The sequence below is a fragment of the Lontra canadensis genome, unplaced genomic scaffold (assembly GCF_010015895.1).
Source record: "Lontra canadensis isolate GAN:19392208 unplaced genomic scaffold, GSC_riverotter_1.0 scaffold64, whole genome shotgun sequence".
Lineage (NCBI taxonomy): Eukaryota > Metazoa > Chordata > Mammalia > Carnivora > Mustelidae > Lontra > Lontra canadensis.
The window spans coordinates 11,954,122-12,087,179 of record NW_022631058.1 but is presented as its reverse complement, the minus strand read 5'-3'; the positions used below and the strand labels follow the sequence as shown (position 1 = coordinate 12,087,179).

Sequence of the window (133,058 nt, the reverse complement as noted above, 5' to 3'; positions counted from 1 at the left end):
TCTGGGAAACAAATCCACATTTTTGACAAGAGGCCAGATGATCGAACACTAGCAGCTCATCAGATCTGAGTTGGCTCATCTACCAGAAGGCAAGCCAGGAGGCCGAGGCTGTTCTTTGGGAAACGGAGTATGCCCTGTAGTGTGACCCTGTATGTCAAGGTGGGGAGAGAGCTCCAGGGGCGAGGACCCCTACAGCATGATTTCTGCCCCCTCCCCTGGGAACTCGTCATGTTCTGGTTGGCCATCCTTGACCATGTCTGATTCATCCATGTGTGACCAGGTTAAGTGTTCAGGACAGTTGAATAAATGAGATAAAACCTGTGTGCAGAGTATATTACCCACCTATCCATTGATGTATAAAAAATTACCCCAAATTTAACAACCTTAAACACAATAAGCACTTTTGTTTGTTTGTTTGTTTTTAATAATCTTACAGTTTCCATAACTCAGGAACCCTGGGGCAGCTTAACTGGTTGGGTCTGACTTGGGATCTCTCATGAGGCTGCAGTTGAGATGAAGGTAGGCAGCCATTTTGTACTCTGAGGCCATATGCTGAGGAAGACAGGGCAAAAATAGAGGAGGCTGGGTTTACCCCGACCGTGGAGTGCTACACCAGTCTGGACTGAGCACCTCTGTCTTCTCATGAGAGAGAATAAAATCCTACCCTGTGCAAGCCACGGGATTCTTCTGGAGTAGGATCTCAACAGGTAGAAATAAAGGAAGGGCATCTCTTCCTCTGTGAATAAAGGCCTGGATGGAGGACCCTATTTACCGCTCAAGACAGTGATGAGGGAAAAATGAGTTACTGCCTCAGCAAGTTTACGTGCCCATCTTTGAGAGGTGCTGTAATTGTGGGTAATTACTAATCCTCCTTGTTTATCTCTGGCCTTGCAGACCAGGACTGTATCTTACACCTCTTTGTATGGTGCGTTTGGCAGAAAAAGATGTTCCTTAACTACTTGGTGGTAAGGCCGTGATTAATTTCTATCTCACTTCTCCCTTTAGGGGATACTCACTTCCTCTGAAACTCAAGTGTGGTGTCCTCAAGCCTTCTTCCTTGTGAGTAAAACCAGGGTGGTTCATTTAAACTCATGGGTGGCTGGTCCATCTGAAAGGAAACCTGACCCAAAACTGGTCTTCCAGTCTCAGCCTGGGCCTCCGCTGCCATCCCAGGTGAGAGTCCATGACCTGTGGGCGCCTAACAGGAGTCTCTTGGGACTTCAAGTAAGAATATTCCCAAACATGGACTCACTTCCTTGAAGAGTTGCTGTGAAGGTGCCTGGAGGTGGGGGTGGGACCTGGGACCTGCTGGCTGCTTCAAACCAAACAGCCTGATTTCTGGGTTGTCAGCTCCACGCTTGCCTGCTGTGTGATCCTGGACAAGTTTCTTAGCCTCTCTGGGCCAAACGTCCCTCTTCTGAAAGATGGGTGGAGGCACACTTATCTCACCTCTGCTTTCGGAGATGAAGGAAGTTGGCTAACAGTGTCTGTTTAGTAGGCTTGTGACAAATGTCAGTTTCCCTCCACTGGTGTATTTTCTTTTTAATTTTTTCCTTTATTGGCTTTATATAAAAGCAGAAAAGATGCCCAACTCCATGGGCTCTGCAGAACCTTCCACCTTGGGCCCTGCCCCTGCCAGGGGTGCCAAGAGGTGTGTTTGGGGAACTTCGAGTTCAATTTTGCTGCCAGTAATTCTTGCTGCCTTAGCCAAGGTGATCTTGGGACTGGAAAGGATGGAGTAGCACCCGTGCTCCCCAGGGGTCTCTTCACGGAAGCCCCAGAGGCTGACCCTGCTGGCTGTGGTCCTCACAGGGACCTTGGCCCAGGGCATGGCAGGCTACGTGATTTCTGCAAAATGAAAACGTGAGATCCCTTGCTCAAAAAGTATTGCTGATTTGAAGGCAACAAGAGCAGGACATGAAAGCAAGCATGAGACCCTTCTATGTGTGGGACCCTCTTAGCATGGGCTCTGTGACTGCACAGGTGACGGAGGGTGACCAGCATCCTAGTTTGCCACAGCCTGATGGGTTTCCTGGGACTTGGGGCTTTTGGTGCTGCTCTGGATGGTCCCAACTTGGTCCCAGCACTCTGGCTGGCTCAGCCCCTCAAGGAGCCTCCATGGCTCTCGGACGCCTCAGCCTCTGCTGTGTCCAACTTCCTGGCTTCGATGTCCGGGTCAGCTCCACGTGCAGGGCTCCTATGGGTCAGGAGCCCCTTGAAAGGCACTCTGGGTCCCCTGCGTGGGGAGCAGCCTCCCTGTGTGCCTGGCCGTGCTGCCTGCCCTTGACCCTGTGGGCTGGACCCTCAGACAACAGTGCACAGGGCCTCCTCCTCCCAGGGGCCCCAAGGGTGGAGGGTGTGGCAAGTATTTTTTTTGGCATGCTTTAAAGAAAAAATCATTCATGACACTTACTAAAGAACAAGGAAGACTTTATTCAGGGAGGGTCATTGCCATGGGTGCAGGGATCACTGCAGTGGGAGAGAGCGATTGGGCTTGAATCCGAAAACAGCAAGGAAACGTGGGGATTTATATCCAAGGAGCAGGGTGGGGTCAGGGGTGGAAAATTACTGAAAGGACGCATTAGGGGGATAGGGGTTCTGGCTAGACTTACCTAACAGGGCTCTTGCTAAAGGCGGGCCAGGGTAGTCAACATCACCTGGGCTTGGTGGGGGACAAGGAGCCTGCTCACAGGTGGAGGGTGACCAGTGTGGAGGATCTGGGGTTCTGGCTAGACTGACTTGTCAGGATTCCTCCTGAAGCTGGACAAGGTGGAGAGAAACATGGAACCCCAAAGTTCAGGGCCTGGCGGAGAAGACAGTTCAGAGGAGCCTGACCAAAGCTTGGCCAGGAAGAGGCTGTCACAAAAGCCTTTGGCCATCTTGGTTCCCCATAGCTTTTATCTCAGGTGCTCTCCCTCCCGGGACAGAGGTCCCCAAGGAAGCAGCTTGATGCCCTCCTGCCCCACCTCCCTCTCCCTGTCCTTCTCTTCCTGCCTTTCCCTGGTCCCAGGACTGAGCCTCAAAACAACAGGCCATCTCCCCACTATGGGAGAAACCATCATTCCTGACCTGTAGGCTTGGTTCTTAATGTCCTAACTGAAGTCCCCCAAATCCTCAGCAGTCCCAAGCCCGTGTTCCACCTTCAGAAGGTCAAGGGTGCGGCCTCCTGGAGAGAGAGCCATGGCGGCGGGGGCAGCCAGTCTGGATGGTGGGTTCCCCAAGCGGAGCAAGTTGCCTATTCCTCCCGCACTCCCAGCTGCCTTTCCTGGGTGGGGGCTAGATTGGAGGCGCTGGGTGTGGGCTGGGACCCACCATCTCTCAGTGGGCTCAGTAGCCTTGTGTGATAGGCTTCACTGTCCCAGTGTGGCCGAAGAAGGGGCCATCTTCGGAGAGGCTAAGTCACTAAGCCAAAGTCCCGGATTCCCACCTGCTCCTGCTCCCGGGGCTTCCTGCCTTCCTCTCTTGACTTTCTCCTTTCTCTTGACAATCGGTTCCCAGGGCCTGCAAGTGACGTGAGCCGACAGATCACTCAGTGAGCATCGAGCACGTGCGCTTAGCCACCCCCACCCCTGTCCCCCCGTGCCCGGGACCTTCACTTCTTCTCTGGGTTCCAGACTCCTGGCGAATGGCTCCTGCTCTAGCCTCACCACCCCGCCCCAGGCCAGCACTTCTCCATCTGCAGAGAGAGGGTTCCAAGATTGGAAAGCAAGGCAGCCTCTGTCCTGTCAGGCAGGCTCCTCCGGTGGTGCACCAGTGCCTGACCCCCAGCCGCCCTGGCAGACTTGGCCTCCCTCAGCCTCCCCCTCCTTGTTACTCAGGCTTGGCACGGGTTTCCTATGGCTGCTGGAATGAGTGACCACACAGCTAGTGGCTTTGAACACCTCAGGTGCATTAGCCTGCAGTCCTGGAGGTGAGAAATCCAAAATGGGTCTCGATGGGCTAAAACCAAGCTTAATTTTCCTTCTGGAGGCTCGAGGGGGAAAATATGTCCTGTCTTTTTCAGCTTCTGGAGGCTGCTGGAATTCCCTGGCTCATGGCCCCACACCCCTCTGACCTCTGCTTCTATCATCACATCCCTGCTTCCCTCTGACCCTCCTGCTTCCCTCTGATGAGGACCCTGGTGAATATATTGGGGTCACATGGACAGTCCAGGAGAGTCTCCCGTCTCAGGACCCCCTAACTTCATCACTCTGCAAAGTCCCCTGTGCCATGTAAGGGGCCAGAGGCATGGGTTCCCGGCACTGGGACGTGGACTTCTTTGGGGGTTTTTGCTCTGCCTCCCACAGGCTCCATGCTTTTTCCAGCTTGAGTTACTTGAGCATATCTGAATTATCTCCAAGTCATATTTTTTCTTTCTTCATCGCCTCTTTTCAAATCAGAACTATCTGGTGTGATTTAAATGTGTTTCCTTATGCATGCCTCATGCCTTGTGCATCTACTATCTCCCGTTGTCACTCCTGACTCCCTCCGTCCACTGAGCTGCACTGTGAGTTCTATCTTCCCTGCCTGCCAGTATGATGGGGTGCCCTCCTCTGGCCTCCCATCTCCTGAGATTTCTCCCTCCCAGAACTTGGGGGCTCCTTGCACTGGTTGGGGGTAAGCCTTCCATCTCTGCCACCTGCAGTTGGCTTGATGCTTGGCACAGAGCAGGCCTTCAACATGTGTCTGTTGAATAAATCTGTGAATGACAAAATGTGCTCTTTTTCACTTCCAGGGCCCATCTGAGACATAGAGTTTAGAAAGCCCCAACTTGGTGCACTTCTATGGTTGGCCGGGGCCGTGGGTGAGTATATCTCAACTTGAGACTACTCTAGAAAACCCCAAATGCGTAATTGTCTAGGGATGCCTTGAAGGCAGAAGTGAAGCTTCTTCCGCTCTAGGACAAGGGCTGCGAGAACTCTTAGAGGCAGAGGAAACAGCAGGAAGACAGGCAGAAAAAGGGGGAGATAACGATGGTCGTGGAGGGTCTGAAGTGGCCCACTGAGGCAACTGGGAGTCACTGAATGTTTCCAAGCAGGAGAGGGACAAATCTTATTCTCACTTTAGAAGATCCCTCTGGCTGCTGCATGGAGGCTGGGTCGGGAAGAGAGGGAGAGCAGAGGCTCCAGAACCAACTGGAAGGTGTGGCTAGGGGCCCACGATGGCTAGAACCCGGGAGTGAGAGGTTCCAAAGAAGACTGATTACAAGGGAGGCAAGGAGATGACCGTGTCCAGCCCTGGGGGTGTTGGGAGGAGATGACCTTTGGCAGCCAATGACCTGTGAGATAGTACTCTGAGATGGGGTGGGAGGAGGAACTTGGCTTTTTTCTCCTAACATTTTATTACCAAAAAATTCCAAATTTACCGAAAAGACCAAAAACATGTTCGGTGAACACGCACATATCGACCCATTTACCCCCTACCATTAGTCCTTGACCAAATGTGCTTTAACACACATCAGCCACGCGTGCATCCATCTCGTGTTTTCAGTGTGTTTCAAAGTAAGGTCCAGTCATCGGGCCCCTTCATCCCCAAACTCTTTAGCCTGCTGTGTATAATTTGCTGGAGTTCAATGTTTGCTTAAGGTTCTTTTTTCCCTGCTATTAATAATCTCTTCCTTTCTTCCTTTATTGGTTATTCTCCTCTATCCCATCCACATGTTGATGGACATTTGAGCTGTTTTAAGCTCTTGGCTATTTTGAATAAAGCTGCTGTGAACACTTGCCCACTTTATAAATACTGGATTATTTTTGATCACGCTGACTTTGTGGTCCTGGGGAGGCTGAAGAGTCCAACAGGAGGTTAGATGTGCAGGTGAGGGGCTCTGGAGGGACTGAGCATCTTGGGGCTGGTGCTTTGGGGGACAGTTGTGAGGGCGCTTATCCTCGGTGCGTCTGGGAAGGCTGAGCTGGATCAGTGGTGCCTGACCTAGGTTGTCCGTTAGAATCACCTGCGGGTTTTAAAACCCTGCCAGCTTGATCATTCTGAGGAGGGGCCCTGGGCAGCTGTGTGTTTTAAAGTTCTAAAGATGGCTCCAATGGGCAGCCAGGATTGAGAACCACCAGACAGAAGAAAGAGAGACTCCAGAATGGAATGCAGACAAACACCTTCATTTAAGGAACAGGTAGAGGAGAATCCAGGAGACAAGATGCAGAAATAAAGACGTGGGGACAAAATCCACAGTATTCAAACCTGCAGAAAGATTGAGGACAATGACAACCCAGGGGTATCGTGGTCTGATGACACATCCAGGGCAGAGGGTGGGATGTGAGACCTCAGAAGTAGTGAGGGGAAGCACAGTCTCGGAAGAGAGTGTTTTGTGGGGGATGGAGAGAGATCAGAATCTACTCCTTCCCTCTGCACTGGCTGGTGGACCCCATCTAGCAAAGGCCATATCAGTGGACCACCAGGCCACCTGCATCATGCCCACAGTGAACTTGGAACTGCCTGGGGCAACTTCTAAAAACATCAAAAGCAAGTTGATAGAGCCTGAGTTGTGAAATCAACTAGGAGGTGGGCCCCCAGGAGGGGACAGACTCAGCCAAACACCTGCTACCTGGTCTGGTGCGGGTAGCCACGGGCAGTGGAAGGAGACTTGGCTTCTAAGCCAGCTCTCCCAGTGAGTAACTGAGTCCTCGTGCACAGCCAACATGCTCTCTGTACCTCGTTTCCCCACCTGTGGCATGGAGGCAACACCTGCCCGTGTTTCACTGGCTTTCTAAGTCATGAAGCACCAGATGGGCTAAGGGATGCTGAGATGCTCAAAACCGAGGGCACAGGCCTGCTGGACCCACAGAGACTATTGGACTGGAATTACTAAGACACTCATGGATCGACTTTCAACAGGAAGGAGTCCAAACAAAAGGGGTTTCTGTCTCTCTTTTATAAGTAGAATTTCTACCGGTGGGAAAGATTTTTAAAACATATTTTAAAATTGCAATTCGTTGTGGGTGCACACTTTATAAAGTGCAGTGAATAGAAAAATGCAATGAGAAAGCAGATTGCAGCGTAACATTATCCATCGTATTGCCATAAATATGTGTATTCTGCTCCTGTTCTCGTCTTGTAGGTCAGTACCAGTTGGTAAGCCGGCACAGGTGCCCTGGTCACACTCTGAGTAGGACTGATCTCTCTCCTCACTTCTCAAAGTAGACCAGTAGCCTTGGCATCATCTGGGAACTTTCTAGAAACGTAGCATCTTTGGCTCCATCCCCTGTCCCCGAACCAGAATCTGCCTTTTAACAAGACTCCCAGTTGGTTCATGTGCGTGTTCAAGTTTGTGGCAGCCCCCGAGGCAGCTGGGTCTCGGGAAACTTACAGAATGAAAGAATTAACCAGGACATCCCCTCCTAATCTCAATTTCTCGTAACACAGGAGCCGCTGGCCTAACCTAGTTCAGATGAACAGGACCGGCTACACAATAAATTATTGAACACTACATTGGAAACTAATGATATACTATATCTTGGCTAATTGATTTTAAATAAAAAATTAAAAAAAAATTTCAGGGCTCAGCGCAAAAATGAGAATGTGGGGCCCCCTTTTCAAAAAATCATTAAGTAATCTGAAATGGTGACAACCAAGCGTGGCGCCCTTCTGAGTGTGAGGCCCTTTGTGACTGCGTGGGTCCCCTGCCCATCAAGCTGGCCTTGCTGATGAGGTAGGGAATGGTTGAGGTCATTCTGGACTCACACATGCTAGCCAAGATAAGTCACAACATTTCTGTCTTGTTTGTATTCATGCCCAAACGTTGTAATTAAAAAGCTCCAACCCTCATCCTTTTTGAAGTTTATTTTTTTCTCGATATGCCAATAGAAATGGTTTTAAGTGGCTGGTATTCCAATGGAAGGAATCCTTCCAAAAAATGCAATTATCTATGTGTCTATTAAAACATGAATGGAAGCTCTATATAGGGAAAGACAACTTGTGCTCGTTTATTTTATTGACGGCGTACAGATTTGGATAATATTGCATTACAATACTGACTGCTAGATTTCTTATAAAGATTTAGTTCATATTTACTCTAGATTTTTTTCTTCACAATAAAAATAAACTCATGCCAGTGTTTAGTAACCAATAATATCAATTCATTCAAATTTAATGACAGTTTTATTAAACTAAGAATCTCATATCACAGAGCATTCACAGTGAGGGAGGTCACAGTTATTGAAAAAATAAATAGTGAGATAAATATATTTAGTATTTACAACTTTTCAACTCATTGCTCCTGCTTTGCCTGTTAGAATGAACAAGGATGGTGGTGTTCAGCCCAGCATGCCAGAAATGTCTGGTGGGGGGGGCTCAAGTGACATATGAGAGCCCCAGAAGTTCTCGGTTTAGGTCATTTTTAAGGAGGTTCTTTCTGGACACGAGAGCCCCCTGATTCTATCTACCTGCTGTTTGGTAGGTCACAGCCAGACCCCAGGAAAGTCCCATGGTCCTGCAGAAACTGCCCAGCTTGCCTCTTGGGCATCTGGGATGTGCCCAGCCTCTCTCCTCGCTTATCCCTTTTCTTAGCAGCTCCTGCCTCTGCCCACAGGCCCCCCGCCATCTGGCAGCCTTCTCTCCGCTCCAGGTCATCAAGGCTCTCTTTGTGTTCCCCAGCAACCACTCCTGGCTAGCAGCTGCTGGCCAGGAGGCACAGGCAGAAGGTCCCTTGCTCTGAACTGGACATCCAGCTTGCTGGACTAGCAGCCCCCTGAGGAAGTCCCCAAGAGCTGGCCCCCAGAGGCTCAGCCACAGCTCCGTCTGCTGAGTCTCCAGAAATCCATGGTCTAGGCCATGTGCGGGAAGGGCCCAGAAACATTCTACAGCTCTCAGAAGGGTACTTCTGTAGGCGAGGACAGGGATGACCCAGCGGCCAGAAAAAACAATAACCACCACTAGAACATTTGATTTGGAAAAATGGGAGCTGCTTGGCTCACAACACAGTCATTTTCAGTGTGAGGAAAGAAAGCCCTTGCTCCTTCTGTCAAAGGAGACTGTCCATCTGGATAATTGGGAATTCTTATCTTGGGAATTCTGGAGGTGGGAGCAGGGAGAGTGCTGTTGTCTGGGACCCTCCTTTTCTGATCACACCAGACCATGCAACCAGAAACCCCAAACTGCCCATAATTTCTCTTGATAGCTTAAAAAAATTGTTTTCCAGCGGTGGGATAGGGAGGGTACATACCTTCTCCAGAATTAAGTTTTTTTTTTTTTAATTGGCCTTGACCATGGAAAAGTCCCAACCAACATGTTGCATAAAAAGCAACTGTTTAAATTCTGGCAATGGTAGAAATATGTGTGGATTATGCCCAAATTTGTCATCAGACTTTTAACCAAGGAGCAACCAATCCCAGACCCACAAATCTAACGGTGGTTTGACCTTCACAGGGTGGTGGGGGCAGTGGGCATTTTCCGCTCTCAGAGCTGCCCTCCATCACCCCCAGTCTGTCTCAGGGTACTCAGGCCACAGACATTTCCTCAGACTGGAAGGGGGCATGTTCTCTGCCCCTGCTGTGCAGGGCATGGAGGACACAGGCCCTTGAGCCCTGGATACGCACACACCTGTAAGAAGCGAGGGACAACCCTGGAAACATGAAGATAAAAGATGAAACAAAGCAGGGCCACCAACCCCTGGCGCGTGGGTGAGGGTTTAGCAGAGAAAACGGGACCAGGGTGCCATCTGTCATTGAAAAATTAGAATTAAGAAAAAATCTCCATTCAATATCAAAGCTCTAATACCTGCAAGCTGGCTTCCTTGTATGATGGGAAAAGCCGCTCCACCCAGGTGGCCCAATGGGAGAAAAGCCCCAGCCCTTCTTCTCCTGATTTTATGCCGACACCTGCTTCTGGATGTTCTCCTGCCAGCTCCCAGGCTTGAGGGATGGCCTGACACAAAGCTAGTCTCCCAGCCTGGAAGTTTCTATGAGCACAATGTGGCAACAAAGCTGCCAAGACGTGATCCCTCTCAGGTGCCCTGGACACATCTGCTAACTGCCCCAAGGGGAGAAAGACACCCAGAGATGATGCCCTGAGGGCATTAGACCTGGGAATATTTAAGTCACCGCACGTGGGAACAATCTCCTAACGATTTTCACCGGAACCGGCAAGTTCCTGGTTTATTCCAGCAACAAGCGCTTACTGAAAGCCCGTCACATACGCAGCCCAGCCATCTCTTCCAGTCAAGGAGGAACATGGCCTGTGAGGGAAGGAAAGGGTGGGGTGGGGAAGAGAAGGGGCCACCCCCACCCTCAATGTCCATTCAGGGTCAGGGCCATGGCCCCATCAGAACGCCACACCCACTGAGGAGCACCAGCCCCAGCTGCGGGGTCTCCGCTTCCGTCCTGCTGACCCACAGGAGAAAGTCCCCACGCATGGCAGGCAGCACCTGCATCGTTCCTGTGCCTGAACCCCACTGGCCCCCATCTCATGCCGGGGAAGGAGGGCAAGGCATGGAAGCAGCTTCAGCCGCTGGGGCTGGGGCTCTCCTCCACTCCCCACCTCTGTGGGGGGTGGTGTACAGAACTGACCCTCCCCCAGGCCATCTCACCCATCTCACCTCTGTCCACCCCCATCTTAAGGAGAGGGTGGGGCCCTAGGACTCCGGCAGGAGAAATGCTAGGAGGACGGAAAGGCAGCCAGCAAGCAGCCACCCTCACTCTGCCCAGATTCCCAGCCCGTGTATGGAGTCCGGCATTCCCTGAGGGCTGGGCTCCAGCTGATGTGGTCAGGCTTGCGATCCTCATCAAAAGGGAAGAGGAGGGTCAGTTTCTTTCTTGGGGACCTAGACTGCTGGACAGCCCAGGAGGGGGTCTTTGGTTGGGGTCCGCAGGACTGCCCTAGAGTGACGTGCATGCCGGCCACCCGTTTAACCTGGCTCTAGGGGGGTGCTTCCTTCTCAACTGCTTGGGTCTATAAAAGCAGGGGATTGACAGGAAGAAGAAAGACGTAGCCCTAACAGGTGTGTGTGGGGCGTGGGGCAATGAGCAGCGAGGTCTATGCACATGGGTGAGATTCAGAGACTAGCAGACTGCAGGTTCTGGGAAGGATAATAACTCTGCTCTGCCCTGCTCGCCGTGCCCTTCACCATGAGTCTTCCCACCAGCTGACCCAGAACCTTCCTCCAGGGCCAGGCTTTTAGACACTGTACACCTAACAACCCTGTCCCTGCTCGAGCTGGTAAGGGCAAATTCCAGACTAGAAAAGGGCAGGAACCGCCTGCTACTGATTCTACACGCATTTTCCATCTCAGTACCATGGTTCATTTTTTCTTTTCTGCTCCCAAGGAGAAGAGCTAAATTTATTTTTTTTTTAATTGCCTTTTTTTTTTTTTTAAGTAGAGTCATTACCTCATGCTAATTAGCTTTGGGAATAAAATAAAGGATGTAATCCTGCGTAGTGATAAAAGTATTATTTGAAAATGAAGGCCTAATTAATTAAGCAATTCTTTAAACTTGTGATGGAAAAATATTTAGTTAAAAAAGAGAATTATTCACCTACAGTGTATATATAGTTTCCTAGATACAATAAATACATAGATCCTTTAAGGAAGTTACATTGGCACATTAGAGTCAAAAGAGAATTTCACCAGCAGGAGTGCTCTAGGTCCCAGAAACACTATTTTTTTTTTTTTTTTAAACTCTCAAACTGCAACTGTAGGCTACTGTGTCATCTCAAAGGGACCCTACTGAAGGAAGAGGCAGGTAATTAGGATGCTTTTCTGAAAGCCACACAAGGATTCAGAGACGTGAACACCAGCACGGACATCATCAGGGTCCATGTTGCCTGTGCCTTGTAGTTAAAAATATCTTTTCGTCTTTACCAGGAAAAAAACACGGGCACTGGAGAAGGACAGCTATTAGGATCTATGCTGGGCCACCAGGAGTCTATTAAATATTTGCTGAAGTTTTAACTTAAACAATGAGAACTGAGCACAAGGGCAAGGCTATGTCTCTACCTGCCCCCCACCAAGGATGGCCAACCCACTGGCTGCTCAGGGAGGGGTGATACCCGGGAGCTTGGCTCCTGGTCTGCTACTTACTGAGAATTGACCTAGAGTCATGTGACCTCTCCCAAGTCTACATTCTCTGTGAAGCGGGGAGAATCATCCCTCCTTACATCAAAGGGCAGTCCTGGCCATGTCAAGTTTATACCAATGATCCCACTGATTCCCTGGCCTCCCACTGAGCTAATTTCTTAGGAAAATCACCTTCAGCCTCAACTTGAAGACTACTGAGCCCGATCTAGGTAGAGAAACAATAGAGAAGCTCTAGTATGGTGTAGCTACTAACACTGATAAGATCCAGAACAGAAGCCTGGTGACCGAGTTCCCTCCCGTCTTAGGCTCATGCTCACTGAAAGGACACAGACGTGAGCACTTCCTCCTTCTGAAATTCAGGAGGCCTGAGCAGGCACAGCAACAAATTCCACCTCAGGTCACAACCTTTGGGTTTCAGGAAGGAATTAGCTATTGCATTTTCAGCTCCTCACCTACGACTGATCCTTGGTGAATCGCTAAAAACCTTTCCTCACCCTGTCCGGGGCAGTTCCCAAACATTCTTCTGTGCAAAATACCCCAGTTATTAAAAGTGCATCAACTCCGGTAGACTTTTGCAATAGAAATATTTAAAAAATAAGGAAAAAAACCCCTCTATATAAAATGAATTGTGCTTTCTTTTCAGAAACCACAAATGGTTTATGTTCATAAATCTTTTTAATATATATCTGAGAGCTACGAAGCAGGTGAAAACTGTTTAATATATTTTCTATCTCTTCATGACTCCGCCTCCCATCCTTGGCCCTTCACAGGCAGCCAACTCTAAGGCTCAAGAAACCCAGCCCTAAAAAAATGCCAAGTTATGTTTTTCATACTTGCCTCTGGGAACTGAGAGCGATTCTTTGTTTTTTAGGCAATCTCTCTTCTTGCTCTTACCTATTACGTGTGGCACGCTCGTTCCAGTTCAGCAGGCTATGAAATTTGCTGGGCACAGAGACAATCGAGTCTTGCAACAGGGTAGCTTATGAGAGGAGAGCATTTAACAAAGGAACGACAACCCCACACGGACGTCGCGCCGCATCACACGGAAGGTCTGGAATGTACGGGTCCAGGCAGGCATCTCTGCTGTGTCTCTGAATTAGCACCCAGATCGATGTTAATCTTTCATGCTTTTCTATATTCCAAACCAAACGTCTCAGTGTCTGTGCAACACGATACACATAGGGCTCGTTTTCCATGAACGGTTACCTTTTTGGTCCCCAGCATGACCTTTTTGTATGGAATGCGATTTTTTTTCAAGTAGGATGATCTATAGGAAATTTTATTTTTAATATTTCGTTGCTCATTCTCTGAACCCCTCAGTGCAAGTGATAAGAAAAATTCACGCCTGTTTCCTCCTTCTGGCTGCGAGATGCTCTTTCCATGCTTCCGATTTTTCCAGAGAAAGGGGCAGAATGTTTGCCCTTGGGGGTCCCCCAAAACCCTCAGCAGGGTAAGGCCCTGCCCCCTCCAAACTGTGAGTGTTTCCAGCCGAGGTCAGAGGGCCTGAGGAGCGTATGAGGCCGGAGGGACTCAATCCCTCGGGCCCAGAGGTGACACTGGAGAGTGACATTCCTGTTTTGCACTGGCCCCCAGGGAGCTCATGTTCTCCCAGCCGCCTCACTTCCAAGGCCACCTGGCGACAGGAAGACACATTGCACACAGAAGTCCTCACTGAAGTGTCTGAGAGAGGCGGGGCACACGCCACATCCCTGTGGCTGTCTGCTCGGGGTCTGCCAGGTGACCCGGACGGTGGCCCGTGGATCTTACCTCGTGTGTGGAGGGCAGAACTCCGAGGAGGAGGAGAAGGACACCCAGTGGCCTTGCTCGCGCCCGGACAAAGACCACGACAGCTCTTCCTTCCAGCATGTGGCAGAACAGACAGCGACCACCGAGGCAGGAGAGGCTCGTGGTGGGGGACAGGGAGAGAGCAAGGGACACCGGTGCCAGAGTCCAGAACAGCTCCCGGGGCAGGGGATGGGGGGGGGCAGTGCCTTTAATCGTCTTCTCGGCACATGGGCAAGTTGACGAAGATGAAGACGTTGAACTCTATCATTATGGAGAAGCACAAGAAGACGGCATAGAGGGCCAGCACGCAGACGCCCAGCTTCCGGTCCAGTCTCCACTTGTTGAGGTGGATGCCGAGGACCTGGAGGGACAGAGGATAGAATGCAGTTTCTCAGGCATTTCCCCTGGAAAACTAGACACACACTACAGACCCCAGAACTGTCTCCAAAATGTGCATAAGGGCAGAGCGGTGCTGCAAGGCACACCCGTGGTCTGGTCAGATGGAGCCCCATGGGCTTGAAGACCTGTCTGATGGAAGGGCCAGCCCGTGACCCAGGCCCGCGGGCTCTGAGCAGGCACACTGCTTCCTTGGGACCCAAGTGTCCTCAAGGCCCCTTCTGCCAGTTAGAGCCTCCCTGCCCAGACCTTCTCTTGGGACAACTAGGGACATTCTCGGAGTCCTCCCTCTGCTGCAGAACTTGCCTCCTCTTAGGCAAAAGTTCCAGTGCATCTGTTGGCTCACAGCCTGGCTAACTTGAGTTTGGGCCACCTGTGTGTGTGTGTGTGCGTGTGCGTGTGTGTGTGTGTGTGTGTGTAGATGGGCTTGGAGCACATCCTCATTCTACATTCCTTCTAGACTTTCCCGCACTTCATGCCTTTCTTTCCTGTCTCTGAATCCAGATTCCTAAGGGCTGGGTCACATTTACCCCATCAGAGCACAGCCATGGGCTCTGTGGAGACAGACCAATCTGGGTTCAAATCCCAGCTTCGCCGTTTCCTACCCCCATGACCTTGGGCGAGGTACTTAACCTCTCGGCTTCGATTTCTTCTGCAAAACAGGGATGGTCTCATCAGGTGGCCATAAGGACTGAATAAAATAAGCAGAGGCAGGGGCGTCTGGGTGGCTCAGTGGGTTAAAGCCTCTGCCTTCAGCTCCGGTCATGATCCCAGGGTCCTGGGATCGAGCCCCACATCGGGCTCTCTGCTCAGTGGGGAGCCTGCTTCCCATTCTCTCTCTGCCTGCCTCTCTGCCTACTTGTGATCTCTGTCTGTCAAATAAATAAATAAAATCTTTAAAAAAAAAATAAGCAGAGGCAGAGTTGCAGAATGTATAACTCAGGCCCAGGCGTGTGGGAGATGGTGGCCTCAGTAGTATTCCTGTGCCAGTCCTGAGGCCCAAGAGTCATGCCCCCTCCCCACCGCCTTCTGTCAGCTCAGCTAGGCAGGGGGAACTTTCTCTCCTCCTGGCATGAGTGAGGAGAGACGGAAGGGGCAGTGGGGACCCAGCGATGTAGTTTACTTGCTCTGGGGATTTCTTAGTCACTGAGGGAAAAACGTAGTGGCGGATGCCAACATTCTTGGCACAAATCGTGTCCGGAGAGATCTGTGAATTTGTGTTTTCTCATTGTCAGCCCTCGCGGCCCCAGGGAAGTGAGGGGGGTTTCAGAGACTTGGCAAGTGACGAGGCAGGATCAGATGGAACAAAGGGCAATTCCAGAACCAGAAAGACTCACTGTGAGAGCGACGGAGCCCAGCAACAGCACCACGGAATAGACCAGACCCCGGCTGTTGATCTTCACCTGGAAAAACAAACACATGTGCCCTGAATATCGGGGCTGCTCAGGGCCCTGTCCTGAGAGCCTAGGGCACCCCAGTGTATTCCTTCTGGAAAGCATAGGTGGGTGTTCAACGGGGGGCACGTGGTGGGGGTCGGTTGGCTAACCATGGATTTAAGTCTCCACTCCGTGTGAGGGAACAGATGAGGAGTGGACGCGCATGCCCGTGAGCACAGGCGTGGGGAGGCTGCACGTGGGGCTTCCCCGAACAGGTGCCCCTCAGGCTGTTCCAGAGGCCCTCATGGAAAATGGGTGCCAGGGTGCCAAGGAGAGGGGGGCAGTGTGTTCCATGGGGGCTCTCTGCTGGGACAGGGCCAATGCCACTGTCCATTCCCATCAAGGGCTTGTGTCTGGTGTCCCTGTGGCTTATAAGGCGGGGGAAGGAGCTTACCGTGGACCCATAGTTAATGACCATGGTCTGCAGGCCCCACGGTATGCCAAGTCCCACTAGGATGTCAAACACGTTGCTTCCTATGGTGTTTGAGACTGCCATGTCACCAAGGCCTAGAGTAGACAATTGACACATGTCATTCATGGAGATTAGGTGGCCGGAAACCCCTATTCGGGTCCTAGTAGTGCTATTCTTCAGAAAGGAGTTCCTTCTTCATGGACCCCACATTTCAGAAGCTTCCTATGAGGTCTAAGTCCACTCCATGAAGTCTAAGGGGGGCCTCCTAGGCTGTGAATGATGACCCTTAAGATTCATATGTTAGAGTCCTAACCTCCAATAGCTCAGAACGTGGCATCATTTGGAGATAGGGTCTTTGCAGGGATCATCAGCTTAAAAGGAGCCATTGGGGGCAGACCCTAGTCCAATATGACTGCTGTTCTCAGAAGGGGACACCTGGACACAGCACAGAGGGAACATGAAGATGACCATTTTTAAGCCAAGGAGAGAGGCCTGGAACAGACTCTCCCTCACGGTGTTCAGGAAGAACCAGCTCTGCCAACACCTTGACCTTGGGCTTCTAGCCTCCAGAACCGTGAGCCCACACATCTCTGTTGTTTGTGCTACTTTGTTATGGCAGCCCTGGGAAAGGAACACAGGACCCTTCATCATTTCTCCTGCCCGGCCAGTCCGCTGATCTTCTCCGAGGACCCACTATGTGCTTCACCACATTGATTCTCCCAGGTACCCTGGGAGGGAGGAGGTGTTGTCCTCATGCCAGATGATGGAACCAAGGCTTGGGGCGTGCCCAAGGTCACACAGTTTGGGAGGGGCCCAGCATCCTTCAAACCGAGCCAGGATGTGTCCTTGGGGCTCAGGTGATGGCCTCACCACCCGGGCTCAGAGGATGAGGCATCAGGTCTCATGCCCTGGAGCCTTCTGCAGGGTAAATAAACTCTTTTCTCCCAACTAGACTAGAAGCATCTTAGAGGCTAGGGGCCTCACCATCCTCCTTTGCGTTCCGCCCAGTTGGCCGGGATCATGCTAGCCACACAGTCAAGGGGCTTAACAGCTCAAGGAGTATTACAAGTTAGAAAACAAACTTGCAAAGATAAAACTCCTGCTGGGTGCCATCTGCTTGAACCTGGCCACCCAGCTTTACGCTGACATGACCATCAGAACCCGGCACAAATACAAGTGCGTGTGCAATGAATGAGCTGGGAACAGCTTGCAGCCCTAAGACTGCTGGGTCCCTGGGAAGCTTGCAGCCGCTCAGCCTGGCACCTGGACAGCTGGTTTGCAAGCTGCCTGAGCACCGGTCCAGCGGGGGTGGGGGTGGGGAGCTGGACCACCCTCTCCTCCTGTCCTGTTGCTGTCACCTGCAGTCCTCCAGGACACAGTGCCTCCCTCAAGGACCTCACGTTCTTCCCCTCTCTGTCTCGGCGCCATGCTGAGTGCCTTTAACATCTCGGCATTGACCCTGGGGCATCACCCTTCCAGGGTCTCAGTCTCTGGAACAACATAGGGACACGCAACAGCTATTTTGGGGCAGTCACTCGCCTCTGGGGAGGATGCAGCCCTGGCTCAGCGGGTCAGGAGGGATGCAGGTGACCCATGCTTGAGAGGAGACGCGGAGGCCTCCTCAGATTCCCCAGGCTTCCCGCCCTGCACAGGTGCACAGGTGCTGCGTATGGAGGAACCTCAGGGTAACCTTTCTCAAGAGCGTGAGACTCACCTGGGGGCCTGGCTGAAATGCAGGTTCCAACTGAGTGGGTCTGGGGCAGGCCTGAGATGCTGCGTTTCCTTTTTCAAATTAATTCATCGGTCAATTAATTAATTAATTTTAGCGGGAGAGAGAGCAAGAGTGGGGGGTGGGGCAGGGCGGAGGAATAGAGAGAGAGAGAGAGAGAGAGACTCCTAAGCAGGTTCCATGCTCAGCTCACTGCGGAACCCAACTCGGGACTCATCTCACAACCCTGTGATCATGACCTGCGCTGAAACCGAGTCGGATGCTTAACCGACTGAGCCATGCAGGTGGCCTGAGATTCTGCATTTCTTACAAGCTCCCTGGTCGAGCTGCTGTGGCCACCACCCCGGACCACACTTGGAGCTGGGAGGCGTCGGGGAGCCTAGGATGCGGGATCTCCGCGTTAGAGCACATGGTGTGGTCTGCTAGGGCAGCGGATTCTGTGCAGAGGTTTCTGGGCCCTTTGCCAGGAAGACACTGTCCATGCTTTAACCCTGTCTGCTGGGTCCTCGGCCAGGGACCCCAGTGTCACCTTCATGAAGAGGCACTCCACCTGCGTCTTGCCCTCGCTTACTTTCTGTGCCTCCACGTTCCACAGGAGTCACTCTGATAGGATGTCCTCCCTCAGAACCCCACTTAGCCTAGGTTCCCTTTCTTGACCTCACCCCCCACCCCTACCCCCAGCCCTTCACCTTCTAGCATCATGACCCCAGCCCGCCAGGACTCCAGGGCTGGTTGTTTCAACAGCCCATTCTCTTGCCCCCTCTTGACCTTCCCAGCATCCACCCAGCAACCCCAGCTCTGGGAGAACATGTCATCCCTCATGCATGTGTCCCTGGAGCTGGTGGGACAGAGTCCTGCCTAGCCAAGCTGATGTCACTGAACAACAGCCAGGCCCTTGGTGCCCGGCAGTGTTCCCATTCCTCACTGCACAGAGACGAAATTTCGGATACAGACACATGCCGAGGGATGAACACCACGTGCTGACGGAGGCAGAGACGATGGTGACGCAGCTCTAAGCTGTCCGGCCACCCCTGGAAGCTGGGGGACAGGCCTGGAACAGACCCTTCCCTACAGCCTTTGGAGGGAGTGTGGCCTGGCTACCACCTCGATTTTGGACTTTCAGCATCCAGAACTGTGCAACAGTCTCTTGTTTTAAGGCACCCCATTGTGGTGTGGTTATGACAGCCCTAGGAAGTGAATACACTCACCTCAGAGGTCACTCCACTAAATCCCATTCCCCTCAGCTGCTGTCCCCACCGTCCCCACTCTCTGCCAGCCTCCGACCTATGACAACCACATTCCCACACTTCTCTCCCCGCATCGCAGGTCTTCTCAGGACTGACAGACATCTGCCCGCAGCCCGGTCAACACTTTCTCCTAACCTGGGAGGAATAAAATGTCACATTCCACGTTCCAGAGCCCACTTTCTCCTTGGGCACTTCTTTCCTCTCCCGTCTCCTTTGAGGTGTCACTATTATTGGCCCCCACTGACCGCCCCCCCCCATACTTTCACACTCACATCTGTGGAGGAAGATGTGTGGAGGTCCATGCTGGGTTGCGACCTCATCAGTAGAAACACCACAATCAACAAAGGTCAGCCCTTTACGGGGCTTTTGTTCTGCATTAAAGAGCACACAGGAACTCCTTCCCTTGCTTATTAACCCATGTCAGGTGGTGAGCCCCAAAGAAAAACCATTAACCAGCCAACCAACCAGGAAACCAAACCCGTATCCATGTTCTAGAACCTTAAGAATAGCAAAACAGTTGGAGGTACAAGATGCTCCTCCCCCATTGCCTTCCTGGGACCAGAAGACTTCCCATTACTATTGTATTTGTTGGAAGAAGTTGGGGTCTCAGTTTAATGTCACACTAGTGATTCCAGAACAAGTTCCTTTGATCCTAGTCTGCACAAGCAAATGCTTCTAGAGATCTGGAGGTGTTCATCTTGGTCGTGTTCTCTCCGTGGATGGGCTCTGATGCATGATGCTTTCCCCTCATCCGCTGACTCCATAGCATGACGTAAGAGCACCAGTCTGAAGGGCCATGAACTCTAACCCCAGTAGGGGCGGGGGGCCTGCCTGGTGGTGCTCGCAGCTAGGGGGGCCAGCTCATGGCCCTTACCTTGTCTTGCCACAATTAAGCTGGCCATGCAGTCTGGAACACTCGTGCCCGCTGCCAGGAAAGTAATGCCCATGATGACATCCGGGATCCCAAGCGTGTACCCAATAATAGTCACCTGCAGAAGAGCGGGGGAGGGGCCGTGAACTCCGGGAAGAATACCCAGGACCTTCGCTGACTCTGAGGGCTTTCAACTGGAACGTAGGACCGCTGTTCCAGTTGCTGTTTTAAAACATTTAGAAACTGAAGGGAAATGAAACAAGACCCACAGATGACCACCATTACCACTGTCAGCCCATGGTTCTCAAACTCTAAGCCCGTGGAACAGCCCCTGGGAGGCTGTTCCCCTACCCCCTGCCCCCCATGCCGCTGAGTTTGTGATTCCGGAGGCCTGGGGTAAAGCCTGGGAGTTTACGTTCCTACCCAGTTCCCAGGTGGCTGGGACCCTCTGGCTACTGGTCTGGTAACCACACTTGAAAACTGTTGCTTTAGAATATATCCTTGACCTTCCTTTTGGTGCGTTTGTTGGAAAAAAAACAATCAGATTATGCTATCAGTATATGGTTTGCAAGTTCCCGTTTCCTGTACTAAGACGCTGTGGATACCTTTCCATCTCCCATTGTCATTTCCGACACGATTTTAAACCGATGCATGGGTTTCATGGGCATGGCTGTACGGCCAATCCCTCACGTTCCCACAACCGGACGGTCTCTTTCTTTGCTCTCACGACCTCAGTGCATGTAAGTAACATGTACTGAGCACTTACTGTATACAGGCACTCTACCAGGTATGTTGTGTACACAATCCCAGGTGCTCCTTTATCACCACCTCCTGGTGAGGGGGCATTGCAGTTACACTCATTTTACACCCAGGGAAACTGAGGCCCAGAGAGGTGATGTGGCATGGCCCGTGGGCCAGAAGGTGGTGAGCGGTGGAGCAGGGATTCTGGACCAGGTCTTGCTGACTCGAAAGGCCATGTTCCTACCTCAGTGTCATGAACCTTGTGTGTAGGACTTGGGGTCCTTATCTTACTGACTTCTTAGCATAAGCTCCAAGAAATAGAATGGTCGGGTAGAAGGATCTTGATCCGCAGTCATACGCTCTACTGAGAAATGCCTGATGCTCCAGAGATGGCTGGAGCCCTGAGCAGCACCCAGATGGAAAGCCCTAGAAGCATTTGGATAACCCCATTAGCTCTGGCTTGCCTCCCCACCTCTAAAATGGGAACCGTGGCACCTCTTGGGGTCATTCACATCTCGATGGGTGGCTCCAGTCCCAGTGAATGGTTGTGTGATTTAGGACAAGCTGGTGTCCTTTTCTGAGCCTCAGTTTCCTCACCTGTAAAATGGGTCTGCTAATAAAGATTAATTGAGAAAATGTGAGGGGACCGTGCCTGGCCTGAGCAAGATGGTTACAGATGTTTCTTTTCTCTTTCAGACACCAAGGAGGGCAAAAATGAGCCACTTATCCATAGTGTTCAGTCTACCTTGGCCACGAACAGGATCTTCACAAGTCCAACCAGGCCGTGGCTGACATGCTTTCCACGGGGGATGCCAGACTTTGTAAATACAGGAGCCTGGGTTGTTTTGGTATTGTGGGGGATGCCTCCATTTCCCCCCCTTAAATCACTGAACTACATGGCTAAGAAGCTGAAAGATGGAAGAACGAAGGAAGGTCTATGGGTGTGTGTGCGTGCATGTGTGTGTGCAAACACACGCACTATCCAGGGTGCTTCAGACTAGAGATGCTGCCTGGGTGCTGCGTTGCCCTGGACTCCTGTCCTGGGCCCTCTGAGCCCAGCTGATACTTAGGCACCAAATAGGGGAGCAGACCTGAATCCCAGCTCTGGGGCTGACTATCTGTGCGACCTTGTGGAAGCCGTGGCCCTCTTCTTGGTCCTCAATCTCCCCACCTGTGCAAAGGTGCCGGACAGGACCATCCCTTTCAAAGGTCCCTCCCTTTTCACAAGGACATTCAAGAAGTAGTTTCTCTGAAGCCTTAGGGGTGAGAGATCCGAAAGGTGACAGGAGTAAGGGGTGGGCAGGTGAGACATCACTGGTGCCTGGTGGCCTCCGCTGGGGCACAAGGAAAGCAAGCTCATGCCCAAAATGAGGACTAACACGGGGTGCTACTGTCTTGATCAATTTCTACTATCAGGGCCATCCCATTTCCCCCAAACTGAGGCGGGCTAAAGTTCAAAGCCACAGGTAAGGATGCCCTGGCCAAGCAGTTCCTGTGACCCTCACCAAGCTGCTCCCATGAATCTCTCTGCTTTAAGCAGCACAAGAGGGCTGAGTCAAGGTGGGGGCGGGGGATGCAAGTGCTGCTAAACGTCCTCACAGCAAATGAGCAGAGCTGGTTTCCTAATACTGCTGTTTCCAGTAACTGAAGGAAACGTTTCACCCGTTCATTAATTTGATCTTTCCTAACTCCCATACCTACTCCTTTGATGTCATGCAAATACTTTTTTTTCCTCCTTGCAGTGTTGTTTTGGGCATGCACTTCAGTAAGAGAATTCCCTGGATCCTTTTATCACATATAAAGATGGGTTGGTGTTAACCTTACTCAGAAAGATGTCAATTTACAAGTGCGATTCATGTAAGGCATCGTTTTTGTGATCCTTTATTGTCCTTCACGTGGGGGGCTGGAGTAGCTATTTTCAACTCTTCCCGCACCCCAGTATGCACACACACGTGCACACGCTCCCCCCCCCACATATACACACATACACACATACCGGCATGTGTAAGGATTTTAACCTTGATCTGAACAAAGCATGGACATAGAACTGGCTGCATCTCACGGTGAAAACAGTTGCTATTGACAGTTATTATCCATCTGTCATCCTGCCAGCTAGGGCCACAAGGTCTGAGCAGAGACTTCTCTCCTCCCAGTGACCTTGTAAGACAGGGATGGCCATCCTCCTTCTGCAGAAGGGGTGACCGTGGCTCATGAAGGCTGAGCCAGTTGCCGGCACTTCATGGCTGGCACATGGGAGGTCTAGGATTCAAATGCATTTCCATGTGACCCCATGACCCTTCCCTCCCCACAGGGTTGTACATGGAGCAAGGGGAAAGGGCCTCCTGCTTACTGCCGCCCCACCCCCGCCCCCAGCCAATGAAAGGTTTGTATAGGAAGCTGTCACATGTGGCCAGTGGAGCTTACAAGGAGCTATGCCAAAGCCTCTTTGCCTGCAAAACTTGGGTGCAAATGGCCTCTGAAAACTCCAGTAAGAAACTGAGGGATGGCTGAGGATAGTCATTGAGATCATGAACTCAGGAGCCCAACTCTAGAACTCACTGATTGTGGAACTAATCCCATAATAGTTGATAATTGTGCAGCTGGGCTAAATACCGAAGCTGGATGCCTCAGTTGCCTCACCTGTGAAATGGACAAAATAAAAACACCTATCCCACTGTTGTTGTTATGAAGGCTAAAAGTTTACTGGCAGGGGTTACAATGAAGGCTGCCTTGTCTTCATCTCCCACTGACTCCAGTCTCCCTCACATTCCCCCAGGGGTCCCAGAAAGGAAGGGGGACTAGTGCCTAGCCCTCCAGAGATCTTCCCAGAGCATCCCCACTACCCTGCCATATTCCTCTTCCCATTGCAGAAGCAGCGGGTCTCAGAATCTCATCTCCCGCCCCCACTCTTGCCTTGAAGGCTGGCGCCATGCTGTATCCATCCAGGAATCTGCAGTGCCCAGCATAGTCCCAGGCGCCTGTGATGAAACCCCTTCTACGGAGAAATAAGCCAACGTCTGCAATGGGAGGTGGCTTGCTGAAGGTGGCACCACCGTGTCTGAGGTCGCTGAACCCAGCTCTCCCATCTCCGGCAGGGGCTGGGCAGGGGCTGTCTGTGGCCCACCCCTACTTCCATAACCACTCACCAGCCACACCATCAGGTAGGAGAAGACCGCGATCCACAACGTGGCGGTGATGAAGGTGACCATGAAGTACTTCTCCCAGCGGGGCTTGCTGCAATTGGGGATGGTGACGCACAGGAGGAAGATGAGTGGCCAGGTAAATACCCACTTGGCCTTGTCCCCTCTTGCCTCTGCAGTGGGAGGGGGTGGAGCCCGAAGGGGGAGGAGAGAAACACATACCGGTTACACATCTGCCAATCTACCTATCACCGCGTTTTAGAAGTTTCTTCATCCGTTAAATGGGAACATTTCCTCTTTCTTGGTTGGTGCAAGAATGACAAGATATAATATACATAAAACATGCAGCACACACTGCAGCACATAGTTGGTACTCTGGAATTCTCAGCTCCTCTATTCCAAGGTCATATACTCAGCTTGTTGTAGATACAAGACTAAAATGTAGGAGGGCTGGCCCGGCAGGCGCGATCTCACTGGCTCCTAGCAGCAGAATCCACAAACAATTCAACCAAGGAAAAGTGGCCTCACTATGTAAGGGCCTATTTAGCTAGAGCGATTCCATCTGGTTAAACAGTGATTTTGTTGTTTATGCAGTAAAACTTAAACTGACTCTGCCCCCCGCCCGCCAGGGGAACTTACTTAAAAGCAAGTCTGGGAAACCAGTAAAATATGGTTGACCAGTCCCTGATAACAGAGCCCAAATACAAGGGCAGGTCAGGTCAGGTGGAGATAACAGAACCTGAATGCAGGAATGAGTCGGGTCAGGTGGAGACATCTAATCAGTGGGGCGTGCATACTGTCTCCCTAGCTACCAAGGAGTGTGGGCCCCGCCTTTTGGGCGCCAATTCTGACCAAGGTGATAGGCTAGTTCCAATAGCTACTGTGGGGTGAACTGTAATTCAACTGGCCACTCGTGTGTGACCTAGCATGACTGTGAAGCTTTCTCTGTGTGTTACAATCTCATTGGCCACCCGTGTGTGGCGGGCTCAACCACATGGCCTTTGCTCTATAAAAGCCTGTGGGGCACCTGGGTGGCTCAGTGGGTTAAGCCTCTGCCCTCGGCTCAGGTCATGATCCCAGGGTCCCGGGATCAAGCCCCGAATCGGGCTCTCTGCTCAGCAGGGAACCTGCGTCCCTCTCTCTCTGCCTACCTCTCTTCCTGCTGGTGATCTCTCTGTCAAATAAACAAATGAAAAAAAAAAAAAAGTTAGTCTGTGAGGGGTCGCCCTCTCTGTAAGAGGTGGCCCCGAAGGTCGGTTTGATCCTCGATGCTTGCAGTGAAATAAAGCTCTGCTTGTCCTTCGCTTTGTATCAGTCTTGCTCCTTTGATCATGAACCTATCATTGGGGGACCTATCAACTAAGCCACTGAGTGCAAGCATAGTGTCCTTAATTAGCCACTAAATATGGTATACACATGCAGGCTCAAAATTAGCTTGTTGGCCACACCAATAAAATAGTGGCAGACAGACTTCTGAGGATTCTCTTCTCCACAAAAGCAATGAGAACATTGGCAAGAATGGTCAGAAGCAGCCTTTTTCAGAACTCTGGAAATTAACCAAAGGCGTACAGTAATTCCAGCAGAGTTTACTTAAGAAAACTGGCTGGATCTCAGTGAGAACAGTAAGCTTTGTGGAGTTTTAACTTGCTCTATTTTCCAGGTCCTTCCACCAGCTCTGGAGTCACCTTGAGAACCAGCATCCTGACATCCACCACAGTGGGGGAGGGCTGGAGCTCCTTCAAAGTCCATTTTGGAGAATTGGCATTATTTGGCCTGTCTGGTGGAATTCCTGGAAGATCCCATTGTCAAGGCTATCTATTTTTCCTGAATCAGAGCTCAGCCAGTGTGAAAAGCCTTTTCCTTGGGGGCATTTGTTGAAAACAATCAGAAGCAACTGCTGAACATCCCACTGTCCAAGGTGTCCAAGCCTGCTTCCCCCTGTCTCTCTGCCACTGAAACAAACAATGCACTGGCCAAACAGCTTAAAAGGAAAAACTGGAGAAAGGGCTATCCACAGAGGGCTTTGCAAAGCTCCCACATATTTGGGAATCTAAGAGACCATGAGTATGCATAAGACTGTGCCCACAGATATTTGCATACTCAGTACTAAGATTTGAGGATGTCCTAAGCTTCCACCTCTGCCTAATGTTGAGGCTCTGAACAAGCAAGAAAATAAAAACTAAGGTAGATTTGTTAACTGTCTGCCTCAGTGTTGAAGGTGTGCCCCCAAACACATACAGAACTTATTGCAAAGACTGAAATACTTATTTGGTCCTGGCATCAAAGGAAATCTCTGTGCAATCATTAGATGACCTTAAGAGAATCTAGCAGATATTTCAGGGGCCACACACAATGAAGACAGATTTTACAGAATTAGCTAAGAAAATTGACTAAACAAACAATAACAATAAATAGCAATAACAAGAAGCCCAGGAAAGGGAGAAGAATCTGATTTGCAGCATTGTCAAATCTTATTATTTTAAATGCCCAGTTTCCAACAACAAAAAATTATGAGACATGCAAAGAAATAAGAAAGTATGTTCCATACACAGGAAAAAAAAATCAGTATAAACTACCACTGAGGAATTCCAAACATTGGATTAACTAGACAAAGACTTTAGTTTTTATTATTAAAGTTTATTTACTTATTTACTCATTTATTCATTCATTTTAGTAATCTCTACACCCAACGTGGGGCTCAAACTCATGACCCTGAGATAAAGAGTAGCATGTTCTTTTGACCAAGCCAGCCAGGTGTCCCTAGACAAAGACTTTATATCAGCTGTTTTAAACATATTCACAAAAGAGTTGTCAAATGTCTAAAAAAACTAAAAAGAAGTAGGAGAATGAGTTCTCACCAGAGACTACCAATAAAGAAGTAAAAACCATAAAAAAGAACCAAGAGAGGTGGGAGGAGTCAAGATGGCGGAGAAGTAGCAGCTGAGACTACTTCAGGTAGCGGGAGATCAGCTAGATAGCTTATCTAAAGATTGAAAACACCTACAAATCCAATGGGAGATCGAAGAGAAGAAGAACAGCAATTCTAGAAATAGAAAATCAACCACTTTCTGAAAGGTAGGACTGGCGGAGAAGTGAATCCAAAGCGACGGGAAGATAGACCTCGGGGGGAGGGGCCGGCTCCCGGCAAGCGGCGGAGCAACGGAGCACAAAATCAGGACTTTTAAAAGTCTGTTCCGCTGAGGGACATCGCTCCAGAGGCTTAACCGGAGTGAAGCCCACGCAGGGTCAGCGTGGCCTCAGGTCCCGCAGGGTCACAGAAGGATCGGGGGTGTCTGAGTGTCGCAGAGCTTACAGGTATTAGAACAGGGAAGCCGGCTACAGAGACAGAGCTGAGGAGTGAGCTCTAAGCTCGGGGTTGCCTTGAACCGGTCGCAGGCTCGGTCAGCTCGGAGCGCGGCCGGAGGCCAGGGTGACGGGAGCAATTGGGCGCTGTTCTCTGAGGGCGCACTGAGGAGTGGGGCCCCGGGCTCTCGGCTCCTCCGGGCCGGAGACTGGGAGACCACCATCTTCATTCCCGTCCTCCGGAACTCTACGGAAAGCACTCAGGGAACAAAAGCTCCCGAAAGCAAACCCGAGCGGATTACTCAGCCCGGCCCCTGGTAAGGGCGGTGCAACTCCGCCTGGGGCAAAGACACTTGAGAATCACTACAACAGGCCCCTCCCCCAGAAGATCAACAAGAAACCCAGCCAGGACCAAGTTCACTTACGAGGAGTGCAGTTTCAATACCAAGGAGAGCAGCGGAATTCCAGAGGAGGAGAAAGCAAAGCACGGAACTCATGGCTTTCTCCCCATGATTCTTTAGCCATGCAGTTAATTTTTTTTTCTTTTTCAATTTTTTTTCTCTTCTTCTGCTAAATTTTTTAACTTTTACCCTTTTCTTTTTTAACGTTTTTTAACTAGTTTATCTAATATATATATATTTTTTTCCTTTTCATATTTTTTCATTATTGGTTTTCTTCTTTTATTTGTTTCTTTTTTCTTTTTTCTTTCTGAACCTCTTTTTATCCCCTTACCCCCCCTCACGATTTGGGATCTCTTCTGATTTGGCTAAAGCATATTTTCCTGGGGTTGTTGCCACCCTTTTAGTATTTTACTTGTTCCTCCATATACTCTTATCTGGACAAAATGACAAGGCGGAAAAATTCACCACAAAAAAAAGAACAAGAGGCAGTACCGAAGGCTAGGGACCTAATCAATACAGACATTGGTAATATGTCAGATCTAGAATTCAGAATGACGATTCTCAAGGTTCTAGCTGGGCTCGAAAAAGGCATGGAAGATATTAGAGAAACCCTCTCGGGAGATATAAAAGCCCTTTCTGGAGAAATAAAAGAACTAAAATCTAATCAAGTTGAAATTAAAAAAAGCTATTAATGAGATGCAATAAAAAATGGAGGCTCTCACTGCTAGGATAAATGAGGCAGAAGAAAGAATTAGCAATATAGAAGACCAAATGACAGAGAATAAAGAAGCTGAGCAAAAGAGGGACAAACAGCTACTGGACCACGAGGGGAGAATTCGAGAGATAAGTGACACCATAAGACGAAACAACATTAGAATAATTGGGATTCCAGAAGAAGAAGAAAGAGAGAGGGGAGCAGAAGGTATATTGGAGAGAATTATTGGAGAGAATTTCCCCAATATGGCAAAGGGAACAAGCATCAAAATCCAGGAGGCTCAGAGAACCCCCCTCAAAATCAATAAGAATAGGTCCACACCCCGTCACCTAATAGTCAAATTTACAAGTCTTAGTGACAAAGAGAAAATCCTGAAAGCAGCCCGGGAAAAGAAGACTGTAACATACAATGGTAAAAATATTAGATTGGCAGCAGACTTATCCACAGAGACCTGGCAGGCCAGAAAGAGCTGGCATGATATATTCAGAGTACTAAACGAGAAAAACATGCAGCCAAGAATACTATATCCAGCTAGGCTATCATTGAAAATAGAAGGAGAGATTAAAAGCTTCCAGGACAAACAAAAACTGAAAGAATTTGCAAACACCAAACCAGCTCTACAGGAAATATTGAAAGGGGTCCTCTAAGCAAAGAGAGAGCCTAAAAGTAGTAGATCAGAAAGGAACAGAAACAAAATACAATAACAGTCACCTTACAGGCAATACAATGGCACTAAATTCATATCTCTCAATAGTTACCCTGAATGTTAATGGGCTAAATGCCCCAATCAAAAGACACAGGGTATCAGAATGGATAAAAAAACAAAACCCATCTATATGTTGCCTACAAGAAACTCATTTTAAACCCGAAGACACCTTCAGATTTAAAGTGAGGGGGTGGAAAAGAATTTACCATGCTAATGGACATCAGAAGAAAGCAGGAGTGGCAATCCTTATATCAGATCAATTAGATTTTAAGCCAAAGACTATAATAAGAGATGAAGAAGGACACTATATCATACTCAAAGGATCTGTCCAACAAGAAGATCTAACAATTGTAAATATCTATGCCCCTAACGTGGGAGCAGCCAACTATATAAACCAATTAATAACAAAATCAAAGAAACACATCAACAATAATACAATAATAGTAGGGGACTTTAACACTCCCCTCACTGCAATGGACAGATCATCCAAGCAAAAGATCAACAAGGAAATAAAGGCCTTAAATGACACACTGGACCAGATGGATATCACAGATATATTCAGAACATTTCATCCCAAAGCAACAGAATACACATTCTTCTCTAGTGCACATGGAACATTCTCCAGAATAGATCACATCCTTGGTCCTAAATCAGGTCTCAACCGGTATCAAAAGATTGGGATCATTCCCTGCATATTTTCAGACCACAATGCTCTGAAGCTAGAACTCAATCACAAGAGGAAATTTGGAAAGAACCCAAATACATGGCGACTAAACAGCATCCTTCTAAAGAATGAATGGGTCAACCAGGAAATTAAAGAAGAATTGAAAAAATTCATGGAAACAAATGATAATGAAAATACAATGGTTCAAAGTCTGTGGGACACAACAAAGGCAGTCCTGAGAGGAAAATATATAGCAGTACAAGCCTTTCTCAAGAAACAAGAAAGGTCTCAAGTACACAACCTAACCCTACACCTAAAGGAGCTGGAGAAAGAACAAGAAAGAAACCTTAAACCCAGCAGGAGAAGAGAAATCATAAAGATCAGAGCAGAAATCAATGAAATAGAAACCAAAAAAACAACAGAACAAATCAATGAAACTAGGAGCTGGTTCTTTGAAAGAATTAATAAGATTGATAAACCCCTGGCCAGACTTATCAAAAAGAAAAGAGAAAGGACCCAAATAAATCAAATCATGAATGAAAGAGGAGAGATCACAACTAACACCAAAGAAATACAGACAATTATAAGAACATATTATGAGCAACTCTATGCCAACAAATTTGACAATCTGGAAGAAATGGATGCATTCCTAGAGACATATAAACTACCTCAACTGAACCAGGAAGAAATAGAAAGCCTGAACAAACCCATAACCAGTAAAGAGATTGAAACAGTCATCAAAAATCTCCAAACAAACAAAAGCCCAGGGCCAGACGGCTTCCCGGGGGAATTCTACCAAACATTTAAAGAAGAATTAATTCCTATTCTCCTGAGACTGTTCCAAAAAATAGAAATGGAAGGAAAACTTCCAAACTCATTTTATGAGGCCAGCATCACCTTGATCCCAAAACCAGACAAGGATCTCATCAAAAAAGAGAACTACAGACCAATATCCTTGATGAACACAGATGCAAAAATTCTCACCAAAATACTAGCCAATAGGATTCAACAGTACATTAAAAGGATTATTCACCACGACCAAGTGGGATTTATTCCAGGGCTGCAAGGTTGGTTCAACATCCGCAAATCAATCAATGTGATACAACACATTAATAAAAGAAAGAACAGGAACCATATGATACTCTCCATAGATGCTGAAAAAGCATTTGACAAAGTACAGCATCCCTTCCTGATCAAAACTCTTCAAAGTGTAGGGATAGAGGGCACATACCTCAATATTATCAAAGCCATCTATGAAAAACCCATCGCAAATATCATTCTCAATGGAGAAAAACTGAAAGCTTTTCTGCTAAGGTCAGGAACACAGCAAGGATGTCCATTATCACCACTGCTATTCAACATAGTACTAGAAGTCCTAGCCTCAGCAATCAGACAACAAAAAGAAATTAAAGGCATCCAAATCGGCAAAGAAGAAGTCAAACTATCACTCTTCGCAGATGATATGATACTATATGTGGAAAACCCAAAAGACTCCACTCCAAAACTGCTAGAACTTGTACAGGAATTCAGTAAAGTGTCAGGATATAAAATCAATGCACAGAAATCAGTCGCATTTCTCTACACCAACAAGACAGAAGAAAGAGAAATTAAGGAGTCAATCCCATTTACAATTGCACCCAAAACTATAAGATACCTAGGAATAAACCTAACCAAAGAGACTAAGAATCTATACACAGAAAACTATAAAGTACTCATGAAAGAAATTGAGGAAGACACAAAGAAATGGAAAAATGTTCCATGCTCCTGGATTGGAAGAATAAATATTGTGAAAATGTCTATGCTACCTAAAGCAATCTACACATTTAATGCAATTCCTATCAAAGTACCATCCATTTTTTTTCAAAGAAATGGAACAAATAATCCTAAAATTTATATGGAACCAGAAAAGACCGCGAATAGCCAAAGGAATATTGAAAAAGAAAGCCAAAGTTGGTGGCATCACAATTCCAGACTTCAAGCTCTATTACAAAGCTGTCATCATCAAGACAGCATGGTACTGGCACAAAAACAGACACATAGATCAATGGAACAGAATAGAGAGCCCAGAAATAGACCCTCAACTCTATGGTCAACTAATCTTCGACAAAGCAGGAAAGAATGTCCAATGGAAAAAAGACAGCCTCTTCAATAAATGGTGTTGGGAAAATTGGATAGCCACATGCAGAAAAATGAAATTGGATCATTTCCTTACACCACACATGAAAATAGACTCAAAATGGATGAAGGACCTCAATGTGAGAAAGGAATCCATCAACATCCTTGAGGAGAACACAGGCAGCAACCTCTTTGACCTCAGCCGCAGCAACATCTTCCTAGGAACATCGCCAAAGGCAAGGGAAGCAAGGGCAAAAATGAACTATTGGGATTTTATCAAGATCAAAAGCTTTTGCACAGCAAAGGAAACAGTTCACAAAACCAAAAGACAACTGACAGAATGGGAGAAGATATTTGCAAACGACATATCAGATAAAGGGCTAGTGTCCAGAATCTATAAAGAACTTAGCAAACTCAACACCCAAAGAACAAATAATCCAATCAAGAAATGGGCAGAAGACATGAACAGACATTTCTGCAAAGAAGACATCCAGATGGCCAACAGACACATGAAAAAGTGCTCCACATCACTCGGCATCAGGGAAATACAAATCAAAACCACAATGAGATACCACCTCACACCAGTCAGAATGGCTAAAATTAACAAGTCCGGAAATGACAGATGCTGGCGAGGATGCGGAGAAAGGGGAACCCTCCTACACTGTTGGTGGGAATGCAAGCTGGTGCAACCACTCTGGAAAACAGCATGGAGGTTCCTCAAAATGTTGAAAATAGAACTACCCTATGACCCAGCAATTGCACTGCTGTGTATTTACCCTAAAGATACAAACGTAGTGATCCGAAGGGGCACGTGCACCCGAATGTTTATAGCAGCAATGTCTACAATAGCCAAACTATGGAAAGAACCTAGATGTCCATCAACAGACGAATGGATAAAGAAGATGTGGTATATATACACAATGGAATACTATGCAGCCATCAAAAGAAATGAAATCTTGCCATTTGCGACAACGTGGATGGAACAAGAGGGTATCATGCTTAGCGAAATAAGTCAATCAGAGAAAGACAACTATCATATGATCTCCCTGATATGAGGGAGAGGAGATGCAATATGGGGGGTTAAGGGGGTAGGAGAAGAGTAAATGAAGCAAGATGGGATTGGGAGGGAGATAAACCATAAGTGACTCTTAATCTCACAAAACAAACTGAGGGTTGCTGGGGTGAGGGGGGTTGGGAGAGGGGGGGTGGGTTTATGGACATTGGGGAGGGTATGTGCTATGGTGAGTGCTGTGAAGTGTGTAAACCTGGCGATTCACAGACCTGTACCCCTGGGGAAAAAATATATGTTTATAAAAAATAAAATAAAAAAAATAAAAATTAAATTAAAAAAAACAAAAAAGAACCAAGAGAAATTCTGGAGTTGTAAAGTAAAATAACTGAGAAATTCACTTTGGGGCTCAACAGCAGATTTGAGTAGGAAGAAGAAATCAACCAATGACCTTGAAGATAGGCCAGCTGAGATGATCTAGTCTCAGAAACAGAAAAAAAAGGAAAAAAGGCAGGAAGAGTACTTAAAGAACTCACATTCAAAAAGTTCCCAAATCTGATGAAAAACATTAACATGTACATTCAAGAAGGATACACATTCTTCTCAAGCTCACATAAAACGTTCTCCAGGATCAACAACATGGTAGATCATAAAACAAGCATCAGTACATTTGGAAGGATTTACATCATGTGAAGGATGTCTTATAACCACTCTGTAATGGAAATAACTTAAAAAGCAGTAACAGGGGGCATCTGGGTGGCTCAGTGGGTTAAGCCTCTGCCTTCGGCTCAGGTCATGATCTCAGGGTACTGGGATGGAGTTCCACATCAGGCTCTCTGCTCAGGGGGGAGCCTGCTTCCCCCTGTCTCTCTGCCTGCCTCTCTGCCTACTTGTGATCTCTGTCTGTCAAATAAATAAATAAATAAAATATTTTAAAAAAAAATCAGTAACAAAAGAAAAACTGGAAGTTCAAAAATATGTGGAAATTATGGAACACGCCACTAATAACCAGTAGGTCAAAAGAGAAATCACAAGGGAAATTAGAAAATAATTCAAAATGAATGAAAATGAAAACACAACATACAAGAACTTATGGGATGTAGGAAAAACAGTGCTTAGACATTTATAGCTATAAATGACCATATTAAAGAAGAGGAAAGGTCTTAAATCAATGACCTAATATTCCTCCTTAAGAAACAAAAAAAAGAGCAAATTAAGCCCAAAGAAAGCAGAGGAAAAGAAATAACCAAGATTAAAGTGGAATAAAATGGAAAATTTCTAAAAAAGAGAATCAATGAAACTAAAAGTTGGCTCTTTAAAAAGATCAATGAGGGACACCTGGGTGGCTCAGTTCATTAAGTGTCTGCCTTTGGCTCAGGTCATGATCTCCAGCTCCTGAAATCAAGCCCCTGGATGGGCTCCCTGTTCCTTGGGGAGTCTGTTTCACCCTCTCTCTCCATCCCTCCCTCCCTCATTCTCTCTCAATAAATAAAATCTTTAAAAAGATAAAAAAGTTCAATGAAATTGACAAACTCTTAGCTAGACTACGACAAAAAAGAGAGCAGACTCAAATTATTAAAATCAGGAATGAAAGAGGTGATGGTTATATGCCTCATAGAAATTAAAAGAATTATTAAAGAAATACTACGAACAACAGTATGCCAACAAATTACATAACCTAGGTGAAACAGACAAAAATCCTACAAAGACAGAAACACCAAACCTGGCTAAGAAAGAAAAAAAAAATCCAATAAGACTTATAATAAGAGATTGACATAGTAGACAGAAAGCCAACCAAAATAAACAAACAAAAAACAATTTCCCTTAAAGTAAGGCCAGGATCATATTTCTACCAAATGTTTATAAAAGAATTAGCATGAATCTGTCACAACTCTTCCAAAAAGTATTAGAGAACGGAACATCTTCTCATTCACTCCATGAAGCCAGTATTATCCTGATAGCAAAGCCAGACCTCAAGAGAATGGAAACACAGAACAATATCCCTTATGAATATAGATACAGAACTCTTCAACAAAATTCTGGCAAACTGAATCAAGCAAACATGTAAAAAGGATTATGTACCATGACCAAGTGGGATTTATCCCAGGAATGCAGGTTTGGTTTGAATATGAAATTTAATCAATCCAGTATACCATGTCAATAGAATAAAGGAAAAAAAAAACCCCAAAAAACCAACCCTGCACAATCACGTCCACTCAGGCAAAAAGAAAAGGCAGACATTTAACAAACTCCAACACCTTTTCAAAACACTCAACAAACTAGGAAGAGAAGAGAATTTATCTCGGTAAAGGGCATCTCTAAAAGCCTCAGCTAACGTCATAGTTAATGGTTGAAGACTGAAAGCTTTCAACACAATGAAGATGTCTGCTCTGATCATTTCCATTCAACATTGTACTGCAGGTGTTAGCCAGGAGCTCTAGTCAAGAAAAAGAAGTCATTAGGCTTGGAAAGAGAAAGTGAAACTATTCCTATTTGTACATGGCATGATCTCATAGAGAAAATATTCTAAAAATCCACACACACCAAAAAAACCATTATAGTAAATGAATTTAGCAAAGTTGCAAGATATAAGATCAATATACAAAAAACGTTGTATTTCTATATGCTAACAATGAATGATCCATTATGAAATTAGATTTCTTAATTTCAAACGAAATTAAGAAAACCAGTTCCATTTATGACAGCAGCAAACAAAACAAAAACTTAGGAATAAAGTAACAAAAGTATAAGATTTATATGCTGAAAACTACCAAACAATATTGAAGGAAATTTAAAAAGCCTAAATAAATGGGAAGATCTCTATTAAATCCTGCTGGCCTTTTTTTTTTTTAATAGAAATTGACCAGCTATTTCTAATACTTACATGGAAATGCAAGAGACCTAGAATAGCCAAACTAATCTTGGAAGAAGAACAAAGTTGGAGAGCTTACATGCCCTGATTTTAAAATTTACTACAGAGCTACAAGCCATCAAGAGAGTACGCTACTGGCATAAGGATTTATAAATCAATGGAAGAGAATTTTGAGTCCAGAAATAAACTCATCCATTTAAAATGAATTGATATTTAAAAAGGGTGTCCGGGGCGCTTGGGTGGCTCAATGGGTTAAGCCTCTGCCTTCGACTCAGGTCATGATCTCAGGCTCCTGGGATTGAGCCCTGCATTGGGCTCTCTGCTGGGTGGGGAGCCTGCTTCCCCCTCTCTTTCTGCCTGCCTCTTTGCCTACTTGTGATCTGTCAAATAAATAAGATCTTTAAAAGTAAATAAAAGAATTAAAAGGGTGTCAAGACTATTTATAGGAAAAGGACAGTCTTTTTTAACAAATGGTGCTGGGACAACCTATCCACAATGCAGAAGAATGAAATTAGACCCCTCCCTCACACCACATACAAAAATTAACTCAAAACGGATTGAAGATCTAAATATGAGGTGAGACCATAAAGTTTAGATGAAAACGAGGGCATAACTCTTCCCGATACTGGATCAGGCGATGGTTTCTTAACAGACACCAAAAAACACAAACAGAAGAAAAAAATAGGTACACTGGATTTTACCAAAATTTAAAAGTTTTGAGCATCAAAGGACACTATCAAGGAAGTGAAAGACAATCTACCTGATAGGAAAACACATTCAGAAATCATATAAAGGTCTAGTTTACAGAATATATAAGGGACTCATCACTTGACAATAAAAAATCCCAAGTTGAAAAATAGACATAGGATTTGAATAGCCAGCTCTCCAAAGAAAATATAAAAATAGCCAATAAGAAAAAAATAGCCAATAAATATATGAAAAGTTGCTCAACATCTTTAATCATTAGGAAATGGCAAATAAAACTACTCTGTACCCACCAGTATGACTGTACCAAAAAAGACAGATGATAATATGGGCAAAGATGTGGGGACAATGCGGACCTTCATACACTCCTGGTGGGAATGCAAAGATGCACAAACAGCCTCTTGGAAAAGAGTTTGGCAGTTCCTCGATATGCCCACACAAAAATCTGTACTCAAATGCTCCCAACAGTGTTACTTCTAATAGCCAAAAAGTAGAAACCGCCAAAATACACATCAAGTAGTGAATGAACAAAATGCAGCATATAAATACAATGTAATGTTATCCGTCCATAAAAAGGAATGAAGTACTAACCCATGTTATAGCACAGATGAACCTAGAAAACCTGAAAAATGCATGAGGCCAGACACTAAAGGCCACATGTTATGTGATTTCATTTATATGAAATGTCTAGAATAAGCAAATCCAACAGAGACAGAAAGACCAATGGTTGTGGAGGGGGATGGCAGGGATTGTTCATGGGTGTGGGGTTTCTGGAGTGTAGAAATGAAAATTTTCTGGAACCGGAAGCCTGGGTGGTGAAGTCGGTTAAGAGTCTGACTCTGGGTCTCAGCTCAGGTCGTGATCTCGGGGTCGTGAGATTGAACCGGGAGTCGGGCTCTGAGTTCAGCACAGAGTCCATTTGGAATTGTCTCTCCCTCTCCCTCTGCCCCTCCCACTCGCACGTGCATGCATGCTCTCTGTCTAAAAAATAAATCTTAAAAAAAACCCAAACAAACAACTTTCTGGAAGTACATAGTGGTGATGGTTGAACAACTTTGTAAATATGCTAAAAACCACTGAACTAGACACTTCATAAGGGTGAATTTCATGATCTATGAATTATATCTCAAAAAAACCCTGCAAAGTAGGCTGGCAGGAGCTGTTTTAGCTCTGTACATCTGGGCTTGAATCTTCCTAAATCATTAAAAGTGTATTTACTAAGGAAAAAAAAAAAAAACAAAACAACAAACCCAGCCTGCTTCTAATAATGAACCAACAAATTATGGTTAGCTCAAAAATCAGCAAATCCATTCATGTATTCATCCTAGAAACTTCATCAGAAAGACATCTGTCTTCCCAGATCTTTCTCTACGTACCTTTCTGTGCCTTGTAATCCTTGCATAGAGAGCAGAAGGGTTTCCTGCTTGATTGTCCAAAATTCCTGGCTCTTCCCTTGTCAGCGCAGACCCTACCCCATCTAGGCTGTGAGGGCTCTCCACAATTGACCTAAAATTCCATATATGTGGGAAGAATCCACTTCGGGGAATTGCAACCCTGAACACTTAAATTCTCGGGAGCATCTTTGGAGATATCTACAAACGCCACAGTGGGAAGATTGTTTTCTCATTTTCAGACACAAACTTGTGTTGTTTTTGTCTGGTACGGGTTTCACACCTGGTTTGGACATCTCCCCGGGATCTGGCCCCACCCAGCTGGCAAGCCTCAGGGCCCCACCGTTGTTCTCCATGAAACAGTGCTCTCTCAGACCTGTGTTGCCGCTGTGTTGTTCAACCACTGGATGCCACCATTAATGGACTGTGAGAGCAATTAAGCGGATGGCAACCAACATTTCTTTAAAAGAAGCAAATGGCAGAGTTATGGTATACAGTAAGAATGAAATATCATCTTATGAGACTCCTGTTATATTTGACAGATATCTGTGTGTAAATTAGCTATTGCCACAGATCATGGTCAAAATAGGGCTCATGCTATGCCCCGCCCCACCCCCGTATCTGCAGCTTCCCCATTTTTCTGACTCTTCTAGAAAGGTTTTCCTCATTAATTCAGTCCATGGTGATCTCTTTCTTCTGTAACTGCTTTGACTTGTAAGAGTATTTATGAACTATTGAAACCAGCGAAGCTGACCTATGGCTTCACTGCCCAAGTCCTCCACCTACACTTTCTGGGACAGGGGTGCCAACGCAGCTGGTGACAGCTTCGGGTGCCTTCTGCACTTGTCTGGAGCATATGATTAGCGGGAGGTGACACGCTGTCCTATTTGCTAACGGCCTGCACTGAGTAATTCAGCACTTTATTTACTGTTTTGTTCCCTGACAGCTGGGTAGGCTGAAATGAAGATTAAAATGAAGATTAAAGGCCAGAGACCAGACAGGCATCGGGCAAAGCTCTGGCATCTGACATGAGGGTCTGATCCTGCTGGGTAACTCATCAGCTACGGGTCACAGGGCAAGCAGTCCCCCAAACCTCTTTTTCTTACCTTAGAATGGGGGTGATGATAGCAAATTGGGGGCTTGGGGACCAGACGCTCTCAGTGCACACCTCACCATTCCTATTTGGGCAACTAATATGGAGCCAGTTCCGGATACTTTAGGGAGCTATCGAACCATGGCTTTTGATGTTGGCTTGGGTGGTACAGTCCTGTGAGGTGTTGAAGCCAGAATTTGAGATGCTCATAGGCAGGGACCTGCTAGATCCTTACATGCTTATGCCCTCAGCAGAGCCCCAGTACATGTGAAATGAATGGGAGGCCAAGGACCAGGACAAGAATAGGAAAAGGCCATCAGAAATAAAAACGAATTTAAAAACACCTCACATAGCAGGAGTGAGAATTCCCATTTGAAAGCCTATTCCCAGGAGAGGATTTCTCTAGATCATGCTCATGAAATGTGAAATTTCCTGAACTTCTCTAAGAGAATAGAACACATCATGAGGACGTGTTACTGGAGTAGAAACAGAGAACCCAGTCGCACCTGCCTGGGAAAAGGAGGTGCCAATGTCCTGGAACCACCTCCCTAGGTCTTGCTGGGTGGCTAGGCATGAAAGTTCGGATTCAGTGAGATTCCCGAGACAACTGTGGCAGTGATCCCAATCACGCGGCTATTTTCTGCCAGCCATGTTTGTGCCCTGCCTATTACTGACCCAGGGGTGGTTCCAATCACACTGAATTATCACAGTCTGTTTCTCAAGACACTGAACTTGGGACTGACGGCAATGTACATGGTGGAATTGTGAAGTGAGGATAGGACAGGCAGAGGAAGCAGGTCTGAAGGGCAAAGGTTTACATAGGGACGAGGAAGAGGACAGGGAGAGAGGGGGTCAGGCTGACCCTGTGTTTCCTGGCTCTGCTTTGTCCTGAGACCCACCTGCACCAAGTCTAGGAAACACCTGTGTACCTTTCTCATAAAATCTTTCCTGCTCAACTGAGCCCTAGCTCACTTGTTACTTGCAACCGAAGTGTCCTAAGCAATAGAGTTTCGAAGAGAGGAACCACCCCGCCATGGGAGGGGCTTTTCTTCAGGCCGGAAGCATCTCGCTCCCTGTTTCAATTCTGTGCTCACCACACAACCTCCTGCCCCAGGATGTGGTCTCCGGACATGTCCACCAGGCTGGGCCCCAGCCTTCTCATCTGCCAAGTGAGAGGATGAGACTAGATCGTTGGTTCTGGGTTCTTCCTGACTATCCACATCACCTGGGGTGCGGGCAGGGGTGGGTGGAGTTGCTAACGGATCCCTGAGTCCTACCAAGATTCTTTAATGTCCCCAAGTTCTAATATATATTATCTTACCAAACCCACACCTAGTGTGTTGTAAAAAGCATCTAGTGTTGATTTTAATTAGGTATAGTAAGATACACAAAAGCAATCATCATGAAAAGAAGTTTCGTAGTCACAGATCCCTAGAAACAAGGCGCAAGGTATGTCATGCTGAGTCACAGGGAGAAGCAAGAGGGTTGGTCAGGAAGCAGGAGGAGCAGGAGGAGAGCATGGGCAGGAACATTTATTGTGATTTCCATGAGAAAAGACAAGGCACAGCAGGAAGGCTTCAGATTGGCTAGTGTGAATCATTTCAGCAGGCTCTGGGGTGTAGAGGCCATCTCTAGTTATCTGGTACTTGACCTTGGGGTGATGGGGGGGGCAGAGGAAAACTGCCTCCTGCAGTGGGAGAGGCAGACAGAGGAGGTGGCTCAAAGTACTGGCATCTGGACTGGTTAGTCTGCTTTGGTTGGGTTTTGCTCCTGGATGAGTAGTAGGTGATCTCTAAAAATTGGCAAGTCTGAGCACTTCTGGGTTGTACTGGGCATGCGCTGCTCATTCTGGCCAGCATTCACTCCTCTACCTGTAACAGCAAGCGAATGTTCCTTTAGGGAGCCAACCCTCCATCCCGCATCAGTCTACATGGTTTGGAGGGCTGACTCCACCCCCTAGCTCTTTGGGTGTGGGTCAAGTGCGACTAATCATGTATCCCGTAAATACTTGGTGTGTGCCTACTCTGGGCTAGGCACTATTCTAGGTACTGGGACTCCAACAGTGAACAATGCTTGCCACTAGGAGGTTTACATAGGTTTGGGGCTGGGTGCATGACTAGAGTGTCAACCCTTGGGATTTTGCTGGTAATATCTTCCTCTAATATCCATTGTCCCTTTCTTACTAGAGGAACCTTATTTTGCTTGCAATAGTCCTTTTTCCAGCTAAAAATCTTAATTTCCTAGGCTTCCTTGCAGGTAGGAGTGGTTGCAGCTCTAACAAAGAGATGTAATTGGAAGTCTATATGGTGGAACTTCCAGGAAGGTGAATATTTTTGTGATAAGAGACAAGCTTTAGGAGACACTGGGTAGCTCAGATCATGACCCTTGGGTTCTGGAATTGAGCCCTGTGTTGGGCTCCCTGCTCATCGGGGAGCCTGTTCTCCCTCTCCCTCCCTGCTGCCCCTTCACTCCCTACTCAGGCTCCTTCTCTTGCTCTCTCAAATAAATGAAATCTTTAAAAAGAGGCAAGCTTTTGTGACATGTGTCTCTCTCACCCTTTGTCCTTTGTCTCTGTTCCTGGCTGGAACACAGGCACACCAGAGGGGCAGGACCAACTGGCAACCTTGAAGACAAAAGCCACCCACTAAGGATGGAGGAACAGAAATGGATACTGGGTGAAGGATAGAGCTGCAAGACTCTCTAATTTCAGGACTTTCTTATGAGGTAACAAAAAATTCCTCGCAGCAAATGTCCTGTCACTTGAATTTTCTGTCCCATGCAGCTTAATTCAATCCTTAACTCAGAGGTACCACCTGTGCTTTGAATTAACCCAATGGGATGGAAGTCTGGATGGCTGGTGTCCATCTTTGCAAGCCGTGCAAGGATAAAGCCAGCCCAGGGAAAGCATAGCTGAGAGACGGACAGTATCTTGTAACCACTGGAGCCCCAGGTTCAACTCTGCATGAAGGTAGATTCTCCTAGGGAACTTGCCACAGTGGGCTTTTTTTTTTTTTTTTTTTTTTTTGTGGCTTAAGCCAGCCTGAATTGGGTTTCTCTAACTTTAAAAGAGTGTGGACTGGGCCATCTGGGTGGCTCAGTCAGTTGAGCGTCCGACTCCTGATTTTGGCTCAGGTCACAATCTCAGGGTCATGGGATTGAGCCCCGCAACAGGCTCCACGCTGGGTGTGAAGCCTGATTAAGATTCTCTCTTCCTCTCTCTCTGCTGCCCCCCCACCCCCACAGCATGCATGTGCCCTCTTAAAAAAAAGTCTGGACTAACTCATGGGTGAAAGGAGTCTGGGGGTGGGTGGGTAGCAACAGGGGTCATGGGACAGTGTCTACACCCAAGGACATGCCCCCCACCACCAGGAGTCCCTGCTGACCCCCACTGCCTTTCCTTCAAGTGTAATGTCAGGGACATCTGAGAGATGCTCCCCATGGACTCCAACTGATTTACAAACACAAGCAAGAGAAGGGCTGTGTCTTTTGTGTCACTCAGCTTTCAGGTTTTCCTTTTGAATTTGGTAGAAAATTACAGCATAATGATGTGAAAAAAAACCTTTAAAACCAATGGTAACAAAACAGATGGTTAATCATACTGGAGGCAAAAATTAAGAATGGATGCAGTTGTTGATGGAAAACTACAAACAAATGAATTGGGACAGTGTACTAGGCACTCCACCTAAGGGAGTGGTTAATTCATGGGATGTGGGGCTGTGTCACTGTGTGATCAAGATATATACATGAATCCTGGAACGAGGAGTGTCTTCAAGATCTAGGGACTATAGCTCTAGACCAATGGTCCTCAAATGTGAGTTTAAATCTGAATTCCCTGAGGAGCTCATTAGGTGCCACCCTCCCCCACCTCCAGAGCTAATGGCTTGGCTGGTCTGGAATGGGAGCCCAAGAATTTCCATTTCTAACAAGATCCTACGTGCTGCTGCTTGTGCTTGGACCACGCTTTGGGCAGCACCCCTTCTGGTCAGTTCTATATGTAAAAGCAAGTGATTTTTTTTTATAATTTTTTTTTAAGATTTTATTTATTTGACAGAGATAGATCACAAGCAGGCAGAGAGGCAGGCAGAGAGAGAGAGAGAGGGAGAAGCAGGTTCCCTGCCGAGCAGAGAGCCCGATCCCAGGATCCTGAGATCATGACCCGAGCCGAAGGCAGAGGCTCAACCCACTGAGCCACCCAGCCGCCCCAAGCGAGATACAATTAACATTAAAAATTCACCCACTTAAATGGATAATTAGTGGGTTTTCATATATTACAAAGCTGCATAGCCAATCACCGCTATGTAATTCCTATGTGCTTTTCATCACCTCCAAAAGAAAACCTGTTCCCATGAGTAAGTCTTCCCCATTCCCCTCCTCTCTCAAACTCTGGCAACCACTAATGTGTATGTAGCAGATTTACCTATTTTAGACATTCCATATAAATCAAATTATAGTACATAGGCTTCTGCATCTGCCTTTCACTTATGTATGTTTTCAAAGTTCATCCATGTGGCAGCAAAGGGCAGTATGAATAATGTTGCGTTATATGGACACACCCACCAGTTTGCTTCCCCGTTCATTGCTCCATGGGATTTTGGATTGTGCCTACTTCTTGGCTACAATTGATGCTATGAACATTTATGTGTGAATTTTCATGCGGACATAGGTTTTCATTTCTCCTGGGCATATAGCTAGGGGTGGAATTGCTGCCTCATAGGGTGACTCTACATTTAACTCTTTGAGGAACCGACGGATTGTTTCCCAAGAAGCATACCATTTTACATTTCCAACAGCAACATTTGAAGTTTCCAATAGGTCCAAATCCTCGCCAATACATTGCTGTCTCTTTAAATTGAGCCATTCTAGTGAAGTGGTATCTCACTGTGGTTTTGATTTGCATTTTCCTGATGACTAATAATGTTAAGGATCTTCTAACATGGACTTACTATTCGTATATCTTCTTTAGATAATGGTCTATTCAAATCTTCTGCCCATTTTTAAAATTAATTAGTCTTTTCAGTGTTGAGTTCCAAGAGTTCTGTATGTATTCAGGAGACTAGATCCTTATCAGAAACACAATTTACAAATGGTTCATCTCATTCTATGAGTTGTCTTCTCACGTTCGATGTCCTATAAATCACAAAAGTTTTAATGAAGTGCAATTTATGCTTTCCTTCCGGCTACTTATGATTTTGTTATATTTAAGACTCCATGGTCTAATCCAAACTCATGAATATGTTTTCCTCTAAGAGTTTCACATTTTTAGCTATTACATTTAGGTCTCTGTCTTGTATTGAATTATCTTTTGTATATGGTGTGAGTTTGGGATCCAGATTTTTTTTTTAATGTGGCAATCTTTTTCCTAGTACCATTTGTTGAAAAGTCTATTCTTTCCCCATCAAATGGTCTTGGCATCCTTGTCAAAAATTATTTGACCTTAAGTGTATGGGTATACATCAAAATTCTCAAAGTCTATTCCATTGATCCATAACTTCTACCCTTATTTCCAGTACCAGTCTTGATTACATCTTTGTAGTAGGTTTAAAACTCAGGAAGTGTGAGTCCTTCATCTTTGTTCTTTCTCAAGATTGTTTGGCTATTCGGGGCCTCCCACATTTCCATATGTATTAGGGTTAGCCCATCGATTCTTTCAAAAAAAAAAAAAAAGCTAATGATGATTTTGATTGCTGAGAATCTGAAGATCAATTTGGGGACTTGTGTCATTTAAAAGGTTTTTATGTCTTCCTATTCATATACATGGGATGACTTTCCATTTAGATCTTTACTATCTTTCAACAATATTTTGTAGCATTCAGTGTGCACATCTTGTACTCCCTTTGTTAAAGTTATTCCTCGGTATTTTATTCTGTTTGATGCTATTATAAATGAAATTGTTTTGATTTCGTTTTCAGGTTAATTGCTCATGTACCAAAATACAACTGAAATTTGTACATTGCTCTTGTATCCTGTAAGATTAGTCTTACAGTTTTTTGTAGATTCCTTCGAATTTTCTATATGCAAGATATTATTTATGCATAATTTTATATTTCCTTTCCAATCTGGATGCTTTTATTTTTCTTGCCTGTTGACCCTGCCTAGAGCCTCCAGCACGATGTTGAAAAGAAGTGGTGAAAGCGACATCTTTGTCCTGTTCCCGGTCTAAAGGGGAAACCTTTCAGTCTTTTACCACAATGTAGGATATTAGATCTTTATGCCCTTTATCACATTAAGGAAGTTTGCTTCTATTCCTAAGATTGTTGTGGGGTTTTTCATCCAGAAACAGTGTTGGATTTTGTTAGGTGCTTCTTCTCTACTGAGATGATCATGTGGTTTTATTAACAATGTGGTATTGTTTTTCATACATTGAACCAACCCTGCATTCCCAGCATAAGTTTCACTTGGTTAACTACATTTCATAAAGAGGAAAACAAAGTCCCATGAAAGTTAATGAACTGTGCCAAATCTCACAGAAAATCAGAGGCAGAGCCACAAACAGACTCTGCTTCCCCAACTGGAGGGTGGGGTGGAGAGGAGGCTCCAGGCTGGCCTTTGTGGAGAGGCTGGGGGGAGGGGAAGGTTTGAGAAATGCAGGGGAAGGTGGAACATTGTCAAGGAGGGATTGACAACTGACTACCTCACCATTACCCAACATTCCTGCCGTGCCTCACATCTTGGAGGTGATTTTCACACTCTCTGCTCTTCATGTCAACTTTTAGGGGACATTGTCCCTATTTTATAGGTAGGAAAACTGAGGTTTGATGGAATTCAGGGACTTAAACATCTCAGAAAGTGAGAGATGGTGCCAAGACTTGAAGGCAGGTCTTTAAAGTTTAAAAATCCTCAGTCCATGGTGCTGTATTGCTTGCCTGCCCTCGGAGTCCCATGATTTCAAGGCCCGTGGAAGTCCTTTTGCTACCTGCCTCCTGGCGGAGGTGTCAACCATCCAACTAGGGCCTCCCACCCTTAGCTCATGGCTCTGATCAAAACAGAAAAGTCCTCTTGAGAAAGGGAACCACTGAAGTTTTCTTATTCCTTGGGGCAAACGAACTTCCAAATAATTTTTAGTTTTTAGTACATTTTTGTTTTATCCTGAAATTTAGACTTATCATTAAATGGATTGCTTCCCGAAGGGCACAGCAGTTCCATGGTTAGCTGTAGCTAGATTGCCAGGTTCAAACCCCAGCTGTGGCTTATGCTACCTGTGTGAACTTGGGAAAGTACTGAGCCTCTCTGTATCTGTTTTCTCATCTGTAAAATGGGCGAGAACAATGGTTTCTGCCTTGCAGGAACTGAAATAAAACTGAAAATGAGCCAACACACATGACGTGTTTACGATAACACATGGTGCACAGTAAACACTAAATGTTAACTATTGTTGATGTTAATGACCACATTAACTTCCACTTCACAGGGACTCTTGTCAAGCACTGGCTTGGGGGGTTTTATAGAGAAGAGTCTCAGAGAGGTTAAGGCCGTGTGCCCAAAGTCACACAGCTAGGAACTGGCAGATCCAGAAGTCCAACACCAAAGCCTCGTAAGGACCTGCTCCTGAATTCTGGGGGTGGATTTTGATACTGAGGGCACTAGAGGAGTGAGCAGAGATCCTCCCCCATGGGCAGCAGATGAGGTCAGGACTACAGTCATTCTGAGATGCCAGGCTGAAGCTTGGGAGGGAGGGGAAGAATGGAAGGGACGATGAGAAAGCACACACTAGGCTTCAGCCAAGTCAGAGGCAGGCCCCACTCAAGGCTGACATGGGAATGCAGGCAGGGCTGGGCACACAGGGACTCAAGGCGCAGGAAGATGTATCTTGCAGTCTAGGGTACAGGCCTGCAGGGCTCATGGGGTCTGTGGGAGGCCTTCTCCAAGAGAGAGGCCTTGGCTTGGTCTCCCCTCTCTCAGATACTGGCACAGTCAGGGAACACAGTTTGGCCACTAGGACCCTATTCCTGCCCCCACCCCCACAGAAGCAGCTGCCTTTATGGGGAAGAGGGCACAGATCTGATCCGTAGATCAAGATCTCCCAGGCCACAGAGAAGTGGGGCTGAGCAACCTGGGCTGGTGTAGGTCCCTGGGTGATGGTCCTAAGTCCCCCACTGAGCTCTGTGGAGGCTCCATGTCCAGCTCAGACCGAATGTAATGGGTCCCAAAGCTGGAAGGTCATCTGGGGTTGGTGCGTCGATGCCCTCGTTCTGAAGACCCCAAGTTACGGCCAGCTCTGGGCCTCACTTCGGGGATCTCAGGGCATCCAGCAGAAAGAGCTGTTCTCCCTGCCACTTGTCACTGTGTGTCAGTGGGTGGATGTCAGCCTCTCTGAGCCTCTTCTGTGAGATGGTGGGGAACTGTACCCCCTCACCCACCTCCAGGAACTGTGGGGAGACCAAAGGAAAGCAGAAAGTACAGAGCTTACTGCGCAGCCTCTGAGGGCCTTGTCTGAATTTGGAGGCCCTGGGGATCATGAAATTAGAGACCGCTAATCCCAGAAATACCAAGTAATAACACTCACTGGCTCTCACCCCCACCGGCATGCCCTCTAGCCTTAAACATTCCGCAAAGCCTGCAATGACAGGGTGGGGTGGTTGGGTTCCTGCTGTCTGAAAACCATGCAGACCCAGCCACTGGCCTCCTCCCTCCCCTTCCTTCCTGCCACCCCTGGCATCCTAGAGCCTACATGCTAGCTTAGTGGAGGGCCCTCTCGGCCAAAGTCAACGGTGGCACCAAAAGACAGCACTTCAGAACTGGGCAGACTTGGAGCCAGCCCCAGTCATGGCACCTAACCACCTGAGTCCCAGTTTGTTCATTTGGGAAACGGGGATCAACACCAGCCACCCAGTAGGTCAGGCTGAGCTGGCCCTTGGCTCCCATGCCAACCTCCCTCTTCTGGTGTCTGCAGAGGCATCTCCCAGGTTCCCTTGCAGCTCCAGGTCTGGACTCAAAAAAGCCCCCCTCAAATCTGAGAAGAATGGAGGTGGGGTGAGGTTGCCTTTCAGCTGTTCTAGATGACTTCTATCTAGCAGGATCCCTGGATATGGGATTTGCCAAGGGGGGTCCGAGCCTAGGCATTAGCTGTGTGGATATCCATTGGTCTGGCCACCATCCCTGTGCCCTGTTTATGCTGCTGTGGGGGCTGAGACCCAGCTGTGGCAGCAGCCCCCTGGCCCCTGGATCGCAGCTCTGACAGGGAGACCTGGAACTCATGGTTCCGTGGTGTCCTGGCCACACTGCCCTGATTCTGATGTGGCAGCCGTGGAAGCAGGTGTGGTGGGGAGGCTCTGGGGTAGCTCCTGGTGCCCAGACTAAATAAAGTGTCCTTCCCACGATCACATAAGGCACCTACATCTCTGTATTTTTGTTTTCCTGTGTCTCAGATGGGCTACACCCTGCATCTCCTGATAACGTGAGAGGCAGCAGTCATGGGTCCCACAAGGGATGTAGGCGCGCATGTGCGCAGACGGTCCTCCCTCAGAGCTACCTTCTTAGGGGCCACCAATGCCTCGTTGGCTAGCACAGTGAATGGACTGGGGCCAGCCACCTGGCCTCTGGGTGCATGGCATTCTCTCTTGCTCTCCAGACCCTGGAATTCAGACGCGGCACCAGCAAGCTAAGGTAGGGGGCTTGGGATGGTCATAGGCCACTCTGGGGTCCACGTGAGGCCACAGTCTGCCGTGTGGACTGACTGAATCTGCGAAAGCCAGTCTGACAGGCATCTGTGGAGAAATGAAGACAAGGACCAGGAGGAGTCCTGACACCTCCAGAAGCCCCACGTCCTGCCCCTGGAGGCCTCCAGCTGTTTCTGTGCCCTGGGATCCATGACACATCCCTATAGCCTTACTGTCCAAAAAAGGTCCCCCTGTATCTTGTGGGAACTTGTGTGGTCTTTGTGTTGCCAGCACATGAAGAGGCTCTGGGACCCCGGAACAGGACAGGTCTGGGTCCCCTCACCCCCACACTCCCAGCATGCACCATGCTGGCCTGGCGGCAGGGACCCCACAGAGCAGCAACTGGGGTAGACGGCCTGGATGCCTGGTTCTTTCTGGTCTAGGCTCCCCCTTGGGAAAGCCCGTGCCCCCTCTCTGGGACTCGGCTTCTCACTCTATAGAAGGAGGTGGCAGGTCTTTAATTCCCACCCTCGCTTCCGATCCTAGTGTTCAGACACCTTTTGTCACGAACCACAGGGACCTGGAGGAAAATGGTTTCCACTTAGATTTAAAAAAAGAAAAAAAAATTGGGCTTCTTTCTCCACTATGTTCTATTACGTTTTTTCTAAACCACCCATAGCCAGAAAAGTGAAAATGATCCAAATGTCTAGCAACAGATGGATATCCATACAAGGGATTAGTCAGCCACACAGAAGAACGACGTACCAACACAGGCTACCACACAGATACGCCTTGAAACGATCCTGAGGAAAAGCAGCCAGTCACAAAAGGCCACCTACGACACGATTCCATTCCTATGAAATGTCCAGGCAGATAAATCTGAAGGGACAGAGCAGCGGTTGCCAGGAGATGGGGGCATGTGGGGGAGGGATGGGGATCGCTGCTCAGGGGGGAGGGGTGGTAGAGAGCGGCTAGAGTTGATGTGACAGTTACACAGCTCTGGGCATCTCCTAAAACCCACCCTTTGTATACCTGAAAGGCGCAAGCACTAGGGCAAGTGAATTCTAGATCAACAAAGCTGTTGTAGGGTAGGAATCGTGTGCCTAGCACAACGAGCAACGTGCGGAATTGCTGAATCACCGTATGACACACCAGAAACGAACACCGCATATTAATTACACTGGAGTTAAAATGTAAAAAAAAAAAAAAAGTTGTTACGTGAAAACAAACAAACAAACAAAATGCTCCGCCAGTGTTCGTTCTGAACGGGCTGTGAACCGACAGCTCAGCAAGGGCAAGGACGCTCCCTTGAAATCCTGACTTTGACCTATGAGACCTCTTCTCTGGCAGCTCCAGAGACAGGCAAGAATGCGAAGCTTTCCGCCCTGTAGGGCCGCATGCCTCTGGGGGCCTGGGACAGACGGGCATCGTGTCTGGACCATCACATGGACACGAGCCCATGGCACCTGGATTCTCCACCGCATTCACAGATGGGCTGAGGGGCTCTGAGGTGAGAATGTGCCCACTTTCTAGGGCTTTCTAGAGTTTCTAGAGCTCTATTTTGGCAGCGCACCCCCACCCCTGCCCCCTCCGGGTTTAAAGAGGCCAAATAGACCACTCTCATCCCACCTGGGACAGCCTGCTCCAGAGCCACATAGCAGCAGGGAAGATGGCCTGGCATGGGGATAATAAGCCCTAAAAACATCCCCAGATTTCCAGATTGCCTGTGCTGAATGTTATTCTGATAAAGGAAGAGAAAGTAGAGCCATGCCATCCAAGGCCTGAGGTCCCCAACACTTTACGCCCCCCACACACATCGTCTGGCAGTCCACTGGCTGGACTACAGTGCTGGTCCCTGAGCACGTCTGCCGTGAGAACACCAGCATGCAGATCGTGGTCTGCCCCTTCTGCCCGGATGCCCTCGGCAACTACACCTCTCTGTGCCTCAGTTCCTTCACATGGGAAATGGGGAGCATAGTACCCGCCTTCTAGGGTGTCATGTAGACTCGGTGGGTGGCTACGTGAAAAGCCCCCTGCCTGGCCCATAGTAGGGGATCGGTAATTTTTACCTCTTGCGACTGTTCAAGCCCTTCCAAGGATGTAGACTTTGGAGAAATGCACATTCATGCCAGTCTTTCCACTGACAGGAGCGGCACAGCCTCGCAGATCCAGGATGCATATACCTGAGGTCACCTGCCAGCTGTCGGACAGCCCGGGGGCTCACGGTCCAGGACTCTGCTCCCCAGTGGGCCAGCCTGTGATGGTGTTCACAGCTCGGGGGACACAAGAGGGAAGAGGGGATTCCCCCCACTTAATGGCCGTGTGACTCAGGAAGTCACTCAGCCTCTCAGGGCCTCAGTTTCCCTCTGCAAAATGGAGATAAAGATGATGCCTCGTCTAAAGGGTGCTGTGAGGAAAAATAAAATGCTCAGTGCACACAGGTGGGACAGCACAGTGGTGAGCAGGGCTGCACACCCGGACCCCTCCCCTCCTCCTAGGAGATGGGTGACTGCGTGACTGGCTCAGCGTCTCTGCCCTCTCCTTCCTTCTCTGCAGAATGGAGAACATTGTCCCTACCTCATGGGAGGGTTCAATGAAAGCAAAAGCACATAAAGCTCTTAGGACAGGGCATAGCACCTGGAAGTCCCCAGAGAGCCCTATAAGGATTCCAGGCCTGACCTACAGCAAGTCCCCAGAGCCATCATGACAGTGGCAGATGTGAAGGCCAGCATCCCCGTACATGTTGGGATTCCCTTACACTTCGGCAGGCAGAAGAGAGGAGTCACGTTGACCCCCTGGGCTAGTCAACCCACAAATCAGCCACAAAACAACCTGCACTATGGGCTTTCCCTGGCCAGGCTGGGACTCGGGGTCTCCAGCTGGCAACTTCAGAGCCGTCCCCTGGGGTTGCAGACCACAGTTTCCATGGGAGAAAAAGCTTCTCTCCTCTTGCTTCTCCCCCAGGCAATGGCTGGCCTGGGGAAGCCTAATTACCAGCCTCTGCGGCCCAGAGTGGGAAGAGCAGGCTGCCCTGGGTGTCCGGCAGGCCAGGTGAGTGCCAGGGCCGGGCTGCTGCTGAATGTCCCCGGGCTACAGTCCATATCCTCGTGATCCTGCATGGGTGACAGAGCCCGGGGGCCACAGGCTGGGGCCACCTCCTCCACCTGTCCACTGTTTTGGAAAGGAAGACGAATCGTGATGTGCATCCTGTGGTGACATGCCTGCATTTATCCAGCACATCTGCGAGCTGGCCAAGGACAGGGACCATGGCTGTCCTGTTCCCACCCACATTCCCAAAGCCCACAGTGGTCCCGTACCCAAGTAGTTCCTGAGAAGAGGGATCTTATTGGCAAAGTGCCCAGAGGTGGGTACCTGGCACACAGCAGGTGCTCCTGGACCCGCAGGATGACCACGCTCTAGGCCTCCAGGCCCCCTGTGACTCTTCTAGAACATAGCTTGTGGTCCAAACATGGGGAAAGGTATGAAAAGCCAGATATAACAGAAACCATGTGATTTAAGCCCATAATCCAAACGAGCATTTCCCGCACACCTACAATGTGTCCGTTGGTGCCCAGAGACGGTGATTAAGTACCTTACACACACTTAGAGTGTAAGTGCTTACACCCTGGGGTGTAAGCACTGTTGCCCCGATTCTGGGGCTGAGGCACAGGTTCAGGGAGGCGAAGCAGTTTTCCCAGTGCTTCCTGCTGGGGAGGAGTAGAACCAAAACTTGAACTCAGGACTTCTGGACTCCAGAGCCTGCCTCCCAGGCTGCCCCCCGACCCCACAGAAGGACTGTGCACAGAAATGGCAGGCCCCGATTCATCCCGCCACAGCAGAAAGACTGGTTCCAAGCTGACCAGAGGAATGGCTCCTTCCCTCCTCCCATCCCCACTGCTGCTACCACTTTCTTCACCCCTGGCGACTCCTTCCAGGGCCCAGCTTAGGGGATGGCTAGATCCCTCTGGCCCATAAGTGCCTCCGGGGCCATTGGCCAGCCTCGGATCATCGTGAGGCCCCCACCAGAGAGGTGGTCCAGGGCCTGGTGCCAGACCCGCAGACTTTCTCACAGGTGCTGCATCCCACCGTCTAAATTCCTTTAAACCTCTGTCCACACCGGCCTCACTTTTCCGTGGCTGCCGTGCGGGTCTAAACGGAAAGTCAGAAGGAGGCAAGTCAGAAGCCTACAGCCACAGGGCCCCCTTTTCACGCCCCAGTCCTTAAAGAAGGTGAGCAGAGGGAAGAGGAGGAGGAGCAGGAAGTAACTCGTGGTTTCCAAGGGCAGCACCTGGACACGCATCCGCAGGGACACAAAGGAGAGGGAGCTTTCCACAGGGACGCAGGAAGCCCGGCCTGTTCCTGAGAGCAAGAGGCAGCAAGCTCGGGGCGGAAGCATTTGGCTCTGCTCTGAGCTGAGCCCTGGGGAACGTCCTGGAGCCTCTGGCTGGAGGATGGTGGACCAGCTGTTGCAGGAAGCGGGGGGCTGCCAGGCAGGGTCATGCTCTGGGCCAGAGTACTTCAGGTCCACAGAGCCTGGGAGCTCCCAGGCCCAGCCCTGGCAAGATAAGCAGCCTATGAAGCCCCCCAACCCACCCCAGCCCCAGAGGCTGAGCCCCCCAGACAGAGTCCTGCAAGGAGCTAGACCCCATTTCCCACGGCCACTTGTCTGAGAAGCTCCAGGTCCCCGGGACAAAACCAAGGGAGGGATGGCAGGCCTTGGGGTCCACCCAACCCAGTCCTGCCAAACTCAAGGGTGCGAAGAAACACAGAGGTGAGTGGTCCTTACACGTAGCTGCCCAGAATGGCATGTCCCTTCTTTGCTTTCCTGCCAAGCCCGTACATGGGTCCACACAAAGTGGCCAGGGCAGGGTGGTGGCTGGGGCCCCATCAGGCCCCACACCCGCCAAGTGGGAACTCTGTCACACACCTCCTGGGACTGGAGAAGACAGCTCACAGCGTGGGAACTCCTCCCCAGAAAGCTTGGTGGGGCCATGGCCGCCTCTCCCTCCACATCCCAGCCCCCGCTGCATCTGGGCTCTGGCCCCTGAGGAACTGAAACCCCGGGGAGCCTGCTGCCCTGAGTCCCCATGCTCACCCTGTGTGGACGCCGGAGAGGAAGTGGGCTGCTGGTGTTACAATGAACGGCTGTGGGGGACTCGGGGTTCCGGACTCCAGGCCTGTGTCTGGACTGCTCATGAACACAGAAGTGAAAAATGCTAGGCAGGGCAGGGCCCCGTCCCCGCTTTTCAGACTTGGAGCAGGTTCTGCTCTGGGGGGACACACTGCCCTCCTGGGATCTGGCTGCACAGGAGAAGGCCACCCATTCTTTCAGTGGCCCAGACCTGGCCCAGGGGCCAAGCTCCCACCTAAATATAGTGTGATCTTTAGCCTACAAGGCAAGCTACATGAGCATGACCTCTACTCCCCAAAGTCTTCCAACAGGTGTGCTGATGTGTCAGGGATGTGTCCGACACAGCTCCCCTCACCCCTCTGGTCGGCAGGGAGGTCCTGGCGGGGGTTGCTGGACCCCAGGGCTGGGCCCCTCTGTGACGTCAGTGAGGAGAAAAATGTCACTTTCCTGGTCTGCCCTTCATGTGAAAGCAAGCTGGGAGGTACTCACAGGGATCAGCGCCTCCTAACCTAGCCAGTTCCCAGGAATCACCCAGAGAAGGTTAGAAAACGCTGATTCCTGTGTCCTGTGCCAGTCTTTGAAATGTCCGTGTTTCAGAACCAGACCCTGAATTTTGGGGAGCGCCAGGTAGCTGTAAGCAGAGTGCCCCTGGAGACTCTGACCGTGGAACCCCGAGGCAGCCCTGTGATCCCAAATGGAGCCTCTATATTCAGGATGAACCATAATGGCAGAGTATCCCAGCCTGGCTAGGCCCCCCGCCATCTACTTGGGGGCAGGAGTCTTCCCTTAACACGGGGTTGAGGGACTGGACATCCCCTTTTCCCACAGAGCCATCTCTTAAATTACATGCTCTGTGATCCCGATGCTAAACACAGAATTCTTTTCAGAAAAACATCAAGTTCCAGACTTGAAAATCCTGGAATTCTCCCTCTCAGGATGGCAGGACACCGAGGCAAAAGCTCTGAGACCAAGGCCTTCATCTCCCACCTAGGACTCAAAGGCCTGCACAGAAAGCTGGTTAAAGAGGAAGGTACACTGTGTATGTCTGGGGTTCCTCTTGCATCTGACCTCGCTGGACAGATACCTGCTAATCCCCTCCCATGTGTCAGGCAGGAGCGAAACAGACAAAGATCCCTGACCTTTGTGGAGGTGACATTTTAGCTGGGGGAGACACACACGGGGAAAAAAAAAAATATATATATATAGATAGATAGATACATAGATAGATATGTATATATATATGTATCTATACATATATACATATACATATATATATACATATCTATCTATATATATATAAAATATTTCACTCTGCCTGCCTCTCTGCCTACTTGTGATCACTCTCTCTGTCACATAAATAAATAAAATCTTAAAAAAAAAATTTCAAACAGCATTGTCAGGGAAGGCCACCCCAAGAAGGTGACATTTAAGTAGGGATCTGAAGCAGGGGAGAGAGCAAACCCTATGGCCCATGGGGGACAGTGCATTCCAGCAATAGGCAAGTGCAAAGGTCCTGAGGCAGGGCATACAAGTGTGTTCTAAGGACAGGAAGGGGGCCAGTGTGGCTGGAGGAGAGGGTGCATGAAGGAGAAGAGCAGAAGTTGAGGTCAGCAAGGAGCTGGCAGTCAGAGGTCACTAAGCTTCAGAGGTCATACTCCAGTGAGATGGAGGAAGATGAGGACTTATGTACAGGTAGGAGATGCTGTCAAATGGAGGAGGTATAACTGTCTGTGGGTAATTTCTGGCCTTAGAATATCCTGTCAGTGAATGTTGGGTGGGAGAATCAAACCAGGTCTGTGAAAATAACAGTGGTGGTTGCTTTTTCTTACTGCAAAAGAAAGACCAGTTGCCCTGGGCATTTAAATGCAGTCACTAGGGGTTACTAGGGTTCCCTACGTCTCTATCTGACCTGCTGTCTGGCACATGCCAGTGACCTAATGTCAACCCATTGCACAGCCTTCCCTGGCCCTCATGGGTCCAGGTCTCTGACCTGAAGTCCTCAGCTTAGCCCGAGGGCCCCGCGCCCCCAGAACTCACCGGGCATGGAGAAGGGGGACAGGAAGGCAGACTCAACTGGCTCCGGCTCTGGGGGAGGCGGTGGCGGTGGGGGCTGCGGCTCCTGCTCCCGCTGCGGGTTGCTGGGGTTTTCCACAGGAACATTCCCATTCTCAATGTTTTCGTGTCTCCCGTTCTGAAGTGGCTTGCTGTTGGCACCGTTCGCTGAGTTGATCAGTCTCTGCCGCTGTGTGGACAGGAGGCAAGTCAGATGCCAAGACATGGGACAAGTGTTCCATGGTGGTTTGTTCCTTACAGATGCACAGCCCTGAACGGCTTCTGGAACGCCATCCCTGTGCTCCCTGAGAAATGGCCCAAGAACCTTGGACTCCATCTCAGTTTGCTCGTTTCCAGGTGGACTGATACTTGGGAAAGCCTTTGGGGCCTGGGCAGAACCTGGGCCTCCCCTTCTTAATGTCAACCAGACCACCTAGCCCCTGACTCTGGAAGACAGTGACCATTCCAGATCCTTCACTGGACATTTATAAGCTGCTTGAAGATAGCTACAGGAAACATCCCACATCATTTTTTTAAATGTTTAATTTTTTTCAGGTCTGTTGTGCAAAAACACACTCAAATGAAGCATATAGCTCAATGACGTTCTCCATCGAGGTGTAGACCATTTCCAGCCCCACAGAAGAGTCCCTCAGGCACCTCCCTGGTTTATATGCCCCTTCTCTCCAGAGGTAACCAAGGTAACTGCTATTCTGACTTTTATAAACATCAGTTTGCTTCTCCTGAACTTGAACTTCATATAAATGGATTCAAATAATATGTATTATTCTATGTGTGGCTTCTTTCACTCAATATCTGTAAAATTCATTCGTGGTGTTGCCTGAGTAGCTGACTATTTTTCATGGCTGTCGACTATTCCACTGTATGAATAACCCATGATGCATTGTGCAGTTTCCCTTCTTTTATTCTTATGTTCTTATGGAGAACACTGCTATGAACATTTGTGCACCAGTCTTTTTCTGGACAAAATGCACTTGTTTCTTTCGTGTATTTGGGAGTGCAATTTCTGGGTCACACAGTACCTGCATGCTGAACCACGTCACACTCATATCAGCAATGCATTATAATTTCCTTTGTGTCCTGTTCTGGTCAGCACTTGACCCTGGCAGCCCTTTCCATGTGAACCATTCTGGTGGGTGTGTGATGGTATCCAGCCATGGCTCGGCATTTCCCCACCGACCAACGATGCTGAGCACTTTACTGGGTCGCTGGCCACTGGGATGGTCTCTGCTGTCCCAGTGCTTTGCCATGTCTAATGGGTTAAGTCCTGAACCAAACTGTCCCCTTCCCGGCCCCATCTTATAGTGACTGACAAAGGCTGCCTCCCTTCCACACGCAGAAGCTGATCTTCCTCACCGATTCCATGGGCTTCTAGAAACCGGGGAAAGGCAGAAGCCACGTTTCTAGAAATCAACAGGTTTCCATTTTCCTTTGCCTTTGCCTTTCCCCAGCTCGCATTCATTTGGTTCTGATTTTAAATACCCAATATGTCAGCCTGAGTTAGGCCTTGGGGGTAAGGACTGTCACACAATGGACAAATATAGACCCCTCCCAATTCTTTGCCAGGAGACTAAGAGGGCGTGAATGTGTCCCCAAGGCACTATTATTTCTATCTGTGTGTCCAATGCCTATCCTCGTGGTTATCTGGAAGTTAAAACATCATTATTAAAATACATGTTATTTCTCTTTAAAAACAACAACAAAGGAACTGTTTAACTGCCTTCATGTTGGTTTTAGGTAGGGACTTCTAAATCATGAAGCCTAGGGTGGGATGAAAATTTTAAAATTCTTTTTTTACAAGTGTGTTCACAACACTTAGCCTACCAAAAGAGCAAAGAGATCTGTGTCTGAGACAAAAGCTCAGATGTGGAGTCATAATAGTTTGCTACCCAAGTAGCAAACCTAAGTACTATTAAATGACAGGTGATTCCTATAGTTAAACAAAAAACCTGTTTATGCAAGGACAGAATTGTAAGGAGGGAGGCATGACTTAATGGCAACATGAATGGTAGCAATGGAAAGGAGTCATGATTCTAGCTTAATATCAACAGAGCATTGTACCTAGAAAAATATCTAAAGTTACCTGAGGTTGTATTAAAAGAGGCATAGATTATAACACAAAGGAGGTGATGGATCCACATGCTGAGAGAGACAAGCTGGAAGATGGTAATGACAGGAACCCTGCTGCATCAGAGAGGGTGGGAGGTTCTAAGGATATTTCAGTTCAAGGAGAAAATCAGGGGGTGGTGATGTTCAAAGAGTTACCACTTGGAAGAGACAATTATAAGCAACTCAAGCAGGGGCTGAACATTATAGAGGGAATAAAGATATAGAAAGAAGGGTCTGAGAAAGTGGACTCACTGACCCCTGATAATCTACGCAGTCCTATTTTTGCAGTCTAGATGCAAATTTGGGTGGGAATCCCTGTTCTGCGCTCATACTAGCTGTGTGTGGCTTTGGGCAAATTACTTTGCCTCTCTGAGAAACTGGAAATCTCATCATCTGCTGCAGAAGGTCATTAAGAGGTAAGATATCCTGCACCTGGCCGGGCCTCAGCGTCCAATGGACCAGCTCAAAATGACCAGCACCCAGGTGTGAGATGCATGGAAACTGAAGGTGGGGGAGATTCAAAGCGCCTTGGCAACTCACTGCAGGGGCTCTGGGTGAGGACAGCCAGGTGCAGCCTCTGAGTGAAGGAAAACCCCTCGCACCCCCTCTCCTATACACCTGCCCCCCCTGCAAACCCCTCTCAGCTGCTCTGTCCTCTCCGGAGAACAAACAAGGGCATCCGTACTGCAAGCACTAGACTCTATCATGGCTTAATCGCGGCTTTGCAAACATCTCTAACAGTTTGGAATTAAAATAACTGAACATTCTAATGAGACCCAGGGTCTTAAGAAACAACTTTGAAACTGGGCATTTGGGTTTTTTGTTTTTTTCTCCCCCCACTCCCATTCTCTGATGAAATTACCCCAAGACACAGCTTTGCTCCCACGCACAGTTTATCGGTTGTGTGCCACTGAAATTTTTAGTGCTGTTAGCATCTTCCCAAACATTCTCATTAAGAGAAACTGAGACCCAGGAAGATCAAACCAGTTAGTGGCTAATGGGAGATTAAAAGCCCATCTCCTCTCCCAAGCCCGGCCTCTCTGTATCCCTATGCTCCCTGCCAGGGCACTCAATCCCAGCCTGGTGGTGGGGGTAGGGGGAGGACACAAGGTCTTCCCAGCAGCCTAAAACATCAATATTTTACCAGCTCCTCAAAACCCCAATGATTTCCCTGGTGGGTCTGCCATGAGAAAGCTACCGTGAACCCATATCCTTCAGAGTTGTCCTTACCCCCATTCAGTGGGTACAATTATGCTCATGAAAGATAACCAGGATTCAGTAAAATTTCACCAATTCCTATTTAACTGCCCTGGGTCAAAAGGATTCAGAATGATGCAGCATTTGCAGTGTTTCTCTTTCTTTCCATATCTTCCACAGGGAGGACGTATTATACACAAAAGCAGAAATGTTCAAAATACAGAACTTTTCAGCCCTGGGCGATATCATTTCTGCATACCTCTGACATGCTGACCACGGATTATTAGTTATCAAATTTGCGAGCTCTCTGAGAACTACCTGGGTGTGAGGGTAGGGACTTCAAACTCCCATATGCACATATGCGGCCTGGAAGAAAGTTGGAAAGTCATTAGAGTGGGGGCATCTTTGCTATAGTTTCTGGACAGGAAATAGCACTAAAACTGATTTTTTTTTTCCCCCAAGTGAGAAAGAGGGCACAAACTTCAAGCAGAACAGGAGGGTGCAGAGTGAAAAGGAAGTGATCAGGAGTAAGTGACCTTCGCCGGTGTTCTTGGTTTTCTCCTAGAGTTCTTCTGTCTGTAAAGAACAAGTGTGTGCTCATCTTTTTTTTGTCCTAAAGAACACTTTAAAGAAACAACCCATACTTCCAGCTGGCCTTTCTTCACTTAGCTTTCCTTTAGTGCCTGACAAAAGTCTTAGTGGCACATCTTAGAAATTGTACTTGATTGCTGCCTGCCTTGTGCCATACCTCTGGAGAGGATCGTGTGCTGCTCGCTGGTAACGTTTGGGCCTCCTTGCATAGCAGGGACAGTAATAAAGGCCAGTCTGGCTGAGGACATCCTGGTGGCCCAGCACCAGCCCGTGTCTTCAAAGCACAGCAAACACCCGAGGTCACTCACTCTTAGTGCCCTTGACGCAGACTGACCTCATTAATTATGATCCTGCTGGCCATCCGCAGTCGGGTCCTGGGCCCAAACTTGTTGGTGATCATGATGCGTAAGCCCGCCTCCGGGAAGCTGAACTTGGGAGGACTGGAGCTCATGACCTCGTCCACCATCACCACTGGGTTTTTGCTGTACTGAGGCTCCTCCTTCACTATATTGAGCACAACACTATGATTAGTGCTGAGATCTCCCTTGGGAATGACACCCCAGCACTGGGCTGGCTGACCTCCCCTCACGCTGCAGACCTCTTGGGGCTGTGGTCTGGGCAGCTGCCAGGGGACTGCCTGCCAACTGGGAGTGTTAGCCGAGGCACCGGGGTCCCGTGCTACAGGATGCCTCACGAGCAAACGCTTCACGTCTAGCCCCTCCGCTGGGTGATGCCCCCTCTCTTTGGGGTCCATCTTGACTAAGGCCTCTCAGTTCCTCGTCTGCACCTCACTGGGGGGCCTGGCTACAATTCAGACAGGGTCCCTGCCCCCTCCTAGCCCATGACGGCGAGGGGACCTTTCTTCCCCACTGTTGACAGAGGCTCAGATAAAACTCTGGAAATTGACAAGGGCCCTCCAGGATGGAAAATGCTAGAAAGCACCAGATAGCACGGGCTCTCAGCTTCCCATCAGGCCACCTGCTCCGTTTGAACAACCATCTCCACCTGGCGGAGAAGGATAGGGGCCTGGCAGTGAGGGCAAGGATGAGGACCACAGGGGCTGGACGAGGCAAGAGAGACCCCAGAGGAAAGCCTGCTTGCTGAGGGCTGCTGGCCACATCCCACGTCTCTGATAAAACATACACCCTCCAGCAGGGAGGCCACAGTCTCTGACCCTTTGCTTCCCACCTCCCCCCGACCCCCATCACCCCAAGAGGCTGAAGAGTAAATGTCTCCAGGCCTCAGGCCTCTTCCTTGCCAGCTTCACAGGCTCGCTCGGGGCTGGCCTCCCAGGGGGATCTGACATGTAACTCCGGAGCCCTGGGGAGGCCACGAATGGAACTGCTCAGGAACACAGCACACAGAAGCAGGTGGTTTTTCCCTCTGGGGAGACTGTCAAAGTGGGTAGGGCTGTCCCTCTACACTGTCACCGGCTCCTGGAGAGCGGCCTTTCCCGGCAAGAGTAGCCAAGAGCACACCCTCGAGAGAGTTAATGGCACCGACACGAGCAAATGCACACCCCACACGCACACCCTCACCAAACAGGCAGCAAGGCTCAGCAGACAGGAGGCATGGAGGTTAGAAACGAAGCCAGGAGGACCCCGCATTTGTCAGGACAGACGCTAACCTGTAAGGAGGTGTGCGCCGGAGGTCCTGGTTTGTTTTGTAATCCGTGTGTTATCGCTTGGGTGAAAGCAGATTACTTACAGTTCAGAAGAGAAGAGTTAAGGAGACAAAGGCCAACAGAGATTGCCAGAGGTGATTAGCGTGCGGTGGACGCAGAGAGCCTGGGGCAGCGTTCTTGATGGTGGCCAAGATGCCAGGGGGTTATTTGAAGGAGTTAGTAGAGGGGTTCCTGCTACAGGGGGCTTCAGTGCTCAGGGCTTTGGGAAGGGCCCCTCTCCTGGCCAATTTCTATGGCTCTGGCCCACTTGGAGGAGCAGGACCCCTCACTGCTAGAGAGCTTGAACCACTCCCTCCTAGGGAGGAGACCCGCCCAACCACCCGCAGGCTCCAGGTTCTGTCCTATCTGTAGAACCAGCCCTGACATGGGCATCCCCTGGGGAGCCCCTGGGATCAGAAGGAGGGAGCCTCTGGAGCATCAGTTCATTGAGGCAAAAGCTGTGATAACTGGCTTCCCCAGCGTGGGGGGTGAGGGGGTAGGGGTGGGGTGGGGAGATAGGGAGGACTCTCGTCGTGGTGTTGTCACCAAATGGCAGCAGGAGGTGATATGGCAAAGCCAAGGGGGGCTGCCCGGAAAATCACTCCATTAGAGAATGTTTTTCTGGCAGTTCTTCAGCCCCAGGCCAGGCGTCTGCCTCCTTTCTCGCTGCTGGAAGCCCAAGTCGGATCCAGGGCCAGGGCAGCCTAGAAAGTTCCACCGTGAGCCTAGCGGTTAGCCCCAGGAGCCCTGGCTGTGAGGCTGTGGCAACCAGCAGAGAAGGGGGACTCCTTTAGCAGCTGGAAAAGGGGAACAGGGGGTACCCTCTTCCTCTGCCCTGGGGACCTTTTCTTAGACCTTTCTCTGCTTTCTTGAGCAGAACTGAAGCGTCATGTGAAAAATTTCTAAGAGTTTTAGAAAAACCCAAACATCTGAATGAAGAACAGAGCAGGAAGATATTATGTCCTGCCACCCCCTCAAAATAAGAAAAAAAAAAAAAAAAAAAAGGCCCGAGAGGATTTGGTAAAAAGAACCTCATAACCTTTAAAGAACATTTAAGTACATTTTACAAGAGTGGTAGTAACAAGGCCAAACACCTGGGAAGGGGCCGAGTTGAACAGTTTGACTTGGCACAGGGAAACACCAAAACTGGTAACAGGAAAAACCAGAGCTGTGTGTGCCTGTGGGCTCTGGACAGGATCCACCCACCAGGCAGCAGTCCTGGGCCTCCTTGGGTGGGTGGGTAGATGGGGACCTGCCCGTAGGCCGAGGAGCAGGGATGGGGAGCTCTGCCTTGGAAAGACGGGTGACAACTACACCATTAAGAAAGGCAAACTCCTGGGCACCTGGGTGGCTCAGTGGGTTAAAGCCTCTGCCTTTGGCTCAGGTCATGATCCCAGGGTCCTGGGATAGAGTCCCGAATCAGGCTCTCTGCTCAGCAGGGAGCCTGCTTCCCCCTCACCCTGCCTGCCTCTCAGCCTACTTGTGATCTCTCTCTGTCAAATAAGTAAATAAAATTAAAAAAAAAAAAAAAAGAAAGAAAGAAAGGCAAACTCCTGAGGCCCCTTCTCAGTCCCTATAGGGTTCCTGTGAACACCTTCCTCCTGCCTCAGTCTGTTTCTGGGGGGACAGTGCCCTGCGGTGACTTACACACAGGGCCCTCCACCAGCCTGGGCTACGAAATCCTGAAGGCTCCATCTCTGGGACTCCCTGATCTCAGTTTTCAGCCCTGCAGCCTACCCTCACCCCCCTGTCCAGACCTTTCTCTCCTTGGCCGTTATCCAAATGCCTCCTCCTTGATGAAACTTGGAGGGAGGCCCATCTGCCTCCTTTTCCTATGTTTGGGGGGAGGGGCAGCCCTGTGTCTAATCTTCCAATTTTCTAGACATTTTCTCGGACTTAGATGTTTGGGGGAAAATGAGAGACCTGTGGGGGAGGTCCTACTGTCCTGGGTATCAAAGGAATGGAGACAGTGGCAGGACAGAGCCCGAGGAGAGGCCCCATGTGGGATGTGGCTATTCTGCAAGTAAGGGATGCTTCCCACGGGACACTAAGGAGGGGCCTCCTGCACGGGCCACGCAGGTGGTAGGGAGCTCTTGGGGCTGGCACCTGAGGAATGAATGACTCCCACCACCACCACTTGGAATCTTTCTTCTTTGCCATGAAGGTCCTGTGGGCCCCGGAGCACTAATCTCAGTGTACAAGACTGGGCAGGAATCAACCTTTGTCCTGAGATGCTGTGCTCAGGGATCTGCAGTTGGGACCTCGGGCCCGCTCTATCTGTGGAGCTAAAATGCAAACCAGCAGCCACATCTGTCCCTCCCCTCTGCGGAGGTTGTCCTGGAAACAGGCTCTCTCCTGGAGGAGGCTGCCAGGCATTTTGGCGACAGGACACATGGCTACAGCTTCAAGCTCTCCAGGCCTCCCCTCTCTGACCATCAGGGATCAGTGGTGTCTGGCAGCCGGGCCGTAACCATGACTACAACCCCAGTGGGCTTCTTCCTTCTCTTTCATATGGAGACATTCATTCCTCCTTCAAGCACCTGTGACAGGTGCCTCCATCAGGCGGTTGCCTGAGACGGGACAGAACAAACTTGCCAGACATCCAGGACTTGGAGTCCCTACTCAGATCTGCCCCACTAGTAAAGACTAGTGAGGGGCCAAGGAGGACAGATTTCAGCCCCCACACGTCCCAGACATGAGCAAACTGACCCCCAAGACCACCGGGGCTGTCACAGACCCCATGAAGGAGTGAAAGTCGCCTGAAAGAGGACGTGGCTCTTCTGGGGCCACGGGGAACATGGAAGAAAGACCCTCACGTGGCCCATCCACCTGTCATGCTGGTGAAGGCCTTTACCAACCCTGTGGGTGGGACTGGAGATGCCAGGCTCATCTGTTTTTCCATAATCTTCATTACAGAAACTTGTTCAGGCCTAACCACTCCCTGGGGGCCCAGAACCCCAGACAAGGGGGCCGCCCCTGGGGTCAGGGCTCCCAGGCAGGGCTCTCTGGGGCGGATCTGGATGTTCCTGCTCAGCTCTGTGGCTGCCCTCCCAGGCCTTGCCGTTCCTCTGGGTGACGAGACAGAGATCTCTCCAGAACAGAGTTCTCCACCAAAACTGGGCCTGGCATGTGAGAAATCACAGGGAGACCTGAGCCTGCTTTGCCACCCCAAGTCCTCCGCCTCCTGCCACTGGCCTTTTCCGAGGGTCAGACAGGTAATTCGCTGCATTTCACAGGAGACCAGCAGGCCTGGAACCTTCCTCAGGAGGCTTGGGGGAAAGTCCCCCGGGCATGACTGTTGGCTCTCTTCATCCTTCTCCCTTCTACGCAAACACAAGTCTGAGCCACATGTCCTTGTTTAGGGCCTTGGGACCAAAGGTAAGAGAGTGACAATTTAGGTGGGGTGTGAGTGCGTGCAAGAGAGAGAACGGGCGATGGTTTCAGGAACTCAGCATGGGCCGCTCCTGTCTGCTCAGCCTTACCTCGCCTCAGCAACGGCATGGAGGGATCGTCAGAGCTACTATCACAGTAATCATTACCATCCTCCAGCTCGCTGTTGACGGTATTGCCATTGGCAATGGCCTTTTGTTTGATGGTGAAAAAGGCCTGCATCTTCACATTGTACCTGGAAGTTAAGGCAGGAAGTCAGAGCCTGGGGAGATGCCTGGCACTCCACCCCCACCCCGTGCACCCTGGGAGAGGCCTTTGGAGGCGGCGAGGGGGAGTGGAGGGCGCTTAGTGGAGCTGACAGTCCCCTGACAGGACCCCGAGAACATCGTGCTCTCAGAGGCCTGCCCCACTGGGCTATTAGTGGCTTCTCTGGGCAGGGGATGAGGAGGGAGGCATAAAGAACCTCTGGTCCAAGAGCATGACCCATGTCTACTCATACCTGTCCCAAGCCTGTCCTAATAAAGGAAGTTCAGGCCAGTGTCAAAGGCAGGCTCAAAGGAAGTGTCACCAGGTTGGTCTTCCCTCCCACAGCCATGTGTCCTGCTCCCATGGGCTACCCGGCAGGCCAGCTTGTACCCCTCACAGCCAGGCACACCCCCCCAGAGAAGACACCATCTCCGGCTCAGACCCCAGGCCACCCACCTCTCTGGAAGGTGCTCAGAAAGCGAGTGGTTCACGTGAGGACAAGCCTCCCGCCCTTGGACAGGTGATCACCCATTTGCACAAAATACCATAAACATCTGATATAAATGTGGGGACTCAGAGTCTCCTAAAAGTCAGTGTTGCTTTTAACTCTTTCTGGGGATGTGGAAAAGATGACAAAACCTGAAGGGGACTCAGCTCACAGAGAGGTTGTTTTTTAAAACGTGGAAAAATCTGCTATTTTAACTCTTTTTCGTTTTTAAGTGTCTAACTTGTTGGCACTAATCACAGTCCCAGGACGTGTCGGGTGACTGTCAGCATGATTTACGTCGGGTTGCAGCATCCCAAATGAGTCTGTGTCCGTTCATCAGTTAACCAGTAACCACCCCCCACGCCCCTGGTAATCTCTAACCTACAAGCTCTATGGACTGGGCTCTCCAGAGTCCCTCGCCCAAGCGGAATCATACTGTCTTTGTCCTTTTGTGACTGGCTGCTTTCACTTAGCACGTTTACAAGGCTCATCCCAGTCTGATGTCCCTACCTTGTTAGGGCTGAATGATACTCCTCACTAGCACTTTTGAGATCATGCTGAGCCAGGCGGTTTCCGGAGGTGGCAAGCGAGCCCAACCCTGACCCAGGGTCTGCACCTTCCTTCCTGAGTGGTGTGCCCTGGAGTTGCACCAGGGGGAGCCCCTGACAGGTGGCACTGTACAAAGCCTGGTGCGAAAGCCAGGTAGCCTGGCTCTTTGAGAAGAGGGGATTTACGGCGACAGTGAGAAAGGGTGGTGCCCCAGGGCAGCAAGGAGCCCCCGGGAAAGAGGTCTTGCTGGCCACCTGTCTTTGAACAGCCCCATCCTCTACCCACCAGCCCAGGCTCCCCTGGTCCACGTGTGGACAGGAGCCCCCAAACAGAGTCTGAGTAGCCCAGTGGGTACCCCCAGAGAACCGGAGTTGGCTGGAAGTGGCTGGAAGGTCTGTCATCAGTTTTGTCTGGGCTCTAACGAAAGGCTAGAGCAGGAAGCAGAACAAGGCGTCAGACTGCCCAGCAGGGAGAAGAGAAAAGCTACTTACTTCATGATCAGAATGTAAAATGCGTACAAGATGATGAGAATCAGTCCTTCCCACCTCAAAGAGAGAACAGAGATTGTGGTTAGGACAGGGTGCCTGTGGCCGCGGGGTCTGGGGCTGACGGCTAGGCCCTGGCGGAGCAGGGCAGAAGGTCCTTTGACCATCCCCAGCCCTGGCCCTGGCAAACAGGGGCGCCATCCTAGGCTGCGGCCAGCTGCCATCTGAAGCCCTCTTGGGGACAGAGAAGGTGAGGGTGGGTTCTTCTCAGCGATGGGGGTCCACAGGGATCAGGCAGCATTTCCATGGGTATCCAGAAAACGGAGGGACCAGGGCTGCCCCATCCCAGGACCCACAGAAGGGAGCAGCCTGGAGTCATACCCACTTGGTCCTAAGAGACCTATGCGCTCACCAGAGATTCTGGCCCGGGACCGGAAAGGCTGTGGGTACAAGTGGGGAAGGGCCTGAGGAATTGCAGGGAGAGAAGGGCAGGCATAGGAGCCTGCAGGGCGGGGTTCCGGAGTGGAGCAGGGGCGGGGCCTTCCTGGGACACTCACCCCGCTGTCCAGCAGGTGCAGCACCCAAACCCACACACGTGCAGGGACCTCAGACCACTGAGGAGCCACCCAGCTTAATCTGTCTGGTCATCTGACAAATGCGTGCTGAAGGCTTACTATGCACCAGGCATGAGCTACGGTTGTTTTCGGGAACTCTCCCTCTGCTGGCAGAGCCTACAGCCCAGCAGAGCTGCGGTGAGATGGCGATGACCCCACTGCCACCGCCCCCAGTCCATCTAGGAGGAGACCCTGGATGTGGAGTGGCTGCCTGGCTCACAGGGTGGGTTAAGGGCCAGGTGCGGGCCGAAAGCAGGTTTCTCTGGGCCCAGAGCACCCGGCTGCTCATGTCCTCAGCGGACTGAGCACAATCCCACAGAAAGACACTGATGGGATGCCGACTTTGAATCACCCTCATGAAGAGAACGTCTCTATGGCTTATGGACACATAACACACTGACACAGTGAAAATGCCAACCTTTCAAGTTTCTGCTTTATGTATCCTAATTAAGGCATCATTTCCTACCTGGAGGTCATTAAGGTGAGTTCCTACATTTTATTCTGTTTACCTTTGCTTTTTACAGTGGGATCTATATTGCTTTTAAAAAACATTTTATTTATTTGAGAGAAAGAACGAGCACCAGTGGGCGGCAGAGGGAGAGGGAGAAGCAGACTCCCTGCTCAGTTGGAAGCCCAACATGGGGCTTCATCCCTGGACCCTGAGATCATGACCTGAGCTGAAGGCTGATGCTTAACCAGCTGAGCTACAAGGTGCCCCTACAGTGAGATCTTTAATTCACCTGGATTCTCCTCTTGCATAAGGTGTGAAGAGGGATCTGATGTTATTTTGTTCTGCATAGCTCCCTAGTTTCCCCAGCAGTATCTGAGAGCCTCTCCCTAACTCACCGCCTGTCGTGACACCTGTCATATCCCCCAGCCAAGAAATGGGCCCATGACTGGGTTCTTGGTTCCACAGTCCACTTTGGCCCATGCCAAAATGCTGTACCGTTTTCATTATTTTAGCTTTATAATATGTTTTATTTGGCAGAGCAGGAACACTGAGGGAAACAATCTTTGTCGCTTTGAAAGTATAAAGACGTGATTGTTTAGAATGATGCCTTTTTACTTTCACAAGGGCTTAAGCTCATGTCTGTAGTAGTAATCTCAAGAAAGATTCAACAAACCCAACAAGGCAGGATAGGAACAAAAAATGAAAAATAAACAGACATTTAAAACTTACCACACAATTTCTTCATCATATATGAACTGGAAAGCAAAAGAAACAAAGGATGGGGGGCATTATTTATTCCAAAAGAGCACACACAGACCCTTAAACACTCGGAGCTCACCCACACTGCCTTGTTATTTTTACACAAAGCTGGGCTCCTCTCTCCATCTCTGGGTTTCTCAGCTGCAGGTGACCTTTCCTTAGATGAAACCCATCCTTGCAGATGCTACCATGTGTTAGCGTGGGCCTCCCGAGAGAAATGGCCTGTGCTTCATTACACTTCAAGTCACAGGTGGGACCAGGCTGGCAGGGGCCTGCCATCAATAAGGGAACAGATTTGCTGAAATCAACACTCTGAAAAACTGAAAAGACCCCTACCTGTCTGTATCCCTACAGTTCCTACCTGTCTATGATACTCGTGTATGTGGAAGGGAAAGGATATCATTTTCCTTTTTTTTTTTTTAAGTATTTATTTGAAAGAGAGAGAGAGAGTGTCAAAGCACGAGGGGGGGGGAGGGGCAGAGGGCGAGGGAGCACCAGACTCCCCGCAGAGCAGGGAGCCCGACATGGGACTCTATTCCAGGTCCCTGGGATCATGACCTGAGCTGAAGGCAGATGCTTAACCGACTGAGCCACCCAGGTGCTTGCTCCAAGGGATATTATTTTCTTAAAAAGAGAGTAACCTCTTTGGTGATTCTAAGAGCAAAGGACCCACTTGTACCATTTGAAGGGAGCCCCGGGCTGATGGTGAGGGTGCCACGGTTTCTGCAGAGGGCACGGACATTACCCCACAACCCCACCCAGCATCTTGGACACAGGCACAGATGAACGAACGATGCCCCTGAGGTCCAGGGGAGGAGTCCTGGGACCACCCCAGCCAGGCCCAGTGTGGATGGGAATTTGGAAGGGCTGCACCCACCCATTGACCTTGGAGACAAAGAGGCCCTGTACAGGATGTGGGGAGAAGCCAGGGACCCATGGTGCTCCACTGTCCTGGCTGTCACAGCAGTCAGCGCACATCAGAGCTGCCATGGGGAGGCCACTTCCGAGAGGGGGTGGTCATCCTGACCGAGCATCCTTGTGAGGCTCCCCAAGCTCCAGGCTCTGAGGAAGTGGCACTGAACAGAGCAGTGCCCAGCGCCCCCCTGGGGAACGTGAGGACATGTGTGGGGGATATTTAGATACAGGGACAGGCAGGTGGTGACCAGCCTAGAACATGTGACATAGTCTGCCAGAAGGTCTTCCCACACGTAAAGATCTCTTATTTAAATGTCTGGCTAAAATTCAGACATGTGGTGGCAGCGGGAGGTGGGGTGGGGAGAGAAAGACCTGAACCCAGAACTTAACTGTGTTGTAAAAATCAAAATACTTTTATACAGTTGTAATAAATATGTAATTTTCTAGTGAGGTAGCAAATGGAGAAACAGGTGGACTTGGCTCAGCCTAGGATTTTATCAGGAGTCACTTATAATTTTGGAAAATCGGGTCTGCAATGTCAGCACCCCCCACAGGGCCCAAGGGGCCCGCCCAGCACCCGGCCTTAGTCTGCACAGGTCAATTTCAGGCTCAGAGATTCTTCCATACGGGGGTAATGATCCTATCACCTGGGGTTCTAGCATCTTCTCGCCGAAACACTTACCACGGAGAGTTGTAATCTCTTATTATCAAGGACTTCTGTCTTTGATAGACTGGGCATCATTTGATTCTTTTTTTTTTTTTTTGAAACTGCATATAGGTATATTGTTTTATCTATGACTTTTCTTTTCGGGGTTGTGTAGACAGGGGTCCCAGTGGTCTCAAATGGTCCTAGTAATGCCCCGCCTGATATTCATGCTGCCGGGCCTGTCTCTATGGCCTGGGAAGCTCCTGACAAACAGAATGTGGCGAAAGCGGTGGGTTACAGCCCCCATGATCAGGTCACAGGCTCCCTTCCATGGTGGCACCTTCTCACCCCTGCTCTGAGGGCAGTCAGTCATCGTGGTGAGCACAGCATGGTGAGCAGGCGGTCAGGAAGGCTCAGAGGAGGCCTATCTGCAGCCCTGCGAGGGGACCCCCACCCAAAGCAGATTCTCACTGGGGGAGTCGTGTACCCTGGCCACCATCTGTGCGAAACCCTGAATTCCGATTCACAGACAACAAGAGCGAGAACTACTTGCTAGTTGAAGCTGCAGCGTTTGGGGGAAATTTGTTACCCACAGATAATTCATACAAGGGATGGGACTGTCCTGTACAGTTGGCTCTAGATCTTGTGAGGTCGGGTACTCTCTGAGGCACATTCCAGAAAATCTGGGCACACCACAGTCCTCTGCCCTCATGCCACCGCCTGGACTGAAACGTCTCCTCTGGGGGTGGCACGTGTCTCGGCAGTAGCCTGTGCCTTGTGCTTCAGTGTCATGGGCCATGATGCCACGCTAGCCATGGGGGGACTGGGGGGGTAATCTCTTGTCACTCTCCCCCACACTAACAGACCCCAGAAACCTTGTTCCGGCTCTTTTGCCTTTCTCCATGTTCCCCCAGCGGCCCATTCTGCCTGTCTCCAGCCAGCCTCGGTCTCTCTCCTGCTCTGCGGCAAGCAGTGAACCCAGAAACTCCGATTCTCAGGCATCGGGCTCTAACGGAGGCTCTGAGGGCCCCTGAGGAGCAAAGGGCTTGAACTTAACTTCATGGACAATGGGACATGTGCTCTGACGTTTCCAAAGCCTTTCTGAATTCAAGGTGCTCACTGGATTTGCTCCATAACCAGGGTGTCAGGCACGAGGTTTTCAGGCGAGGGAGGCAGAGTGGAGAGGGGACGGGGACAGAGACGGGCAGGGGGGTAACTCACAGCAATGAGCACGATGACAGAGAGGGTGTAGTACACGGAGTCTCGGCACACAGCCCACCACGTCAGACGGACCACCTGCCAAGCAAAGGGCTGTCAGCTGCTGATGGCTGGGGAGATGGGGGGTGGTGCGGGGACTAGCTTTCTCACCAGCCCTGAGCCCCGCAGGGACAGGGATGCACCCACAGAGTTCCTACTAACTGTGCCACCGGAAACAAGCCTCTCCAGGCTGCTCAAGGCCACCCAGTGCTCTCCATTGTATTTTGGCAACAGGACAAAAGTACACAGTGTTTGTAAGTGAGGACCTAACTGTTCCCTCTCCTCTGAGGTAACAACCTGTCTCACAGCAGAAGCCCAGGGTCAAGGCAGAGCCAGATGCTGGAAGCTTCTGGTGGTAAACTACCTCGCTTGGCCAGGTAGGGCCGACTCATGAGCCTGCCTCTCTGGGGGCGAGTGTAATGCCCCCAGGGCCCTGAGGACCAGGAAGATGGTCATGGGGTATCAGCAACAGGCCAGCTTCAACCTCCTTGCTAAGGAGGCCAAAGGCAGGCCTCAGATATTTCCAGAATCTAGCTCAGGGTCAAGGTTACAGGAGGGACCTCTCAAAGACCTACTGCTGCTCAGTGAATGCTCACCCTTGGCCCAGACAAGAGAGCCAACCCTGTCCTGCCCTCGGATCCGATGGTGCTGGACATGGACAGAACGTCAGATGCCACTCATACCTGGGAGGACCCGGGCCTGGAGGGGGAAGCCGACTTGCTCAGCCTCGGTCAGTCAAGGGCACACCCAAGGCGGGGTCCCGGGTTCCCCCACTGCTGTCCCTTATGTCACTCTACAAAGGGAGACAAACCACTGACCTGCCCCGCAAATAATCCACAAACGCCGATTATACACAGGATGTTAAACACCGCAGAGCCCACGATGGTCCCAACGCCAACGTCTCCATGGGTGATGAACACACCTATAATAGGAAAGGCAGAAACCTTCCTGTGCCGGTCCTGCCCCCTCCCTGGGCTGCTGGGAGGGCTGTGTCCCCAACCCCATGGACGGATGGAGTTGTTCTCCTCATCACAATGCCTGGGGGGCTGAGGGGCACAGCAGAACCGGAGACGAGAAAGTGTCCTGGGCGACCAGCTAACTCCATTCCTCCCACCCCCCCTTTCCTTTTTTTTTATTTAAAAACACAGCTTTATCAAGATATAATTCACATGCCATAAAACTCACCCATTCAAAGTATATAACCCCGTTTTTTGGTATAGTCACAGAATTGTGCAACCATCACCACAATCTCATTCTAGAACATTTTTATCCTGCCCCCACAAAAGAAGCCCTCTACCCACCCGCCCTTTGCTCTCCCACACGCCCCCAGGGAACCCGACTTTACTTTCTGTCTCCCCAGCTCTCCCGCTCTACAGTTGAGAAAACAGAGGCTCAGAGCTGACAAATGCCCTCACTGGCCAGGGGTGGGGGTCTGGGTCCTGTGTCCCCCACTGGGGGCCTTTCTTACCAATAACAGAGGCAAACAGCTCGGGCGTGGAGCTTCCTGCGGCCATGAAAGTGGCTCCCGCCACATCTTCACTCAGATGGAGCTTCTGAAACAGAAGTGACCACAGACACTCAGGCTGTGAGGTGGGGACAGCGGACACAGTCACTGGACATGTCCACGATCATGGCAAGCGTGGGGGACTGCTGTGGCCAGAGTCCGGCACCTGCGCTGGCTGTGTCGCCTTCCAGCACCCTCAGCACATGCCTCCTGCTACTCTGTGGGCCACCCCACCCGGAGTCCCCTGTCCCCTTCCCCTGTCACTTTCTGCTCAATTGCCAAGCCCCTAAATGAGGTCACCTCTCGAACTGTACCCCCAGAGTCAGCTGTTCCCCTTGGACCAGTGGAAGAGTCTTGTCCTCCAATTAATGAAACACAAACCACCCAGTGAGGGTCTGAGGACTATACTCGTGCCTTCCCCACTGGACGGTGAAGGTTGGTCTTTTTCACCTCTGGATTGCCAGTGCCTAATTCAGAGTCTGGGATGCAGTGGCGCTCAGCCAGCAGCTGCCTCCAGGGTCCACGCAGAACTTGGGTACCATGCAGACTTCCCCAATTCAGGGCTGTGGGACCTAGAGGTCCCAGAGGCACAGTCTGGCCCTTGCATTCCAGAAGGCCTTCTCCGTGGCAGCCCCGAAGCCTGGCTGCTCTCGGACCCAAAGAGCCAGACAACCTAGATCCGGGGATGAGGCTGGATCTCTGATAAGGCACCTGCAAGGCCATGCCCCAGCCACAGAGGCCCATCCTCTGATCGAGAATATGCTGTTGGGGGCTTTGGATACTGGGAGAAGCCACGAAGATTCTGGGCTCCCTGAACCCAAACTTGAAAGCACTTACTCTGTGGTCATCAGAAGGCATCTGGGCAGGGCTCGGCCTCCTCCTGCATCCACCTTCCCAAGTACCCTGGGCAGTCTGGGGTCAGCACAACCTCCCTGCTGACCTTGCTATAGGAAGCGGTCCCTCAGAGGGGTCGGAGCTCTGGGCTTCTGTCAAGCACTGACCCCCCCCAGGGCAGAAGCCCGGCCACTGTGACCTCATCCATCAGGAGAGGATTCCACAGAAAATGATCTGCCATCAGAGCATTTCCGGTATCTTCTAGCACATTATAAACCATTACAAACTCAGGTGAAGATTCTGTCTTCACCTGAGCTATTCCTTCCTCCTAGTATGCCCTTCCTTGTCCTCTCTGCTTGGAGAAATCCTGACCACTTCAGAAGTTTAGATCAGATACCACTTCCTCCATGAAACCCTCCTAGGCTTCTCCCCAACAGACACATTGCATTCTTCCTTTTGGCCCTTCAGTCCTTTGATGGCTCTTACTGAGCCCCTTCCAGGGGACTTGCCCATAGGGCCAGGACCATCCCCCTTGCTCACGTCTGTGTCCTTACAGAGGCAGGTAATCTGGAGGGGCCTTTCCACTGGGCACTGGCCTGTGCATTGGTCACCCATCCCCAGAGGCCATCTCCTGATTCTCTCCATACACTCTTTCTCTGGCTCAACTTGCTCATTGACCCACAGTTCAGTCTGAGTCAGGGGAAGATGGAGACCGGGGGAGGGGAAGGCCTGTGCACCTTGATGCCACATTCCCCGCTCCTCGGGAGGCCCTATTCTGTGCTCAGCAGCAAGGAAGCCCCTGCCCTAACAAGCTCTGGCCCCAGCTGCAGATGTCACAACAACGGCATGGCTTCAAATAGGTAGAAGATTCCATGGGGACAAAGTGTGCCAAAGCCCAGAGCGGTCTGCACATAGTAGGTGCTGGAAATGGAAGTAGTTATCCTTTCTTGGTTAGCGGCCAAGGGTAAGGCAGAGCAGAGAGACACCCTAGAACCTTTAAAAAATTAAAAAAAAAAATATTTTATTTTTAATCTCTACACACCATGAGGGGCTCGAACTCACAACCCTGAGATCAAGAGTTACATGCTCTACTGACTGAGCCAGCCAGGCGCCCCAGCACTGGAGTCTTACATGTGAGAAGAGAGGAGACAAGAAAGTCAAAAGCTCACAAAACAATGAGGAGGAGAAAACATCCACCTGCAAACACTGGACCAAAGGGCATTCTTTGCTCAGCCTCTGGATCATCCCCTGAGACATAGATCCCCACCTGGTCCCCACCACCTGCAGCTTGTGGGAAATGCTCCTTAATGGGCAGGTTTAGCTTCACCAGTGACAGCTTGCTGGGAAACCAGAGGTCCTGGGTGCCAATGGCACGTGGGAGAGCAAATCAGGGAGAGAATGGCCCCTGCCGACTCCGCTCTGGGGATGTCAAAGCCAGGCTTTGCCGTGGCCACAGTAAGTGCGTGGCCAGTCGTCACCACCAGAGTGCTCCCTGCTTGGTCCTTCTCCATCTGGCCCTGACGAGTCCCATGTCCTTGGTTGCCCCAGGCCCCCCAGCCCCAGCCTGGCTTTGCTGTGAGATCCCAAGTCCCCCCTACTTACTTCGCAGATCTTCTCCAGAGACGGAACAAAAAAGTCATCACAGACTATGGCCAAGGCATAGAACATGTACAGAGCCTGAGGAGGAAATGGGGGAGATGGTCAGCAAATGCACCTGCTGCTAAGGAGGCATGGCTGGCCCGATGTCACGTCCCGAACCAGGAAGCCGTCGCACCCTGCCAAGGCAGAGCCCGGGTGCACAGAGAGAGACACAGAGGAAAATTCCAGCACCGCAGAGATCTGCTCCCTCATGAGCAGATGGGGAAACGGATTCCCAGGGAGGGGAAATAATGTGCTGGCAACAAAGGGGATGAGAGCTCAGGCCACATGGTCTTGGGCTCCTTCTCCTCTCTAAAGCACCAGCTCTCTCCCCAGCACCATTTCAGGCTGCTCTCAAAAGGCAAGCTCTAAGCCTTAGGGCTAAGAAGGAAAGCATTTAGAATCACCATTTTTAAGAGTTTAAAGTAAGAACAATCCCGATCTTCCCCCTTCATTTTAGTGAAGGCACCATTTCCCTCTTACCACCCGGCCACCCACTGCTGGAATGAATGGCAGTGAGCAGGCGAGCCAGCAGTTCCTGGGATGCTACCTAATGATGGCAGAAGTTAAAATACACAAGCCATCCACACACAGAGGTTCATGGAACAAAGCATCCAGATGCTAATGCTGATTCTGGGACTGATTTGCCATGTGCCTTTGGATAAGTCACATTTCCAGGGCTCAGTCCCTTCATCTATTTGATGACAGAGATGAGAACAGATCAGTAGTTTCCAAATGTTTTTTTTTTTTTTTAATTTTATCTATTTATTTGACAGAAAGAGAGAGACTACAAGTAGGCAGAGAGCCAGGCAGGGTTAGGGGTCAGAAGCAGGCTCCCTTCTGAGCAGAAAGCCCGATGTGGGGCTCGATCCCAGGAACCTGAGATTATGACCCGAGCAGAAGTCAGAGGCTTTAACCCACTGAGCCACCCAGGCGCCCCTCCAAATGGTTTTATATATCCCTGTCCTGTTCATCTTTCCACTCAACTCAACCTATGGGCCAGGCACTATTCTAGGCATCAGGGCTCCATGGCTAACCTGCCAGGAAGTGCCTCTGCCTCCTGTAACTGACCTTAGTGGGGCAAATAGACAATGTGTAATTGTTGGGGAAAGGCCAGTGCAAAGGCCCTGAGGTAGGAGTGAGCTTGAGTCCGTGAGGAACAGCAAGGTCACTTACTCAGGTAGACCAGAGTGATAGTGAAGTGGAAGACAGGATGTGAGGTTGGAAGGACAGGCCAGGCCCAGGGCCCATGGACAGATGGGACTTTGTGTTGAAGGCTGAGGGAACCATTTCTTTCTTCAAAGACAAAGTGATACAGATGCTCTGTTCACAAAACTGGGAAAGGCTGGGCTGCTTCAGCAAAAACAACTGTGAAGTTGTTGGAGTTGCACACCAATGAATTGTGATTAAATAGACTGGAAGATCTATTAGCTGTGGCCAAGGCCTCCAAGGCAGGTGTCTACTGCAGTCCAAGCATGGCTGTCCTTGGATCTGACTCATTACCTTTTGGGGGGGGGGAGCAAAAAGAAACAAATACTGGGGGTTATGGGTGAAGGGAGAGAGAATGAAGGGAGAGAGATCCTGCTATGAAAATCTCAGGAAACAGACTTGAGTTCATACCCCCAGGAATTCCCACAACATCCTCTACCAGGAGAAGGGGAGGCTGCATAGCTCTCCTGATGGCCTCGCAAACACATAAGAGAAAAGGAGGCCAAGTTGGTCCCCACCACTCTGGCTGGGCAGCTCTGAGAATGTTCCTAGCGCTGCAGACGAAAACTGGCTCCAAAGCTTGCGACTTGTCTTTCTCTTAAAGAAGGTGTCAGCAAGGTTTTTCTGAAACAGTCAGACAGTAAATATTTCGGTCTTGACAGGTCACACAGTCTCTGCCATAATGATTCTGTGGCCATAGAAGAGAACATGGTGTGGTTGTGGCTGGGTTCCAATGAAACTTTATTTATAAAAATCAGAAGGTGGGCTAGATTTTGGCCCTCTAGCCATCATTTGGCTCATGTCTGCTCTAAAGGCTCCTGCAAAATCCCTGAGGTGTTTCTCAGGTTTGGGAGAGAAGGTTTTGTCTTAGCAATGCCAAGACTTTCCTGAGGCAGAGCCCTAGAGCTATGGGATTAATTTGCCAAACCCACAGCCTCTCAGTGAAAGAGGAGGGCGTGGGAAAGCCAGGGGAACTAGAAAGATAATAACTCTCTTACGGAAATACACAGGCCTGTCATTCAATATTTGCCTACAACTTTCACTGTCATTAACGGTTTATCCTGTTAATTAAAATTTCACTCATTCATCATTCTCAGGGGGCTACTCTCTCCGCAAGAATCCCAGCTTTCGCTTTCTGAATTCTCTCTTGCAAAGGCTAATACTTGGTGGGGCTTATAGAAGCAAATAGTGCTGGGTGGTCAGGGAACCTAATTAAAGGAAAATCTGCCGTGTCCCAAGCAGAAAAGCAAATCGCGAGCACTTTCGTTTCCCCACACCATACAAAAGGACTGGCGAACCTTTTCTGCAAAGGGACAGATAGTAAATATTTTTGGCTTTGCGGACCACGTCACTGTGTTACAGCTACTTTGGGACTGAAGCACAGAAGCAGCCACAGAGAATACAGAAACAATGGGAAGGGCCGTGTTCAAATAAAACTTTATTTACAAACACCAGCCGCGGCTTCAGGCTGCAGTTTGCTTACTCTTGTCAGAGAAGAGCAACTTTTGCCTGTACTTGAGGTTTGGACCTGCTAGTCCTTTTTAAATTGGTGTCTGAGGATTCCACCATTGTCATCACGTCTCATCTGAAGACAGAGGGAAATTTGAGAAAGGGTGTGCCGAAGTTTTAAACTATGGTTACGTCAAGGTGGTGAGATGTGGAGTGGGAGTGGAGGATCACGGGAATTGTGACAGCAAGCGCGCACAGAGCACTTCTTATCTGTAGTGCAACGTCTAGTGCACTTTACTCACACTCACGCATGGCTGGGAATGTTTTCGCATGGCTGGGAAAGACGCTGTCGCTCCCTTTTCAGGAAAGTAGAAAATGGGGCCCAGAAAGACACGGGAGTCTTGTCTTGGCTCTGGGGTCACTTGCTGGGCAACACAGGGCCAGTCACCCGACATCTTTAAGACTCTGTTTTTTTGTGGTTAAAATGGGTCTAGCACCTGTTCTCCCAGATGTCATCTTCCAAGGATGGGACATCTTTGACATGCTATGGCTTGTCCGTGCTCTGCAGACACGCTCTGGCTGCCTGAGGTATAGGAATAGCCCATCCCACCCGGGCCACTTACACCGAGGATATGCAGCAGGACAGCTCCGTGTTGTCGCTCCGTGTTGGAGAACAGGTCTGTAGGGAACTCATGAATCGCTGGAAGACAAGAGGACACGGCAGGGGGTTAGTTATCAGTCGGTGCCGTGATGGCCTCACTGGCAGCGTGAGAGTCTCCTGTGGATCTGGAGAACCTGCTAGGCTTTCAGCTACCCCAGGAGGGGGCCAGCCAGCTACAGCTCCCACGTCCACAGCACGCCCACGCTCCTCGGAAAACATTGCTGAGTACCGAATTATCCACAGATGCTCTAGAAACTTGGAATTGACCTAATTTAACATATCCCTTGCAATTTTTTTTTTAACATATGAAACACTTCCTACCCACTAGGATGGCCAAGAGAGATAATAACAAACATTAGCAAGGACACGGAGTGGTTGGCACCCTCATAACTGGTCGGGGGGTACAGCCTCTGTGGCAGGACAGTCTGGCAGTTCCTCAAAAGGTTGAACGTCGAGTTACAACACAACACAGTGAGTCTAATCCCAAGTATGTGCCTGAGAGAAGTGAGAACATGTCCACACAAAATTTGCACGGGAATGTTCATGGCAGTATTATTCATAAGCACCAAAATATGGAATCAACCCAAACATCCATCAGTGGATGAATGGGTAAATAAAATGTGGTCTATTCCAAATGTGGAATATTCCCATACAAGGGAATATTCAGCCATACAAAGACAAAGCACGGACGCATGGAACAACACGGAGGAACCCTCACACAGGAATACGTGATGCTGAGAGGAGCCCATCCCGCGGGACCACATATTGTAAGATTCCATTAATATAAAATTCCAGAAGAGGCAAATCTAGAGAAACAGAGGTAGATTAGTGGTTGCCTAGGGCTGGAAAGCAGAATGGTTTGGGGGATAACTGTTAAAGGGTACAGGGTTTCTTCCGGGGTTCATGAAATGGTCCTAAAATTGTGGTGATGTTTGCCCAACTACCAACACCCTAAAAGTCACCCAATTATATACCTTAAATAGATAAATTGTATGGTATGGGAATTCTATCTCAATAAAGATGTTAGAGGAAAACAAAGTAGAAAAATGTCAAAATACACCAAAGAGAGAAATCAGGGGATGGTTCCTCGCTTTGTCTATGGATTGTGATCACATTCCCAGCAGACAGCTAGGTCCCCAGTGGCTTCAATCTCCACTTGGATCTGCTACAAACACAGTCCCGCTGGCAGTCAGGCCGAGGCTGGAGACGGTCAGTCCCGCTCAGGAGGGCAGGCTCTCTGCGCTCATCTGCCATGAGGTTCAGATCCTGCCTCGAAATGTTCACAGCCGTGTCTACACAGACAGTTCCTTAACCTCCGTGTATCTCAGTTTCACCATCAGTAAAATGGTAAGATGGACCTTAATAATATGCCTCACTTTTTCAAACATTTCCAGCCTGTGGTGAATTTCAGATGTGCCCTCCCAGGATTCTGCCAAGTCAGAATCCCCTCACACCAGAGTCATTTCTGGTCCCGTCTACCCTCCCAGAGCTCAGGGACAGGTGTTCTCCTGCAAAGCACTTCTAGCTTCACCCAGGCCCACCGACTCCTCCTCTCAATCTCTCCTTCCACCCATGATGGATCTGTCACTCCAGTTGGGGAACTCAAGATCCCCAAAGATGTCAAGTGACATCGGGTGGGTTGGGGATGGCAGTGCTGGCACGAGGAGGAAAAACTGCCGTCCCCCCAGTTGGATATACTCGGCAGAACCACACACACAGGGAACATGATCAATGGGAGAGAGGCTGCCACTGGCACACTGCCATCTTGGGTCATCGAGTTCCACATCACAGTCCCTCCTTTGGCCCCAAGAATGCTCCTGTTGGGGTGGGTAACTGTTATGGGCTTTCATCATCCTAGACAGTGGGTGGCCCTGTGGCGTGCAGAGCCTCCCGCATTAGGAATCACACACTCAGATTCTAGGGTATCACCCTTAACACTCCTGAGGGATCTGAGCAAATTATTTGCTTCTTGGCCTCAGAAAGTTCACAGGGAATGAAGGAATAATTCCTTCTCACCCCACTCCCCCATTCGAGATGACCAATGGACCACGTCTTCATCCCATCAGCTAGAATGGAAGCTTCTGGAAGGCAGGGATCCACACTGCCCTGTGTTATTACATTCTTTGTGCCTTAGCCAGGCCTGACACTGCAGTGGGTTCCCAAAACACTTTAACAGTTGATTGAACTAAAAAATGTTAAAATACGAATAAAAATGCCCATTTATATCCTCTCATCCTATTAGGATGCTCTCATTACCCTCACAAACTGCTTAAACACCTAAAAGGACAATAGCTTCACGGTGGGTGCTCCATTTGCTCGCAAAGAAACTTCCGGGGGGGGAAAAAAAAATCCCTTCTCTGTAAATACAATTTGGCCTTCAGCTCTGAGAGTGATGATTTTCTCCCTTACGTGGAAAATCTTGTTTTGTAAGACTAGATTCTCCCGCAAGGCCTAGAAAACATCAGCTTCCCCAGACACCCAGGAAACGTTCCCACTTTAAAACAAGCAACTTTAATGAAATATGGATTCTTTCACTTATTTTTTTCCTGTAATCAAAATTCTTTAATAGAACCACTGCTGTCATTTCAAGAGCGGGGACCTGTTCCCAGGTTTGCGGGCTCAGAGATGCTTATTATAAGGGGGAGGGGAGATGCTTGGCATTCCTGGGGCCGGACATTTTTCCAGGAGAAATCCAACAGTCTGGGGTATTTCAAGGCAGATCAATAGATGCTTCTGCTCTGAAAATTCGAGATGGTTCCTGATTCTCCAAGACAGTGTGCTGAGAGCTGCTGATTTATTCAATCCTGGGAATTCTTTTGAAAATTAGAAGAAAGTAATGTGCATTTCTGCTGCGAGGACATATCATCTGGGCTCCAGCAGGGGGGAGATATGGATGATAAATGGCTTTGTCCTTGGTAGGAGCAGGCTTCTACTGGTTCAGCCACCGTACCAAGCTTGCTTTGCAACCCTGCATAGAAACTGGATGGTGGCAGAGGTGAGAGCAAGCCATCCAGGACTTAATTTTGCCAGCCAAGACAGAGTTACCAGCAAAGCTATCAGCTGTTCATGACCCATTGACCTCTGTACCCACCCGAGTCTTCTGGCCATATCCCGAACCCATGAGGCAGGTCCTGCAGCCACAAATGTCCAACCCTGTGAGGCTCAAAGGGGAAAGTGACCAGCTCGGGAACCCCAGCTATAGAAACCTGGACTCACCGTGGGGCCCCGTGTTCCTTGCTTGGCATTAGGGGCTGTCTCTCACACAGAGGGACATCCCCCGGCAAAGCGGGAAAGAAGACCTGAATTGGAGTCTTGGCACAACTACCCACAAGCTTTCGGGACCCTGGCTGAGTATGTCCCTCCATTTCTTCAGTGGCACCCTGTTGCCACGCGAGCTGGTAGAACGGTCATTGTGTCTGTGTGGTTGCCACAGGTGGATGGCCATACTACCCTTCCCAGTTGGCAGCTGGTAGCAGAGACCAGTCCGCTTCCTGGTTCAGGAATCAAATCTTCTAAAAACTGACATTTGGGGTACAGGCCATGGAGCACGCCCAGCAGGAATACTGTTCATCCCACCTCTGTCACCAACAGCAGCAACTTTAAAACCACACACAGTGTATGGAGCCGCTCAGTACACGGGCTCGAAGCAGCCGGCAGGTTCCAGGAAGGGCCTCTGCCCCTCATGTGTTCCTTGCAGGACCTTTGCAAGCCGCTTAACACCTCTGAGGCTGTCTCCTTGTCTCTGAGTTGGGGATCACTGCAGAGCCTGCCCCCCACCGGCTGCTGTAAGGGTTAAAGGACGCTCAGCACTCAGCCCGTTAGGCGACTGTCCTACAGACCCTACCTTTGATGCAAGGCTGTCACCGTGGCTCCAGGGGCTGAGCCTTGGGTTTGTGAAAGCAAAAGGGGAGACAAAACCAGCTTAGTGGGGAAGAACAGGAGACGGCGCATGAGATCAGACCAGCCACATGAGGATCTGGATGCTGGGTCTGCTTAATCCCAGCTTCCTGAGAAAAACTCTCCTCCTGGGCTTGCTGGGATCAGGAACCCCCAGGCATGTTCAAGGGCACGACGCTTGCACGGCTACAAGGGGCCGAGCCACTCTGTCTGCTCATATCCCCACCAGAGGAATCAAGGGGGCAGGCACACACGGCTTTTGAGGTCATGCCTAAGCCTTTAAGGTACAGAAATCTGGCTGGGGTGGGTGGGGGGAAAGGGAAGAGATGCATCTGCAGGTGGAAACCAGGGATGATCCCAGCACCCTGACACCGGGGGATGGGGGTGGGGGGGCCCATGGAAGAGGAGGGGAGGGACAGCTGCCAAAGACCCAGCCTCTGCCCACCTCCCTTTTAAGATTCTCTCCTTTGGACTTTGGTGCCCAGAACCAGCTTCTCCATTACTTGTGGTTCTGAACACATCCTTCCGCTTATACCTCAGATGTCGGCCTCCCTCCCTTTCACCCAACTCTACTGTGTGTGGGCAGGTGGGAGCTGTGTGTGTATGTATATATGTGTGTGGGGGGGTGTCTTTCCCACCAGGTGCCTTCCTGGACATCGGAGGGGAAACGGTAAGGCCCATGGGAACAGAAGCACCTGCAACCCCCCTCTCCACCACCAGCTACCCGGCTAACACCCTATAAACGAGACCCCCGGGGCACACTTGACCTTTTCTGTTGACAAACTTACACGGATGACGCCATTATATTTCAGAATCCCTGAGTCAGTGTTGCCCTTTCAAGGCTCCGTACTTCTGCCAACATCACTGCTCATTTTCAAAATGTATTAATTTGTTCAACAAGTATTTGCTGATAGGTGTCGGGCCTTCTGGGAAAGGGCAGATGGGAGCCTGAGGCACCCGTGGGCTTGGCGCTCTTCATCTTGGAGGGTGACTTGACTTTCAGAGAAAGCCAAAGTCATCCAGAGAACAGCAGGATGTTGAGATGGCGAATACACAGACCCTGAAAGCGTACAGATTAATACACATTTCTCGAGCATCACTGTGCGCCGGGCGCAAGCATTTACTACGAGTGTCGCAGATGGGCCACAAGGGGCTGGAGGCAGTAGGACAAGTAAGCAAATGATTGAGAGACAGTGAGAAGCTTGCAGGGATGGTGGCAAGTGAAGCCAGCCAGGCGGGTTACTGACCCGAGGGGGAGTGAGCAGGAAGCCCATGGAGAGTGGGGCACCCACATCAAGTCTTGAAAAAGGCATTACAAATCTTTCAAAGCCCTCCCGTCTGCCACATCAGTCTGCCACACAGATGTCTGCCACATCGTTCCCACATCGCCATTCTCTTGAGGAGGAAATGGAGGACCTGAGAAGCTGGATTTGCCCACCGTCACAGATTTGGGACAGAGGAGGAGAGGAGAACCCAGGCAGGAGCCCAGCCAACGCCGGGCTCTTTATCAGAGCATTTTATCTGAAACAGAGATACATTGGGACAAATGCCTCCTTTACCCAAGGACAGGCTCTGTCTTCCTGAAGCTCTAAGGGCCAGGGCAAGACATTGAGCTTTTGAAAAGAGGGCTGCACACGGAGGCCATAGGCCAGTTCTGCTGACAGTCCATGGCCCAGCCTGGCAGGGGTCTTGTCCATTACTCCGTGGATCTGGGAATACTTGTCACTCCTCTTCCTCAACCAACTTGAAACATTTAATAAAACTGATCACTTCCTGTTTATGGATGTATGAACATATGAATGAATGAGCAATATATCCACCCACCCACTGACCCAAGTTACATATAGAATTCATTCTTTGGGACATAAACTCCCATGGGTCTTGAGATCCACCCATCGCATCCCGAGACAGAATATTCCATCACTCCCAAAATTCCCTTGTGCTTTTTGCAATCAACGCCCCTCTGCACCCCAACTCCTAGCCACCACTGGTGTGTTTCCTTCCCCTACAGCTTGCCTTTCCCAAGATGTCATATCAATGGAATCATACAAGATGCTGCCTTGCCTTCTGGTCTCTTCTGCCCCTTTTGGTCTGGCTTCTTTCACTGGACAAAACGCCTTCAGGATTCACCCATGTTGCTGTGTCATCCCACCTCCACACGATGTTCTCTCTTAGTTTCTTGGGCTCCCCCACTCTCACCCACTCTCCTCACTTGCCCAGTGGCCTTTAGAAGCCCCTCCCTCATGGAACCCCGAAAACTGTGGTTCACAGAGCTCTTCCCCAAGCCCTCTTCTCTCCACCTATGCACCTTCCCCACATGATCTTGGCTTTGACTTCCTAATCTCTGCAGACTTCTTCCAAATCCCAATCTTTCCTGAGTTCAAGACCTAACACACCCAGCTACCAACTAAACGTCACACCTTCGCCATCCTCGAAATACCTGAAACCTGTCCCCAGTGAGTGGTCCACCATCCATGTTGGTTTGCATGAAAGAAGTCCTGGTGTGGGTCCCTCCTCCTCCCCCATGCTCTGTGATGGGTGGACAGGGATAACTGGCACCCAGCTTCCATGAGCCTTCCCATCAGGGACGCCAGTACAATGCACGAGGCTATGCACTGCACGGTCACACATATCAGCTCTGTTCCCTGTTCTGTGGAGTCTGGACAACCTTGAAGCTGGGGTTCTGCATGAGAAGTAGGTTCTGCCAACCTAGGGGACTGGGAGGAAGGATAAGAGGCAGAGGAGTTCCTCCTCTGACAACCTTGGTTATAAGAGGTATAAGAGTAGAGAGGCTTTCCTGGCAACAGGACACATTTCCTTATTCCTGCCAAGGTTGTCTTTGAACTTGATCTTCCCCTTTCCAGATCCTGTTCCTTTAGCCCTTCTTACAATTTCATAAGCACATTGTTCCCTGAAATTCCTTTCCGTATAAAATGTGGAGAAGGGCTTCTATTTCCTGTACGGAGTGCTGACTGCTTTCAGCCCTCTGCCCGCCTTCGGCCAGTGCCCCACGGGGTCCTGGCAACCTCACCTCCTACGTGGCTCGGGTCCACCCACCTCTCCAGCTCCATCAGCCTCTCCAGCGCGTGTCTTCTCTCGACCTGCCCCCTTCTGTGCTCTGCCCGAAGCCAGACCAGCTCCTTCCCAGGCTCGGGGAGCTTAAAGCCCTTCAACGGTTCCCAGCTGCTCTGAGGATAAATGCCCACACCGGCACAGGGCGGCCCCACCATCTCTCACCTCCTCCCGCCGCCACCTGCCACTTGCCACCTGCCCTCCCACGCTGGCTCCACGACAGCCTGTGAGCTGCCAGGTGCTGGCACCAGCTGGGTGTTCAGGAAACATCCGTGGGTTGAATGAGCATTTGGACTTCGACCTCCCTTCAGACACGAACCTGCTAGAACGAGCTCTGCCCAAAGGATGCCCCAGAGGCGGGCTGGCCGGCCCTGCTTCCTCGGCTCTGGCCTTCCAAGGTGCTGCCTGGATGCTAAGCTGTGACCTTTCCCAGGAGCAAAGGGTTTGACAGAAATGTGCCTCCATAAAAGGCAGATCTTTGAGAGACTCTAAATCTGACAAAACAGGGTGGCTGGGGGGAGGGGGGTAGGGAGAGGGTGGTTGTGTTATGGACATTGGGGAGGGTCTGTGCTATGGTGAGTGCTGTGAAGTGTGTAAACCTGGCGATTCACAGACCTGTACCCCTGGGGCTAATAATACATTATATGTTAATAAAAAATAATTTTTTTAAAAAAGGCGGATCTTTCTTCAACCTTTCAATCAGCCGACTCTCTTTACGGAATATAAACTGTGAAGTGAATTTTTCAAAACAGAAAAAAAAAATCGCCTCAAAACACACCATTCTCTTTCTCGCTCGCTCTCTGCTTTCTACCTCGGTTAAAAATAACCCCACGTTCTGAGCCCTGACGTTTATTCTGAAATGATGTAAGCTAGACTGTGAGGATGGGGAAGGAATTTAAATAGTTTCAAACTTCCATCATTTCAACTTAATGTGTTTTAGAAACCACCCGAGTGCCAGAAACCAAAAGCAAAAAAAAAAAAAAGAAAAAGAAAAAAATCGTGATTCCCCCCCCCAATTCTATGATTTAAAATAACTTCATGAAGAATTTTATACCTTTCATGGGCAATAGCTGGGATGTCTAGGTTTTATACCATCACCCTCATGTCTCCACCAGGAGCAAAAATAATTAAATCACTGGCCTAACCGGCATGAAAAGGAGTTTAAAAATCCTATCCTTTTTTTTTTTTTTTCCCCCAGCACATTCCGAAAGAGATTAAGCACGCAAAGAAATAAATATATGACTGGAAGATCCAGCAGGAGGACTGCTCTCTCCCGGAGCAACCCCCATGGGATTTTAGGGCTGGAAGTGGATCCAGATCTACCTGGTCCCGGGGTCCTGCACCCAGGACAGGGCACAGGCTTACCAAAATCACAGGGGCAACATCCAATCCAACACTGCCATCCCTCCCTCCCTCCCTGGCCTGATGCTGAGCACCCTTGTCCTGACCACGAGAAGCACCTAAGCCCCCATTTTAAAGGGAAGAAAAGGACACCGAGGTCCAGGGACATCAAGGGCTTTACTCAGCATCACAGCTACTTAGCAATAGGATTCAGCACCCAGATGGACACATGGACATGGCCACAGCATACAGGACAGCAGGACTCCGACTCATGTGTCTGGAAGTCCAGGAAGCCCAGCCATGACAGGCCCAGACGGTCAGAGCTTGGCCAGCGAGGGCCGGCTTCCCTGCTGCTTGTCCCCACTTCCAACCCAAGACCACCAGTGAAAGCTAAATATGTCCCCTAGAATGGGCTGAATAAAACTCATGTCCACCAGGAAACTTATTTAGAAATTAGATAAACGGATAAAGATGAAGAGATACACACACACACACACACACACACACACACACACACACTGGAATATTACTCAGCCATTGAAAACAACGAAATCTTGGCATTTGCAACAACGTGGATGGAACTGGAGCATCTTAGTCAGAGCAAGACAAATACCGTATGATCTCACTCATAGGTAGAATTTAAGAAACAAAGCAGATGGACATTGGGGAAGGGGAGGAAAAACAAAATAAGACAAAACCAGAGAGGGAGACAAACCATAAGAGGCTCTTAACCATAGGGAACAAACTGAGGGTCGCTGGAGGGGAGAGGGGTGGGGGGCTGGGGTAACTGGATGACAGGCATGAAAGAGGACACGTGGTGTGAGGAGCATGGGGTGTTTTACACAATTGATGAATCCCCGAACTCTACCTCTGAAACTAATAATACACTGTATGTTCATTAAATTGACTTTAAATTAAAAAAAAAAAGAAATGAGGTATGTGAGCTTGCTAGGGTTGCCACAACAAAATACCGTAGACGAGGGGGCCTAAACAGATATATCTAATCATTAATGAAAAAAAACCCCACACAAAATCACACACAAAATTGCAGCTACGAACAAATAAGCCAAAGAAAATAACTGGAAAGAAACACACCAAAGCCAGTCCAGGGGGGTGTAGCAGGTGGAGGAATTCTAAATGGCTTTCTCTTGTCTGGTCCCCTCCCCGCCCCACCCCAGTGTGACCTCCTTCTGACTATGCAAAGACCCTATTTCCAAAAAGGTCACATTCAGAGATAACCAAGGATTAAGATCACAACCTATCTTTTGGCGGGGGGGGGGGGGGGGGGGGGGGGGGACACAATTCAACCCACAACACTACTCATATTGTTGACTTGATTAACTCTTGTGGAACACAGACATAGAAAATAACTCCCTGTAAAAGAGCTCTTAAGAAGACAAAGAAGTGGGGGCACCTGGGTGGCTCAGTTAGTTGGGCGACTGCCTTTGGCTCAGATCATGATTCTGGAGTCCAGGGATCAAGTCCTGCATAGGGCTCCCTGCCCTGCAGGGAGTCTGTTTCTTCCTCTGACCCTCCCCCCATCTCATGCTTGCGCTCTCTCTCTCATCTTCTTTTTCTCTTTGGAATAAATAAATTTTTAAAAAATCTAAAAAAAAAAGATGCAGCAATGGCCATGATGAAGTCTTCTATATGCTCTGCTTTTCCCAGGACCGTCTGGATTCACATCTGCTGTCCAGAATGATTAACAGTGCCCCTCCACTCTCAAAAGTGTCCTAGTCTGGATGATAAATTTCATGGTCACTCTGCTCATTAGGAGTTCACTGACCTGGAGTAAAAATTAATATCAATTAGCCAATTAATCTGTGCTGACATGCCAGGAAGGACCTCTATCAGTTCCAATATGGACACTCGGTACATCCTTCTCCTTGTTAGCCTCAAGTTCAATGAGATAAGCGAGTAGTTCTTGGGGAAAGGTAGTTGCTGGAACACCTCCCACCAAGGACCCTCAGATCTAGGTGAAGTTGGATGACCTGCCAACAGTGAGTGGTCCAGTGTTCCCACTAACCAGCAATGGACCTGGAGGAAGGTTGGAATGGCGCCCCCTTTACCATGTGGTCCTGAGGTCACTGCTGAGCTGTATGCTGGATGGAATGGTTAATTTTGTGAGGCAACTTGGCTAGGCTATAGTGCTCAGTCATTTAATCAAGCACAAATCTAGGTACTAGCATGTGGATATTTTGTGAATGTGCTTAAGATCTACCTTCAACTGACTTTAAGTAAAGGAGACTGCGCTTGAGTACATTGGTGGGCCTCATCCAATCAGTTGAAGGCCTTTAGAGAAGAATTCTGCCTCAAGACTGAAGCATCAGCTCTTGTCTGGAGAGTTTCCAGCCTGCCTGGCCATTTTATAGATTTCAGACTTGCCAGTCCCTGTAATCACATGAGCTAATTCGATGACATAAATCCCTTTATGGGTGTGTGTGTACATATGCCTCCTATTGGCTCTTTTTCTCTCAAGAATTCTGACTGAAACAGTGGACCTTGGCCAACTAGGCTTGGGAAGTAGAGAATGAGAAACCATTCCTGTCCCCTAGATGAGGGAGAAGCAAGAGCCCAGGTGATGGAGGGACAAGCTCATAGAGTTCACAGAGGGACGTGCCAGGCTGCTCTATTTCATAACCCACCACTGTGGGTCAGGGTCACCCCTTCAGCACTCTTACGCTGCCTCCCCACCTCAACCCCTGGGGTTCCCTGTTTGGCCATCTTTCTCTTTGGCACCATTCTGTCTCTTTCCCAAGTGGCCTCAAGGCAAGAAGTGTCAGGTGGGGATTTAGCAGACAGGGACAAAGTTTATCAGTCCTATAAGGGAAGGCACAGTGAGACCCTCCCAGAAAGAACAGAATGGCTTCTCCTTTCCTGATAGAGGCACGGAAGGTGGTCCCTCACTGAGCACTGGCTGAGGAAATATGTGGTCCTTGGAAATATTTACACTTCTTTTTCTTTCTTCAAGTTAGTTAACATAGAGTGTAGTATTGGTTTCAGGGGTAGAATTTCATGATTTATCACTTACCTGCAACACCCAGTATTCATCCCAACAAGCACCCGCTTTAATGCCTGTCCCCCATTTAGCCATCCCCCACCCATCTCCCCTCCAAGCAACCCTCAGGGTGTTTTCTATATTTAAGAGTCTTCTATGATTTGCTTCCCTCTCAGATTTTCTTACTTTTCATTCCCTTCCCCTATGTTCATCTGTTTTGTTTCCTAAATTCCACATAGGAGTGGAATCATATGGTAATTGTCTTTCTCTGACTGCCTTATTTTGCTCAGCATAATACCCTCTAGTTCTATCCATGTCATTGCAAGTGGCAAGATTTCCTTCTTTTTGATGGCTGAGTAACATTCCAGGATGTGCAAGCACGTGTGCATACATGTGCGTGTGTGTGTGACATCTTGGACATTTGGGCTTTTTCCGTATTTTGGCTATTGTGGACATTGCCACTATAAAACTGGGGTGCAGGTGCCCCGTTGAATTACGATTTTTGTACCCTTAGGATAAATACCCAGTAGTGCAATTGCTGGGTCATAGGGTAGCTCTATTTTTAGCTTTTTGAGGAACCTCCATGCTGGTTTCCAGAGTGGCTGCACCAGCTTGCATTCCCACCAGCAGCACAAAAGGGTTCCCCTTTCCCCGCATCCTCGCCAACATCTGTCATTTCCCGGGTTGTTGATTTTAGCCATTCTGACTGGTGTGAGGTGGTATCTCACTGTGGTTTTGGTTTACATTTCCCTGATGATGAGTGATGTGGAGCATCTTTTCATGTGTCTGTTAGCCATCTGCTGTCTTCTTTGGAAAAGTATCCATTCACATCTTCTGCCCATTTCTTACCTGAATTATTTGTTACCCTTCTAACGAGACCATCTAGTGCTTTACTAAATGGTGGTTGAATGACTAATAGGTAAGCTTTGGCCACAGAGCCCCTCTTTCCTAAGATCTCAGAACGAAACCCTCTGCCTAATTCCTTCTAGGCTCTGTGCTTATTCTCATCCTCGGCTTCTGTCAAAACATTTCCAATAAAGAGTCACTAGGGTCTGAATTTTATTCTTGGCTTTCCTTTGTGAGCTGGTGGAAAATTACTTAGCTCCTTAGTTTCCACAAAACACCGTGAGATTTGAGGAGGCTCTTAGCTTGTTATAAATGGGAGATTCATCCAAATCACAGAAGAAAATCTATCCTTAGATGTTTTCCCAGGCCCATCCCTCCCTCTTCAAAACATCAACACAGGAGGCAGTCAAGAATCAGACTACGTACTCCGTACTGGGAGTCTAGAAAGTTCGATGCTGGCCTCAGTTAATGCAGACACTAACTTTGACAGATCTGACCTCAGTTTCCTCTTCAGTAAGAGGAGAGCTGAGGTCATCGGAGCCATGGACCATGATCATTTCTCAGCTCAGTGTCACTGGTGTTGAGTGCCCTTGCTAGAGAGGGCCCTGCACGAGGCAGGAGGGAAGCAATTTCTTAATCCAGGAGAGCAATGGCCCACTACCCCCCCAGCCCCTCTCTTCCTCCACTTCACTGCCCAACACTTCAGACTTCTATCACATCTTGTGTTTAGGATAAAAAGTTAGAAATGTTGACTCCACACAAGTCACTGACCTTCCTCACTTCCCACGTGCCATGTCGTGCCACAAACAGACACACACAAATACTGAATACTTCTGTTATCCCAGAAAGGATGGCAGGATTTCTCTACGTCTCCACAGACTTCGAGGCTTCCCATTTAAAACCCACACAGCCCTCAACCGCAACTTCCCCATTTACAAGCCTAGGCTGGGCCACAGGATGAAAGGCAGGGGCCTTGAACTTCCAGGCTGACCACCTAACACGGGAAGAAGCCACCCGGACTGTGGGCCAGAACTGGGAATGTAAGTGGCCTGTTTGCAGGGAAAGCTGGACGGAGGAGCATGTCAGCACGGGCTTTGGAAGATAGTCAGGGAGGGGAACGACTTACAAGACAGCAAGGGGAAAAGCAGGACTCCAGCCATTCCTCAGGAGAATTCTGAGCAATGCCGTCCCCACCGAGCTGCATTACCCAGGAAACAGCCAATGAGCTTGTTTCCACACGAGGTGAGCATCACCTTTCAAGGGAGTCCGGCCAGCATCCTCCCATGGGCTTTTCAGAGGGTCAGTCACTGCACAAGATGGTGAATGAATGTACTACCAAGGGTCTATGAGTGACAAAGTCCCAGCACATGGTGAATTCTATATGAGCAGAGAATGTTTTCGGACACATTAGTGTTTTCGATTTTGGGGAGTAGATACCTGTAGTGGAATGACTGGATCATATGGTAATTCTGTTTTTAACTTTTTCTTTTTTTTTTTTTTTAGGATTTTATTTATTTGACAGACAGAGATCACAAGGAGGCAGAGAGGCAGGCACAGAGAGAGAGGGGGAAGCTCTCCGCTGAGCAGAGAGCCTGATGCGGGACTCGATCCCAGGACCCCGAGATCATGACCTGAGCCGAAGGCAGAGGCTTTAACCCACTGAGCCACCCAGGTGCCCCTGTTTTTAACTTTTGGAGGAAACTCCATACTGTCTTCCACAGCGGCTGCACGAGTTTGCGTTCCCACCAATGGCACACGAGGGCTCCTTTCTCTCCTCATCCTCGCCAGCACGGATCGTTTTGATTCTAGCCGTTCCGACAGGTGTGAGGTGAAATCTCATTGCGGGTTCGATTTGCATTTCCCTGATGAGGAGTGATGTTAAGCATCTTTCTGTGGGCCTGTTAGCCATCTATATGTCTTTATATGTCTTTGGAAAAATGTCTTTTCAGATTGCCTGCCCATTTTTAATTGGTCAGTTTGGGGGATTTTTTGGTGTTGAATTATGTAAGTTCTTTATGAGTGTTGGGTATTAACCCTTTATTGATATATCATTTGCAAGTATTTTCTCCCATTCCGTTAGCTGTGTTTTCATTTTATTGGTAGTTTCCTTTGCTGTGCAAAAGCTTTTTGTTTTGATATAGTTCTAATAATTTATTTTTGCTTTTGTTTCCCTTGTCTCAGGAGACATATCTAGAAAAATGCCAGCAGCCCCCCATTTTAACTGATTTTCTCCCCTAGGTTAGTGTTTTTCAACCTGGACACTATTGGCATTTGGGGCTATGTGATTCTTTATTTGGGGGACAGTCTGACACATTGTAGAGTGTTCAACATCCTTGGCCTCTACCCATTAGATGCTAGGGGCACACAGGCCCCCAGTTTTGCCAACCAAAAGTGTCTCCAGGGGTCAGCTAGGCAGGGTGCCTGGGAAGACAGTATCACCCCCCATTGGCAACCACTTCCCCAGGTGACCACTTCTCACATTTTCTGTGGTAAAAATCTTGTTTCTTTATTTGATTGACCCTCTAATAAATACTAGAAAAAGGAGTCCCTAGAAAAATGACCACTTACTTGGCAGTCATAATGTCAAATCGCTTATAAGTGTTCAAATACTTATTCTCACTCTGTTCTGCTCCTGTCACGGATGGGTAACAGAAGTTCCCAGATCACATTCCAGAAGGTATGATGCTAAGTGAAATGAGTCAGACCCAGAAAGACAAAATACTATATGATTTCACTTGTCAGCAGACCCTAAAAACAAGACAAAGGAAGAAACAAACAAAAAGCAGATAAATTCAGAGAACCGATGGTTGCCAGAGGGGAAGGGGGCGGGGGGGGGGGGGGGGGGGGGGGAAGGGGGGGGGGGGGGGTTACAGGCTTCCAGTCATGGAAATGAGTAAGTCACAGGGATGAAAGCCACAGCCCAGGGAACGTGGACAGAGGAACGGTCACAGCCCTGTATGGTGGCAGATGGGAGCTCCCCTGTGAGCACAGCCAAATGCAGAGAGTTACACACAGAGTCGCTGAATCACTATGTCGTATCCTTGAAACACATAATATCACGCGTCAACTCTACTTCAATTAAAAAAAAAAAGTGGTAGCGGCTGCCTTTGTCCACTGAACACGGATGCCTGCTTCACTCTGCCTCCTTGTCACTAAGAGCTGCCCACGCTCTGCCTCTCCCACGTGGCCTTTCTCCACCAGCCCCCCTGCTCCTAAGCACAGGTCCTCCCTGCTCCCCAAACTCTCCACCCAAACCCGGCGGCAAGAACATGCCTGAAAGCTCCGAGTCTCCCCCTCCCCCTCCCGCCACCTTCTCTCTCTAGTCTCATTAAGTCGACTCAAATCTGCACTTTTCAATAGTGGCACATCTCTTGCCTATTTCTACCCACAGACGGTACAGAATGAACTTCGCTGCTCATTCTCCTACGGCAGAGTATTTTTATTCTCCCAGCTGTGCTGCTCCTACATGTGGGCTCCTGTGCTGCAGCGGGTCTGTCCCTGGAACAGAAGCTGCTCCCAGCCCTGAGTTTTGCCTTTTGCTCCTTTGGACCAGCGCAGAGTGCGTGTGCAGCACAACCCCCCCCGCCCCCCACCCAGCACACACAGGAGGATCTGCACCAGGGGCTACAAGGGAGTAAGGATAAGGCAGGCGGGGTTTGCTTTTGACCACAGAGGGCAAAGCAGACGGAGAGTCGATGGTGATTGGAACGAGACAATTGCCATGGGGAGAAGCTTATGGGGGACACAGAAGAAGGACCAGTGAACTCTAACTCAGAAAAGGTGACTCAGGGAAGAACCCGAGATGGGAGAGCTGAGCTCTAGAGATTTCCAGGGACACCCCCAGGAAGCGGGGGAGGGGCTTTCCAGGCCAAAGAAAGAATGCCAAAGCAGGAACGGGGAGGGAGCCCAGGAGGCTGGGAATTCTATGCCATCAGGACCCAGGGTGTTCTGGGAGGTGAGGGACGTGACTGACGGAAGAGATACTGGGACACGGCATCAGACCTGATCACAGGATAGGAACATAGCTGCGTCTCAACGACACCAGGGAACGCTAGATTTCACAAGCTCAGGAATGAAGGATTAGAGTATTTTAAACCCAAAACTGGCAAACCAGTTTCTGTAAAGGGCCAGATAGTATGTATTTTGGGCTTTGTGGGCCATATGGTCCATGTCGCAACCACTCAACTCTGTCATACAGGATGCATAAACAAATGAGCATGGCTGTATTCCAATAAAACTTTATTTATGGTCACCGAAATTGGAATATCACGTAATTTTCATATACCCTAGACTATTATTATTTTTACTTTTTCTCCAACCATTAAAATTGGAGACGCCATTTTAAGCCTATGGACCACCTACAAACAGGCGATGGGCTGGACTCGGCCCGTGGGCTGTGGTTTGCAGACGGCTGTTTTAGAAACATCCCTCGGGTGGGGGGGGGGGGAGGAACGGGGACCTCAGGCAGAAGCTGCTGAGGTAACATGGGGACAGCGAGAGAGGGACGGCCGGGGGTGCAGCGTGGACAGCTGAGTGGCACCGGGGTGGGGGGAACCCATGGTGTCCAGCTAGAGTGATGGGAGGGCACAGTGATGTCATCAATCTAGGTGGGTGACAACGTGGGGATGGCATGGGTCAGAAAGGCTGTGGCTGTGGCCACACGTCTGGCCCAAATGCGGATCAGCAGGTCTCAGAGACAGCCCGGTCACATCAGAGTAGGCTACGCAGGATGCCGGGCGGTGGATCGACTTGATGCCTGTGGTTTGTCTGCCCAGCATCCTATAACCCTCGTTCTCCCTGGGGGACCATCCCCACGCTTATTTTTGTCCCTAAGATTTGAGTGGGGCTGGTTCCACCGCAGGATTGGTTCAGGGTAAGAGAATGGTCTCATGATAGTCACTCTCAGGAACCTGGGAGAAGGAAAGGCTTTCTTTCTGCTGAACCTGAAAGTGGTAAAAATGCAGGCAAGGACTTCCTAGGGCCTCTATGCAGAGAGATTTGCTGTGAAGGAAGCCACCACGGAAGGAGGCCATCCTGTTTGCCACTCACTGACCCCTAGATCCAGCCACACCTAAAGCCAGACCAGAACTCCCAGTTCAGGAGCCAATCATGCCAGTCCAGGATGGGTTTGGTCACTTGCAACCAAAGTCCTTAAACATCTCGCTGCTGTTAGAATGAAACCCCAGTGGGTAAAGGCCTTAATCTTGGAATCACATATGACAAAGCACCGGAGAGGATTGACACATGACCTTAATTAAAGCATTTGCATCTGTCGTGTTTATCTCTAGACAGTGCCTTTATACACAGTAGGTGCTCAATAGTTGCTGGTGTAAGAATGAAGGCACACAATCCCAAGGCACCAAACACAATGAGCCAGTGGAAACCGAAAAGAAACGTCAGCGGGCAGGGTGGATTTCTTTTCCTTCTCCACGGGCTGAGGGTTCAGAGAACCCATGAGCTTCCAGGACCTGGTTCTGCCTCAAGACAACCAAGACAGGCCCAGTTGGGAGAGAAGAGGCTGGGGAGGGGGGCGCCAGCTCTAAATGCATGCGGGGTAATAGCCTAAAGGCAGAAGGGAATTACCCAGTCTCAAGAAAGGGGCAGGCCTCCCACTGGGCACAGAACAAGTTGGCTGTGAGTAGCAGCTCACCGGGCAAGGAGGGAACAGGGGTGCCGGAACCCTGTGAAGTGTCTCAACCCCAATTCTACGGCTGGAGGAGGGGGCATGGGCGCTCAGCTGGGGAGGCCAGTTCTGGCCCTGTCCCTCCCCGTCCCTCCCCGCCCCCAGAGGCTCCAGAATATTCCGTTCAACAGTGACTGTCCATGAAATTTGTGTAAGGAGAAGCTGATTAATGGGGGATGGCAGGGCGGAAGTAAAAGAGCACTGTACAGTGAGTCTACACAGAGTCCCAGCCCTGATGCTGCTTGAAACCATGACCTACAGCGTCAGTTCCATCCCTCAGCTGCACAGGAGAGAGCTGGGCCAGAGAAGTGATTCCCCAGCAGAGAGGGATTCCAGAACTCCGATTCCATCTAAGAGGTGTTTATAACCCCACAAGTGAATGGGAAACGAACATGCCTTCCACATGCATAAGCGTGTGCGTACTTGCTGTTGGATGCCTTCTATTTTCCAAATCGAAGTACTAAACTTGACCTTGTTTTCTCAGTATATAGTCCACTAGGTCCAGATGACATGTGTCCCCACCTCCCCCCAGACGCGCATGGCAAGGACCTTCACTGCTTTCAAATTCTTGCCCCACCTCTTACTTGTGGCCTGGCCTCGGCAAACAAGGTTATTAACCTTGCAACGTCTCGGTTTCCTATTTGCCTCTCAGACCCGTCAGAGGACAGAGTGAGGGGATATACAGACATGGGTGGGAGAGGCCCAGCAGACAGTGAGGGCTCAGTCCACGTCCCCTAGTCCATGCAATCAGCCATCCCAAAAGGACACTCTCTGGTGGGTGTCCATGGAATTTTTCCTCAAAAGAGCTGCCCTTATAAAATGAACCTTTGCTGTCACAAGTCAGGAGAGGGGTTCCCTTTTGGGGGGTTGGGAGTGGGATGACTGAAAGGGGACCAGGGGCCCTTCTGGGGCTGGTAATAGTCCATGCCACGATTGAGGTTGCTGGTGACATGGGGATATTCGGTTTGCAAAAATCTATGAAGTGCACTTTCCTGGACGTATGTTATCCTTCAGTAAAAAGTTCTAAAATCAAGGCACCCTCAAACAAAAAAGACGGACGTCGGCAGCAGCCGTGCGCTCCCTGAAAGAGCACTGAATGCATTTCCAACCCCATCCCTTCCTCGTCCGCCACATCGGTGCCTCCTGGCCTCAGACGGCTTCCAGCTTTGTCTGGCTCTGCACAGAACAGGCTGGCTGGGAGAGCGAGCCAGCAAACCCCCGGCTGCTCCCCACCTCCAGGCCCTTTCCTCCACCCAGTTGTTCAGCCTCTCCTCCTGCCGGAGCTGCTGACGTCAGCTTGCTGGACCTTCCCAAGTCGTAATGACCCAGAGCCGCTAAACCATGGAAATGGGAAGGGCTCAGGGGACTGGCCTCTACCCAGCACTGGCCAAGAGCCCTTTTCCACAAGCCGTCCTGACCCAGCCCCGTCTCTGCCTGAAGCAACCCCAGCCAAAGCCATACTCACCCTCATCTCCCCACCAACCCTTTACCCCAAGACCCAGCCAGGCGAAGCCTGGTGAATCCAGGGCCAGATTTCCTTTACCTGCAGCTTCTCTCTCCGAGAACTCCAGCCCCTTATCTGTCGGTTCAGTCCTGACAATAGTAACTTGTAATTCACCGGTACTGGAATCAAAGGTCCCCGCCCTCTCACACTGAGGAAAAGGCATGTGTACATCTGCGCTAACTAAATTTTCCTGCAGGAGAAGAGCTACGCATTGGGAGAACAGGCATAGCTGGACTTGCTTCAGGACTAGGGAAGAGAAAAACAAATCATGATTAACACCAGCAGAGAAAAAGAGGAACCAACTTTGTTAGTCACGATCTCACTTAATTCCTAATTACCACCTGAAGGGGAGGTCTCATTATCCCCATCTGGCAGATGAGAAGACTGAGGCCCAGAAAGGCTAAGGGACTTGTCTGAAGTCATCCAGCCCATAAGCAGGAGAGCGCGAGCTCATCCTGAGTCAGATGGGCCTGGCTCCAAAGCCTAGGGTTTTTCCACCTTGGCTCACTTCTCATGGCCACCATCTTGAAACAAAGGCTTCCAAGGTAACACAAACTCACACCCTCGCAGAGAGCCAGAGAGCTTTAGCCCCGTTCTGGGCCCCAGCTCTCCTGACCTTCCCCACCCGCCCGCGCACATCCGCAACCTATGTTTCCAACACACGGGCACTGACTGCTTGCTATTCTGGGATAATCGAGCCAATAATGAAGCAAGCTACTTCCTTAAACAAATAAACCCAGAAGACTCAATGGAACCACAACAGATACAATAATAGATTAGAATCCCAGGTCGATTTAGTCACCCCTTTTTTAAAAATTCTATCCTGACTCATCCCCCCTGGTGGATATGAAAGACCACACACACACACACACACACACACACACACACACACACCACAAGAGCGTCCCATGACAATTCAGCACTTTGGTTCATACGAAATCATTTCTAGCTGAATCCACTCTAGAAACAGGCCGGCCACCCCAACATACACGTACACACAGTCCCTGTGCGTCGGCTAGATCGGATTGCCTGCCGGCTGGTTCTATTACTGTAAGCCCTCCTCAGCGCTGGACACCACTGGTGTGGGGTCCATGCTAAAAAGAACTCCTGACTCTCCAACCTCGACTACTCAGGAGCTGACGGAAAAGCTTCTGACTGAATGTTCAGACTTAGCTCTCTGCTATAAACACAGTTCCTAAACCCCACTCCTAAATCCTGTATCGCAGAAACGTCTGCAACAGCAGATTTCAGGGCACAGAGAGGTTATGCAACTTGCCCACAGTCACACAGCAAGTGATAAAGTAGGGGTTTGTACCCAGATAGTTAGTACTTCATTGCTATACTATATTCGTCTCTGCTCAGGAAGGACATGCCCAGGGCACACAGCACAGGAAACAGTCCTGGGTTTTTGTTTACTTCTGTTTAAATTTACATGACTTGCTCTTTCTAATACAATCACTGAACCGAGGCTCTGGCAAACCTAGATCAAAACTTAATTCAAACATCTACATCTTTTTTTTTTTAAAACGCAATTATTTCCCAGAGAAAAAGAGTTGTCAGTCAACTACATGGTAGTATAAATTAGCCCCAGCAGCTTTACGTCTCAATACTGAGCATCAAGCAACACTGAAGGAATGAGTAGTTTGGTTGAAAGAGAAGCTAGGCACATAATTTAGGAACAGAACATATGTGGAGGGGGAGGGGGTGCGGCACCCAAATGGAAATTTTTAGCGGAGTCTGCAGAGGAAAACATTAGAAGGATGTAGAAAAAAGGAGGAAGAGAGAAGATGCCTCTTTCAGAATTTGGCTAAAGGCTGGCCCTCATTGCATCCAGAACAGCTGGGGGGCAAATCTCCCTGACGTATAAGGTCCCGTTTCCAGAACCTCAAACCCTGGCCAGTACTCTTTGAGCTTCCGATAGTCTGCTGTTTTGAACCAACTCAGTGAGGGTAAGCGTTGGGGGGAATGTCGGGGGAGAAGAAGGGCTAACTTCTCACACTTGCCTGCTGACCAAGACAGTGGGATGGTGGTGGGGTGGGGGCAGAGGGCTTCCAAAAGATTCGTGCTTCCCTTCCAGGACAGAGCAGCTCCCACTGTAGAGAAACAGCTGCCCACCAGAGGACTTCATCACCCAGGCCACAAACTATGTGTTCCCCAAAGAGCTTCAGAAATAGGCATGTCTTCCTGACCCTTCGTCACCTCCCACAGGCACCCGAGGGGCCACCTGTTGATAGCAGCAGAGCAGGAAGGAGCCTGGGTCCCTGGTTCGCCACTCAGGCAGTTTCCAGGCTGAACATACATGCTGGCTTGTGGTGGGAGTCAAAAGAGAACTTGTACCAGGGGAAGCTACTGAGATTTGGGGAGTTTTTCTGCTACTTTTGTGACTGTTATCCCAACTAGCCTCCAAAAGATTCACATTTTCTGATTTTTCAAGCATCCGTCTACATTGTCTGGTTGGGGGGCGTTTGGATCACAGGACGGGGACCCTGCTAGGAGATGTGAAGGAGTGGGGGTGCTCTTTGGGGCTATCACTGAGGCAATATTCCCAGACAAGGAAAAAGTTAAGACAGTGGCTATAAAACTCAGTTTATTTCAGGACCATCACAATGAGGGAGCGAGTGGCCACACTAAACTATGATTACATTTAGCATGCAGTAATTCTGCCTGCCTCGTGAAGGTATTTTTAGAAGCCTGGGTAACCAATGTTATGTCTTGCTTTTGACATATGGTTTACTTATTCAAGCGAACATTAATCTTGTTCAGCTTTGCCCTTGTCCCTTGAAACAAGAGTATAAGTTGATAAATGTTATCTGAGGACCACAATCAGCAAACTATAAAGTGCTTAAATGTTATGGAACCATATATCCCATCGCTTTTATGAGCCCATCATGAAGGAACTCAAGCAACAGGCCGAGATGAATTTCAATTTATCTGTCCATATTTCTCTCTTACTTTTAGGGGCATTGCTGTTTAGAGGAAAACACAATACATCTTGTTATTAGCAGGTGTATTTGGCCTTGGTGTGATATGAACCCCAGGAAAAGCCTGGAGCATTTGGGGGGGGTTAAAGTATGCACGCATTGGTCCACGTGGGCAGGGCTGAGACGCCTCCTTGGCCCCAAGCTTCATTCCTGCTGAACCACCTCCCAAGCTGGCTGGATACAAATCCTGGGATATTGCAGAATTTGTGGCAACTCAGGTACAGAACAGAGAAGTTAGGTAACTTGCCCACAGTCACACTGTAAGGGGCACATTTGGGATGTGAACCCAGGCAGTCTGGAGGTTGAATACAGTCTCTCTGCTGCTATATAACACAGCCTCTCTGCTCAGGGGGATGATCTTCCAGAGGACTGCCCTTTGCAAACCCTTCCAGGATTCCCTCAGACACACAGAGGACTCCTTTCATTAGGTTCTTCTGTCTTTTGCACACATGTCCACTCTGGCCACTGTTGTACTGTATTGTAATTGTTTCTCTGTGCCCACATCAGGCCGTATTAACTCACAGGATAAGGTGTCCCTTCCTCAAGACACTTTGCTTCCATCTACTCGAATACTGTTACAATAAAGAGACAAGTCAACAATATTTAGGATTTGAATGGCACCCTTAGGGTTGTGCAGTGCACAACCTGTACAGCTGGAAAGAGTGATCCACCACCAGACCTTGGGCCTCAGTTCCTTGAAGATGTTGTGTTCTTCCATTTGGTGCTGCCAGTTCCGAGTATAGCACCAGGCACCCAAAAAGGTCAAATAGATTTTTGCTGACTTAACTTACAAGTGTTGCTGGCTAACTCAACTCTGAGAGGCAGGTAATTTCTGACTCTTCCTTATGAGATGAAGGATTGAGGCCGCAGAATTTTCTCTTCATCGTTTCCCCTCCCTCTATACCACTGGTGGAGAAGCAAGGTCTGTTAGTGTCTGGGTGCCTTGTAGGAGCTCCTCCCACTCTATGAGATGGAGATACTTTTAAAATAATCACTCCCACCTAGATTCCCACTTCCATCTCTCAGTTTCACCTCCCATGTGGGGACTGGCCAACGTACCAGTGAGATCTGAGATTCGCTCCCGTCCTTTCATCAATAACCCTTCCAAACGTATTTGTTTATGTCGGGAATTAAGAGTACTGAGAAAAGCAAAAGGTATTTGCAAAGTACCAATCTCCCGCCAAACACCAGTGCTCAGAGGAAGAAGTGGGAAAGGACAGCCGGGGACCCCATGTCCTCAGGTTGCTTTTAGGCCTATCAGAGGCAGTGAATGGAGTTAGCTTCACAGCCTCACAGTGGATTCTGACAGCTAATTGTATGCTCAGTTTATACTGGTCAATACTTGCCCAGGAAGGAAGGTGGTGGGGGGGGTGCCCTTTATGAACCAGGATTCCAAGCTGAGAGTAGAAGAACCTGCATTTCTGGATGGCCCAGAGGAGGCCACATTGGCCGGGGCTTCCTTGTCAAGCTCCATGGAATCTTCCCTCCCCTGGGCTGCCCACCCTTTGGTGGTAGATGCTTCTCCCAGCTCTAAGCCAACATCTTCAGGGTTTGCCCAGTTTATCTAGGTATCATAATTACAGATCACTAACAAAGCACCACCAGTTCCAAAATGGGTTTTATTTAAAATTGCACCTTACCTACCTTCCACCACCCCTGCCCCCCATCCTCCAAGGCTCAGATGAGGAGGCAAGTTCTTCTCTGCAAAGCTTTTGTAGGCCACCTCTCTTCTCTAACTACCTTTGCAATTCATAAATTTTACTGTAATTGTCTTCATTAACTAATGTGATAAAAACTCTCACTGGGAGAATGTGCTGGAGGGTATCAGAGGAGGAAATGATTAGCTCCGTCACACTGCAAAGCCCCGGTAGGCAGCTGAGTTCCAGCCCAGTGGCTCACTGAAGGGATAGGGGGACAGAAGTAACTGAGGATGCTTCCAGATTTCACAGCTGCTCACAGAAGGCAATAAAATGGTTTCACTGGAAACACAAGGCAGCATTTAAAAGGCAACACCATGAAATAAACGTTGGTTTCATTCTTGGGTAGTACCTTGCTTGCGAAAAGCAACAGGGACATCAAGTTATTTTCCATCCAAAGTTTGTGAAAATCCAACGGCCTTTTCTACTTTCTTTGAGACATATGTGTTTTACCCTTTCTTGGAGAAAAGCAGCATCAGCTCTGGAAGCTGTTAATCTGACCTGTTTGTATTCATCATGTCAAATGGGAAACCTTGACCCCTATCTAGCAGGTGTCAAAGTCAAGGTGAGCCCCAGCTGCATAAGTAAGTTTAGGGCAATTTGGACCCCATGGAGGGACATTCTTAACTCGGGGTGCATGAAATCAACAGCGTGCTATTTTCTGAGAACCAGAGTCTAGGCAACTCTGTATCCTACTGAAAATGCATTTTAAGATCAATTAAGGTCTGAATAATTTAGCAGGGCTCTCCCCAGGTATTTCATAAGAAAGCCAGCATTTAAATGTCATCAACAGAGCTGAGCAGGATTAGGTTGTTAAGATTAATTAAGGTCCTAAATCTTGCTGGAATCCCCCAGAAATAGGCCACTTGACGATCCTCAAACACTGCACAGGCACTGAGTGGTAGTGTCAAATTCACATGGAATACAATCCTTGACCGAGAGGATCTCACCTTGGGAAAGAGGTGGAACTGCGTAAGGAAGCTGGGGCAACAGGGACGGAGGCAAGTGTCCCTTATGAGGTTCCTCCACCTAGGGCAGCCTTCTCTCAGGGGTGATTCTGGGTGCCATGTGTGACCTGGTGTGCTAATTCCTCCTCTCACTCTGGCTTGTGTGGGGAGGGTTATGTTTGAACCCATGGTGTGGGGATGGGTGTGAGGAACCTATCCTAGCAGCCCAGTCTGGTTGGGGGTCCTGAGAAGTCAGGGGCTGAGGCTAACAGGCTTTGTTTCTGAGGACTGGGAAGGTTTGGGAAGGAGGAGGAAGTGCCCATAAAATCAGGTCCTGGAGGTGACCTGATTTCACATTCTTTTCCCTGCCTCCTGCCCGGCTCAATCAGCTTTACCAGCCCTTCCTCCAAAACGGTTCATGCATGCTCTGCCCATTCCCACGATGCTCTGTGTGGATGCCTGCTGCCACTCTTACCCCTTCCTGGCCCCACTGAGGCTGTGCCAAGCCATTCCTCAGAGACACTCAGTGGTCCCCACTGTCCCAGGGACAAGGCCATCCTCCTTGGGGTCTAGCCCCAAGCCAGGGCCTGGGGTGAGGGTGGGGGCTGGGACAGAGGAGGCACAAATACAGCCCCTCATTCAGGGTTTGGCCCTGTGGGCCCCTATTTGGATTGTATGGCTTGTTCTCAAAAAGGACACTCTTTGAGCGAGGGGTCAGCCTTGGGTCTTGCTGACCTGAGTCAAGTTTTCTGATTCGGAACCATTTTGAAGTCAAATCCAGCTTCTCCTATGGATCCTAAATCTATCACTTGTTTCTATTTTTAAGGTGAGGAAGAGGATATAGGTAGGAAAATCCTCTCTACCAGGCGGGCTCTTATTTCTATTAAATCCCAACTTGTCACGTTAGATAATCACAAACAGAACTTCCAGAAGCATCCTTTGTTCCTTACAGAACTTGGCTGTAGGCAACAATTTGAAACTAGCCAGGCATTCTCATTGGGAGGACCATACCCCCCGCAACACTGACTCTAGCCTGGATGCTGCCCCCGGTGCAATCTCTGGCCATTCAGACCTCTGTCCTTCTGCTCATGCACCCCTCCCTGCACACTAAGCAGGCAGACAGAGCACCCCCTCCACCACCAGGTGGGGGCAACTATCCTCATGTAAAAAGCTCTTTACTCCTTCTGGAACAAGGGAAGGAGCACTGTGCTGAGTGGAGGAAGTGGCACTGGGCTCATCACAGACTCCCTTTCAAGCCAAAGCCAGACACCCAAATATGCTCCAGACCGTGATCACTCTGTCACAGATGGCCGCTCCACATGGACTCAGGGACTCCTCCCAATGCCACCCAGCTGGGAGAACCAGGCAGGAGCAGAAGGAGCTGGGCAAGCAGAGAGGCTAGTTCTCTGCGGGACTCGGAGAAAAGATGCCGTTGCATTCCAAATGCAAATTTGGGGTTATCCACTGTGATAGATTTCACACCATCCTCCAGCCTCAGAGCAACCGCTGGTATGAAATGCCAACAGGAAAAGGGCAATAGCATGACCCTTGTCCCCATGACACCTCTCTATAGAAAACTCTATACAGAAACCACCAAAACTTGGAGATCATTAAGAACATGTAGGGTTTCCACCTCCAGCTTCTTATCAGACGAAGAGAAAATGTTACTAGTGCCAAGAACCAGAGGCTTGTCCCTGTCAGAGTCCCTGGGGGAACACAGTGTTGGCACTTTAAATGTGCCCTATAAGCCCATTATTATGGCATGTCCCCAAGTCTCACGGCCACACTGGTATCAAGAGGGTGTGTGTTGGGGGGGTAGGTTTCACAAGCAGTGGGGGTGATGACAGATAACAGAGGAAGCCGTTCAAATGCCCCAAACCATCAGCCAGTATGGCATCCTGACTCAATGGACCATGGTGCCACCACATTAGAATTCTGAGCACCAAAGAGACACAGAACACAACAGAGGAGATAATGAAGTAGAACGCCAAAGCATGCTCACTGTGTAGGAAACCCACCCCATCACAGACGAAGAGCTATGGATGCCCCAGAAGTAAACACAATGAGGAAACTGAGGGATTTTCTTCAAATACAACCCAGAGATATTGAATGATGCAGAGCTCCCATTCCTGGTTTGGTCCCCATTCCTATCTGTGTCAATCACTGCTCCCTAGTCAGATCGGGAGCACAGGTTCCCCCACTGTTCACTTTGTATCTTTCTGCACCATGGCCCACGAAGATGGAAAGGAGTTCTCGAGGCTCCCCCAACCTTATCGATCCCCACTTCCCAGGGGACAAAGGACTGTGATGAGAGTGAAGCATCGCTCAACAGCAAAGGGAGGGCCGGGGAGGCGGGAGGATGATTTATTCAGATGAAAAACACACCACGTGTCTCTTAAATAAGTCACAGGGATGAAAAGTCCAGCAGCAGGAATAGTCAGTATTATTGTAATGACTGTGTGGTGACAGATGGTGACTATATTTACAGAGGGGGAAGATACTGTAATGTACGGAAATGTCAAATCACAATGTGGTCCACTTAAAACTCATGTCAGAGGTCCGCTATCCTTCAACTAAAAATTTTAAAATGTTTAAAGAGTATACACATGTCAGTCTAAATACTGGCAAATGACAAGCCAAAATATGCAAATGGGGTTGACCTTCCGCTGTGTTGTAAGAAACTCACACCAAATTAAATCAGTGACGAAGCCAACAGTGATTGACTTAGAGATGAAAAGAACATCAGTGATCAAAAAGTGGGACTATCTCAAGACAACCAACAGAAAGCCAACTCCTACAGCATCCTTCCTTTAAGTCAAAGGAATTCCGACTCCCCATGCATACTCATGTCTGTAAGAACTGGGCACTGTCGGCCAATGCTGTGTGGAATCCAAGCTTCTTGCAGAATCCCGAATTAGGGCACTCAAACTCTAGAAACTCGCTAATTTTAGTTTATAAATACAGTTTCATTACAGAAATCCTCAAAAGTGAGCTCAGATAAGCAACCCTTTGCAATATCTGCATGTGGAAGATTTTGGAGCTAGTGGTAGAGACATCATTGCCCAGAAGAACCAGAGGTTTTTGTTTGTTTGTTTTTGCTTTTTTTTTTTTTTTTTTGCTATCCTGGCCTTGCAGGAGGGCCCCTAACTCATCTGGTCAAGTAGCAGATCCTGCTCAGAGAACTGCTGATCTAGAAAGACCTTTTGCATCACTAAACTATCACGGGCAACAGGGCTTGGCTTCCTCTCATGCACTTGGAGGGCAGCCAAGGTCAACCCTTTATCCAAGACACCAGAGCCCCCTGCCTTCTAGGGAGGCAAAAACAGTGGGCTGTAAAAGTCAGGCAGAAATGACAGTTCTTCTAAAGAGAACAGGATACTGGGATGCCTGGGTGGCTCAGCTGGTTAGGCATGCAACTCTTGATCTTGGCTCAGGTCATGACCTCAGGGCCATGAGATTGAGCCCCACACATCAGGCTCCACACGTGCAGCCTGCTTGAGAGTCTCTTTTCCTCCTTCTCCCTCTGTCCCTTTCCCCTGCTCACGGTCTCACTCTCTCTAAAAATAAACAAAATAAATAGATGAAATAAATAAAAATAAAGAGGAAAGGATAAAAATCCATAGGCCTGTGTGGGGTCAAGTTCATAACTATTATCCATCCTGGAGGCCACTCAGACCCTTCCCCACTTACCTGCATCCAGGTTCAAGTCCCACAGCATCTCTTAATTGGTACCTTACTTTCTTGGGTGGAAGAGGGGGGTCAGGAAGCTTGTCCTGAAGCAGAAGGACCTGGACTGATGGAGTAGGATTTACTTTCTTTCCCAGTCTACCCATCATTTAAAGTAGAGCACCATTCACAGAGATCATGTAAGTGGAACTGTTCACATCCTGCCTGACATATGTGTTAAGTAGCTACTTAGGGTTCAGAGTAGTTTTTAAAAGTTATAGGAGGAAAAATTTGAATTCCCCCTGAAGTAACATCACCCAATTCCCATCTCCTTTATGACTGTTTTGAACAAAATTTATATTCTGATAAAAAACTGTAATATTATAATGGTAGTAATTTTCCATCTGGATGGCCACTTTTAATTGCTTGCAGAAGTCTGCATTTCTGCACTTACAAATGGATTCTCCCAAACCAAGAAAAACATCTAGAAATGACAAACATCAAAACGTGGGAATGATGAGAGAAAATGAGAGATGATGGCATTGTTCCTTTAAGAGCCTGTCTTGAATGGAACTGGAAGCAATGACTGTCCCCATTGGGGTCTGACCCAACCTCTATTTCAGATGGTGGTCATCTATGGGGGCAGGGGAACAGGCGTCCACAGGGGCAGGGGACAGGCGTCCACAGGGGCATCCATGGGGTGGGGCAAGCCCCCTGTACCCTCAGTGCTGCTGGAGATAATTGAACCTCCAAACATCAACAGTTCCTTAGAAACTTCCAGAGGGGGAGCTGCTCCCTGCTGGTGTAGATCCTGTGAGTGATAGAAAAGGAAAATCAACTCTGATTGTTTCTCCCTATTACTCTTTGCCTCGAACTCAGAGTTTTGCAACTCTGTCGCTGAGGCATCTGGGTGCCGGCCTCCCGTTCCCCTTCCCAGGTGCCATTTGGTGGGTGGTCCTCAAAGGGAGCCCCTGCTTACCAGTAGGTCACACAAAGCCACCACCAAACCCTGACTGTCTCACTGCGGAGCGTTCATTGGAAACAAGGCCACTTCCAGCCATGGCCAGAGAGGAAAGCTGGTGCCCCGATGCACAAACCAAGGTGTTGTTTGTGAGGATGGAAAACTGGCCCAGGGGTCCAGAAGGGAAGTGGCAGGCAGAGAGCACATCGGCATGAAATCAAGCAAGACAAAATCCGGGGACGTGGGAGAAAAGGAAACACATCTGCTAATGTCTCTTCTTCCAGTGCTCTAAAACTATAAGATAACCACCCCCATGTATTTTTCAGATCCAGATGTGTTCACTTTCTTGCCTTGCCTCTAGAATCTTGCCTTGCCTCTAGAAAATGACAGAGTTTTTGATCACGTTGAAAGGCGAAGGGGTCGATCAAATTAAGAGAGTGCTGGGAGGGGGGAAAGAGCCGCTCGAGAAAGGGGCCTTCAAGTGTCCCATATGCACCCAGACCTGGCAGCCATGGTTCAAGTCTAGACTGGGGGCTCCATGGGAAGGGCAGGCAAAGGACGGACTGCAGAAGTGGGGTCAGGCAGGGAAGAGGTGTTCTCACTTGCGGTCTCTCACACAGTTGCAGTCAGATGTCAGCTGAAGCTGCCATCATCTGAGGGCTCAACGGGGCTGGGTGTCCACAGTGGCACCCTCACACACATGGCTCGGGGTTGACATGGGCAGCTTGCGGGGAGCCCAGCTGGGGATGGGATGGGGAACCCCTCTAGCGTCACTTGGACTTCTCAGAACATGGCAGGTGTTCACACAGGAGCCCAAACAAGAGTCCCAGGAGACGCAGACAAAAGCTGCAAGGCCTCTTGTGATCGGGTCTCAAAAGTCTAGAATATCTCCTCTGCCACACTCGGATGGTTAAGAAAGCCATTAAGGCCAGCCCAGATTCAAGAAGAGGGAATGTGATTGGTAAGCAACAAGGTCACACGGCAGAAGAGCCCATGGGACAGGAGATACGGCTTTCCAAAGATGGCCACAATAATCAGTTACACCCACCAAGTACCACGTACCGTTCCAGGCACTTGGGTGGTTCAGACAGATGGTCTAGAGGAGCTAACTCCCAGGAGCAGCATGGTGAGGCGTCCCAAGCCAGAATTTGGGGAAACCAGCATTGCAGATGGTAATGCTTCCCACCGAGACCCTGGCTCCTGATCACAGGGCAAAAGGGTTGGGTGGAGATGCAAAACCTGAAGGTCAAACTGAGTGAAAGACTTGGTGCTTTTTTAGTGAAACTAAAAATGGGAAACAACCTGGGTCTCTTCTAATTCCTTCAGTCTCCCCTCCTACTTCCCATTCTACTCCCACGCATGGCAGACATGGCTAGCTGTCCTCCAAAGACTGGGGCTCTCTCTTCCAGGGCAGGGCAGTTGCTGAGAAGTCACTGTCTAGCCAAGGACCCCTCCCAGGCTCCCCTGCATTAGGTGGGGTATGAAACCAGCCCTCTCTGATGGAAGTAATGCGTGCCCTCCCAGATCACGGTCACCAAGCATCAGGTGTGTTTATGACACCCCTCTCTTTCCCCATCCACTGGATGAATGTGTAAGACTCTATGCCCCAGTGAGACGGGGCCAGAGACCACACAAGATGCTCACCAGCCAGGACCATAGCCCAGCGCATTACGTAGTGAGAAGTAAACCTCTACTATGCTAAGAAGCTGAGTTAGGAGTGTCTGGTACGCTAGCTAGCTGGCATCCTGATACCCCCCCACTCCCAGCCACAGCCAACTCAAACTTCCTGAAACAGGAACAGTCATTTTCCCTGGCAGACCCAGTGCCCAAACCACTTCTGTAAAAAAGCTCTGGCGGGCCGTTCAGCCAAGTGAGCGCAGTGACGCACAGGTTCCAGAAGGTTCCTGGGGCTCGCAGGGGAGCCCTCGGCCCCGTCAGAAACAGGGTACAGGGTACAGCCATGGAGGAGGTTTTATGATTCTTGTGACTGTTCTCAAGTTTACGGTGGTGAAGAGATAAAGGTTCAGGAAACATTTCCAGAAGATACACGGTCAGGTCTGAAGGGGAAAATGAACTCGAAGAAGAAGAACCATGTTTTTAACCAGGGGAGGGGTTAAAATTAAGGCAAAAAATATTCAGAGTGTTTAAAAATATCTCCAACGTAATGAAGGCTGACAAGCTGATGAGACCGAGTGGGAGGCCGGGAACCGGGTCCCGTTCAACAGCACTGTGCCCTCTCTGCTCAGGGGAAGGCTGCCGCGGGCAAGATGGCGTGGGCACGCCTCAGCGGACCGAGAGAAATGTCCCTTTGGTGGAAGGGGAGGCTGGGGGGGGGTGGTTGGACACTGCCATCCTGGGCTTGGAGACCAGCGGGGACAGCAGTGGGGACACCTGGCTGGGGAGATGGGGGCCCAAGGGAAGCAGAGGTGATGCGTGATTCTGCAGAGGGCATGGGAGGGACAGAACACTAAAATACCGTCTGCAGAGGGACCAGCTGGCCTCAGACCAACAGAGCAGAAGAGCGAGCTAAGAAACCAAATAAACAAGCTGCAAGGACGCCTGGGACAGCCGGGAAGCAGGAGCCTGGGGGCGAGGGGAGTTGGAGCAGCAGGTGCAGGAGCCCAGGGAAGACACAGGAAATGAAAGTGTGCTGATGAGGCAGGGCCCCCCTGGGGCAGGCAGGCTTCTGGGGCTCAGCACAGGGGCGTGGTGCCTCCCACGAGCAGCAGCAGACGAGCAGCAGCAGACCTACCTGGGCTAGGTCATCACCCCTCCTGCCCTTCTGAATGCCAGTTTCCAGGTCCTCGCAGGCAGGACTTTCTGGGGATAGGAGAGGGAGAAGGCCAAGCCATAGCGGGGTGCTCAGGGGTCTCCTTCCCCCATCCCAGGCACTGGGTTTCCAGGAGCTGAGCCCCCGCTGGTGAGGCAGCGCCGGGATCTCCCTTTTGCGGCAGCAAGTCCAGGGGTAGAGCAACATTGGGAACCAGATCTGGTTCAGATCCCAACTAAGCCACTTACCAGGTGATATGCCAAAGTACCTCGGTTCGCCTCTAAAATGGGCCTCACAGCCCCTGTGCTTGAGTTGAATGTTTCATAAGAGAACACGGGGAAGCGCGCCTGGGTGGCTCAGTGGGTTAAGTCTCTGCCTTCAGCTCAGGTCATGGTCTCAGAGTCCTTGAATGGAGCCCTGCATCGGTTCTCTGCTCAGCGGGGAGCCTGACTCTCTGCATACTTGTGATCTCTCTCTGTGTCAAATAAATAAAATCGTTAAAAAGAGAGAGAGAGAGAACACAGGGGAAATGTCCAAGTGTAAGGAGTGCTCCAGAAAGGTTTTCTTCCAGGAGTGGGGTAGAGAGAAAGGCTGAATTTTCCTTAACTTACAAGATGGGAAAAGTCACAGGGATGTAGGAATAGAACAGTAGGTACGCGGTCACGCAGCCAGCCCCCCAACTTAACAGCTACCCACGCCTCAGGACGATATAGTCTCATCTCCTGAGCCCCTCCCCCCCCACCCTGGCCCCTCCCCAATTCCCCACCCAGTTTATTGTGAAGAAGATTCCAGTTAGTATCATACTTCTACCATAAATGTTCTAGTGCATAGATCTAAAATAAGTTGCTTTTTTAAAGGAAACTCAACAGAAAATCTGGATAGAGTCCCCAAGAGCCAGGAGACATTCTCTGCTCCAGGTACAGGCTGGCCAGAGGTAGGCAGGGAGGCTCCTGGGCCCCAGTTTTGGTCTGGGGTCACCACAGGGTCTGAAACTCTTGCCCCAGATACCTGTGCATCGCCGGCCTGGAACTGGGACCAGCCACTCCCCATGAGCAGGTGGACAGGATCCCTCTGATGTTCCCTTTTCCTCAGTACTGGAAGGGGAAGGGGAGGCACCCCATCCCTGCCCACCACTACAAAAGGGTGGGGCTGCCTGGACTACCAGCCCAAGCCCAGCCCTGAGGGTAGGTGTCCCCGGCGGGGCCTTCTCCAGATGAAAGCAAAGTCAGAAACAGGCCATCAGAAGCTTCAAAGAACCCAGGAGGACATAGCGGGGAACGCTGCCTAGGGGACGGCAGCCACCAAACCACAGACCTCACCAGTGAGTCTGGGGCGGGGGGAACACCCAGCTCCCATGATGGGGACAACCTCCAGACCTAAATGTCACACACACACACACAAGTGCTTCTGAGGCCTAAGTCTTTATCAGGCAACAACAGAGGAAAATGGTATAGGAATGGGGCACCAAAGGTGGGGGGAGGCGGGGCTGGGCATATCAACCTCAGGTGAGGCAATAAAGGGGTGCATGGTCCATACAGTCTAAAAATAGTGATGGCAACTCTTCGAAAGAATTAAATATGGTATTAGCCACTGGCTCCTGCAGTTTCACTTCTGGGCAGAAGAGAAAGCAGGGACTCACGCTGATATCGCACAACCCTGTCCAAGGCAGCACGATTCACAACCTCCAAGACAGAAGCCCCTGCCCCCGCCATGTCCACCTATGAATGGGTAAACCCCATGCGGCGAAGGCACACAGCAGAATGCCACTCAGCCTCTTGAGAAGGGATGACGGACTGATCCCTGCTATGACACAGACGAACCCTGACCTTGAGGACGCCGCGCTCAGGGAAATAAAGCCAGTCCTCAAAAGACACATACTATGATTCCACGGCCATGAGGTATCTGGAGTCCTCAAACTCAGACCCAGAGGAGAGCGGTAGTTGCCAGGGGCTGGCGTCAGGGGGACAGGGAGCTACTGTTTACAGGGAACGGAATTTCAGTCTGGGAAGAGGAGCAGGATCCAGAGATGGGAGGGGGCAGTGGGTGCCCAGCAATGTGATCGTACTTAACACAGCTGAACTGTGCACTGAAAAATGGTCAAAATGTTAAGTTTTAGGTTAGATGTATTTCCCAAGATAAAAAAAAAAAAAAATCACAGAAGTTGGACTCTTCATGGTTCACACTGGTCAGCAATTTTTTTTAAGGATTTTATTTGTATGAGAAAGAGAGAGAGAGAGAGAGCATGTGTGCACAGGCAGGGGGAGGAGCAGAGGGAGGGGAAGAAGCAGACTCCCCACCGAGCATGGAACCTGACCCAGGACTTGATCCCAGGACCCTGAACACTACATCAAAAACTAATGATGTACTATACATTGGCTAATTGAATGTAATAAAAAAAAATTAAAAATAAATAAAACAAACGTTTACAAATATCCGGGACTCTGGAGTCATGACCTGAGCTGAAAGCAGATGCTTAACAGACTGAGCCACCTAGGCACTCCTCGACCAGCAATTGATAAAAGTGCTCAGTGATAAAAGTGCTCCTCTCCCGAGGCCTACCAACCCCCTGTGCCTGCCCGTTGTCTCAGAGCCCCTCAGCAACTGCTGTCCTGTTTCCTCCCTTCAACCCTGGAGGACAGTGGGAGGCTGGCGGAGGCGAGGTTCCCAGACAGGGGCTGGACGTGAGAGCAAAGTTTACTGCGGGAGCCTCTTGAATGTCAAGACGGAAGCACGTTTGTGCTCGCAGGCATCTTTGAGGACACAATTTTACAGTCCTAGAAGCCCCCTCCCCCTGCCTCCAGTTCTCTTCCAAGGACCACCCGGAATTTCAACACAAGGAACAGATAGAACCTCAGTGGCGATGTCATAGTCCAGCAGCCCAGGCTGGGAACAAGCAAATCATTCCGCCCCCAAATTCTGGTTCTGCTCAAATAATCTGTTTATACGGTGAACAGGGATTAATGGAAATATCTAACAAACTCTTCCGTAGGATGGGCCTGTTGCTGAAGACCACGTTCTTCTGTTTTGCTAGTTAAACTGCCTTTCTCAGTGTGGGGTGTCCGGGGGTGGGGCGGGGAGGGTGAGAGGAGAATGAGGTTGGCTGTAAATAACACGAACTCTGGTTAACAGCAGGTACCATGTAGATTTGCAAACTCTGCGCTAAAAGCTACTCTGTCCCCCCAAGAAAGTGGACACAGGGGGCAGAGTCTTTCTTGCTTACAGTTGGACCCCAAGTGTCCTGCTGGTTTTAGGCACTCAGGGAAATTGCAGAAGGGAGAGTGTTAAGTGTTTTATGTGCATTCAGTTCACCTGTACAATGCCTTGGGGACGTGTGTCTGTTATGATCCCATTTTACAGCAGAGAAAATTAAGGCACGGAGAGATTAAGTGACTTGCCAGGATGATAGGAGTTGAGTCCAGGGCTACCTCTTCCCAACATCCCTCACTGACATTGCCACAATAGTCTACACAGAACATGACCTGGGGGTGTTACCTTGCCTCCCGAAGCATGCCTTCCTGCTGGACTAGAAACAGCTACTGTAAGGGAAAGACAAAACGGTTTTTGAGAAACATACCTACTTTTATGCTTCTAAGAATGGAGAGTTAGAGTCTGAAATTCCCTTCCTGAGGGATCCCATAGCTCTTTTAGATGCCCATGCCCCCAAATCTAGACAGGGCCCAGCACCCTCACTAGACGGGTAGCTGCCTTGAAGCCATGGAGCACATGGGATCCCAGCACCCAGAGCCCAGCCTTCTGGAAGCTTTTCCTTTTCCTAAAGCAGAGGCAGATACCCAGCCCCCTCTTCTCTCCCCAGGCATCCAGGGAGGTAGGACATCAAGTTCACCAAGAGCACAGAGGGCTGGGAGAAAGGGACATGGGATCGGCAGGCACCATCCTGGACACATCCTAACTCAGGCTAACCAGGAGTCGGATCCACACCCAGAGTGTGTGGTGTAACCTCACTGGGAACCCGGGACAAGGGCCCATCCCTGTCGCTGAACAGCCTTGGGAGCCCAGCCATGGTTAGAAGCCTCAGATGTGCATCTAAAGGGGGCTGTGCGACCACAACCTGCTGAGCTCATCTCCCCTGCTTGGCGAAAGGAGCTCCCCGGCAGACCCCTCTGCGGATTTTAAAAGACACAGTGCCTGGGAGATGGAAGGCGCGGTGTCTCAGCAGAGATGCTAAGAGTGGAGGCACCCTCATCCCAGCAGGCAGGAGCAATCAGGGAGTAACTGGAGCAGAGAGGCAGCAGCCTGCACTTATAAGCACCTGCTGGTTGTCAGGCACGGTTCTCAGTGTGGCTGGACGCTACCTGGCTCAGGACACCTTAGCACGTAGGATCTACCCCAGCTGCACTGGCCCCTGGCATCGCAGATGGGGGGACGGAGGCTCAGAGAGGCTAAATCATGAAATCACATAGCCATCGCCAGCAAGGGCTGGAATCTGGCTGCCATGGGCTAGCCCCACCACCCATGGTCCCTTAAATATTCCTCTTCGACACAGCTCAGATGGAGTCAGTCTTTAAACATCACACAGGGCTTGGGGATGGAGATACACAGAGCCAGATACCAGTCTTTTTTTTTTTTTTTTTTTTTTTTTTTTGCATCCTGCCAATGGGACACTTAGTAATCAACCCTCATAAACTGCCTTCTGAGCTCAAGGAGGAGAAATGGTCACCTGCCACGCCCCAGCTGGCAGGTTCATGCCCACTGCTATCCTCGTGGCCCCAACAATGGAAAAATGCCCCCAGTGATGATAGCTCTTCCACCCCAAGGGCAGCCATTGCTAGGAGAGTGGCTGCCAGCCCTCTACCACTTGAGCCCCAAACGGCTTGAGCTCTCCTCCTTCCTTGGTCCCACTCTGGCCCAGCTCTCTGCTATCTGAGCCTTTGTTCACCACAATCCCTCCTCCTGGGCTGCTCTTCTTGACCCCAGGAAACTCGCATTTAAAGCCTGTCTTCCAAGGCCTAGACACCACTTCTTCCAGGAAGCCACCCAGGATTGACCTGCAGGGGTGCTGATCTTGCTGCCCTTTCCTAGAGCCCAGAGACCATCTGATCTGCCCGTCTACCTGACTTACAGCTGTCTGCTTGAAGGCAGGCTTCGCACCCAGTTTAACCTTACATCCCATACAGCCTCCCCCTGACGCACAGGCACAGAACAGGCCCTCAACGCACAGGCTGATGATATTTTAAAAATCAGCAATGACCGGAAAACCCCCTCTCCGTTCCATTTCCCTGAAAAACACAGCAGCTTAAAACGTGATCCTGCTATAGTGTACAACCTTCTCTCCAGTAGTGATTAACACCGCCCTGAAATGCGAAGTAAATTTTAATTACAGGAACAAGGCTAAAACCTCTGCCTGCCGAGGCCTGTCATTTTCCGTTCTTATGCTGATAATTTCCAGTGTTCCTTTCCCCCAGGGGCCCTGCCCCAGCCGCCAGGCTCTTCTGAGGAACCACAGGATGTGTTTCATGCTTGAGTTGGGGGCAAAAAACAAAAAACAAAAAAACACCAAGCGAGTCAGACAGAAATATTCACAATGCCCAAGTGGAAATCAAAAATTCATTTTACTTGGCATTGCCTCGGTTCATATCTCAACCGAAGTCAGGCCGGAGTCTTTAAGTGGTTTGCTCCTGACGAATTCTGGCTTAATTTCAGAGCTGCTCCCCGCCTGCCCCCCTGCAGTTTTGAGAAGGGGCTGGCCAGGCACAGCTCTGCCCCCCACCCCCCACCTCCGAAAATGTTCGCATGGTCGTGGATGAAGAGGGTGCAGCAGTAGACCCCCGGGGGCACAAGCACTGGGCATCTGGGTGCCCAGGAAGTGGTCCTCATCTTCTGTATCCCCTTTATTCATTCACACACTGTTGTGTGTGGGGTGCCTTGCTGGGGTAGAGGAGCACCTCTCACGGCTGATAGGGCCTCTGCCCTGGGGCGGCTCCCCAGGTCTGTCAGGGGAGGCCAGGCAGGAAACACACAGTCCTGGGCAGGAGCCATGCAGCCCTCGGGGATTTCAGCAGAGCAGTCATGGGAGAGGAGAAGGCGGTTCTGCCGCCTGGAGCGCTGACAGGCGGTGCTGCCAAAGAGGGGAGATGGCGTTGGGCCTCAGAGGCTATGTCGTGGGTGGGTGGGTGGGTGTCTGGAGAAGGGCGGCATTCCAGGAGCGGAACAGAGTGTGCAAAGTCTCCCACACTCTGGACATTCTGTCTCACGTCCTGGCCCCCGTGTCACTTCCATAACCAAGTCCCATTTGCCTTGGTGCCCCCCAGGGTTGATGCAAGGAGGGTCGTGGGAGAGGGGATACAGAATGAGGCTAACAAGCAGGCGGGCGGGGCGGGGGCACAGAGAGGGTCTCACATGGCAAGCTTTTAGCTCGGGCCAGACCTTCAGTAAATGTGAGGTCTCTCTCCCTGCCATGAGGACCTGCAGGTCTTTGCGGGTGAGAGTGACAAGACCTATCTGCTGGTTATCCAGATAACTGTGATGGCTTGTGGGAGGGAGGCAGGCAGAATACTGCAACGGTCTGGACCAGGTGCAGGGCTGCAGGCTGCGGGGGAGGTCTAAGTCAGAGGTGTCAGGAAACCCGAGCTGAGAGACATGAATTGTTGGCCTCTCACTGCTAGTGAATGAAGAGACTTTCTGATTGAGCTCAATGCCCTTTGTCCCCCCCCCCCCACACCCCCACAACCAGGCTCAGTGTCCTGGAAGAGACGCACTTCCTGCGTCTGCCACTGGAGGGCAGAGCGCGCAAGGCAGGATCCTCAGAGTCAACAGCATCCAGAAACCCCAGGGCCACTTGGAGGGCACAGGGTTCTCTAAGAATTGCTCAGGGACTGATTTTACAAGACTGACCGATTCCTGTTTCCCCCTAGGGTCCGTGCATGACGTCCTGAGGAGGTAGCTCGAACCTGCGTCCCATACCTGCTATGACAACAATCGATGGCAAGTTATGCTTTGCTTCCCTCATTTCTGCTTCTGTCTACCTGCTAGGTTGTTCAGGGGATGAAAGGGTTATGAGATAGTGTATCTAAGAGAGCCTCACCTGGGGCCTTCGTAGTAGGAACAGATGGGGAAACGGAGGCTCAGAGAGGCTGATTTGGTAAGTTAGAGCTAGCAAGTTGTAGAGCCAAGTTGGTCTGGGTTTGGAACCAGAAGGTTTCTTTCTTTCTTTCTTCCTTCTTTCTTCCTTTCTTTCTTTCCTTCCTTCCTTCCTTTCTTCCTTTCCTCCCTTTCTTCCATCCATCTACTTACCTATCTACCTGCCTGCCTATCACAAGTCAGAATATTTAAACCACTGTACCAGAAATACTGAAAAAAATATATAAGTCCCCCCTTTAAAATTTAGTATTTCTGGTTACAGGAGAGGATATGTTCACTATAGAAATTTTCAAACTATAAAACCACCATAAAGAAGAAAATGAACCTCCTGGCCATCCTTCAACCCAGAGATTACCACTCAACTTTTGGCCTAGCTCTTCACACATTGTTCTAGTAGACGTATTGGACCCCAAATTAAAATTGTGCATATCTATTTGGTAACTTACCTCACTTCTCTTTCCTTGTGGAATAACCCTAGAGCAAATCTGAAAACAGACTGGCCTGTTGAGAGGCTTACCCCTGTGATATGTTGATAGGTAGATTTCCGTACCAGCGTCATCTCTGCCTGTCCTCCTGTGTCAGGCCTTGCAAGAGGACTCAGAGGGACACACAGTCCTCTGGCCTGTGCTCAGGGGGCTTACAAATGCCAAAGATGCGCATTCGACACCATTTATGTTCAGGAAGCCTTGGTGGGTGCTTCCCAAGTGCCAGGCCTGGGGATCTAGCAGCGAACAGGATAATGAGACTCTCAGGGCTTACAGTTAAGAGCAGAGCGGCCGGCATTAAGGAAACAGAGTAATTATAGCTGCTCCAGCTGGGAAGGTTGGTAGGATAGGGATTAGCTGGAGAGAGGATGATTTGAGACCGGAAAAGTCTGAGAAAGCTTCTCGGAGGAGGTGACATTTTAGCTGAGTCCTGAATAGAGTCCACAGGTCCTGCCCTATCAAGGCTCAGGTGGAGTATTCCAGAAGAAGGAATAGTAAGTGGGAAAGTTCTGAAGCAGGAAGAGGTTTAGAGGGCTCGAAACCAGCAGAGAGTTTCAGCTAGGGAGCTGACTGACACACTTCAAATACTAGACAAGATGGTAGATCTAAATTGAGGTAGTAAGGCAAAACATTTTAAGAACTTCTGTGCATTTTCCATTAGCCTATGCTGGGTTCTGTATGGACTTCCGAGCAGTGGGGAACCACAGAATACACGTGCCTGCCTAACCCAGGGGCTCTCAGCCTTAGAATCCACTGGGGAGGTTTAAAAATCTGGGTGCCCAGGCCACACGCCCAATGAGTACCTCAGAATTTGGGGGGACACCTGGGCAATTCTTAATTTTTGAAAGCTCCCCAGGTGATTCCAATATGCAGGCCTTGTTGAGAGTCACTGGCCTAAAAGTTTAAAAACAGAGCAAAATCATGTTATGAAATAACTGAAGAACTTCAACGCCCTGGAAACCCCAACTGAAAATTCTTCATGTGCCCATCAGGGCGTGTTTTGGGGCTCCAGTGGGCATCTCCTCCATCTCCCTCGTGGGGCCACCCACCTTCTCCCTCCCCCATCCTATGGCTACTGTTTTTGACTGAACCCTCACAACAGGCCCCAGAGAAAGGAACCACTCCCTTCTCCACAGGAGACACTGAGGCTGAGAAAGGCCACCTCTCTTGCCCCACCCCCCGCCAGTCACCGGCTCACCAGTGGCAGCACCTGGATGGAGCCCTGGGCCCCTGACACCCCCGCCACCAGGTCTCCAGGACCAGCCTGGTGTCACATGGGAACAGCCCGGCCTACAAGCTGCCTTCCAGGTGACGTGTGTCCCTGGGTGGGAGCCCCAAGTTCCTTCCGGGGATGATGAGATGCACCTGCCTCAAAAGCAGAGTTCCCCTTCCTATCCCGTACCCCCAAGCAGTGATCCACAGTGGTCCCCAAGGTGGCCAGGCTTTTAGCAAAGCAGTGCCTCCTGCTGACTTGCCCAGAGAGGCCCCATCGGTGCAGGGCAGGGCGTGAAAACAAAAACCACAGGCTCCCGGGATCCAGGCTGCTGACAACATCTGCCTGGATTCCCGAATGTCACTCTGCCACGGACACCCACCCTGCCCCTAGCAGAGGGCCATCTTGCCCTTCTCGAAGCCACATGTGGCTCCAAGGAGGTGCGGAGGCAGAAAGCGGCCTTCTGTGCACAGAGTACTGCCTGGGGCCAAGAAATGAGACCAAGGGCTGGCCCCCCTCCTCTGTAACTGACCAAGGCCCAGGAATTAGGAAGGATAAGCTGGCATGGTTGGCCACTTCCTAGGAAACTCAGCCTGGCCCTTAGAGCTTAAAATTCCCCTGCAAGACCTCTTGCAAAGGGAGACAGAGGGCCGCAGTGGGATTTAAGTTGCCCTGACCTCGGACTGTGGAATTCGCCCCGAGCTCCCAGTCGCTGCCAACCTGTTCCGCCTTCAGTAGCAGAGGACCCACATTTTGGCAAGGGTTTGCATCCCCCTGCCTCCAGGGTCTGTGTGCTCCCATCCCATGAGGGCACAATTTCAGGCCACGGGAATGCGGCAAAAGGGGGTGAGGGCCACTCCATCCAGCATTTGCTGGTGGGACCAAGGAGGAGCTGGACCCCAGTAGTGCCATGTGACCCAGCTTCCGGGGAGAGCTTCAGGGAATACACGGCAGGGCAAAGGTGGGCAAGGGGGCGGGGGGGAGCCCACCAGACAGAGCAGACAGTGCCGAAGGCTTGAGGTTGTGCAGACTGGGGGAGGAATCTTCAGCTGATGGGCTGGTTTGAGCACAGGCAGGAAGCGGCAGAGTGTTCCCAGAACGGAAAGGTCAGTGTGGTTGAAGCACAGCGTGTGATGGGGACGTGGTGGGAAATGGGGTTGTGCAGTAGGAATGTGGGTTTCAAGCATGACTGCTAGGCTGTGAGAATGAGCCCCAAGCCCTGTCCAACTAGGCAACTACCAAGACGGCATAGGTGGCAAACAGGTCAGCCTCCCTCCAGAGTTCCTTTGCCATCAGGCAAGGGCTCACAGGCCTTGGATGGGAAGAGATGAGAAGGGGGAGACCCTAGGAAAGAGAAGAGAATAGGGGTGTCCCAGTTTCCCCAACCTGACCCAGACTCAGGATTGATCCACTTCCTCCTAGATGATTCCAGCAGCCCCCACCATGCCCTTGTCCCCCACCATGCCCCTGTTCCCCAGGTCTGCCCCCACAACCAGGGAGGAGATGGGTTTGGGGCCTCCCCTTTACCTTTAGTCTCTGAACAGAACCTCTGAGAATAGTGCCAACATCCCTCTTTGGAACCTTCTCGCCCAAGTGAACTCACTGGGCCCTGTGGACCCCCTAATAGGCCAGGCTGACAGCCGCCCCCCTTTACAGACCAAGAACTGGGGACCTGCCCAAGAGATGTTCTCAGATTCAAGATCCACTTCTGGCTGTTTCCCTTCTCCACTCATGAAACCAGAAGACTTTTAATTCCCTTAGAAATCACGCTAGCCGCAGTACTAGGCGTCCTCTCTCCAGGATACCACTTTGCTCCGTTTTTAATAAAGTTATTTATTTCATTGCTTTCATTACTACGATTCATCAAAATTAAAGTCTCCCATTCAAAAGACACCAGTAAGAGGGAAAATGGAATACAGTCCATATCTGACAAAAGGACTTTTTTGGAAACAAATCAGAAAAGAATCTCATAGAAAACTAGACAAAGACACATCACGGGGCGGGGGGGGGAAAGGATATCCAAACAGCCATTATGTGTTTAATATAAGAAAGTACTCAGAACCATTCATCTCCAGGGATGCAGGTGAAATTCACAAGATACTAGAATTGAAATGTTGGTCGAGACATGAAGTACGGAGAAGCCCCATACACTCTGGAAGCCACATGAAGCGGTAGACGGGAAAACTATCCAGCCATAGATACAAAAGACATCCCGGGACCTAGCAATTCTATCCCTTCATGTGAACAAAAACAAAAGCCCGGTTCCCCCAAAAAGCAACTATGAGAAGCTCGCTGCAGCATTATTCCAAATAGCTCCTAACAACCTAAATGTTCATTGATGGTTGAATGGGTGAACTAAGGCATCACCCGTCTACTCATTCCATGGAATCTGACAAAGCAATGGAAAAAAAAAATCAACTTTTGCTCCCCACAATGACATGGAAGAACCTCAAACAATGGTGTGGGAAGTCTGCCAGGTGTGGGTCCCCACACCCCCGAGATCACACTTGACTGTGTGTTGGACGGATCCCCCGCTGGTCCAGACTCAAACCTTTCACCCCAACTCTCCCCCCTTCTAAATAGGATACTAATATTCCCCTCCCCCCAAGCTAGAGACCTGGGATAACCACAGACACCCCCCTCCCTTCTCCTCTTCCAGAAGGCAGACCAGCTACAAATTTACCTCCTGCCTCTAACCCATCTCCCACCACCCCCAAGCCTCACCATCCAGCCCCACCTCATGGTTTAAAGCAACATGACAACTGGCCCATTGTCACACTGCTCTCCTGTCACCGTGGGCCTCCCAAGTCAGCTAAGTGCCCAGCCCCGCCCCCTGCAACAGCTCTACACCGCTTGACAGTCTCGCCCCTCCCCTGCGTTCATGCTGTTCCATTGACTTGGAACACCCTTCCAGTCTGTCTTCTACCTGCTGACTGCCACTTTCTTATCTCTGCACTCCATCTCAGTCAGCACCTCCCTCCAACACTTAGTCCTTAGAAAAGTGGGTGTAATTTCTGTTTTGAGGTCTGCTCCCTTGCCCACTACGTTCTAGGCGCCTGGTGAGCAAGGACCATGGCACAAGGCTCCCAGACAAGAAGATGCCCTGGGTAATGTTGATTCATCTAAATAAAACGTACTTGGTCCCCTTTGGCCTTCATCAGGAAGCCTAGACACGTATTGCTGTCCTGGTTGACTGACAGGCAGTTAAGGAAACAGATTGTGGAGTGAGTCCCAAGTTCATATCTTCGGCAGGTGTGGGCCCCGGACAAGACCCTCATGGATCTCATTTGTTTCATGCATGAAGAGGGGAAATGCCTCCACGGCTGTTGTGATAATTCACGAGGTGCCCACGGCAGGCAGGGATGGTCCCCTTGTGGGGATTTTCTCAGGGCATTATCAACCCATCCTTCTGACAGGTCAATTAGCGGAGGGATCTGACATGACTGGGCGTGACTGACGTCCTGGGCCACCTTGTTCTTGTTCTCCAGGGCTTCCTCGGCATAGCAGACTGCCATTGCTCCCCAGATGCCAGTAAGGGCCCTTGTGACCAGGAAGGTCTCTGAGCTTGCTACCAATTCCCTGGGAGGCAGTTGGGGACCACAGCCATAGATTTTGATCCCAGAAACCCCCAGACTCTCCTGGCACCTGAGCCAAAGCAGGTTTACCCAGCTGATCCTGGTGCATCGCCTGGGAAACTCCCATGCCCAGTGTGGGTCGGGTATGCCTGGCACCAATCAGCAGGAGCTAGACAGGTATGGGCCCACCCCACACCTGGCAAAGGGCTTTCAGGGTCTTGGTCGGCTCCAGCCCAGCCTCCTGACGCTCTGTGCATCAACAGATCCCCGAGGAAAGGAAATCCAGGTGCCTTCTAAGGATCTGCGTGGTCTGAGAACGTGGACAGAGACAGGGAGTTGCTCGAGCATACACCTGCCTGTGATCTTGTCACCCACAAGACAAGACGTCCTAGAGTTTGGGGAAGGGACACATTCCAGCTGGCAGCCCGAACCCATTCGTGGCTGACCTTCAGAGCTCAGTCTCCTCGGGGACCCTGTGAAGGAGGCACTCCTGCAGCTCCGTTTTACAGAGAAGGGAAATAGGGCTCAGAGAGGTTAACTGACTTACCTGACATCACACAGCTTGGAGAAGTCAGGGTTTGAACCTGCACCCCCCTGCCTCCAGAGCCTGTTCTCTTCCCCACTGCTCCAGACTGCCTCCTGCACCACTCCACCTACAGAGCCTCCCTAACTCACTTGCTTTCATGCCAAGTAGAATAGTAAGTACTTTGCAAGAACCCAAACTGTCTCACTCTCTTCAAATGGAGCGAAACACAGAGACATAAAATTAGCCATTTTAAAGCACACAATTTGCTGGCACTTGGCGTATTTGCAATATTGTCAACCCCCCTCTATGGGTTTGCCTATCATGGACATTCCGCATGATGGAATCCTACAATATGGGCCTTTTCTCACTTGGCATCACATTTTCCAGGTTCCTCTATGGCAGAGCATGCCCTCTGTTCCTCTTCACAGTTGAGTAACACTTCACTGTATGGACATACCATAGTTCACTACCCATTCGTCAGGGCACGAGCATACCAGTGGTGTCCATCTTCCGGCTTTTATGAAGAGTATCATTTTGAATATTTGTGGATGAGTTTCTGTTTGAGCACTTGCGATCCATGACGTTGGGCAGCTACTGGGTTACATGATAATTCTAGGTTCAACTTAGGATCCTCCAAATGGTTCTCCACAGCAGCTGCGCCATTTTGGATTCCCATCAGCAGTGTACAAGGGTCCCATTTCTTTGCAGGTTCACCAACACATTTTTTTTTTAAGTCCCAGCCAGCCCAGGGGGTTCAAAGTGGTGTCACCCACACTTTCTTTTGATCAAGCATGAACACACTGTATTCTAGTGCTTGGCAGACTGATGGCAGTCTGGGGCTCAAGGACATTTCATCCTACCAAATCCAATCCCTAGGAAGGACTTTGGTAAAAAGTTGTAACTCGTTGAGGAGAATGTAATCATTGGTTTCATTTCTCTCATTTCCGTGGCCTTATTCTCAGAAGATCTGGGGAGGGAGGGGAGTTGTAATCTCATTTCTAATCAGATTTGGGTTGTTAGGAATCTACGGGCTGGCAGGCAACAAAAAAAAAGTATTCTATAATCTGTTGACATTTTGTTACCCAGAGGACTCCAAAACACATGTGCATTTCAAAATTTAATAAAACCAAAAGATAGGAGCAAATGTTTAAAGAGAATTAAAGATCTATTAACAAAAATAGGGCAAGCCAGCAAATTGCAAAACATTGCATCCAATGTTTAAAGGTCCCCTAACTCTGGGTAATGGGATCTTGAGATGTCCTATTTTTTAAGGCTCGATATATTGAGAACACAAATTTTAAAATTCAGGCTCAACCTTCAAATGTTGAGCATAATGAGAAAATGCGGCCAGAGCCAGCATTGCAGAGAGTCATGGAAGAGAAGGTGGAGCTGGTGGATTGTTGCAGGAGACACCTCGGCCCAGAATGCCTGCGTCCTCTGCACACTGAGAACAAGGTCCTTGGTGCCAACCCCACGGGTGCCAAGCTGTAAGAGTAGCCTTGTGGTTGGGAAGACACCTGCCCAAAAAAGCTTCCATCTATGGAGATTAGCTTGTGATTTGATGCCACCTTCCAAGAAACCCATGGCAGAGTCAGGTTCTTTAAGATGGTTATGGGTTTGCTCCTGGACGCTCATTCACTGCTTGATGAGCCTCTGAGCCTCCATCTTCTCTGTTCAGCGGGAACCACACCACCTGCTCCCCTGGAAGGGAATGGCACGTGGTGCTCCTCCCCTCAGAAGGGACCCAACTGACACCAGCACTCCCTCCTGGCCTTCTGGGTGTAAGCCCAGTGCTGACCAGCCGCAGCAGCCTTCCCTGGCTTGGGAAAGATGAGGTCAAAATCACACATGGTCAAAAATCTTCCTGACCCTCCCTGAAACCACTCTTCCATCTTCAGGACCTGCACTCAGGGAAGAACAAAAGCAAAGAACTTTCTGGGCTTCTCTCTGCGTTTTGTCTGGGACCTTCTTTTCACAGTGGAGGCTCCGGAGACCCAGGTCCAATATGAACAAAGAATAAAATCAGATTATCTCTCAGGTGCAATAATGGTGGTTATGTCATTTTAAAAAAATCTCTTAGAGACGCACACTGAATTATTTATGAATGCTATCTCATATAAAGAATTTGCCTCAAGATAATGCTGTAGGAAGAGGTGAAAGGAAGGGGTATTGATGAGACTCCGGGACTGGCCGTGAATCTGAGTGATGGTATGTTGAGGTTAATACTATTATCTCTGATTTTTACATATTTTTGAAATTCTCCATAAAATTTTTTTTTAAATAAGAAATGATTGGAGCACCTGGGTGGCTCAGTTGTTAAGCCTCTGCCTTCAGCTCAGGTCATGATCTCAGGGTTCTGAGATCGAGCCCCACATCAGGCTCCCTGCTCAGTGGGGAGCCTGCTTCTCCCTCTGCCTCTCCCCCTGCTCATGCTCTCTCTCGCTATCTCTGTCCCTCTCTCTCAAATAAATAAAATTTTTAAAAAGAAAATAAGAAAAGACTAAGCACGGTTAAACACATACAAACACAGAGCTAAGTGAAGGGTGTTTTTCACAGAGTTCACTGTCCCCATCCTAAAAGTCCACCGGGTATGGAGACAGATGTCTCCCCACCTTGTTCTCAGGCGTGCATTTTTCTGATCTATGATAGAACAAGAGAAAGAATAACTATCGCAGAGCCTAAGAACACTTGCTTTTGGGATTTGGTAAGTGACTGCAGAGCTTACCTGGGGGGCAAATGAGGCAAGGTGGGGTGGGGGGTGTCACAGGCCCCTGGATGGAGGTCAGAGTACCCTGGGCACTCCTTTCCACTCACTGTATGGACCCAGACAAGGCACTTCTCCACTCAGGGCCTCATTCAATGCCAAGTGTCTATTTTTCTTAAAAACTACCATGACCCCTCTCTTCCCTAGGACTTGACCAGGTACAAATGTGATGTGATGGGCGATGTGTCCCCACATCTCTGAAACCTGATGGTCAACATCATCCCTACTCTACAGATGGGAAAAGCAAGTTCAGAAAGGCCAAGAGCTTGATGAAGGTCTAAGGGACTGAGCCAGATCCTCCCGATTCTGGAAGCCTGGGCACACTTCGCTGCAACATACAAACTCTAGGACACTTGATTTCAGGATAATGTTGCATCCCAGCTCAGCAAGAGGAAGTCTCCCAACAGAGCCAGGTGTGCATGCCTGCAGCCCTCATGTGCATGGATCTTTCAATTTGTAAAAGAAGTCCCTGCTCATTGGCTGCCTACCCTACCCTCTCTTTCTCTTTCCCTCTCAGGTACACCCAGGACTGAGCACCATGGACCCCGTGCACTCCTCATTCTCCTGTGTCAGCCTCAGGTTGTTGGTCACAAATACGTGTGGGCAGTTGGCTGTTCAAGGTCAGAGACAGCCAGGTCATGGGCTCCCTGAACCCTGCTGTTCTCATTTATTCAGCGGTGGGAGGTGGGTCTGTCTGGTGAGGTGCACACACTCTGAGACGGTCACGGGGCGGACAGGAAACCTACACATACGGAGGACCCCTCTCCCTGTGATGACTCTCTCCTGCCCCCCATTACTGATTCATGCCAGCACACCTCTGCATACACCTCAAATCTTGCCCCCACATCAAGATACTGCTCAGAACCCTGAGAGCCTGCTCTGGCTGCCACAGGCTGGAACTTTTATTTTATTATTATCTTTTTATTTATAGAAACACCATTGCCTGTGTGTCCCTCCATGTCATCCTTATACCCCAGATCCTTGGATTCTGGAACTGCTCTTTCTGTTGTGGATTCACACAGCCCTGGACTGTGATGCTCTGGGGGGGTGGAGTGACCAGGACCCCTGAAATATACATTTTATGAGACACAGTGTGGGTTCAGAGTGTGTGCCTGCAAATCCACTCAGATGGGGACGCAGAAGGGACCTTGTAGGTCTGCAAATGTTTTTATTCTAACTTCAAGTTTGATTAGACCACTCTGTAGGGCAGAGAATTCCAGCCAGAATAACTTTCAGGATTTCCAGGACATTCCTCTGCGGCCTTCCAGCATCCAGGGCCATTGGCAAAAAGTCAGAAGCCTCTCTGGGTCTCGGTCTTTTGTAAGTGACCTCTTTCTTCCTCATTTAGGAAACTTTTAGACATTTTCCCCAATACCAGGGACAAGTTCACAATGACAAGCCTTAGTGAGGCCCTTTTCATCCATTCTGCTGAAGACCTAAATGTACTTTTCATCTGGAAATTCAGTTCCAAGAAGTGCTCTTGAATTAATCCTCTCTTTCTAGAATGTTACTCTGACGTTTGACCTTCTGATCTCATTCTCTAATTTTATTACTTTTTTTCTGTTTATAAGAAAAGTCATATTTTATTCAGAGAGGTATTTTCAAACAATGTTTCTCAAACAAATAAGTGAATGAACATAATCAGAGCCATTAGTGCATGAACATCATTCACAGAAAAACAGGTGTATCTTGGAGAGTCAGAGAAATTCATACCACTGCAAGGACAGGAATTGCCTTCCTGCTGTGTGGTAGGCAGGACAGAAATTAGGACCTCCATCCTCCCAGCAGAGAGACTGAAATCCACAGAGGTCAAAAGACGTTTCCAAAGTCACACAGCTGAGTCATGCAGTTGATTCAGGCATCTTCTGTCTAAAATTTCTTTTTGTTCTATATCTGGGAGTCTTTCTCAATTTTCTCTGTTAACAATTTTCTGAGTTCTTCACCTCTCTTGTATGTAAATCTATGGGTTCTCTTTTATAACTTACTTAGAGACTTTTCAAATCTAAAAAGAAGTTTAAAGAATACAATGATGGAACATTCTCCAGGACAGATCACATGCCACAAAACAAGTTTCAATAAATTTAAGGAGATTTAACTGGGTGTCAGGCATCTCTTTAACCACAAGGGTATAAAACTACAAGGCAAAAACTGGGAAAAGCACAAACATGTGGAGGCTAAATAACATGCTACTAAGAAATCAAGGGGTCAGCAACAACAACAAAACAATCAAAGAGGAAATTTAAAATTACCCAGAGAGAAATAAAAATAGAAACAATAGTTCAAAATCTTTGGGATGCCAGCAAAAGCAGTTCCAAGAGAAAGGTTTATAGGAACATAGGCCCACTTCAAGAAACAAAGAAAAATCTCAAATCCACAATCTAAACATACACATAAAGGAACAAGGAAAATAAAAGTCCAAAGTCATGGAAGAAATAATAAATATTGGAGTAGAAACAAATGAAAGACTCTAAAAATACAATAGAAAAGATCAATGAAAACAAGAGTTGGTTCTCGGAAAAGACAAACATTAATAAACTCATCAAGAGTTATAGACTCTATATAGAGTAACAGACTCATCAAGAAAGAAGGTCTCAAATAAAATGAGAAATGAAAGAGAAGTAACAATTGATACCACAAACTACAAAGGGTGACAAGAGACTACCATGAAAAAATTACATGCCAACAAATTGGATAAGCTAGAAGAAATGGGTCCATTCCTAGAAACATACAATCTTCAAAAACTAAATCAGAAAAAACTAGAAACTCTGAACAGACCAATTACTAGTAATGAAGTCGAATTGGTAATCGAAAAATTCCCAACAAACAGATGTCCAGGACCAGATGGATTCACAGGTGAATCTTACCAAACATTTAATACCTATCCTTCTCAAACTATTCAAAAGATACAAGAGAAAGGAAAACTTCCAAAGTCATTCTACAAGGTCAGCATTATCCTGATTCCAAAACCAGAAAAAGATACCACAAAAACAAAAACAAGTACAGGCCAATATCTCTAATGAACATAGTTGCAAAATCCTCAAAAAAATTTTGGCAAATAATTTTTTTTTTTTAAGATTTTATTTATTTATTTGACAGAGAGAGATCACAAGTAGGCAGAGAGGCAGGCAGAGAGAGAGGAGGAAGCAGGCTCCCTGCCAAGCAGAGAGCCCGATGCGGGGCTCGATCCCAGGACCCTGAGATCATGACCTGAACCAAAGGCAGAGGCTTAACCCACTGAGCCACCCAGGTGCCCCGGCAAATCATTTTCAACAACACATTAAAAGAATCATTTACCATGATCAAGTGGGATTTATTCCAGGGATGCAAGGATGGTTTAATACTCACCAATCAATCAATCACCACATTAACAAAATGACGGATAAAAACTACATGATCATCTCAATTGATACAGAAAAAGCATTTGACAAAATTTAACATCCATTCATGATAAAAAGCTCTATGTGGGTTTAGAGGGAACATACCTCAACATAAATGAAGGTTATATAGGATAAACCCACAGCTAACATCATATTCATTGCTAAACTAAAAGCTTTCCTCTAAGATCAGAAACAAGACAAGAATGTCCACTCTTACCACTTTTATTCAATATAGTACTGGAAGTCCTAGCCACAGCACTCACACAAGAAAGAAAAGGCATCTCAACTGGCAAGAAAGAAATCTGTCACCGTTTGCAGATGACATGATACTCTATATAGAAAACTCTGAGAAAAATCACTTAGAATACATGAATTCAGTAAAGTTGCAGGATATAAAAAATCTATTATATTTCCATATGCTAATAATGAACAAAAAGAAAACATTTAAAGATCCCAATTGCATCAAGAATAAAAAGAATCTAATACCTAAGAATAAATTCAATCAAGGAATAAATTTAACTCTTAAAACTCTAAGACACTAATGAAAAAAACTGAAATACAAATAAATGGAAATAAATAAATAAATGGAAATACAAATAAATGGAAAGATATACCACACTCAGAGACTGGAAAAATGTTGTCAAAATGTCTGTACTACCCAAAGTAATCTACATGTTCAATGCAATTCCTATCAAATTTGCAATAGCAATTTTCACAGAAACAGAACAGTCCTAAAATTTGTACAGAACCACAAAATACCCCAAATAGCCAAGTCAATCGTAAAGAGAACAAAGCTACAGTTATCACAATCCGAGATTTCAAGCAATGCTACAAAGCTATAGTAAAACAGTATGGTATGGCATGAAAAATTTATACACAGATCAATAGAACAGAATAAATGGCCCAGAAATAAATCCACACATACATGGTCAATTAATCTATGGCAAAGGAGGCAAGAATATGCAATCAGGATAAGCACTTTCTTACACCATACAGAAATAATAACTCTAAATTAATTCAAGACTTAGATGTAAGGCCAGAAACCATAAAACTCCTAGAAGCAAACATAGACAGTAATCTCTCAGACATAAACCTTAGCAACTTTTTTCTGGATCTGTCTCCACAGACAAAGAAAACAAATGCTAAAACAAACTACTGGGACTACATCAAACCGAAAAGCTTTTGCATAGTGAAAGAAACAATCAACAAAATGTAAAGGCAACCTACAGAATGGGAGAAGACATTTGCAAATGATGTAACTGATAAGGGGCTAATATCCAAAATACATAAAGAACTCACAAACTTGACACCAAATAATGCCAAATTATCCAATTATAAAACTGCAGAGAACCTGAATAGACATTTTTCCAATGAAGACCTATAGATAGCCAATAGATACATGGAAAGATGCTTAATATCACCCAAATGCAAATCAAAACAACAAGAGATATCACCTTATACCAGTCAGAATGGCTAATACCAAAAAGACAGGAAATTATAAGGGTGAGCAAGGATGTAGAGAAAAAAGAACCCTCGTGTACTGTTGGTGGGAATGTAAGTTGGTGTAGCTACTATGGAGGTTCTTCAAAAAATTAAAAATAGAAATACCATATGATCTAGGAATTCTACTGCTGGGTATTTACTCAAAGAAAACAAGAACACTAGTTTGGAAAGATATAAGCACCCCTACGTTTACTGCAGCATTATTTACAATAGCCAAGATATGAAAGCAACCTAAGCGCCCCCCAATAGACAAACAATGGAATATTACTGAGCCATAAAAAAGCAAAATCTCGCCGTTTGGGACAATGTGCATGGACCTAGTAGGTAAATGCCAAATAAACCAGAAAAGGACTTATATGGTTTTGCTTGTATGTGGAATCTAAAAAAACAAATGATCAAACAAATAACAGTCTCATAAATTCAAAGAGCTGATGGTTGCTGGGTGTGTGGGGAGAACGACTAAAAGAGGTGAAGGGGATTAAGAGGTACAAATGTCCAGTTATAAAATAAGTAAGTCATGGGGATGCAAAATACAGCAAAGGGAATATAGTCGAGAATAATGTAATAGCTTTATATGGTAGCAGATGGTTAACTACATTTACCATCATGAGCACAACACAATGTGCAGAATTATGGAGTCCTTATGCTATATGTCTGAAACTAATAACCTTGTCAACTACACTTCAATAAGACAAAACATATAAGGAATCCTCATGTATTCTTTACACCTACTAACCAGTTAATATTTGCCATATTCACTTTCTCTAGACCACACATTTGTGTTGCTAATTGCTGAGATCATAAAATTCTGCCCTAAATACTTCAGGGCCTTTTCCCCTAGAACAAGGATCTTCTCCTCTATTCCAATGGGTCTCACCAAGGGCGATGGCAGCCCTTCCCCACCAAAGACATATTTGACAAAGTCTGGAGACATTTTTGGTGGTGAAGGCTTCAGGGGGAGCTACTGGTGTCTGGGGGGGCAGAGACCAGGGAAGCTGCATAACATCCTACAATGCACAGGTCAACCTCCACCATAAATCATTATCTGGCCTAAAACATCAATGGGACCAAAGTTGAGAAACCCTGCTCCTACCCACAACACTACTATGGCTATCAAGGAATTTCAACTTTTGATAGAACGTTAACTCACATATGGCTTAGATGCAGATTTCTACAGCAGTCCTCAAAATGCGTTCTGCAAATATTTTTTTCCCCCAGTTCTAGGTCCTACCACTGCATTTCGTGATCACATCTCCTTGGATCCAGGGGAGGATCAACTTTTTTCTTCTTCTCATTCACATCTTTGAAGTCTCCACATCAGTTTCTTATATGCCACTCTCCATATGATGCATGGGTTTCCTCATGCTTATACCCACACTCAACATTTTGGGAAGAAAACAACATAGGTAATGCAGAGTCTGCTTTCATCCAGGGAACACAGGCCAACTCCTTCCCTGCATAGGTGGTTCCCTTCAAATTGTTTTCCTTCTGTTTGGTTTGCAAACTCAAGGCTCTCCTGAGATATTGGGGGACTCCTGGCTGCCTGGGCTCACGTGAGAAGCATGAAGCATTGCCTGACTGAGGGCTTCAGTTATAGGGCTATTGGGCTGTTGACCTCTGGAGGCCAGGGTCCTTTTTTTTTTTTTTTTTTCTTTTTGGAGATTCTTGTTTTAATTCAAGTGAAATTAACATACAATGTTTTATTAGTTTCAGGTGTACAATATGATTCAGCAATTCTTTTTCTCAGTGCTCCTCAAGGTAAATAGTACTCTTAATCCCCTTTATCAATTTTATCCATCCCCCACCCCTCTCCCCTTTGGCACCCACCCGTTCGTTCTCTGTATTTAAGAGTCTGGTTTTTTGTCTCTTTGTTTGTCCATTTGCTTTGGTTCTTAAATGTCACATACGAGTGAAATTATCTGGTATATGTCCTTCTCTGACTAACTTATTTCACTTAGCAGTATACTCTCT

The 133,058-nt window shown here is 49.1% G+C and overlaps 1 protein-coding gene across 1 annotated transcript; it reads right to left on the bottom strand.

The window, feature by feature from the left end:
- Positions 1-13,728: 13,728 nt before the first annotated feature.
- Positions 13,729-85,150, bottom strand: SLC24A4 (solute carrier family 24 member 4). Its single transcript, XM_032878673.1, has 16 exons — positions 85,138-85,150; positions 78,146-78,222; positions 74,829-74,903; positions 72,357-72,441; positions 71,707-71,810; positions 70,853-70,927; positions 68,041-68,066; positions 66,253-66,306; positions 64,572-64,714; positions 59,761-59,930; positions 55,497-55,701; positions 23,765-23,931; positions 19,881-19,995; positions 16,013-16,125; positions 15,520-15,585; positions 13,729-14,147 (listed from the first exon to the last, which is right to left on the bottom strand). The coding sequence occupies exons 3-16, from the start codon at positions 74,892-74,894 to the stop codon at positions 13,995-13,997; spliced, it is 1,542 nt and encodes a 513-aa protein (XP_032734564.1). The 5' UTR covers positions 74,895-74,903; positions 78,146-78,222; positions 85,138-85,150; the 3' UTR covers positions 13,729-13,994.
- Between the last annotated feature and the right edge of the window lie 47,908 nt (positions 85,151-133,058).

What these genes read in the sequence shown, in the direction of transcription:
- SLC24A4 (XM_032878673.1), bottom strand. Translation starts at nt 74,894, where the DNA reads ATGTTCTATGCCTTGGCCATAGTCTGTGATGACTTTTTTGTTCCGTCT. An exon ending in TATGATGAAGAAATTGTGTG is followed by an intron (nt 66,307 to 68,040) that starts GTAAGTTTTAAA and finishes TCTCTCTTTGAG; the next exon opens with GTGGGAAGGACTGATTCTCA. An exon ending in GTCCCCCTTCTCCATGCCCG is followed by an intron (nt 23,932 to 55,496) that starts GTGAGTTCTGGG and finishes CTCCCACTGCAG; the next exon opens with AGGCAAGAGGGGACAAGGCC.